Source organism: Brachyistius frenatus, unplaced genomic scaffold, assembly GCF_029030835.1.
Source record: "Brachyistius frenatus isolate BFR_SWC_R1_liver_20210118 unplaced genomic scaffold, ASM2903083v1 Contig_56, whole genome shotgun sequence".
Classification (NCBI taxonomy): Eukaryota; Metazoa; Chordata; class Actinopteri; family Embiotocidae; genus Brachyistius; species Brachyistius frenatus.
In genome coordinates this window covers 453,378-597,556 of record NW_027210655.1, presented here as the reverse complement: position 1 = coordinate 597,556, position 144,179 = coordinate 453,378, and the positions used below count along the sequence as shown (strand labels likewise).

The 144,179-nt window shown below is 43.4% G+C and overlaps 4 protein-coding genes across 4 annotated transcripts; 2 read left to right on the top strand and 2 right to left on the bottom strand.

Moving 5' to 3' along the window:
• The first annotated feature begins 11,512 nt into the window (after positions 1 to 11,512).
• e2f8 (E2F transcription factor 8) lies at positions 11,513 to 19,155 on the top strand. The gene is made up of 13 exons (XM_069705428.1): positions 11,513 to 11,614; positions 12,716 to 12,970; positions 13,089 to 13,239; positions 13,422 to 13,751; positions 14,237 to 14,398; positions 14,547 to 14,684; positions 14,784 to 15,026; positions 15,120 to 15,192; positions 15,833 to 16,310; positions 16,406 to 16,672; positions 16,782 to 16,914; positions 17,318 to 17,661; positions 18,391 to 19,155. The coding sequence occupies exons 2-13, from the start codon at positions 12,800 to 12,802 to the stop codon at positions 18,556 to 18,558; spliced, it is 2,658 nt and encodes an 885-aa protein (XP_069561529.1). The 5' UTR covers positions 11,513 to 11,614; positions 12,716 to 12,799; the 3' UTR covers positions 18,559 to 19,155.
• A 2,156-nt stretch (positions 19,156 to 21,311) lies between these two features.
• Positions 21,312 to 25,318, top strand: csrp3 (cysteine and glycine-rich protein 3 (cardiac LIM protein)). Its single transcript, XM_069705471.1, has 6 exons — positions 21,312 to 21,349; positions 22,501 to 22,612; positions 23,578 to 23,749; positions 24,451 to 24,574; positions 24,773 to 24,866; positions 25,094 to 25,318. The coding sequence occupies exons 2-6, from the start codon at positions 22,501 to 22,503 to the stop codon at positions 25,165 to 25,167; spliced, it is 576 nt and encodes a 191-aa protein (XP_069561572.1). The 5' UTR covers positions 21,312 to 21,349; the 3' UTR covers positions 25,168 to 25,318.
• A 2,337-nt stretch (positions 25,319 to 27,655) lies between these two features.
• zdhhc13 (zinc finger DHHC-type palmitoyltransferase 13) lies at positions 27,656 to 39,294 on the bottom strand. Its single transcript, XM_069705437.1, is given in 18 exon segments — positions 27,656 to 28,315; positions 28,945 to 29,042; positions 30,353 to 30,510; positions 30,608 to 30,691; positions 31,172 to 31,265; positions 31,383 to 31,445; positions 31,534 to 31,658; positions 31,897 to 31,997; positions 32,115 to 32,229; positions 32,232 to 32,247; positions 32,850 to 32,975; positions 33,205 to 33,367; positions 33,736 to 33,800; positions 33,905 to 34,049; positions 34,206 to 34,283; positions 34,720 to 34,842; positions 36,516 to 36,727; positions 39,212 to 39,294. Coding segments are annotated over 18 exon segments (1,932 nt in total). The 5' UTR covers positions 39,239 to 39,294; the 3' UTR covers positions 27,656 to 28,176.
• Positions 39,295 to 78,461: 39,167 nt separating this feature from the next.
• On the bottom strand, positions 78,462 to 141,043 carry mpped2a (metallophosphoesterase domain containing 2a). Its single transcript, XM_069705459.1, has 6 exons — positions 140,839 to 141,043; positions 123,263 to 123,444; positions 113,545 to 113,770; positions 84,226 to 84,341; positions 82,159 to 82,272; positions 78,462 to 80,532 (listed from the first exon to the last, which is right to left on the bottom strand). Exons 1-6 carry the CDS (start codon positions 140,949 to 140,951, stop codon positions 80,414 to 80,416), a joined length of 870 nt encoding a protein of 289 aa, XP_069561560.1. The 5' UTR covers positions 140,952 to 141,043; the 3' UTR covers positions 78,462 to 80,413.
• Positions 141,044 to 144,179: the final 3,136 nt, after the last annotated feature.

Genomic DNA, 144,179 nt, shown 5'->3' with positions numbered 1-144,179 from the left:
GGAGTGAGCCGAAGCACCTGTTCACCGGCCGAGCAACCTCCCCTGGAACCGGCCTGAACCAGATCCTGCCAGCTGACCCCCCCACACCCTCCGGACCACGACTACAATGTGGTGCGAGTCGTGACGGCCAGGCCATCACACACACACACACACACACACACACACACACACACACACACACACACACACACACCCTTTTCCGTCGGTAGACTCGGTAGAAAATGGACGGAAGCCCGAAGCAAAACATTTGAAAGAAAAACTGTTCACGCAATTCAAAAATGAGGTGGAAATATGCAGCTTTTATGCGCACGCTTGCATTTCCGTGGATTCATCTAGTGTTTTGTTAGATAACATTATCTTTTTTGTTTGGATAAATTATCATATATTTATATCTGAGTGCAGCTGCTGTCTTAGTTTTGGCTGCCGCGGGCGACGATGATTCTTCCGAGCGTTCGCTCACTTTGGAGAAGACGGGGCTATCTTTTCGTTCGAGGAAAAAGAAAAGGAAAAAAAAAAAAACCTGCCGTTAGTGTTTCGAAGTAGAAAAATATCTCACTCGTTGAATAATTACATAATGTAATACAATATTTATGGGAACCACCAAGAAAAAAAAAAAACAAACGACAGAAAATGACCCCTGAAGGAAAGACCGAAGGCAAGAAGGTTTCCTCTCGAGGGTCATCGGAGATGGTGTCCTTCCTGACACGCAGCTGAGCCGGCGTTTGGTATGTGAGGGGTCTGTGTTTCAAGGGAGGGAGAGGGGGTCGGGGGAGGAGGGCGGGGGGGGGGCCCCACCGAGCCAATCACGATGCCCCGTTAGCCGAAGTCCAGGCCGTCCCGCCAGCCCTCTGCCACCTGTCCTTCACCCTCCCTCAAGGCGCGGAGGAAGCGGGTGACGGCCAGATGGCTCTGGAGGACCGAGCAGCATCCGTAGTCGTAGCAGCAGCAGCATCCTCCTCCCCGCCCCCCAGCCTGGTGTCCCACCTCCACCCCTCTGACCCAACCCCCCCCCCCCCACCACCACCAGTCCAAACCCCTGAGCCCCAGTGCTCGTCAGTGCTGCATGACTGGGCAAACACAGCCTTTCACCAAAATAAATTTCCCCCCCCCCCCACACACACACACAGTCTTTCCTCCGCAGCTGCCTGCTTTAAGAAAAAGCTTAAAAAACAGCCCTCGTCTCCGTCGGAGCGTTCGTGACATGAAGGGGTTTTTATTTTTTTTCCAGCTATGGCAAAGTACCAGAAACCTGCTCGGCACGCCGAATCTTCACGGCCTCAAACCTGCTCAGCAGAAACGGGTTACGTCCGTTTCAGCTCGGCCGCATGAGATCACGGGAGCCGGCCGCTATGATCGCTAACGATAGCGATCACTTATCTGAGCTCTCCGGGAGGGGGAGGGGGGGGGGGGGGCGGAAAAGGAGCGACTGTAAAAAAAATAAATAAAATAAAAAAGGGGGCATAATGTCGACAATGGGTTCTAAATAATCTCACAAGGCTGCCCGTCTGTCATCATGCTATCCCATCTCTGATATTACATTCAATTAGTTTTCCGATACCGGCGGTGCGGGAGCGCCGCGGCACGAGCAATCAATCACCCCCCCCCCCTCCCGTCAATGACAAATTGCCACCCCCCCCCCCCCCGTGTGGCTCTCTATATCTAGGCAACAAGCCAGCGTTAACAGCGGCGAAGACGGTGATCACCGAGTCTGATGGATGTCGCGACTCGGGGGTCAGAGGCGCTGCGTCGGTTCTTTCTGGGAAGCGAAGGCCTTCCCGAATATCTGCAGAGACGGCGGCAAAACGAAACGGTCGGAAATGCGCCCGGCGGACGGAGACGCGGCGTCCGGCCGCTCGGCTGTAAAGAGGACTAACGGACGAGGGCGCCGACCGCAGCAATCCGAGCGGTGGTTCGCGCAGATGTTGCCGTCCTAATGAACAGGTTGGCAGCTCGGGGAGGGTACGGCTGCAGTGACCTTGGCCATATGTCCACCGAAATGTCCACCGTCGAAGGAAAGCGGGAGGAGGCGGAGGTCTTTTTCTCTGTTGCCGTGGTGATCTTTATGAGCTCATTAATACTTTCGGCGCAACCCGACAGGGACATAAGTGTCAGCGTGACGTTGTTGTCGGAGAGAGAATTACGACGTCGCTTTGAGCTTTACATTTCCTGAGACAAATTTGATTTTGATTGTGATGAGTAACAGAATATTGTAAAAACGAAATGCCTCGGAGCAACCGTGTGTCAAGTTATTCAAAAGTCCGCAAAGCGACTACGTCACTTCGAACCATGCAAGTGCTGTAAATGAAACATATACTGCCTTTAGCTGATCTACTGCTTGTCTCCTACTTCCAATAATCAAGGTGATCTCGCGTAACGGTCGGAGAGCTGCAGAACGCCGGAAGGAAACGCTGCAACGCCAGTTCAGGTGGGTCGGGATGTCCCACGTCGACGCCTTCCTTTGGAGGTGGTCCAGACTCGTCCAACAGGGACGGAAGGACGGATGGACGGGCTGATATACAATAAGCATTTGGCACTGAGACGACTTGATGCCAAGCTCAGCTTCGATCGCGCAACAGCTTAAGAAATCAAGTATCCAACCCCAATGTGGCCGACTAGAATTGCTTACCGAACCAATTTTGTGTATTTTTTTTTTTTTTTTTTTTTTTGTCAAGCGTGAGCCTACCGCTCCAAAAAAAAAAAAAAAAAAAACAAACTAAACTGTCAGTTTAAGTGCTGACGAGCCAGCCTCCCCTCATCATGTCTCACCGGGCCGTTTCAGAGCCGGAAAGTCACTCGAGCCCGGCAGCTCCGGGAAGAAGCTCTGGGGCTCAGCGACCGGGCCTGTCCCGCCGAGCGCCGGCCGTATCCGACTGCATCCTGAGGTTTCGGGATTAAGTCCATCTCGTGAGGAGAATAAACAAAAGCCTCGGATGGGTTTCCCGCTCGTCTGTGTCTCTCGGGCTGATTACGAGGCCGTTAGAGAATACTGTGCGCCGTAAACACCTCATTATCCGACAGAAACCCCACCCGACCGTATCAAACGCTCCTTAATGAGCAGTCAGAAATGACTCGTGAAAATAAATACGTAATTTCCAGCGGCTCTGACGGAGCAATTAGCGTCGGGTTCCCTTTCGCTCCCGCTGAGCCGAATCAATAAAGGGTTCCATCACGGAGAGGTTCTCCGTCACCTTCACGGACGCCCTTCGTCACGTCGGTCGGACGTAAGCGGGGGGAGGAGGAGGAAGGAGGAAGGAAGAGGGGAAGGGGGGGGGTTGGTCGAGACCTGCTGTCGGTTTTTTTGTCCAAAAATCCTGCCCGTGTTGAGGCCAGCGTGGTTTCTCATCCAGTCAAGCCAAGTTTTGTGGTCCGTCACTTTTGAGTAACAGAAACATTGCGAGAACAGAACGTGACCGAAAGACCCGACAGAGAAAACGCCGAGCCCGCCTGAACCTGTCGACTCAGCGCGAGGTCGGGACATAAACCGGAGGTCGGTTCGACGACGCAGGGTCCGGTGTTTCGTCGGCGCTCCGGGAAGCAAGCGGGCCGCGCGTGGGGAGGCCGCGACGGGCAGCTCGAAGGCGTCGTTCATCAAAGGTCGGCCCAAAGCCCTCCGACGAACGAAGCGCGCCGGTCCCGACCCGGAGCCCGCGGGCATTTCAAGCTTTCTGTAAGACGTAAGAAGCAACGTAATGGATCAAACACGATGGATGCGGGGCTGTGTGGCGGCACTGTTGGAAGCTTTTTAACAACCGAGGTCACCTTTTCTAGATTTACAACGTTAACACGTTGAGGTTATGTGACCGTCTCTGAATCGATAAAGATTATTCTCTCGTTCTATCTTGTCTGAAGGAGCTTTTGACCCCTGCGACCTTCCGATAAATCTTCCAGATGTCGGACAGGTCGAAGGATCGTCTTGCGTCTCATTCGTCAGACACACAGGACTTCAGTCGCCTGCTTTTCCTTATTAAACGTTCCAGTTTTAAAAGAGGAGAGATTATGGAGAGCTCGAATTGTTTTCTGGGTGGATTTTGCAGCTGCAGATGAATTAGTGCCGTTGAAGCCTGAACACCGCGCTCCTCGCGACTTCGCCAACTTTTTGACGCCGCGAAACCACGTTTTTCTGAACTTTCTGAACTGTCCCTCGGTGCGATGTCACGACGGGAAAGGAAGTCGTTTACATTCGAGTGAAAACTTGTACGAGAACCAAACAGCTCCTGCAGCGATCCCGCGGGTTGACCGGCGGTGCCGGCGGAGCGCCGATAAAAGAGACGCACGTAATCCTTTTCTTGTCTGCGGTCGGACGTTTCGTAACGCTGGAAGATCCGATCGTAACGAGTCCGTGTTCAATGAATACCAATTGGCTGCGAATGAGGCAGCTTTCCCCGTCTGAAACAAAGTCGGCACTTCTGCTCCATCGCATGTACACCCGCGCACACACACACACACACACACACACACACGCACACGCACACGCACACACACACACACAGCCGAGCCCCGAAGACTCACGGCGAAACGCGATACATCCCTGAAAGCTGCTCCGACGCTCTTCTGCCTTCCCGTGTTGGTCCGTGATTGCTACTCAGTGAACGTTAATACATGGAGCGTCGGGGTGGGGGACACGTGTGTGACACAGTAAATCTACAAAAGAGAACAAAATCCAATTACCTCCTACCGCGGCGGATATCTCACACGGGGATCTTGAACTCACACGTCCTCGGTAATTGCCGAGGGACGTGGAGTCTTTGCTGCACCGACGGGGGAGGGCGGGGGGGGGGGGGAGCCCGAGCGTCGACGTTACTACATCAGTGCTTTCGATTTATTTAAGTTGGTTGATGTGCATTAAGGCGGGGCCGGTGGAGAGGGGTGGGGAGGAGGGGAAGGGGGTGGGGAGGGGGGGGTATATTCGCTCGGTCTCGGGCAAACCTCGGTTTCCCCCCCCCCCACCACCACCCCCACCACCCCGTCTGGCCTCGTCTGGTCGTCTGATGATGATCGGCTGCAACCGAGGGCTTCTAAAATGAACTGCAGCGAGAACTCACCGGGCCGCAAAGTCTGATTGCATTGGTGGGGGCGGTGGAGGGTGGGGGTGGGGGTGCTGGGTTTGGTTACCGTAGCAAAAAGTTTCATCAATACTGAGCTTCAGACCCGAAAAAAAAAAAAAAAACTTCCGCTCGGTGTGTTTGTGTTTCACTCGGCAATCCGGCGAGATGCTCGACGGTTTGGGGGGAAAACAGCAGCTGGGGACGTCGGTCGCATCAATTAATATTCATGTTCTGCATAATCCCGCGTGACTAATTTAACACACCTGATCAAATCAATAATTTACGAGGTGAGGAGCAGAGGGGAGAAACGAGAAATGGGAATACACCTTCTTTTTTTTTTTACTCCATTCGGAAAGTAAACCAAACTTAGCGGTGTCCGAACTCCCAACCGAGATCCTGTAACCCTCAAGTCGTTCGGCTCCGGTGCCCACGTCCACAAACGAGGTCGCCAACCCCGGGAACATTTTCGGGGGAAACCCCTCCTTGCCTTGCAAAGTAAACAGCGTGCTGAATGCAACGACGCAAAAAAAAAAAAAAAATCAAGAAAAAAAAAAAAAAAAAAAAAAAAACGCCGTAAGCTGGTGGAGTGAATGCAGCGGAGCGGGAGGACGACTTCACTCTGCCTCCACCTTCAAAACGAAGAACTAATGCGCTCCGAATCAGACGTCTCGTTAGCCTGCACGGGTTGTGCTGCCTGGTGCCTTATCCAATCTGTCACAGCCGCACACACACACACACACACACACACACACACACACACACACACACACACACACACACACACACACACACACACAAATCAAAAATCGGCTCTTCTTGGAAACCGCAGGAAGAAAAGATCTTCTGACATGTTTCTTAATGACGACAGAAGACAGAAGACGGATGTGATCCTTCATCTTTTTTTTTTTTTTTTTGCTTTGCCAACTAGCAGCAATACCATCGACATCACGTGGGGAGGGGAGGGGAGGGGAGGGGAGGTGGGGGGGGATGCAGAGCGAAGCTGAAACGGGAGAAAAATGAGCCGCGGCCTATCGAGCGCGCCGTCAATCTTTTAGCGCCGACCGCTCGAGTAATCCTACACGAGCGGTTCGTCAACGTACCAGTGAAAGATATATTTATTTTTTTCCCAACAACATCCGCTGGGGGTGTGAAAGAGTTCGGTTTCCCTCGTTGACCTCGACTCTAAAAACGACAAAAGGTCAAAACACCCAGAGGTCGTCCGCCCTCAGCCGAACTCCGTCCAGACAACGACAGAGCAAAACGGGGCGGACGAAGAGGACGAAGGGCGTCAACTCACCCGTTTCTGGTCCTCCAGGGCGTGCAGCACGGGCTTCCTCCTCGGGTGGTGTTGTGGACTCGCCTCCGCTCCCGCCTCCATCTTCCCATAAGTGGACGCGAGTCCTCGGGGGCTCTCTCTCCCCCCTCGCGGCCCAAAATATCCCGCCGTTCGCAACCGGCCTTCACAAACGGGAAAACACGAGCTCGGAGTATTTCAAGTCCCGCTTAATTCCCAGTTGTGGTGCGTGAATTGTCTATCCCAAAAAAAACAGGGGGGAAAAAATAACATATATATATATATATATATATATATATATATATATATATATACTCTCTGTCCATCAGCTTCGCTTCAGGTAAAAGATGGCACCCAGTGTCTGGGGGGGGGGACACGCTGTGTCTCCGTCATAATGTTTCCCGGCGGTTCCTCTTCGCGGTTCCTGGTCCCGAGGGGCTGAGCCCGAAGCGAGCATCAGGGCAGAGAGCGGGAACCGGAGACGACCGGGACGGTTCTCTCTGCAGAAAACATCACCGCCGCCGTCGCCGCCGCCGTCGTCGTGGACGTTTGAGCTCAAAAGGAGGGCGTGATCGTCATCGTGCTGCGAGATTCAGTCTGTCTGCCACTGGAAAGGAAAAAAATACAAATAAACAAATCTGGGCAGGTTGTTTTTTTTAGTGAGTACATCTCAGTTTCACCAGGGGTAAAAAAAAAAAAAATTAAAAAAATAGGAAGAGAAAAAACAACCCATAAAATAAAAATCAGTAAAGTAGGTGTCACTCAGCAAAATGGTCACTGACAGTAATTCTTCTGTTGAGGAAGAAAAACACAAGTTAAATGAGGAAAGTACATGTCTGAACTAAACGCAACCGCCACCTAATCAAACGTGAATAATTGAAAAGCTCCTCTTTGCCTTTGTAAAGTATTTAACGTACCACTTATATCCATTTCATGAAAGAGAGTCGTTTATGTTGTGGAAGTAAAATGTCGAAAAGCAGAGTTTAAAGCCTTAAACAAAACCGAGTAGCAGCAGGTGCAACACTTCACTGCTCACACCGCGAAAAAACAACAACAAACACATTAAAACACAACTTTTTTTTTTTTTTTTTTTTACTGGCTACAAACTTTCTATCGAGATATGAAGTTTTGTTGTTGTTGTTGTTGTTTTTTTGTCAGGTGTATTAATTATTGCTCGACTTGGAAAAACAATTAAACCCCATCGAGTTAGAAGCTGGAAGAAATTGCTTCGCCGAAAGGTTTGAAGCTACTGCAGCATCTCTGCAGGATCCGCCGGAGCCCTCGCAAGGCTTTTTTTTTTTTGCCTGTCAGACCGGCTCGCTGCTCTCGAGCTCTCCGGGAAACTCGTCGTAAATGCGCCAACGATAAATGAACTACGAGGAGAAATTAAACATGAAAGAAGTGTGTCTGCGGTGAGAAACCATAGTCACCTCGCTCTTCTCTTGTTTGTTGTTTTTTTCACCTGCCCTTCTTCCCCCCCCACCGGGTCGGAGACGGTCCCTGCCTCGTGCGGTGCGGTGCGGTGCGGTGCGTTCAGAGCCGGCCGCTCCTCTGGCTTGCAAAGCGGAGCAGCCCGCTGCTGCGTTCACGAGCGGTCGGAAATGTCGACAGCCTCGATGCTGACGTTTTTTTTTTTGTTTTTTTTTTCACAGCACCATCGATTTTCAAATCTCTTTTAAAACCCACTTTTTTTTTTTTCTTTTTTCTTCTTTTTTTTTTTAAATAAATGGACTTTTAAGTGACTCTTTTATTGATTTGATAGTTTTAGATGTTGGTCTTTTTTTTTTTTTTTTTTTTGTGTTTCTCGGTAAACGAGGCTATTTTCTTTAGATACCAGGCTGTTTTAGTGCTTTTATATATTTTGGAAAGCACATCGTGACCTTGTCTGGCAACGTGATATATAGATAAGACTTGCTGTTTTTATTCATTGTTAATTATTAGTTTGGGATTGAGAAAAGGAAAAACCTTTTAACTACTTTGTCAACCAAATTTTAAACTATGGCAAATATACTCTGGATCTGTCAGTGGACCATTAATTATAAATTATATAGCTACACATTTTTATATCCCATGCAAAGCTGATCTTTATCAACCATCACTCTTTGGAGATCTCTGCCTGTTATTTCACTATAGCAGTCTACTGACTTTTTCTGATGTGATGTAGGCCTAAAAAAAAAAAAAAAAAAGAAGGTTGTTGTTGTTGTTTTAAACATAAAGCCTGTAAATTGCTGTACTTACCCAGTCGGAGCTGATTGGTTTAATGTACGAAGAGTCCCTGAAGGCAGCATCAGGGTCCCACTCGCTCTCTCTCTCTCTCTCACAGCCGTAACATTACGTCACGGGCTCCGATGTTTTTTCACCCAGCATCCTCGACGGCGCCTGTCGGTTTCCATGGCGACTCCCGGTGAGCAGTGCGCTACCGCCACCTAGCGCCAAAACACAGAGACGCGTCAAACGTAAAGATGCGGAGCCACAACAGCTGGCAAACATTGGACATGTATTTAAATTTAGATTGATAATATACGAAAAAGTGAAATGAATACATACATTATGATGCATAATTATAGGGTAATAAGACTTTATTAATCAATTCCCAAGATCCCAATTAGCCCCATATTTAATAAGTGAGACATTTAAGTGACATACTAATTAATGTATTAGGAATTGCAATATAATAAACAAATAAATACCTTTACTTTTGGTGGGCTACATAAAGTATATTTTGCACTTTTGTGCTTTTACTTGGATTATATATTGTATGCCTGACTTTTACTCATAACAAAGTACTTCCACACTGCAGTACTGCCACTTTTACTTCAGGGAAAGATTTGTATACTTTTCTCAACTCCTGAAATGAACACTTAACAAACCAACCGATCTAAAATCAGATTATACACTGGATAAATCTTGTACACAGACTCCCGTGACAGTAATTTTAATTTCCTGTTCACATGGCGATCATAGAGCTGAACATACTGCGCAATCATTTGGTCAGTTAATCTCATTTAATGTATGGCTGACAAAAAAAAAAACAGCTTTTCTCTGCATAAATACAGCGCAGCGGGGGGATATTAAGGATTTTTTTTTTTTTTTAATTCACACTTAGGTCCCTCCTGAGCTCCACACCCCCCAACACCTACCACTCTCTATGCATTTTACAGTATATGCACCGGTGAACACAAAATACTATTCTTATTTGTCCAGTAATCCAAAGACTGACTGGTGCACCTCCAACACCCAAAACAGAATCACAAAATGAACTAATAAAGCAGAAGCTGCATGAGTTGTAGATTAGTGGTATGAATTCCCACCCACATTTCCAATTATTCAAAACACCAACAAACAAAAAAACCACTGAGAAGAAACCCCGGTGTTCAGGGTTAGTTAACTTCCCTTCTTTTTTCTTTTTTTTCCTTCTGTTTCCTACAAGCAGGTAAACATAATTGCAGAAATTATCCAATAATCAAATCAAGTAAAAATCCAAGTTTTACTGCAAACCGTGCAAAAGCTTTTTAATCAGACAATTATGTTAATTTGATTATCAACTGTATAATCAGGTTACCAGCGTGCGTCCATGCATGTAAATGATCCTAAACTGAAGAGCCGGACATTCACTTCTCAGCTGAAATGAGAATTGTTGTAATACAAAAAAAACAAACAAATAAAAAAAACAGTTGGCTCAGGTGTTTTCATGTTAAAATCTAATGATCATGTTTATTCTATTCACCCCGAATGTCTCACCGTCAGAGACAAAAACAGATATTTCATTAAAGGAAAAAGCCTGAACAGGACCGATATTTAGAAGCGTTATTGGTATGTTTTGCTTCACACTAAAATGTACTTAAGTACACATTTGATGTATTCATATTTCATTTGAGTACTTTCATTTTATGCAACTTTATCCCTCTACTCTACTGAATCTCAAATATTGTACTTATTGACTTACTCCACGATATTTGTCCGACAGCTTTAGTTGCTTTTAAGATTGCTTTTTGTTTTATTCCCTTTCTGTCCACAATCAGTAAATATAGTAAAATGCACATTAATTGAATAGTAACAACAGTCAAAAACATCATTTTTATCAGCAAAACACTAACATGGAGCATTTACTGCACAGTGTGTACTTTTACTTTTGATACTTTGAGTCCATTTTCGCTGATACTTAAAATACTTTCACCGAATAAGGTTTTGAAATCAGGACTTTAACGTGTAGTGGAAAAAGTCTCAGCGTTGCATTAGTACTTTTACATAAGAATACTTTTGAGTACCACCACTGCTCATGAGGCGGAAGAAATGTAGAGATGAAGGGCCTTTTATTTTAAGAATAAGAACTTTATTCAACAAGATGTACATTTACAAACAGTGTAGACAAGTAGGTAGGTAGGTAGGTAGGTATATACTTTATTAATCCCCGAGGGGAAATTTTTTCGCCACAGCAGCATACATACAGGAGCAATAATAGAAACAATAGAATAAAATAATAATAGAATAGAATAATATAATAGAAAAGCAATAAAATAAAAAAAATATATATAAAATATAAAATGCACAGTACATACAGTATATATACAGTACATTAAATATCTATATATATTATAGACAAGTACTCATTACTTCGTACAGAAAGGGCAGCAATGTGGAAATAATAGGACAGTAGAATAACAAATTACAAAAGTAACAAATGAATAAAATTAAATAAATACAGATGGATTTAAATACATATATTCTCTTGATGCAAAAATATCATAGGGGAAAATATATATATATACATAAAAATAGCTTGGACAGTTTTGTTACTTCTCTCGGTATTAATCTGTTTGAGAGTCTTTAACATAATTTTAAATTTTAAATAAATAAAGTGTGTGATTGTGTGATTGACACACACCCCCCCCTCTCACCCCCCTCCTTCCCGGCAAGAGGACGTGCGTGCGGGTGACGTCATCCGAGCGCGCATGCTCGAACTGGGCGGGCCAGATCGCTGGCGGTGGGAGAAACTTTTTCAAAGCTGTAGTAAAGTTGACCAAAGAGGCCGGCTGGGGGAGAAAACCGGGACGACAGAGCTGCAAACGTTTCCCTCTTCTTCACATTTTTGTTTTGTGTTTATTTTGGTTCGGGGGGAAAAACAAAAACAAAAAACGAGGATTTTCTGTGGGAAGAAAAACAAAACAAAAAAAAATCCACAGCACTCGGATCTATTGGAAATAACCTGCTTTTTAATTTTTTAATCCAGGATGGGAAGTTCTTTCTGAGGCTTCTTTTTTCTCACGGATTTTAGGTAAGTTAAGTTTATTTTGTCAGCTTAACGTTTGGACTTTTTAATAAAAATATTTTTTTAAAAACGGAACCAGATCAGGATGTTTCGTTTACGTGAAAGCTGGAGGTTTCTGTGTTGTTCGGGTTTACCGCCACCTCCTCGTATGTAAAGCGATTTAATCCCACCAACCGGAAGTCGTTATCATTTCTTTCTTTAATTAATTATTCGTTTAATTATTCGTTTTTCTGGATCTTTCGGTTTTACGGCATTCCCTCGTCAGACTGCGCTCGCGACCATCTCCGTGACAACAAGCAGCGACCGCGGGACGTTTTCCGCCGTTTATCGGCCTTTGAATACAGCTTTTGACCGTAAATGTTGTGGTTGGTTCGGTCTTTTTTTTATTTTTCTTTCTCCCCCACCCCACTTAAAAAAACCCAACAACAACGTGTTAAAAGGATTTAAAGCGAAGCCGCCGGTGTCGCCGTCCCGGATTGTTCCGCGCCAAGGATTTCAAAAACAGGTCACCTGCGCGGGACGCTCTTCACTTCCTCTTCGTCGCCTCGCGCCGCGCTCTCATTGGTCGACTGACACAGAAAAGGGCGGCACCGCTGCGTCCGTTGGGCCCTGCGATTCGACGGAACGTACGTCAGTAACCGCCAACATCAGCCTGGTGTTTTGATTATTTTTCTTAAACCAGATTTGTTTGGATAAATATTACCGTCCAGGAGATTCAGAGAGCGTCTCTGTACAGTTTGGTACGCTGTATAAAAAAAATGTTCGTGTACGACGGATATGTTGCACTCAGAAAGCGGCGAGTGAAATAGCGCTATTTTTTTTTACAGAGCTTTAAATCAAATTAATCCGCGGTTTTTACGCATGTCGTAACACATAACGACGTTTCATAGTTGTATGTTTACTACCAAAAACAAAAAGTGTATTGCTGTTAATATCTTAAACTCTGAGGTGGACAGGGTCAGGTAGATCATTTTGAACCTGAAAACCTGACTCGGAAATCTCATTGAAAGGTCAGTAAGTACAGAGGAACACAAATGAACCTCAGATATAGCTCACTCACTTGTTTTTCTAAGTCTGTCTTCTGTTTTCTTCCTTTTGCTGAACCAGGACGATGGTTTTGTTGCACCTCAGGTTCTTGTAAACACTACGAAGAAATTACCTGCTTCGTCGGTGGTGGAGAAGCGACCGGCCATGGGTCCCCTCACCACGCCCAAAAAAGGAAGGGAAGCGGGCTCCGTCGATCCCTGGACTCCAACCTCCAACCTCAAGATGCTCATCAATGCTGCTAGTCCCGAGATCAGGAACCGAGAAAAGGAGCTGTGCATGGACAGTGACGGACGGGACGGTCTCGACCCTTCACAGGTTAAAAAAAAATAAAAATAAATAAATAAAACCACCAGCATTAAACACGACGATCACCTTCTGATGACTCGACGTGTTCAAAGGGAATGTTTTCTCTTATCTGTCCTTGTCCTTTCAGGAAACTGAAAACGGAGACGAGTCGGAGAAAATCATCAGCAGGAAAGAGAAGAGTCTGGGATTGCTGTGTCACAAGTTCCTCGCCCGCTACCCGGACTACCCGAACCCGGCCCTCAAAGACATCTGCCTGGACGACGTGGCCACCGAGCTCAGTATGTCTTCTGTCTCCGCTCTTTCTACACCGAAAAAAAAAACCCAAAACAATTATACTTAGATTAAAACAAACGTTATCGATCGACAAATTCGCCGTTAATGCAATAATATAACCTCCTGGAGTTGGTTTTGAATTTGTTTATTTGTTATTTCAATGCAACGCGTTTTCCCGCCCGCACAGACGTGGAGCGCCGGCGCATCTACGACATCATGAACGTGCTGGAGAGCCTCCACATGGTGAGCCGCTCGGCCAAGAACCGCTACACCTGGCACGGCCGCACCAAGCTGGCCCAGACGCTGGCCATCCTGAAGCAGGTGGGCGAGGAGCACCGCTACGGCCAGCAGATGCAGCAGATCCGCCAGCGGCTCCTGGACAGGGAGTTCGACTTCGACGGGGGCGAGGAGAAGGAGAACGAGGCGGCGGCGGCGGCGGTGGAGGAGCTGGAGGGCGGCGAGCCGGGACAGAGGGAGCTCTTCTTCGTGGAACTGCCGGGAGTCGAGTTCAAAGCGGGTGAGAGGAAACTCCTGTGATGTTAATATAGAGCACAAAGAATGGACTTTCCAAGTGCTTCTCTTTTTATTAAAAAAATGACTTAATTCTAATAACACCATCAAACTGACATCCGCTCCGCTGTTTAAAAATGCATTCAATTGGAGGCTTTTAACTCTCATGAAACAATACGAGACAAAAGTGCCTCATTAAAAAAAAAAAACAATAAAACACAGAATCCTGCTGGATCCGTATTTTTGATATTCATACAGAGTTTCTATTTTCAGAATCAGCTTTATCGGCCAGGTATGTTTACACATAGAAGGAATTCGACTCCGGTTGTAGCTTCACTCTCAGCGTGCAAAAAACTAAAACAGACAGACATAAATAGACATAGACATAAATAGACATATATACAGTTAAGAAACAAATATATACATATATATACCTAAACAATGGTGCGATGTGTCCAGTGATGTTGAAGACGTTATGTCTATTTCTTGAAGCCTCGGTGAACAGCAGGAAGGACAAATCTCTGCGGGTGATGAGCCAGAAGTTCGTCATGCTCTTCCTGGTGTCCAACCCCCGGGTGGTCAGCCTGGACGTGGCCGCCAAGATCCTGATCGGAGAGGACCAGGTTCCGGATCAAGACAAGAACAAGTTCAAGAGTGAGTACACACACACACACACACACACACACACACACACACACACACACACACACACACAAATAAATAAATGTGATTGTAAAAATCGACATTATTTCATGGAAAGTTACTGTGTATTCACGGTAGATAATCTTTTGTGTTTTTGCAGCTAAAGTGCGGCGGCTGTACGACATAGCGAACGTGCTGCGAAGCCTGAAGCTCATCGAGAAAGTCCACGTGACGGAGGAGAGGGGCAGGAAACCGGCCTTCGAGTGGGTCGGCCCCGAAGAATTCCCGCAAGTCAAAGGTCCCGCCGCGACTCTCTTTCCTCGTTACATTTTGTGTGCCGTTTCTCTTGAACGACGACCATCTCACTGCGCTCGTTGTTTTTAAAAACAATTTTCAGACCTGGAGAGCTTCACGTCCGAGTGCCCGTCCAAGAAGACGAAGAAGGCGAAGAAGACGACGACGACGAGCGTGCTGGAGTCTCGTGCGTCCGTGGACAACTGCGCCAAAAACCTCTTCTCGTCGCCGGGGGTCAAACGCGGCTTCACCCGACACCCCTCCCTCATAAAGCTCGCCAAGAGCATCCAGGACGACCGACGCAAGATCAACTCGGCCCCCAGCAGTCCCGTCAAGGGTTCAATCAGTGAGCGCAGAATACGTCTCTGTAAGACAAGGTTCTTTTCTTTTTTATGTAACAGAAGTTTATGACGCAATCTTTTCCCTCTTCTGTCTCCAGGTGATTCGGACTTCCCGAACAAAATGGCCCAACTTGCTGCTATTTGTAAGATCAAACTTGACCAGGAGTCAACGTGAGTTCTTTTCTACCGACTCTTGTTATTCATCATAAACTTGATTACGGTTCTTTTAAAGGAAATCTGGTGTATTTGTCTGTTAATGGAGGGAGCTCGTCAGAAAAATGAGTTCGATGTCAGTCTTGAGTTTACTTCTACAATCATTTAATGCTTCAACTATGCTAAAGGTTTCAGCCTCCCGCTTTTGATTTTATAATAAGTTCCCTGTAGATTTCTAGACTATGATGATGATTCTTCTTTATTGTCATTATACAAAAAAACAGGAAAATGAAACTGGTCATTTAAAAAGTACCAACAAAAGGCAAAACAAGACAACCACATACATAAGGTCGAAGCTGGACTGACTAAGAGCAGCACCGGGATGAAAGCGGCGGGACATGATTTATTAATCTTTGAATGGTCATTAAAATATAAATCGTTCTTCCTTATTTCCCCTGTTTTCACCTGCGTCTGGTTGTAATGCGTTAAACCCGTCAGAAGGTGGCGGTAATGCACCTAAAGGCTGCCCGCCTGCCAGCCATGAAACAACATAAGTAGAAGATAAACGCGTTGCTGCCGGTCGATTCGTTTCCGAGCAATTTTTCCGATTTGTATTTTTGTTTGAAATGTTAACACGAGAGTCCTGCTTCTGTTCCAGGACCGGAGCCAAAGACCCAAAGCCAGCCGGCGCCGAGTCGGACTCGGCCGCCGCTGCGAGGTTGCAGCCGGCCGCTTCCACTCCGATGAACCCACCTCGGGTGCCGTTACCGACCCAGGACCCCGGAGTCAACGCCGCCGGCCCGCCGCCGGCTCAGCCCGCGGTCGCCTACATCCCTCAGTGTTCCCCCCTCATCCCGGTCCTGTTGCCTCCGCAGCCGGGCGGCGGGTCCTACGCCGTGTATCTGCACCCGTCCTCCCTCCGGCCCAACCCTCTGGCCAGGCCGCAGCCCACCAGCCTCGCCGTGCGCTCCATGACCTTCGAGGATAAGACCGGGCAGAGCCCGGCGGCGGCGGCAAAGAGCCAGCCGATGTCCAGGCCGTCCGATTTCAGCCCGTCGGCGCTGAAAAGGCTGCATTCAGATTCGGCCTCGGAGAGCAGCCCCTCCAAAACCAAGAGGCCCGACCCCGCCTTCAAGGTAAAACGAGCTTCACGCGGCATTTGTGGAATATTCGGATATTTCCCCGATTTAAACAGCTCTGACGTCATTCCCGCTCCGCCCGCCTCCCGTAGGACACCTCCCCGAAGCTGTGTGAGATCCTGCAGGCCCGTCTGAAGGCCCGGCGCGGCGGCCAGCTCACCAGCCGGCCGTCGCCGCGCGCCCTCCACCTGGACCCGGAGTTCGTCAACACGCCCGGCAGCGTCGTGGCCAGTCAGACGCTGGAGCAGAGCCTGGAGGTCCTCCTGGACAAAGAGGACAGGACGGCCTACTCGGACAGCGAGGCGGGGCTGACGCCGGTCAGAGCGGTGCCGCTCACGCCCGGACAGCTTCACGCCGAGGTGACGCCGCCGTCTAAACTCCTAAGATTTAACGAACACCAGAAGGTAGCGAGGAAAGTCTCTTTAACACCTTTCGTTCTTCTTTCCTTTTCTGTTTTTCACCATCCAGACTTTAGTACCGGCCGGATACTTGATCCCGATCTCCCAGCAGTCCCTCATCAGCTACAGGGAAGTTCACGGTTTGGGAGGAGAAGGCAACAAGGCCTCGACTCCCACTTACATCTACCAGACTCCGACTGCAGGTAAATCTGGGATTAAATGTGCTGTTTTTAAAGTATCGGTCTGCACCTAGTTTTTGTCTTTTGTTCAAGTCCAATTTGGAAAATGTATTACTTCCATTTATTTTCATTATCAGCTCATCTGTTGAACACTTCTTTTGCTGGCTAAATCAGTTCATTTGTCGTCGCGATGTCAGAAAAACACAAAAGAACGAGTGCAATTTGCCATTTTTTTCAAATTGCCTTGTTTTGTCTGACCGACAGCCCGAAAACCTAAAAGATATTCACTTTATATCGGAAAGACGATTAAAGAGAATTTTTTTTTAGTTTATTTTGTTTTCCATCAATTGTTCACTTGATCCGCACCGCTGAATAAACGCCATTAAACAAAGAAACCGGACTTTTTTTTCTAAAACTTTCTCACCAGGCTCCAGACTCGCTCCGGCCCAGGAGATCACCCCCACCGCCCTTCGTGTTCACCGACCCGTCGCCTCCTCCTCCTCCTCGCCGCACGCCGCCGCCCAGCAGGCCCACCGCCTCCACAGCCCCAGCCCGGCCATCCTGAACTTCACCCTGCAGAACCTGGGTCTGATCTCCAGCTCCGGCCCGGGAAACCCCTTCGTCACCCCGCAGACTCCGGAGCGGACGCACACGCTGCCGAGCCCGCTGGCCCTGCAGCAGAGAGGCATGGTGTTCATCAAACCGCTGTCGCCGGTGGCCGTTCATCAGACGATGTCGCCGCACCCGGTGGCCCTGATCAGTTTACAGCAGGTAAACGATGGGACGCGTTTACGATTTCACACCAGTCGGCTCACGTTCTTCTGGAGTTTCTGGCCCTTTTTACTTTCACGAGAGAGGACGAACGTGTTTTTCAAGTAATGCAGCTCACTGAAATAACTTAGAAGAAAAAAGAAGTGGTGCCCTTACATAAGTGGGAGGTACGTTTTATCTGCAGTTCAGTGGTGCAAAAAGGTGAGAGTGGAAGGTTTGACACTCAATGAACTGGAGCCAAAAACATCTTCTTTTTTTTTTTATTTATTGAATCGTGAGCAGAAGATTCACACTTCAAGTTAGTTCATTGTAATATCGTGACAAAAGACTATTAATGTTGAGTAACAACTCTGTTAATATATTTGGGACATTTATGCCATGTAGTCAAAATGTATTAGTATTATTTATTTGAGACACAAAGTGCTTTACTTAAAACAAAAAACAATTACGTAAGATTGAAAATATCAATGGAAGACCTTGAAGCTGGTGATTTTGTGTTTTTTTTAAGTGTTGGTTCACAAACAGGACAAGTATCCACTCTGTCAATCATAAAAGCTTTCAGGGCTGAGGTTTTTTTTGTGTTAAAATTACAATTTCTTCTAAGCAGTTGTCATGGTAACTGTTTCTGGAATCGGCTTCCGGTCGGCTTTTTCTCCAGATGTTTTATGGTCGAACAGCGTCGTGTCTAACCGAAGCGTTTGTTTGTTTGTTTGTTTGTTTGTCGTCCAGCCTCTGATGACCACCCCCAAAGGTACCGGACTCCCCCAGCACAGCTTCTTCCACACGCCGGGCCCCCTCTCGCCTCTGGCTGCCGTGGTAACCGCCGGGGGTCCGCCGGCCGCCAGAACTGTTTACATCCCTCAGAGAAAGCTGGACGTCGCCACCGAGGACTCCTGAAGGAAACCCGCGGGAGTGCACGATGTGTGTATGTGGGTGTTACGCATGCGTTGTGGGTGGGTGTCTTCCCCCCCCCCCCCCCCAATGTTGTTTTTTTATTTTTTTTAACAGTATTCATTACCTCATAGTTTCACCGCCTTCATTCGTATCACAGCCGGTTATAAAAGTAGCTGCCATGCAGACTTCGGCTCTGTGACCCGGTGGACACGTGGAAGTTAGATTATAAAACCAGAAACTCATGAACACTATTGTCAACCTCATCTGGTGGGAACCGGTTATCCCAATTTTTAAATCTGTTTAGGGGTTAAGTTGATGTCGTTGTTTGTTTTTCTGCTAAAGTGAAAGATATGAATACCTTTTTTTTTTCTCTCTCTCTCTCTCTCTCTTTAAATTACAGAGGTTAGTAAAAGTCACATCAGTGCGATAGGAAAGTCGAATGAGATCACTCTTTGCACACACGTACATGTTAACTGCTGAGAATGTGATTATTTCCACAAAAAAAGGCAAAGTAGACATCGTAATGACTTTAATTTATAAAATTTACCTTTGTTTCTCATGTCCTCCTATATGTAAAATGTTAAATAAATTTGAATATGTTTTTTTGTAAGAACATCATTTGTGATTCAATTCCCACGAGTTGCAGATGGATCGCGGTGGAATCTGACAAGCATGTGGTTTTTAACTGCAACTAACATTTGTCATCACCTGTTAATCATATCATTTTCATAATTAATCATTTATAGTCTACGAAATACCACAAATCTTGTCAAAAAGTAACATGAGTTTTTCGAACCCTCTGGGATGTTTTCAAATTGCTTATTTTGTCATTAATTCAAAGAAAGTCACTCATTTAAAAAGAATTAAAAGCAGTAAATTCTCATTCTGACAAACAGTAAATCAGATACTTGCCATTTTCCTAATATATTAATCAAATAATTAACCAAATTAGTTAGTTCAGTTAGTTAGTAGTTCATGAACAAACGAGATATAAACAAGCTGTTCAACGTATTTGGTTCACTTTTAAACTAGCTACATATCTTACTGGAACATATTTCTTTCATTTCTTGGCATATTTTGTTAAATTTGATTATTGAATAATTGGCGGTTGGCGGAAAACAAACCCGAGGCTCCTCGTTTAAATTGATAAGCTCCGCCCACTTCCAACCAGCCTAAAAGACAGAGAACTACAAGCAGAATCTACTGATCGACCTTTACACGAGATATTTTTTTTATTATCTCTTGATCACTCAGATGCTGACTGGACACAATGACAATAAAGTTTGGTTGTTTTCACATATTTCTGTCTCGAAGAGGAAGGTGTTTTTTTTTTTTTGTTTTTTTTGCTCGACATAATCAGACTGAACTACTTTTTGTTCTGCTTCACTTCTTACATGAATCGGTGAACAAATCTGAGATGTGGGTGGTGATTCAGAGGTCGGCGATCAAGCTGTTTTTACTCTGTGTGCTGAAATGGCATCAGTAAAGATGATGAAGAGTTCTGGCCTCCAACTGGCTCAACCAACCGTTCATTGTCCTGGTTTGCTATGCTGTTCTTTTCTCTCTCTGCTCTCCCTTCTGTCGGAGGTTTCTTCCTGTTTAAAGAGAGTTTTTCCTTCCTTCCGTTGGAGGTTTCTTCCTGTTTAAAGAGAGTTTTTCCTTCCTTCTGTCGGAGGTTTCTTCCTGTTTAAAGAGAGTTTTTCCTTCCTTCTGTCGGAGGTTTCTTCCTGTTTAAAGAGAGTTTTTCCTTCCTTCCGTTGGAGGTTTCTTCCTGTTTAAAGAGAGTTTTTCCTTCCTTCTGTCGGAGGTTTCTTCCTGTTTAAAGAGAGTTTTTCCTTCCTTCTGTCAGAGGTTTCTTCCTGTTTAAAGAGAGTTTTTCCTTCCTTCTGTCGGAGGTTTCTTCCTGTTTAAAGAGAGTTTTTCCTTCCTTCTGTCAGAGGTTTCTTCCTGTTTAAAGAGAGTTTTTCCTTCCTTCCGTTGGAGGTTTCTTCCTGTTTAAAGAGAGTTTTTCCTTCCTTCCGTTGGAGGTTTCTTCCTGTTTAAAGAGAGTTTTTCCTTCCTTCTGTCAGAGGTTTCTTCCTGTTTAAAGAGAGTTTTTCCTTCCTTCTGTCGGAGGTTTCTTCCTGTTTAAAGAGAGTTTTTCCTTCCTTCTGTCGGAGGTTTCTTCCTGTTTAAAGAGAGTTTTTCCTTCCTTCCGTCGGAGGTTTCTTCCTGTTTAAAGGGAGTTGTTTTTTTTCCCTCCGAGCTGCTCATGAATTGTTGGGTTCTTCTGTATGACGCTGCGAAGTCCTGTTTCAAGGACTTTACGATGTGAAGTGCCCTGAAATAACTTTGTGTTGTGATTTGGAGCTACAGAAATAAATTGAACTGAAAATCCTGTTGCCAAAACCTAAGATTTTGTCCCAGTGGTCGTAAAGATGTATTGTGCAGCTCCACCATGTGTTCACGTTCACGTGTGCAGCTGTTAATCACGTGCTTCTGAGTTCCCATCATTTGGGTGTATAATCCTGCAACATGCCGTGTGGATGCTTCCCAGCGTGCAGCTGTCACTCGGGGGTTTGGTGACAGTCACCGTTTCCTGAGTCCAGAACAAATGTTTTGAGAGGCTGATGTTCAGGGCCTCTCTCGGGCCGGTGGTGGGGGGTCAGAGGGCTCTGCTCCGTCACGGGTTATTTTTAGGAGGATGGTTCCATTGAGGCGTCACCGATGGACCGTGGTGAAGGACGGTATTTAAACCGACCGGGAGGATCCTGCTGCCACGTTAGGAGCCGAGCACACAAGGCCTGGATTCACGGTGAGGACCCGTTTCTTTTATAATCAAAACTTCCCGTTATGAACCGAGTTTGTATATCACCCCTCAGGGGGGGTAATGTAGCTCTATAATTATATTCATTTTTTAATCAGCAGACGTACATTTACTTCTTCAGACGTGCGTCTTTTTACGATGAACGTGATCGTCAGGAGTCCGATTTTTTTGGGGGGGGCTTCGTCTCAACAATATTCAGACGTCAGTGTTTGATGGAGAGGGTTTTTTCCTTTTGTCTGCCTGACGTCTCGGTAACGCCTCCGGTCCTGGAATATCACATGCCAGTCCTGTGAGGTGACGGGCGGCCTCTGACATCAGTCCAAACTGGAATGTCCGACAGAAGGGCCGGGTCGGCCTTTTAGCTTTTAGTAAAGCATATATGAGGCAGTAAAATCTGATCAGAACTGAGGAGGAAATCTGTGAAGGCGTTTGTTTCACTTAATGCAGGATTTTAACGTTTAAAAAAAGACCGACGAAGAATATGTGGAGCGTTTAAGACACTACGGTGGTTAGGTTTCAGGCAAGGATATTTGATATCTTTTTTTATATATATATATATTTATTGACCCTTTAATTTGATTATTTAATCATTTAGTTTTACTAGATTTGGCCACACCTTTGCCACAGCGATATGATTGTATCTAGAGTAATATTAGATAGCGCTTATTTAAAAATGTCAGATCAAACAGCAGAAAAAAGAAATCAGCCAAGCAGTTCCTGGATAAGGATTCCTGTCCGTAGTTCCTACATGATCAATAAATACATTATCAATGATATTAATTTTAAATAAATAGTTGAACTATTTCTCAGGTATCACCTGAAACAAAGAGTTTATCATTAGATTTATTTATTTTAAATGAATGTGCATCAGTTGAACTTTCAAAGTTAAAGTTGTGTTGCTTTGTGTCACTACAAATCAAATATCTTTAGAATCATCTGAGACGTCACACTGCACATAAAATGATGAATTAAGTGATCGTCAGCGCAAAGAATTGTTACTCTTCGGCCTCGACGCAAGAAATGTCCCTTTTGACATTTAACAGTCGATAATCAACGGATTGATTAAACCTCAGCGTCTGATTAGTTACAATTCAGCGGTTTTGATTTCGTTCCTGTTATTTCTTGTTTTTCCTCTAAAGATGCCGAACTGGGGCGGCGGTGCCGAGTGTGCCGCCTGTGAGAAGACGGTGTACCACGCGGAGGAGATCCAGTGCAACGGGAGGAGCTTCCATAAGACCTGCTTCATCTGCAGTGAGTCCGGTTCTTCTTCCTCCTCCTCCTCGCTCGACCAGCAGAATCCCACAGATCCGTTACAGAGAGCTGTTTATCAGTCCAGCCGTGTTTTCTGTTCCTCATTTACCGTCATGACGTCCATCTGCTTTTGTTGACACCTTTCCGTTCAGCTTTTGTGGGTTTGTTCCAGTTTTATTACTTCTTCCCCGACTTTCCTCCATTTGTCTTCTATTTTCTGTTTTTCTACTTTCTTCGTTGCTTTTTTTTTTTTTTTTTTTTGCTTTCTCACATGCTGATTCTTTCTTTATTGCCTCCTTCCTTTAATTTTCTTCTCTGGAACTTTTATAACTTCCTTCACACTTCCTACACTTCATTCTCGTCCGGCACAGAGACCTGGAAGTCTCCCTTTGTTTCGTTGCGACGTGTTCTTGTCGTCTCAATGTCTGCTCTTAATGCTTTTTTTTCAGGCATGTCTTAATGCTTCGACATCCCTGAAAACTTCCTCATTTTAATGTTTCTTTTGGGACTTGAATTTAAGTTGCATTGCAGCCAAAGATCTCCAAGGCCAGGCGGGAGCAATATGATCATCCAGACGCACAGACAGTGAACGCCTCATATAAGTTTACTCTCAAACACAAAGTCTCTGCAGCTGGTTGGACGTGTGAGTGCTGGATTGTTCCAGTGGGATCTCTGAAAGGCCTCGTGGATGATGATGATGATGATGATGATGATGATGGTGGTGATGATAACCTCATCCATCTGCTAAGTGTTCATCTTTTTTTACCCCTCACACTCCACCCTCTCGTCCTACAAATAGAAACACGAGACATCTGGCTGGTGTGTAATGCCCCCGTTGACTGATAAAAGCTGTCTGGGTGGGAGCTTTATTTAACCCCCGTTACACCAACATGACATTCTTCAGTCTGAACAAACTAAAAACTCAGCCTCGTGGCACTAAATAAAAAAAAATCTTTCTTTCCCAGTGAGCTGCAGAAAAGGGCTGGACAGCACCACGGTCGCAGCGCACGACTCAGAGATTTACTGCAAGTCCTGCTACGGCAAGAAGTACGGGCCGAAAGGCTACGGATACGGGCAAGGAGCCGGGGCGCTGAGCTCGGATCCGGCCGGACAGGATGCAGACCTGGAGCCTCAGGAGTATGTATCACTGTAGTAGTCAGTGTTTCATGACCTGGTCAAAGGGGAAACCCTTGGAGACAAAAAAAAATTAGATTTTCTAGATCCCAAAGAACCACTGTTTTAAAAAGGTTTAGTTAAATCCACAATCACATGCGCAGAGGAAAATCCGACACATCCATAAATATATAAACGATCTCAGCTCCATTAAAGGGTCGTTTCACCCAAATCACATGAGCTCGGAGAGCCGTCTACTGCATGTAGTTATGGGTTTTAGGAAGTTTGAAGATCACTGAAAAAATTGCTGCCGGACCCCTTTTTCATTAGACCGATTAATTCTTGGTGTTTTGGGTAAAATAAACCTTTAACTTAACACTTTTCACCGACTGCCCACCCTGAATCTGAAGGTTTCTTCCTCTTAAAAGAAAGATTTTCCTCCACATTGTTGTCATGTTTTTAGGAAGGAATTGTTGGATTTCTCTCCATATTATTACAAAGTCTTGACTTAAAGTGCCCCGAGATGATTTGTGACGTTTGGGTTTTTGGCACTGTGTAAATAAATTGGAACGAATTATTGGAAAATTAAAAACAGTTCATTTCACCTTTCCCACATTATGAGGTTCTTTTTTTTTTTTCTTCTTCTTCTTCCAACAAAGCTACAAGAACAAGTCTGTAACTTGAAAAGTGTGGTTTAAGTTTTTTTTTCCGTTTTTCTTTTCTAGACCTAAACCGCGACCGGCCGCTTCAAACTCCAATAAATTCTCCCAGAAGTTCGGGAGTTCGGACCGCTGCGCTCGCTGCTCCAAAGCCGTGTACGCGGCGGAGAAGGTGATGGGGGCGGGGAAGGTGAGCACGCGGGTTGTTTTTTTTTTTTTTTTTTCCTCTCGTCACGAACCGACCGAGACCTCCTTCGCTTTTTGTGCGGGGGTTCGACGGGATTTGACCTTTGACCTTTGACCTTTGACACGGTCTCCGTAGCGCGTCTTGTTACGCGGGCGAACTTTAGACTTTAAAGAGTTTTGTATCTCCGGCTTGATTTTTCAGCCGTGGCACAAAACCTGTTTCCGCTGCGCACTGTGTGGTAAGAGCCTGGAGTCGACCACAGTGACGGACAAGGACGGAGAAATATACTGCAAAGGTGTGCACGCACACACACGCACACACACACACACACACACACACGCACACACACACACACACACACACACACGCAGGTTTTAATACTTGTGAGGATCATTCTGCCTTCAATGCAATTCGCCGGCTACATTTCGACCACTAATATTGAAACACACACACACACACAGGTCATGAATTCATTCATGAATATCACTAATTCAGCGTCGTTTTCTACATTTTTCTCTTCAGTCTGCTACGCCAAAAACTTCGGCCCCAAAGGATTCGGTCTGGGCAACGCTGCCATGCTGGAGGAACGACAGTAAACACGTTTCCAACTCTAATTACACGGCGGGTATCTGAGCGGAGGCTCCATCACTGCGGATGATGCAACGCTGGGCATTAAAACGCCTCAGCAGCATTATTTTAACGTGTCTATTCTCTTGAAAAGTGTCCACAACACTTTTGATGCTTTGTGCAAAGTGCAAAATAAAACTTGTTTTGTTACTTTCAAATGTGAAAAAAAAAAAAATTTGCATGACGTTTCTATGAAAATAAAGGGAAAGAGAGCATCTAAACACCGCCTCGGGTTCATGTCTTTAACTTTGTTCTATCTTTCGTAACATACAGGTAAACAGCTGGTGTACTAATTCAACCCAGTGTAAAACGTGAGATAGCCACGCTTTGAGCTGTGTAGGCGCCTCGACAGCCCAAAGCGTGGCTATCTCACGTTTTACGGTGGTTGAGCGGGCGTGCCTATTTCACGCTTTGCCGTGTTACTGGGTTGTCTTATTAGAAAAGATCACTGATTTTAGATAATCCTTTTGTTTGTATTTAAAAAAAAAAAAAATCATAGTTTGGATTTTTACAACTGCAGGACAACTTGCACAACCCTGCTTAAAATAATTTCCTCCCCTTTTACTGTTGCTGTGTGCACGATTATAATCACCTCATCCTGTTAAAACTTAATTATTCATAGGTCTTATTTGCATACATAAAAAAAAATGCCACTAATTCAAGAAATCAGAGCAACAAGTGAATAACAGACGCATGGAGTTAATTGTCCCTGAACAATTATGTGTGCAGCCGTGCGGAGCGGGACGAGACGAGCTGTTTTTAAAAATCAAATTAAAAATTCCAGCCGTTATCTCAAACTATTAAATTAAGATGTTTCCCAAAAGCAGCTCTAAAACAGGAATCTGTTCACCGCATTATTCTAGTTAGCTATATGAAAATATGCAGACTTTCACAGTGGCTGCTTTAAAATGATTATTTGTTAATAAAAAAAAATTAAAAAAAAGTTTGGTTTTGCACTCATTGAATGTAACCCCTATTATTACAAATACAACAGGTTTGCTATAAATGTGGTGAAGCTCATTGTATTCAGGTTTTAATGAGATTTTAATCAGAAGAATATCAGTCAGGCTGATTCATTTCTGACAATGTATATGTATTGAGAGAATATGAAGATATATTTCAGCCAGTGCTGCTGTCAGTCTTCTTCTAACCCCTTTTTTTTTTTTGCTCACATGGGGATATTTAAAAAAAAAAAAATTGTTTTAATCTTTTTATAACCCAAATTGCAGCTGTCACAACCTCAAAAAGAGGTTCTCCAAAAAACACAAAAGAGCCAAGTTACAGCAAAAACAACCCTCCCTAACAAAACAACAGAAAGTTGATGAGCCGGCCAAAATGAACAAAAAGAAAAGAAAAGAGAAGCCACTCAGACCAACCCACAAAGGGCCGTCGGATCTGGTGTCTTCCCTCTAAACTTGAACCCTGAACCAGAACTAAACTCTGACAGGAAATAAAACCACGAAAAAAACAGGACTGCCGGACCCACCAGAAATAATAATAAAAAAAAAAAAAACACAAACTCTAAAACATTTAGTCAGAAAAGAAAGAAGCCGCTGCAGCGGCAGGAAGAGACAAACGAGTGAGCTCAACTTCCTGTTCCTCTTTTATTGGTTTCCAACGCAATCAGACCAAACCAGAAACACCTGAGGGGAGAAGACAATCAGCAGTCAAGCGTCGAGGACACGTCACAACCAGAAATGATGAGAGTGTGAACAGTCAGCTGGTCAGAAAGTACAAAGAAACACTCAAACAAAAGGTCCTTGTAGACCAGCTTCAAATCATCTGAATTTAATGGACGAATATTAAATAACATGTTTTTACACTAATAAATCAGATGAAATATTTAATGTGGATCACTCCCAGTGGGAATGAAATCTTTCCAAGTCTCTTTTTTTTTGCCACTAAATTAGCTCGTAGTTTTGGTTTAACGGCACGATATACGATCGCATTTGCCAAAAAAAAACCCGCGTGATATGGATGCTAATGTCGGCTCACGTCTGCTGGGCAGATATGTCTGTGCATTTTAAAGCAGATGCAAAACAAGTTGCGGAAAATACTAAAAAATAAATGTCAGTAAATTTGAAGCTGATCTCGCTTTTGTAACGTGTGGAAAAGAGCTGATGTAAAACGTGAAACTTAAGACGATTTGTAAGCGTGAAACTTGCACGCTTCGTAAGCGTGAAACTTACACGCTTTCAGGCTGTTAAAAGCCAGTACTTGTCTCACTGAAGAAAAAAAAAATATTATATATATAAATACATGAAACTACTTTTAAAAGCTTTTTTTATGACTTTCATTAATTCAAACTTGCACTTAACAGAATGAAAAGGGAGAATCTGTGATTAAAAAAAAAAAAAAAAAAACCTGATCCTTCATGTTGGTATCTTCTGATGTGTGGGTGTTTCTGTTATTTTGTCCACGGGGGGGGGGGGGGCCTCTGAATCCACACCAAGCCAGTTAAAAAGACAGGCACAACATTGCTTTATTGAAGTACTATAGTGGTCATTCGTTATTAAACAACATGCAACTTTTACAAAAAGTCATAAAACCAAAATGTTTTACACATACAAAGATTCTTTCCTTTTTTTTTTTTCTTTCTTTCCCAGAACAGATGATTAAAAAATAGGTTCATAAAAAACGGCACAAAAAAAACTTCAATTTAGGCCTTTTAGAGGTTCTCGTCCAAACTCAAACCTTTTTCATTTGTTATTGGTCAAGTATAAGGCAGCAGCAGTCTGTACAAAGAGCAAACCCGATGGAACAATTGTGTGGTTGTTTTGTTTTTTTAACGCGGCTTCTTCTTCACGAGGAGCCGACACGTAGAAAAATAAATAAAATACAATCTGTGCTTCTTTTTTTGTTGTTTTTGTTTTTGGTCCAGAACCACTGTAAGAGTCTGACCCTTGACCCTGAGCCCTGAGCGCGGGGGGGAGCGGTAGCGGTGGTGGCGGAAGGAGGGTGGGGATGGGGTGGGTGGGTCAGACCATGTCGGTGTGGCCGAACATGGTCTGGTCGCGGCCGGGCGGGAACTGCTGCGTCCAGTCGATGACGGCCGGTTTGAAGAGGCCGCAGCAACGCAGGTGGAAGAAGGACGCCAGGTTCCTGACCACGCCCAGACTGCAGAGAGACACACGGCGAGGGAACCAATCAGAGGAGGCGGTGCAGTCAGCTGATGCATCAGGGCCGCTAACACTTATTGTTATTATTATTATTATTGTTTGCCATTAAAAAATGATCACATATGTATTCTTGGGGTGGTTTTTTTTTCTTCTTTTTTTTCCCCGTGTGTGAATAAATAATATCAGCCTCCACATCATCCACATGATTTAAAGCCTGACTTTTTACATTTCCATAAAGATTAATATCCCATTGGGACACAGCGCGGTCGGCGATAAATCAGAGCTAATGCACAAAGAGACGTTCATTACTGCACAAGACCTTGACTTAAAAGCATAAAACTCCTCCAGCGTCTTAATCACAACACAGCTTTGAACTAAAGACATGAAATATTGATCTAAAATTGTTTACCAGCTGAAATTAAAGGACAGAATTATAGAGCTGCATCAAAAAGTGGAACACATTTTATTTTTTTTTCAAAGCGACTGTACAAAGGAGCTTGTGAAACCTCAACCTGTAACTCTGCATTTAGTTCTTATTTTCACTGGTAATAAATATGTTTTATTGTATTTTCTCTGCCACGATTTGGATGCCGCCGACAAGAAGTAAGACAGTAAAGAAGAACTGACTTGTACGGATTCTGTCTGAGGGAGGCGGTTTGTCGGAGTTTCCTCTGGTGGTGCGTCAGACTCATTCGCTCTGCCGAGGTCAGTCCGAGAAACGCGATCTGCTCCCACAAAACATCAAGAGCAGAAGATTACAAAACCACAAATAAGACGTATGCACTCGATAGGTTTGGCTCCTCCATCCTCTTCAACCACCGAACTCTAAAGCTTTTCAAACTAAATGAGCTTATTTCTATTTACTGATATAAAAAAAACAAAAAAACTAACAAACCTTGAATTTTTTTTTTCTGGTTTAACTCCCAGAAAAAGCAATTTGTGGAAATTGTTTTGATTATTAATGTAGTTTAAAGTTTTTACTTTTGTTTTGAGGACGATAGAAACAAGACAGAAAGAAAGAAAAACTGAAAAAAAAGAGACAGAAAGAAAGAAAAACAGAAAGAAAGAAAGAGAGAAAGAAAGACAAGAGGAAAGAAAGAGAGAAAGAAAGACAAGAAAGAAAGAAAGAGAGAGAAAGAAAGACAAGAAAGAAAGAAAGAAAGAAAGAGAGAAAGAAAGACAAGAAGGAAAGAAAGAGAGAAAGAAAGACAAGAAGGAAAGAAAGAGAGAAAGAAAGACAAGAGAGAAAGAAAGAAAAACAGAAAGAAAGAAAGAGAGAAAGAAAGACAAGAAAGAAAGAAAGAAAGAGAGAAAGAAAGACAAGAAGGAAAGAAAGAGAGAAAGAAAGACAAGAAGGAAAGAAAGAGAGAAAGAAAGACAAGAAGGAAAGAAAGAGAGAAAGAAAGACAAGAAAGAAAGAGAGAAAGAAAGAAAAACAGAAAGAAAGAAAGAGAGAAAGAAAGACAAGAAAGAAAGAAAGAGAGAAAGAAAGAAAAACAGAAAGAAAGAAAGAGAGAAAGAAAGACAAGAAAGAAAGAAAGAAAAACAGAACGAAAGAAAGAGAGAAAGAAAGACAGACAGATGGAAAAAAAGAAAGAAAGAAACAGAAAAAAAGAAAGAAAGACAGAAAGTAAGAGAGAGAGAAAGAAAGAAAGACAGACAGATGGAAAAAAGAGAGAAAGACAAAGACAGACAGAGAGACAAGAAAGAAAGAAAGAAAGAAAGAAAGAAAGAAAGAAAGAAAGAAGCAGAAAAAAAGACAGATGGAAAAAAGAAAGAAAGAAAGACAGAAAGACAGAAAGAAAGAAAGAAAGAAAGAAAGAAAGAAAGAAAGAAAGAAAGAAAGAAAGAAAGAAAGAAAGAAAGAAAGAAAGAAAGAAAGAAAGAAAAGACGGAAAGAAAGAAAGAAAGAAAGAAAGAAAGAAAGAAAGAAAGAAAGAAAGAAAGAAAGAAAGAAAGAAAGAAAGAAAAAGATGGAAAAAAATAAATAAAGACGGAAAGACAGAAAGAGAGAAAGAGAGAAAGTGAGTGTGACCTGGTAGAGCTGCAGCAGCAGGACGAGTCCTGACCAGCATGTGTGGTAGAAGGCCAGCAGGAAGATGCAGATCAGCCAGGGGGAGCAGCTGACCAGCGTTGCCATGACGCCCCACAGACCCTGGTCCTGGTAGCGCAGCGCGCAGTGAGTCGTCCAGTCTGAAACACAAAATGCACAGCAGCCACGTGCCCCCGGCGCTAACCAGCCACAAAATGTCTCGGTCACCGCGGTAACGCCGGCGGACGGCTCACTCACACACGAGACAGCCGTAGAACATCCAGGCGCCCATCAGCACGAGGGAGAACAGGAAGAGGACGAAGTAGTGGTGGTTCCTCGCACCTGCACAACCAACGTGGTGGACGACAGATCAGATTCCACATACTCAAAGTCAAAATATATAATATATATAATTTATATATAATAACAAGAGTTATTGTCCGTGTTCAGAAGAAAAACATTATTTTCATAAAGATTTTGAGTATTTTCTTGCTGCTTTACAGCATCGCTTAAGCCTTAATTTTAGTTCAAAAATAATATTCAACTTCCTTCAGATTTTACGTTTATGTTGTCTAAATTTTCTAAACATTTATTTATGTAAAAAAAAAAAAAGAAAAAAGAAGTACTTCTCTTAATCGACTAGAAAAGATCCTTTCATGAGTTCACCAAAACGTTTTCAGTCTCTCGGACGTTCGGCAGAATATTTTCGAAAAAACTGCGTTTATCAACGGATTTTTTTTTTTTTTAAGTTACAAATTTGTGAATATTATCCCCTTTTTTAAAAAATTAAAATCACTTGTTACTGTTGCTACTGTGTCGTACCGATGCAGCCGTTGGTCCACATCGAGTGGTGGTCCTGCTTCGCCACGCAGGCGTCACAGCTGAAGCAGTGATTGGCTCTCATTGGTTTCTTTATCTGTGAAAAAACAGTAAAACAATATTTAACAGTAGAAGTAGTTATCATGTTCGTGTGTGATATAATGGCACAAAAAAAAAAAAAAAAAAAGAGAAAAGAAATGGCGGGTTTTCTCACCATACAAGAGGTGCAGAATATTCTGGGGTCCAGACAGCCGGCTTCAGCCAACACCAACACATTCTGACAAACAACAAACAAAAACAAAAAAATATCGAGTCGGGCCTGAAAACGTTTTCCGCGGGAGATCATTTTTGTGACTCATTCCCACCATCTTCTTCTCCTCTTCGGTGGCTTTGACGAAGCCCGGGTCGGTCCTGCAGGCGCGGAGGTAGTTGTAGAGCAGAGCGGTGATGTTCAGGGTGAACAGGACCTGAACCGTGGCGCTGGGTCCATGTGGGGGCTCGAAGTTAAGAAAACGCTTCGGTTCATTATCAGTAAAAAACAAAAAACAAAAAACGATCAAACTGAAGGGGAACTCCAGAGTTTACCGGCTTCGCTGCAATACCGCAGACGGCCACTAGAAGTCGGCCCCAGAAGGCCTCCGACTCCATAGACTGCCATTCGACTTCTTTCAGAAAATACAAAGTCAATCTATTTGTTTAGGTGTTGTTTCCTTCTCAGAAAAGGATATCTGGCAGGAACCAGAGGAACCAGGTGACGACCATCCAGAAGACCGACGCCATGAGAGCCGTCGCCGGCACGAGAGACTGAAAGGCCGGACCGGGCAGGTTCCTGTCGGACGCAAAACGATTTTAGATGAAATCGCTGAACAACCGGGACGGAGTGCTTTTCATATTTTAAATCAGCTCAGCGGACGCGGTGTCCTCGGGTGTCCTCGGGTGTCCTCACCTGGAGGCCAGATTGATCAGGCCGATCACGCAGCACAACAGGATCGCTTTCAGCAACCAGGACTCGGAGTTCATGTCGACGATCGCGCCGACGCTTCCGAGGAAGGCGGTGCAGAGAGAAACTGGAGGAACACCTGAGGAAGATAAATAAATAAATAAATAAAAAACAAGAAGTTTATGGAGATTTATGTGGATTATTCTTCATGTGCGTCTGGGAATGTTTCAAATCTGTCGTGTGTATGTGTGTGTGTGTGTGTGTGTGTGTGTGTGTGTGTGTGTGTGTGTGTGTGTGTGTGTATGTGAGGGTGTGTGTGTATGTGAGAGAGAGAGAGAGAGTGTGTGTGTGTGTGTGTGTGTATGTGAGGGTGTGTGTGTATGTGGGAGAGAGAGAGAGAGAGAGAGAGAGTGTGTGTGTGTATATGAGTGTGTGTGTGTGTGTGTGTGAGATAGTTGAGTGTGAGAGTGTGTGTATGTGAGAGTGTGTGTGTGTGTGTGAGTGTGTGTGTGTGTGTGTGTGTGTGTGTGTGTGTGAGATAGTGAGTGAGTGAGTGAGAGAGAGAGAGAGAGAGAGATTGTGTGTGTGTGTGTGTGTGTGTGTGTGTGTGTGAGATAGTGAGTGAGTGAGAGAGAGAGAGAGAGATTGTGTGTGTGTGTGTGTGTGTGTGTGTGTGTGTGTGTGTGTGTGTGTGTGTGTGTGTGTGTGTGTGTGTGTGTGTGTGTGTGTTCTTCAGTGTACCCTGTATCTGTTGACGATCCTCAGGCAGCGTGAGTTGGAGCGAATCCTCTCCTGCTTGACTTGGTTGAGCATGTGGACGAGCAGCGGGCTGTTCACCTGGTGGGCCACGTCGATGGGCGTGTGACCCTGAAGAAGAAGCCATTTAAAACAACAACAACAACAACAACACAGCGTGAGGATGTGCATCATCATCATTGCACCAGCAGCGTGTTTTCCTGTTCACCCTGCGGGTGACCGAACACGCTGAGCTGCTCCGTTTGTCAGATGTGCTGCGGACAAACAAATAAACCGAGGCAAAAAAAAGCGCGTGACGGATTCACGGCAGATGTTTTTGTTTGTTATTTGCGTGGCTCACGTTGACGTTCTCGGCGTCCACGCTGGCGCCGGCGTTCAGCAGGATGCCGGCGGCGTCGACGTTTCCTGCCAGCACGGCGCAGTGCAGCGGCGTGTTCCTGTTCACTTTGTCCACGCCGCTCACCGACGCGTTGTTCTTGATCAGGAAGTTCGTGGGCTCGGGTCTGAGACGGGACAACAACAACAACAACAACAAAAGGACTTTACTTTAGAGAATCTTTTTATCTCAAACTAAAGCTGTAATCAGCGGGGGGGGGGGTCCCCATCTGAGGAACTGATTACTGCTAATTTAGACATTTTGTTTTTATAATAAATACCCCACATCATTAAAAAAAAAAAAAAAAGCCGTGTCAGCTTTTTTTTTTTTTTTTTTTAGACATATCATGAAAATTACAAGTTACTAACTTTAACTTTGTCATTTTCTTTATGAATAAAAATAAGAAATCCAAAGTTATGTCCGAGGAAAAGCAAAACGATGATAAACCGCTGCTTATTAATACGCTACGACGTCAAACAGGAGCGAGCCGCTTACCCAATAATCTTCTGGGCTGCTAACATGAGTGGCGTCTGTCCGTTGCAGTCGGGCCCGTCTACTTCCTGGAGGACAAAGGAAATATAAAGAAAAAGACCCTGAAGCGCAAGGACAGAAAGACCATCAAAACGAATGCAGGTGTTCCAGGTGAGAGAGGGCGGAGTCTCACCTGTCCTTTGGCCATCAGGTAAGCCGCGACGGCCATGTGTTGGAAGAGGATGGCGAGGTGGAGGGCGCGGTAACCCTCTCCGTCGGCGACGGACGGGTCGGCGCCGTACCTCATCAGCTGGATCACCATGGGGAGGTGGCCCTGCCTGAAGAGGGATAAAGAAAACAAAACAAAACATTTAAAAGGTAGCGAGAAGTAAGAAGTCGAAAGTTAACAGTTGTGAAATAGTGAAGTGGTTCAGCTTTAACTCCTTCCAGAGTCTCCAATCAAAATAAAACAACCATCAAATGTGCTCGGTCACCTTATCGCCCAGTGAAGAGGAGTCGAGTTGAGGTCTCCTCCGAGCTGATCAACGATCGCCCCTTTAGCGATGAAATACCTGAGAGACAAACCAGGAAACCGGCGTCAGGACGTTTGGAGGTTGTTTTTTTTGCGCGGTCGTCTCCAATTTTTCGGGGGTGAAAACGTCAAAAACTCAAATAATCTGACGCTGGAAATGAAAATAGATGAAGCCCGACCGACTTTGTTTTCAACACCGGAGTCTCATTTGAACTTGAAAACGGCCCATATCGTTTTACAAAATCAAATTAAAACTTGAATGTGTTTTTTTTCTACCGCAGCCTTTAATTCATTTCATACCCTGGGAGAGAGTGAAGAGAAGTGGATTCCTTCCTCCCCAAAAAAATAAAAAAATAAAATACTGACTGAAAGGAGAGACCACGTCTGCTGTGTGTGTGTTTTTTTTTTGGATGTACATGCGGTGGGTTATCAGCAAGTGTCTCTCCGGGTCGGTGAAGGTGTCTGAGGTTTCGTACTTGATCAGCTCCGAGCGGTTGTTGATGGCCGCCCAGTGCAGCAGGGTGACGTTCTCTTTGTCCGGCTGCCTGACGTCGTGTCCCGCTTCCACCAGCTCCTTACAGCGCTCCAGGATCCCGAACCTGAAAGAACCAAAAAATTAAAAAAAATAAAATAAAAATGCACACTCAGCGATCACATGGAACTACCAGACCGACGCTTTAAGCAGCACCGATGTAAAAAAAATAAATAAAAATAAAGACAATTTATTGTGTTGAGGTCGAGAAGCAGCTTTCTTTATTGAGAGTTTCAGACTGTGAGTAACTCGTAGAGGAGGTTTCCGCCCGGCGGGACGACTCGACAAACTTGGAGCAGCTCTTTACGATTATTCGCTCGCATTACGAGAGGATCGACCTTCACTCTGCTGCGCCTTCGACTCGCCGATCGACACTCCTCTCAACTCTGAACTGAGCTTCCTTTCTAACTAGATTATTGCTGAAGAACAAGAAAAACACTAAAGTAGTGAATCATCAACCTCTGGCTGCTAATTAAACACAGACATCTCAAAGTGTCCTTCAGTTTGGTTGCGAAACTCCAGTTTTGCAAAACAGATCAAATCTGCTGATTATGAGGAAAAAAGGTGTGAAGTCATGTTTTATAGTTTAAATAAATTGCAATGTTATTTCTTCATTGTAAATATGGAACAAGCCTCAAGATGAAGATAAACAAAAATCTATAAATTTAAAAAAAAAAAAAAAACAGTGACAAAACATTTTGCAGACATTTTAAAGCGCAATTTTTTTCTGATCTGATTTGACACAAAAAAACATCAATAAAAATAGATATTTTTTTTTTTTTTTTTAGATTTGTTTTAAATCTGATGCTTTTTAAATCGCTGCGTTGTTTAAGATGCAGCACGACTTACGCCGGCTTTTTTCTTGCAACGTGAAGCCGTTTAAAAAGAAAACAAAAATGTATTCGGCTGCGTCTGAATTATGTCTTAAAGGGACATTAAAGTTTTTACATGTTTTGGAGTTTAAAGTCAAACAAACTATTTGATCCCGACAAGACGAAAGATTTACAGGTTCACTGCAACCTTACAAATACAGTGAGTGTGACTCAGCGTAGTTTGGTTGCATCATAAATAATGATTATTTTATAGATCAGAAAGAGGCTGTAGTGTTATTAGGTATATTAAACATAAAAATAAAGAAAACAATTTATTGAAACTTGACTTTTATAATCCGCTTTATAATTCCCTATCCAGGATTTCTTGCTGTGTTCTCCAAAATTCAATTTATATGTAATCCAGAACTGTTTTATTGCTCAAACCGGTCAAAGCCAGACAGAAAACAACGAATGATCCCCGTGATTATTTATTAACGCCGACGTGACATTTATATCAATGCTTCCCAGCTGTATACATCTTAGTAATAATCAGTTAACGTGATGTGAACACGTGTATGGATTACTGAGCGAGCCTTATGAAGCCCCTCGTGACCCTTTGAACCTCTAATAGTTGTTTTCAGTCTCGGGGTCCTTTAACTTCTTATTCCCATTTTCTCCTAATAGACAATTAGCAAGCAAAAAAAATAAAATAAATAAATAAACTTAAATTTGAAGATGTTTTTCTAAAGCCTGAATTTAACGCTTTTTCACACCTGTCATCATGAGTTTCTTAAAAGTTTGAAACTTCCCACACGAGAAAGAAACAACCTTGCATTTTGTTTATTATCTCTAATTTACTTTCTCTGACAAATTGCATGGCATGGAAAACGGAGACGCTGACTAGGCGTCCGATGCCCCGCCCACTCACTGTGTTGCCTTGACGATGTCCCAGCTGCTGCTGTCGTCCATGTGCGAGCGCTTCTTCGGCTGCTGGCTGATGTCCATCGTCTGGTCGCCGCTTTTGCAGAACTGGCCGTAGAAAGCCGGCGCGAAGGGGGGCGCCGCCCCCCCGCCGAACGCCGCCGCCCTCGGCCCGTGGCTGTGGGAGTGGCCCGGGTGGCCGTGGTGGCAGCCGGGACCCTGAAACGCACCAAGCGGAGACTTCAAACTGACATCTCACTGTATAATCAATTCAATTTTAGTTATATAGCGCCAAATCACAACGCAGGTTATTTCATGGCACTTAAACACATTAACGTCCTTACAGCAGAACTTTACAACGTTATAGAGAAAACCAACAATTCAACAATTCCCACATAAGGTAGGAGGAATAAAACTCGTCTTTAAGGGAGAAAAACCTCCGAGAGAAGGAAGGAAAAACTCTCTTTTAACAGGAAATAACCTCCAACAGAGGAAGTAAAAACTCCCTTTAAACAGGAAGAAACCTCCGACAGAAGGAAGGAAAAACTCCCTTTTAACAGGAAGTAACCTCGAATAGAAGGAAGGAAAAACCCTCTTTAAACAGGAAGAAACCTCCGACAGAAGGAAGGAAAAACTCCCTTTTAACAGGAAGTAACCTCCAATAGAAGGAAGGAAAAACCCTCTTTAAACAGGAAGAAACTTCCAACAGAAGGAAGGAAAAACCCTCTTTAAACAGGAAGAAACCTCCAACAGAAGGAAGGAAAAACTCTCTTTAAACAGGAAGAAACCTCCAATAGAAGGAAGGAAAAACTCTCTTTTAACAGGAAGAAACCTCCAATAGAAGGAAGGAAAAACTCTCTTTTAACAGGAAGAAACCTCCAACAGAAGGAAGGAAAAACTCTCTTTTAACAGGAAGAAACCTCCAACAGAAGGAAGGAAAAACTCTCTTTAAACAGGAAGAAACCTCCAATAGAAGGAAAGAAAAACTCTCTTTAAACAGGAAGAAACCTCCAACAGAAGGAAGAAAAAACTCTCTTTTAACAGGAAGAAACCTCCAACAGAAGCAGGCTCAGAGGTGGGCGGAGCCTCTGCCTCGACCAGTTGGTGGTGAGGGGAGAGCAGAGAGAGAAAAAGGAGAGCATAGAAAAATAGTGAAAAATAGTGAAAGTTGAATGTTTTGGATTTCTGGACTGCAGATTGGGAGAAAAAAAAAAAAAGATAAGCACAATAATCCATAAAAACACTGATATACAGAATTCAGTAACTTCTGTCCGCTCCTGAGAAGCCGGTTGGGTGACTTCGACAAACATTTCATGTTTTTTTTTTTTGATGGATCCGCTGGATGTTTTTGTCAGTCGAGCTTTACAATTGGATGTTAATGCTCATACGGGAGATAAAATGGGCCTCTGGGCACGAGAAGTTAAAACCATTAGAGGTTCAAAGGGTCTCGAGGGGCTTCGTAAGGCTCGCTCAGGTGTTCACATCACGTTAACTGGTTATTACTAAGACGTACACAGCTGGGAAGTATTGATATAAATGTCACGTCGGCGTTAATAAATAATCACAGTAAGGTTGCAGTGAACCTGTAAATCTTTCGTCTCACAGTTTGCGTCGGGATCAAATAGTTTGTTTGGACTTTAAACTCCAAAACATGTAGAAACTTCAAACTAAATGAATTTTAAAACTTTAAATCGTTTTCTTTTAAACTGCTTTACTTTGCAAGAAAAGAGTCGTGTGCTGCATTTTAAACAACGCTGCGATTTAAAAAAAAAAACAACAACAAAAAAGCATCAGATTTAAAACAAAACTCTTTTTGTTTTTTTTCTATTTTTCTTGATTTTTATTTTTTGTTTTTGTTTAAAGAAATCAGAAAAAAAAATGAAATTTACAATTTCTGCAAATGTTTATTTGTTATTTTTTGGGGGGGTTTATTTTCGTCTCGAAGGCTTGTTCAGTGTTTTCATGAAGAAAAACACAAAAAATGTATTTAAACTATAAAACATGACTTCACACCTTGTTTCCTCATCAAATCAGCTGATTTGATGTGTTTTATAAAACTGGAGTTTCACAACAGATTTAAAACAAAAATACAGATTTTACAGCGTTTTTTACAAAAAAAAATAATTAATGTTTATGTCAAATCAAACCAGAAAATAAATAAATAAATAAATAAATAAAAAATGACAAGACGGCTCGATTGACCAACATATGTCGTGTGATGTAATGTTTACACGAACACGTGGATTTGGATGAACACGCATGCAGCTCCGACGGGAGGATTATAACAACGAGGAAGAGGTCTCGGCTGTCAATCAATCAACCCATCCATCCGTCCGTCCGTCCGTCAATCAATCATCATCACGTCAACCGGAACCTCCGCTGCTTTTTGACGGACTTCAGCTCGAACGTGGCCGCTGAAGGTTGAGCGGAGGAGGCGGTCGGCTCCGGTGCTTCCGGTTCGAGGGCGTCTCGGTGACAGAACCAGAACCGAGCTCGGTGACAGTTTGAAATTGTCGCCGTGGTTATTCCGGTAAGCTAGCTAGTTAATGCTACTACCACCCTCCTCCTCCGCCCTCCTCCGCCCTCCTCCACCTCCTTCTCCACCCGTGCCGAGAAGGAAAAATAACGTCGGAACAAAAGTCCCTCAACCGACCGAGTTAAAGCACCGGGAAAGCCAACTAACGCGTGATAAAAGCGACTTACGTTGCCGTCTTCGTCCCAGTCCATCATGTTGTGGAGAAGCGAAAGGAAAGTTCACCGCTGCTGCACACAGGCGGCGAGTCAACGGACCACTTCCGCTCGCTCGATCTTTCAAAGTAAAAGTGGAGTTTAATTTTTATTTTTTAATTTTTATTTTTTAAATGCCGCCCAACATCACAAATGAAACTCTTCTTCAGTCCTAACAGCGTACAACCACCCCTCAATTCAGACAAGAAGAAAAACAACTTTCAATAAGGGGAAAAATGGGTACACCATCTTTTATTTTTTCATCCCTAATTGTATTTATTTGTTTTGTATACTGTATATAGTTTTTCCAAGTGTTAAGTCTTATCTATCTATCTATCTATCTATCTATCTATCTATCTATCTATCTATCTATCTGTCTGTCTGTCTGTCTGTCTGTCTGTCTGTCTGTCTGTCTATCTATCTATCTATCTATCTATCTATCTATCTATCTATCTATCTATCTATCTATCTATCTATCTATTATTATATCTATCTATCTATCTATCTATCTATCTATCTATCTATCTATCTATCTATCTATCTATCTATTATTATCTATCTATCTATCTATCTATCTATCTGTCTGTCTGTCTGTCTGTCTGTCTGTCTGTCTGTCTGTCTGTCTGTCTGTCTGTCTGTCTGTCTGTCTGTCTGTCTGTCTGTCTGTCTGTCTGTCTATCTATCTATCTATCTATCTATCTATCTATCTATCTATCTATCTGTCTGTCTGTCTGTCTGTCTATCTATCTATCTATCTATCTATCTATCTATCTATCTATCTATCTATCTATCTATCTATTATTCTATCTATCTATCTATCTATCTATCTATCTATCTATCTATCTATCTATCTATCTATCTATCTATCTATCTATCTATCTATCTATCTATCTATTATTATCTATCTATCTATCTATCTATCTATCTATCTATCTATCTATCTATCTATCTATCTATCTATCTATCTATCTATCTATCTATCTATTATTATTATCTATCTATCTATCTATCTATCTATCTATCTATCTATCTATCTATCTATCTATCTATCTATCTATCTATCTATCTATCTATCTATCTATCTATCTATCTATCTATCTATCTATCTATCTATCTAGAGACCCAATAATTCAACAATTACCACGAGTCAAAGCTGGAAGGAAAAAAAGGCAGATGGGAAAGAAAAAAAAACAAAAAAAACAACGTGTTTTCCTTTTTTTTGCGATTTCCTCATTACTTGTTTTCTGGTTTGTAACAGGAACTGTATTCCTACAACGTTGTTCCACTATTCACTGAGTTTATATGTTCACCGGTGACCCCTTAATTGGTTATTAACTGGGTTTACCCGGCTTGTATCTGATGCTGGTGTGTGTGTTTTTTTTTTATCCTATAAGGTTGAGTTCAGATTTTTATTTAATGCAATTTTAATGGCATTTTGCCTTTTTCTTCGACTTAATATTGCAGCGTATGTTACATTTTATTTTGAAGGCCAACCTGGTCAACAAGAAGTGTTCTTTTTGGTAATTTCTTTCTACTTCCTTGTTCCTGGAAACGCAACAGAGATTTTCATTGGGCTATTGTTTCACTCCCTCTTGCAGGCATTTCCTGCGGCTGCCTACATTATTCAAAAGTGATAATGAATGTTTTAAAGCCTCCGGGAGGAAAACAAAACCAACAAACGTCCCAATAGAAGTGCACTTAAAATCAACAAATGCGTGTTCAGTAAAGAATCCAAGGCATCTCATGAAGAAACCTGTGAGTCAGTAAAGGGTTTTTTTCAAATAACATTTCACTGAAAAAAAAAGTCCTTTGCATGTTACATAGCGAAATTAGTGAAAGAAGTGAAAATCAGTTTCTGTTTCCGTTCGGAAAACCACCATTTAAATGCTTCATATGCCTCATGAATAAAAACATGAAAACATTTCTGCTGTCTTTATAACTTAAAAAAGGAGAAAATAATTTAAAAAAAAACGTTGTAGTTGTGTAATATTTGACTTAAATGTCAAAATAAAAGTGTGTGACAGTACAAAGAAGGTGCCTTTTATCCAGAGTAAACTGGAAAGGAAATCAAAAGAAACAGGTATTTCTACTTTTTATTTAAATTGAAGACAGCTGTTTGGGTCTCAGGTTGGGAAACTAGAAACTGACACTTAGAAGGTATTCATCAGTTTAACAGCTACCTGATAAGCAACCAAACCAACCGGAGTGCCGGCACGGTGCTAAACAGTGAGTCAGCCTCCTCAACTCTTCACCTCTTGGACAGTATGAATGCACACGGAAACCAACTTTATTTCTAATTCTTTGTAAGATTTCGCAGTTTCTAAAAGTACCTTATGATAAAAGGACACCTTTGTTGTGAATATATTTAACTCAATCTAAAAACGTAGAGCTTCAATTAAAAGCAGGAGCTCGTAGTGGCAACCTAAACATCACAGTCAAATATTTTCCATGCACTTTTTATCTGTTTTTTCTTGTCCATATTTATCTCTGCAGCAGCTTTGCTTTCACGGAGATTACATCAAGCCAATCTACACATTTAAAAAAAAAAAATCAATAAATTCAAAGTTAGCTTCTGTTTTAACACAGAAAAGGTCTGTTTGGTTACTTTTTTGTCTTAATTTATACTTTTCCAATTAAGGAGGCCCCCCATAAAGCTTTCCAAAACCATTTATAGTCATCTTGCAAAATAGATAGCTACCTGTATTGTAAAATGAGTTTGACTCTGCCTCTATGAGGAGAAAGAGCTGTCGTTAAAAACACATGTTAGTTCTGATATTTTGTAATCAAGTCAGCTAGATTTTATTTTTTTTTATAACCAGAAGAAACTATAAAAAGAAACACCACATATTGTTTAATAGAAAATCAGTGAGGAAAAGACATGAATATTAGAAAAAGAACAATTGTAATACAAATTCCAAGCGTCTAATCAAGCCTACACATTGTACAAAATGTTCAACTTTACCGTTTATAAGTGACTATTTCTGAATGTCAAACTGCGAGACATCTCCTCAGTCTGTCAACTGGTATTCGCTCTTTCAATATCCTTCCATTTCAAGGTGATAAGTGATTGTCGGTCTACCACACAGAAATAACTTTGCATTTCCTTGATTTTTCCCAGATGATCATCAGTGTGTAAAGTTCAGGCTTCAAAATCAACAACAACAACAACAACAACGGTCTATTTGGAAATCAGTTCAATAACCTCATTCCTGAACTTCTGGGGTTTCTGGGAACACCTGAAAGAGAGAACCGATTTCTTGTTGCACTCAATACAAACGTCACCATTAATATTAATGTCGGTCCTGAACCACAGAACTTTGTCCTCTTGTACCTCCAGGTCAGAAACAGCAGATGGCGCCACCATTCAATTTATATTCAGAAAGATCACTTTCTCTGTTGTGTTTCTACTTATATATATATATATTATATATTTTTTTTTACAGTCTCTAGAAAAAAAATGTTGAAACTAATTTCAGTCATCATGCTGGTGTAACAAATGAATAATGTCTTCAAGGCTTGCTTGAGAAAGATCGATCACCACGAACATCAAACTTGCTTTAAAAAGTGTTGTCAAAGATTTGTTGCTATTCCAGGGTTATCAAGATTGATTTGGGTTTTAATTTAGTTTTAAACCTCGGAATTGTAATTTTAATATCACTCATGTTTAAGGGTCTCGTGCCTGAAAGAAGAAAAAGAAATGCAATGATAAGATTTGTTGTAAAACATGCAGAAAATACTAATAATTCATCTCGAAGAACCTACTTTGACTGAGTGCTGAATTTCTGCCAGAGCAACACGGACACTTTAAAAACATGATTATCAGTTGAGTGTTGTTTAAATGAACCGTTATTGAATAAATAAACATATTAATGAATTTAAGATGGAACCTGTGTATTATTACCCGTCTTGGTGGGTGATCCTTCCCCTATTTGGCCTGTCTGTAGTTTGTATATCACAAGAGGTTATCCTGAACATCAACACTCCTTTTTTTTCTTTTTTTTTTTCCCCCACACATTCACTCACATGAACTGACAAGTACAAGTATTGTCTTGTCAGCTGAACCGAACTGAGCACTTTAACTCCACTGGGGCAGTTGGGGGTTAAGTGCCTTTATTTTGGTAGATGCAACTGTGACTCTTTCCCCTCCCCGCCCCGATTCAGCCGCCTGCCAGTGGACCGAACTGTTAACAAGTGGAAATGTTTACATCTGATAAAACGTCCCGGACTTGCTGAAAAAAAAGACCTCCAGTAAATGACCCCGAGTGTTTTGTCAGTGCTGATGAAGCTCCCGGTTTTCATGTATTTTGTGTGTCGGTGTTAAGCGTCTGTGCAAAATACAAAAATGAGCGTGTTGCTGACACTGGTAAGATTTTCTGGGGAGTTTTCCTCATAACAATAGAGAGCTCTGATTTGAGTATTTTGATAATCAATCTTTAAAGGGCTGTTTATAATTTAGCATTTGATTGATTGCTAATTAATGAATCCCCTCCCTCCCCTCATGTGTTCTGAGACTTGCTCTTGATGAAAGGTGTCCTTTTTAATTCTTAATTATAGTACAAGCTGCCGTTTCATTTTAATGGAACACAAATTCGTACACGTACCAAACATTTTCAGCTTGATTGCCGTCACTGATTATTCAAATATATATATATTTTTATCAATCACAAGTATTTTGATAGGGGAAAAAAAGTTGATTTATATCATTTAAATTTCTACGTACAGGCCCAGATACTGGTAAGCAGCTTGGGTGCCAAATCTGTGTCTGTGTGTGTGCGTGGAGCCGCCACTGAACAGAAGTAATTGAGCTGTCAAGAGGAAGTCATAATAGGGAAGAGGACGAAAAGGTCAAGACGACCACAGTTTGCATGAGACGTGAGAGTAGAAGCCAAAATGAAAAGGAATTACTTTACTTTTTAAGAGGGACACACATTAGCTCTTTATCTTTGGTGCGAGCTCATATTCTTCAGCGAGGAGACGACGGGGGTCATTAAAAAGAGAGCGATTAAGGAAGCAGGGCCTTCCAGTGAAAACATGTAGAGGATGTGTGTTTGGCTGCTGATAGAGCAGCGAGAGGGGAGCTGCACGAGAGGACTTTGCTCCCATTAAAGCCTTTGTGGAATTTGGGCCATTTGTATTGTTTTGGCATGTTGTTAAAAGCTTTTTTTTTTTATATACTGAAAAAGACTAAAAGCTTGGAAGCACTTTTGTTTGTTGGTAATATATGGTGAGAAGAGTGTGCACTACATTAGGATTCAACAAGTATGTGCCCCCCTGTAGATGAACGAAAAGATAAGAAACTACTGTTTTGATGTGCATGAATTACAAAGTTAAGATGTGGTTTTGACATCTCAAGATGGTTTTTGGTTTAAGTCAGATTGGCATTCAGCAGCAGAATATTCACTTGGCCTGTAAATGGACAGGCGAGTGTGAAGAGGTTGAGTTAGGAATAAAGATTTTCTGGTTTTGCATTTGATGATATCTTTAAGCATCTTCCCAGAGCTACCCATGCCATGTGCACTAATGCACCCTCACACCATCACGGATGCTGGCTTTTGAACTGATAGCAAGCTGGATGGTCCCTCTCCTCTTAAGCCGGGAGAACTCCGAATCCATGATTTCCATAAATAATTTCACATTTTGAGTCGTCAGACCACAGGACAGTTTTCCACTTCGCCTCAGTCCGTCTTAAATGAGCTCCAGAGCTCCAGAGAAGGCGGTGACGTTTCTAAATCACGTTTATCTATGGTTTCTTCTTCACATAGAGTTGCCTGCATTTTTGGATGTAGCAACAAATATGTGTGCGCAGGCAATGTTTTTTGGAAGCGTTCCCGAGTCCCTCGATGCTGCTTTGCCTCGTGACACGAGCACTGAGAGGATTTTTAATTTTTCAAGATGGATTACAGTTACTGGAGAACACGTTTCATCCGGAAGCTGACACCATCATTCTCAGAGTTGTCATACTGGGAACAAATAAGTGAGTAATATGCTGAGCAACCTGCCGCGTTCACTCTCTCTCGAGATACTCGCGGATATGAAAGTGAGAAGACCCCGGCTGATGGAAGTTAATTATGGTAATAAAGTGTGTGGTGGCCTGCGGGACTGAACGTTGCTTCTATGGCGGTTGTGGTTGTTTTAGTGTCTGTTGTTTGCTTCATATAACAAAGGAGGAAGATGTGAATTAATGTGAGCCAATTTAATTTTGTTTTGACTGTGAGAAAATGAGATTGTTGGAAAACTTTTCAAAAAAATGTTACTCTATTACACGAGGAAAGTCTCGGCTAACTCGCTTGGCCTGCTGCTTCTACGACCCGACCGCGGATAGGTGGAAGAAAATGAGTGAATGGATGGATGGATGGATGGATGGATGGATGGATGGATGGATGGATGGATGGATGGATGGATGGATGGATGGAGGCAGGGAAGGAGGGACGGATGGAGGGAGGGGCGGATGGACGGCTGGATGGACGGAGGGATGGAGGGATGGAGGGAGGGGCGGATGGAGGGATGGATGGATGGATGGATGGATGGATGGACGGAGGGAGGGAGGGAGGAAGGGAGGGATGAGGGAGGGAGGGATGGACTTGCGGACAAAGACTTCTTCATCTTTGTAGTATAGAAGGCAAAGAAGACTCTTTTTCTGTTGGGTTCATTTTGCTTTATTGGACTCAGGATGACCTCAGGATGACCTCAGGACGACCTCAGGATGACCTCGGTGTTCAAATTAAACACAAATTTAACACAAAATTATGACCATTCAAGAAGGTTCTGGTGGAAAAATGAGAGGAGAAGCAACAGACGGCAGTAGTCTGTTCCCTTCATCCTGCTCCTCCTCACTGCTACCACCTCCCCCTTCGGGAGTTCATCGGCTGGGTCACGGTCTGCATTTGAACTCGAAAGGTCTGGTGGCATGCGGGGTCGAAGGTCGGCCCCGAACGCTTCCGACTATAAGAGCGAGGGGTCACATACTAAAACCCCGCTTGACCCCTTTAGCGCGCCGCACGGTAATACTAATAGAGGGCCGGCGGGACCGGGGAGGGGTGTAACGTTTGAAATGGGTCTGTTGTAAAAGACAGTTACAGACACGCGCGGAGGTAAATCAGGGTGAATATAGGCAGTTATGTCTGTGTGGAGCGAAAAAAATTCAGAAGTCTAGAGTCCATAAATTAAGCTAGAAAAACCAAGACACTTAAGATTGACACGGGGGCAGAAGACATTCAGGGTGCCGGTTAGAGTTCAGGGTTTGAAGGGAGCTTTTGTTTTGCTGTTTTGCTCCCGGAGTTCAGGGACAGAGTCGAGCGGCAACATTACACGATGGTATTGGACAGATCAGGGAGCAACATTCAATGGAGGCTACGGGTTGCATTCAAACCAGGAATGTAACAGTTAAATGAGATACATACCAGCATATACAGAGAGGTTCATAGGCTACAACTAATAGAAGAAAAACACATGTTTTAGTCCAGTTTAATGGGCTGTTGAGCCGGACTTTTGTCGGTGTCACGAACACACACATCACAGCTAATGTGGGCCGTTAAAACGCGTGTACACAAAAAGAAAAATGTGACTGTACTCATGAGGTTCAAAGCACATTCTTGACCTTGGAAATCGCCGTTAAATCAGGAGGAACTACAATGAAAGAAAGACTTAAAGAGTAATTCCTTCGCCGAGGAGATCATGTTTTCAGTTTGTTTGTTGGTTTGACAGCAGGTTTATGGAAAAACTACCAGCCTGTTTTTCATTACATTTGGTGGAAAGGTGTATCATGGGTCAAGGGAAGAATCCATTAAAATTTTTGGAGAGGATCTGATCACAGGGTTGGATCCTGGCATTATTTTCACTTTCGTTATCAGATGGGGCATTGGGCCCTATCTAGAGAAATAAGAATGACTCTGTATCATTTTTTTACTCCACTAATGATGTTATGTTTGTCTCTGGCAGCAGAACATCTCAAACATCTCAAATTTAGCAACCCGATCGGGCTCCTGCCAAGAACTTAATTTGATATTTTTGCATCTGTAATTTAATCCTGGAAGTAAAATGATTCAAAGTTGACTGCAAATCCTGAGAGCATGTTTGCAGATTTGGATAAAAAAACAACAACAGTGTGACAGGACTCGTCACATTTGGGAGCTGCTGGAGGTTTTTGCTCTTCAGGTTGAATTTCTCATAAATATTCTGCTAAAGAATAAAAGATATTGCTGCTGTCCGCTGGGAATATTGTATTTTCTAACTTTATGATAACAGATAAAAACATCTGCTTTGTGGCAAACAAAAGATAAGATAGATACAGACTCCAGATCTCTCATCTCAGAGTTTAAGAAATCTTCCCCGCATCTCACCTCTGTGATTACATTTTCGATTTAATAACGGAAATCAATGAGCGATAATGGCTTTGACCTGGATTTACCCCATCGTGTCCTTCATTAAAAAAAAAAAAAAAAGAGAGCGAGCGCACGTCCTCCCGTACAGTCGGAGTGAGTTTTCCGTGTGTTCGGTTCGGTTTGCGTGAGAGTGCGGATGCGAAAGTGGGCTAGTGAGGGGAGGTTTTTCTGGGTTCAGCCCGCCAGTGAACGGCCTCTCTGTAAGCAGTGCCAGAGTGGGAGAGGGAGGGGAGGGGAGGGGAGGGGCACGGGGGAGTGGTGGTAGAGAGGAAGGGGAGGGGATGCTGGAGGAGGGGTGAGTTGGGGAGAGATGGACATTCAAACAACAAAGGGCAGCGGGGGCGATAATCCCACCTAATGCCCTCTGTCTGCCCCCATGTCTGCAGTGGCTCTCTGGTGAGTGGCAGATTGAGTGCACTCATGCAAAAGGTTACTTGGGTGATCAAGTGCTCTTCTCAGGGGAGGGGCGGTGGGGCGGGGGTATGTGGGGAGGAGGGGGCGGGGGGGGTGGGGGACAGCAAAGGCGGGCTGTCTTCAGCCGGCCGCTGTGGGGCCCTCGTTCGTTTCAGAGCAGCGGCGGCGGCGGTTTTTCTGTCGCTGATGCAGCAGAGCTCAGAGCTCGCCGAGTCGTCGGAGGTCATGTATTATGTAACAGGCCCTGTGCTGTCTGGACAGGAAACACTTACAGACCGGGATGCTCTTTGACACAACACCGGGGTCAGGCAGAGGACTGAGGTGTAGTCGGAGCGTATATAGGCCAAAATGTCGAATTATTGATCCTTTACAGGTCGAGGTTCTCTTTGTCTTCATAGTCTTCGTCATTTACCTCCACTAATCCTACTCTCACATGAACACTACAGGGAAGAAAGCACCACCACTAGAAGGTGAGTTGGTGGAATACGGAAAGGTGCATTCATTTATGAAATTGGGAGGAAAAGGGAGGTAATGAGCTGTGGTTGGTCCCCGTTTCTTAAATGGGAATAAGAGCAGCCAGAATTATTTTTAATCTATTTTTTTTTCCCCACTGCTTTTCCCCAGGACGCTGACATTGGGTGGGCTTATTAAAAACATGTAATTTGAAGCAGAGCCTCGATTCTGCAAAAGTTTCGTGGGCAAATGGACAAGAATTCCCACCAACCATTGGTCACAAAAACGCCTGTAACTCAGGTGGTGATTTCTGTCAACTGTGGTAACTTGGAGTATTTACTCTAGAAGGTTATAGCTTCCTTCTGCTCCGTGGACATCAGCGTGCTGCGCCCAGTTCACACGCAACAGGAACCGTCTGAGAACGTTTTGATTATTATCACATCTCATCAGGTATAAATTCACACTCACAACTTCAGAAAGTTTTTAGCAGCTTAAACCCCAAATAACATTGATACCTTTAGAATTAATTAATGATAGAATGAATCATAAACATGATTCTAATTCATAACTGGAGTTTGATAACATTTTTATTAAAAAAAAAAAAAAAAAAAAAAAAGAAGAAGTAAGACAAAGTGGGAAAACAGAACAAAAAAAAACAAAAAAAACAAAAAAAAACCTTTCCAATGTTTTCCACACGGGACACGTGTGACCGCGTATTTTCTCCATGTTATAATATGTTGAGACGGGTGGAAAAGTTTTCAACATGAGAATCTACATGAGCTTTAAACATTACACCGTAAAAATGTTCCAAAAGCAAACGTTTAACATGTGCAAAATACCATGTTTCACATGTGCACAATCACCTGTGATTTTTGCATGTGAAATTCATGTGTTTTTTTTCTCTGAGGCCTAAAATACTTTAAACATAATATAGACACACAAAATAATTATTTTATTTGATGACACAAATGGAAAATACATCCATTGTGTGTTGGTGCAATGCAATCAATTAAAATGATAAAGGATGTTGTGGTTAATGCAGGATATCAGCAGGGTAGAAGCAGAGAGAGAAATATCAAACAACTCAGCTCTTAAAATATCCGCTGGACACAACGAACATCCCAAATTGAAAGTGTCAGACGGCCTCTGAAAGTGAATTTCACCCTTTTCAAAGAATCTGTGGCTCATCTCATTCATGTGTTGATAAACAGCTCATATTAAGCCCCGAGGACATGAACTCACTCGGCAAAGTAAATGAGCTCCATTAGCACATGAAGCAGCCGGAGATGAACTTCTGAGGTAACCTTTATTAAAAAACCACTTCGTCATGTGGAATTGTTGTCACATCGCTTGCTCATCTGCACGACTTCACTTCATAAAAACACCTTTTTTGATTTTTCTTCCGTTTTTTTTTTTTTTTTGTAGATATGTAAATTTCGGTGAGCCGACGTGTGAGGTGAGCTTAACTCGGTGGTTTTAAACACCCTCGGTGAGATGAAGGAATGTTTAGCTGAGCGATCAGAGTGAAGGGTTGGCAACTGTCTTCCCTGGGCGGCATTCAAGTTGTGTTTAATCTGCTTGTGTGAACTCGGTCGCCGTGGCCATCTGCTCTCAGCCACAAAAGCAGTGCACCGATGCAGTTCAGTGAGTTATTCAAAAATCCTCTCATCAATACCAGTTATTATTGCACGGAATACAAGTGGATCTGAATTGTTTTCTGTCTAATTTAAACAGAAGGATGACTGGGCTTGTTCATTTTAAGCATTTAATTCATCCATCTTCTGTCAGTTACAGTAATATTGTAGTAGTTCCAAACCCAGCGATCTGATTGGTCAACTGAACGTTTGGAACGTGCTCAAATCATCATGACATCACACCCTGATCGTCACTAGTAAATATCACTCCGCCTTCTCAGTGGGAATATAGAATTAGAATTGAATTTCATATAAAGTTGTTTTACTTGTTATAGGTTATTAATGTGACCCATTTGGCAAAATCAGGTCTCTTTTGGTAGATTTTTTTTGTCGCTCCGAGCAGCCGTACCGTAACACAACGGATAGTCACGCGCTTGAAATCCTAGCGGCGGCTAGCTTGGCCGGTTTGGTTTTAACACGACACGGTGCTAAAATCTTAAACATACATGAGTCCATGGATATCTTTTTTAAGCAGATATCTTGGTTACAACCAGACTGAGCTAGCTGAGCAGTTTAGTGTTTCCATGTGCTGTATTTATTAAGTTTGAGAAACCATCTGTAGTAAGCAAATAAAACGGACTAGATCTCGTCTCTGTTGCTAGGGTCGTTGCTAAGGATTGGCCTACTTCCTGGAGTAGTAAACTTTGCATACGTTACCAAAAGGGTCTACTGACGCGATTGATTCTTTTCCAGTTGTTAGTCATACCCCGTGTATTGCCATGGAAACGGTAATCGCATTGTGTAGTATTGTTTAATTCAGACATGGTACATGTACTTCATATTATAATCTTCCAGCTTCATCAAATGAGTTTATAACGAATCAATTCCATCTCATAATCTGAAGGACAAAGATATATCAATGGGATAATAACGCTTAATGGAAGTGCGGTTTCCTAACTATTAATAAAGTTATGGTGTGTATGTTTACGCTCGTGCAATAACTGACAAAAACTTCGGTGACGATACTTCTTTCTGTGCGTCTCGCTATGAACGAGGGTAAAAAACAAACACCTGCCTGCTTTTTGGTTACAACTCAACTTGACCTTGAGTTTTTGGGCCCTCTGGGTTTTCAGGCCCTTTGGGATGACCTTTTATTTCCAGTTCCAAATTTGTGTTAGTCACTCCATCAATGACAGTCTGTCATTGATGGAGTGAAACTGCCTCTGTGGTCCAAAAACAACACAACAGCTGTGCTTTTATTCATCGGGTAAATGCGTGTTTTGCATTTTTGTAAAAAAAAAAAAAAAAATCAACTACGAAAAAAAATGGACAATATTTAGCACGGAGCTGGATGCTTGCATGCTTTATGTCGGCTGCCATATTAATGGATGACCTTTGGTACTGTGACCGAAGGTCAGTGATTCTTTGCTCTACACAGCACACTCAAACACAGATCGTCTTTCTCATCTGCAGGCAGGTTTTTTTTTTTTCCCCTCCAGAAGAGGACTGAGTGACCTTGTGCGATGAGCTGAGGCTGCGGCGGAGTCGGGGGAGCCGTAGATTCTCACTCCGGCCACGACTCTGTGACTTTGGATCGTAACTCCAGACAACCGGAGCAGCGAGAACATTACGAGCGTGTCCTTGATTGGTAGCTCATCTCCACCTGGCGCGGCGCGGTGCGGCGCGGCTCGGCTCGGCACGGCGCGGCGGCCGGCACGCCGTGGCACTTTATGGTGGATCGAAGCTGCTCAAGTTTAATGTGTTTGTGGCTGTCGCGTGTCTGACGAAGGGTGCAATACATAACACAGGAGTAATAGAGGAGGACAAGCCAATCAATAGCCTGAGAGGCCGTTTGACCCGCGCTTTAAAATGACAAATTTCCAGCCCTGCATCACTGAGAGTGTCTCGGTCTTCAGCTGCAGCCTTGAAAAAGTCTGAAGGGACGGTGTGCAAAAATAACCAGAGTGGGACATGATGTCTGTCAGGTGGAAGTACGAGGGCAGCTGATGGATCAGTGTGTGTGTGTGTGTGTGTGTGTGTGTGTGTGTGTGTGTGTGTGTGTGTGTGTGTGTGTGTGTGTGTGTGTCTGGTGGGAACTTTAACCTGAATGCACACCATCCCATGGGGACTGGTGTCTCTGTGGGGACAAAACTTGAGGTCCACACGAGCAGAGTCCACTTTCTGAGGGTTATAACTTGGTTTTAATTCAGGGGTCTCCAACTGTTTTTTTCTTCTACTATCTACTTTGACAAGTCTTTTAATTTGAAAAATCACAGCACTTTGTGACAGACACTCTTCACAGCTTCAGATTGCGTTGATATAATTTACCAAATTTATGAGCAGCCGTTTGTTTCCAGCTCAGTGCGGGAGTGTCTGCGTTGATGTCCTCTGATCTCTGCGTGTTTCACTGTGGGCGGAGCTCAACCTCTGCTGCACTGACACGGTCGCGTTGATAGCGTCACTCTCTCGGACAGGTTAAAAATTAAATTGATAAAAATCCAAGTAAGTCCATGTATGAGAAACGCTGCATATTATTCGAACCTACTCAGAAGCAAGTGGCGAGCTACGGGTTGAGGACCGCCGTGTTAGGGTTGCAGGTAAAAGTATAAGGGTTAAGGTTATGCATTTAGCTGTGATGGTTAAGGTTCAGGTAAAAAGGCTTGCGGATGCACTTTGTCAATGAGTGTCCCAACAGGGACAGAGAAACGAGACGGTGTGTGAGTGTGTGAAATCTCCGTTTCAGGTTCAATCTCAAAAAGGCCAAACTGGCAGTAAGAGTCTTGTAAGTAAAGACTGGGGCTTCACCTGTGAAAAGAGGCTTTTGTAGAAGCAGCCTCCTGTTTCCCGGCAGATAAAGCACATCTGCTTTAGCGGGAGATAACACACCGTGCATAACGCTCACACGAGCCCTCTCGCTCTCACCTTTCCTTTACCTTTCCCTCCCCTCCTCTTCATTCATATCTATTTCTGTAATTCCCTCTTGCTAAAGCGCTCCCCTCCGTCCCGGCTGCATATTTTCTTGCTTGCTCTCGTTTCCTTTTTTTTTTTTTTTTTCTACCCCATCTCCACTCATCTCCTCTCAGACTCCAGTCTTTTCCCCGACCTGCCAGAGCACCAGCTGCTCCATACAGACTCCGTCCTCTCGTTATAATGTGTGTGTATTTTGTCCTGAAGTGGCCGGTCCTAGAGATTACCCTGCCCTCTGTCAGGGTGCAGCCTCTGGGATTAAATTGCTCACCCCATGGGTCGTGTGTGTGTGTGTGTGTGTGTGTGTGTGTGTGTGTGTGTGTGTGTGTGTGTGTGTGTGTGTGTGTGTGTGTGTGTGCGCGCGCACGTGTGTTTTCTTGAAGGCATATGCATTAATGCCTCGGAGGGAGCTATCTGCTGCTGTTCAACTCACCGAATTAAAAATGATTATTTCCAGCCAGCTAATAATAAATCCATGCCCCACTATGTCTCTGTTGGGTATCTTTTTTTTTTTTTTTTTTTTTTTTTTTTTTTGCCATCAACAAGTAAGAAAAAATGATTTGCAATTAATTTTTTTCCCTCATTTTTTTTTTTTAGTTTCAGCACACATTTAATCGTTTATCTTTTCCTTATTTTCTCTCCAGCAACATTTCCAATCTTCCTAATGTGCATGATAATGAGATTGCCATGTCCATAGCAGGGGCTGGTTAAGGATATGTGTGCGCAAGTGTGTGTGTGTGTGTGTGTGTGTGTGTGTGTGTGTGTGTGTGTGTGTGTGTGTGTGTGTGTGTGTAAGAGTGTAACATCAGTGGAGCAAGTAAGAGGAGTGTGTGGCGAGCTAGTTTTTCTTATAAGCCTGCACTAACGGCCGTATGAAATATTTATCGTCTGTATACCGTGACCCGCTGCAGCATCACTGTAATTCTTGCAGCAGTAACAGTAGAATAATAAAGTCAGCTCGCTAATTCAACTGAAAAAGCTTCATCTCTTGATCTAAAGTCACAATTTCTTGCAGGAATTGAAGTATCTGGAATTTGTACAAGAAAACTTTTTCTTATTGGTTGTTTCACCTACAAATTCATCCAATTACAGAATTAAGACACCAGAAGAAGTGAATGCAGAAGTGCCTTAAGGTGTAATACCACTAAAGGGCCACTAGGGGCTGGCTTCCAAAAAGCCTCTTGCTCCTATAGACTCCCATTCAAAAAGCGTCAACTTCTCTCATTAAAATACAAAGTCGATAAAAAGTCATTATGGTGTCTTTTGCTAAATTTCCTTCCTTCTGATCAGATTTTTGATCGTTCTTCTGAAAATAATTTCATCATTAATTAGATATTAGGGCTCAAAGAGAGGCATGTTTGGGGTCTGGTTTGATTGACATGTCTGCGGTGCAGTCAGGTTTCCGGTATACGTGGGCGGGGCATAGTGTCCTCGGGTTCTCAGTCAGATCCGCCCCTCGCTCCTCCCCCAACATGTCCAAATATGGTCACTAGATAGCAACACCCAAAATGCCAGACTGGATGCTTCAGAATATCAGTTCAGAAACCAACGGGTGACGTCACAGTGGGTTGTCACTTGGCAACAACGAACAAATGAAAAAAAAAAAAAAAAAAAAAGCCCATAATGCAACTGACAAATCAAGTACAAAACTACTCGTAACAAACGGATTCCTACCTGAACACTTAACTGAGCTGCAGCAACGGTAAAATGTTATCATTTGGTAATCAGGAAAATGACATTGGTCTCTGGTCTCTTTGGTCATTTAAGAGAAGGAGAACATGACGACCTTCAGAAAACCCCCGGAGCTACAGCCACGGTGGAGGAGATTTAGTGTCGAGTGTATTTTTCAAGAAATAACCTGAAGTGTCATTAGGCTCCTCCCCCTTTGTGTGCACATCCATATTCTTCGTACGTCTTTTTTCAAAACTAAAACCTTCTCTTCCCCCCATTTCTCCTCTTTCTCCTTTGGTTTTAGTCTAGTTTAAAGAAGAGAAATCAATCGCTGGATTCATCCCATGTTGCACTAAGTATTCTAAAGAGCCAAATCTCAGCATTTCATTTCATTTCACCTCTAACTTTCTGTTTTGGACTCCCCCCCCCCCACACTCCCTCTTTCACGGAAAAGGTCAGACGAGATGGTAATTATTTGATTTGCGAAATCGATGATCCTGTTTTTCTTCTTGCAAATTGTTTAGGACCAGCAGCAGGATTTTAAGAGGAGTATTTTCACACTATATGTGGGAAGCTGGTTTATATAGACCGTGATGGACACATGGATTCACAGATTGTTGTTTATTTTTTAATACTCGGAGGACGAGGCGCCGCCACAGTACGTCTGCTGCGATCGAACAGCCAGTATTTACATCCCAATTTCATAACTGTTTGGAATATAAGTCGACCTTTTGTACTATTGATGAAATTTCAGTTTTTCCCATATGTGTCAAATTTCCCTCTTAATGCAACAGCATGAATGTTCTTCAGTTAAAATCAGATTTTTTTAAATATGTTTTTGTCGTCGACTGCTGTCTGAAAAAATAAAACTGTTTCTGGGTTTGTAAGTGAGTCATTTTAAGGCATTTATTCAAATATTGTGTTTTTGTTTTTAGAGGACAATCATTTATGCTTTTCGAAGTAGGCACAAAAATGTCATGAATGTTTGTATAGTTTTTTTTTTAATTCTCTGCATGTTTAGATGAAATGAGGTTCAGAAACATTTTTCTTGTGGCTTTTTCTTTTCACACAAAGAGAAAAAGTACAGCACGAAGGCTCAAAGGAACACAAAGGACACGTCAGATAAAATAAAAGCTGCATCAGAGTGCACCATTGATTTGACAAACAAGACAGAACCATTGATTAGAAAATCCAGTATTAATGACTTTGCTCGGCGCAGCACACAATGTTATTGCTGCAGGATCGCCAGAGGAATTCAAATCAGACAAAAAGCAAACACGGTTTGGTTTGAGCACCTTTCAGTATCGATTAAATACATCAAATATGCACATGAGTACAATAAATTAGCTGTGAAATAGTCCGGTCGTGGCGTCCAAGCGGCAGCCAGCAGCGACGTCACCCGTTGGTTTCTGAACGGCCGTTATGAAGCCTCCAGTTCGGATTTTGGCCGGCGCCATCTTGCTAGTTCGGAGCAGGAAGTGACCATATTTGGACGAGCGAGCGGTGGATCTGACTCGATCTGACTGTAATCCCGCCCACCGATAGCCGTAACATGACTGACACGCCCCCAAAAGCGGGTCTTTTTGAAGCTTATTTTCTAATGAATGATGGATTATTTACAGATCGACCTCCAGAAAACAAATAAGAAGGAGCGCCTTTCGCTAACAACACCGAAATAACTCGTGGGGAAAGTTTATTGACTTCGTATTTCATGGGAGAAGTTGAACGGGAGTCTATGGCGCCGGAGGGTTTTTGGAGCCGACCTCTAGTGGCCCTCGGTGGTATTGCAGCTTCAAGCACTTCTGCATCGGCCTCAATTTTTCCGAAGCTACGAACACTTTTATAAATATAGTCAATGGTAGCATCGCTGATATATTTCCTAAATTAAACTGCAGCATCAGCGCTCAGAATTACAGGTTCATCACTTGTGTTGTATGTAAATATGTTTTAAATGTGCCGGTTTTCCTGGTGTGTGATGTTCTGATGGGAGAGAGAGAGAGAGAGAGAGAGGGAGGGCGAAGTGTGAAGGGGGGGTGAGGTGTGAAGGTGGTACTGGCATGAGGGTGGGGGGCGGGGGAGGGGATAGGGGGAGGGGGGGGTTCGGTCGGAGAAGCTCATTCATCAAGTCATTACGGGAGGTGGCTCCTGTGGTATTTGAGCCTGTCCATCAGCGGAGGAGGAGGAGGAGGATGGGGAGAGATTCCCAGAGGAGGAACCGGAGCTCGGCTGTCCTTCCTCCATCTTTCTTCCCCCTCACCGCCTCCCCCCTCCACCTCCAGCCCCCCCACCCTCGGATGTCCCTTCCCTGCTTCTTCCTCTGACAGCTCACCTTCTGACTGCTATTACTCCCCCCCCTCCCACCTCCCCCCCTTTCTTCCTCGCCTCAATCACACCGACTTCCACTTTATCTGCCCCTTCTATTACATCTTCCATCCCTCTCCAATTCTCCATCTCTCACACTCTCTCTCACTCAAACACACACACACACGCACACACACACACACACACACACACACACACACACACACACACACACACACACACACACACACACACACATCATCCTCAGTACTTCCCTCCCTTTTTTTTTTTTTTTTTTACATTTCTCCCGGGAGGCAGCCCTTGACTCTCAGATGTCCTCTTGCATGCCAAAAATTACTATTGACATTTCAATTCAGTGTTTTTTTTTTTTTTTTTCCACTGCTCTCCGCTGATGCCTTATAGCAGGAGGACATTTACATGTCAATGGGCCAGACAAAAGCGAGGCAGAGTGTGCCCGCTGCCGTGTCCCGAAGACAGCGGCTGTAACACTGAATTTGTGGCTTTTGTGGTGACGAAAGAGGCTTTTGTGTGCGCTGGGTCTCTGGATTTGTAAATGGATTATTAATATTTTAAAAAAAAAAGAAAAAAAAAAGCACTTGGGTAAGGATAAAGCTTCATCGGCATTTTCTTGTGGTTTCGCAAAAGTGTCACAAGCAGCAACACAAACACTGAGTAACAGAGGTGGTGTCACAGCAGTCATGCTAAAGGTTAAATGAGTCAAAAAGCAGCTTTAAATACTTACAGGTTAAACTATCCTGCAAATAGAGAGGGGTAAATATCAAAATTAATTAAATCTAGCAAAGATTTTAGTGGCATTAGCTTCTTTAGTTAAGCTTTAAATTGTTTAAAAACTCTACAATATAATATTCAGGCTGGTTAATTTGACTAAATTCGAAGGGAAAACAAAACAGATAAAAAGGAAACTTGCTCCCCGCCCCCCTCCCCACTACAGTACCGCTTGGTAGAGTCCAAATTGCAGACACCTGGTGGCGCAAAGAGGCGTTCGTGTGCTGGTGTTAATGAGAGCATCACCCTCATCCAGGTAGTGGAACATGGAGGAAAGAAATCAGAGCAGACATGAAACCAAAGAAACAAACTCTTGAATTAAAACATCCTGAATAAATCTAATGTCTGATTCAAGAATTTTAAAACACAAATCATCAATGTTTAATTTGATCTATTCTTTTATCTATTTTTATGTCATTTTAACATGATTTTTTTTCCTTCCCATATATCTTTCCTTGCTGTGAAGCACTTTGAGCTGCATTTCCTGTAGAAAAGGTACTGTACGAATAAAGATTATGATTATTTTTAAACTTAAGAGCTGCTGAACTAATATGAGAGATTCTGAGGAGCAGTAGGGTTTAGGAGTGTGTTTGTTGTTGTTGTTGTTGTTGTTGTTGCAGTGCTGCAGTCGGCTGGCAGGTCAAAATGGCACCAAGGACCGAGTCTCTCTTAATACATCTGTGCTTATAGAAAATCTGTAAAGTTAACAGGTGGGAGGCGAACGAGGGACCTCGTCCTTGCACTGGTGTTTTTTTTTTATACTCGTTGATCGGGCCGCCTGGGGCAACAGCTGCGCCACCACCTCACTGCTTTAATTGGGCAAAGTTATGCAGCGGTTTTTGGCTTTTGTTTTTAGCTTTACTGTGTTTTCTGCACTTTCAAAAATGCTTTGTAAATGCGGATTTGCTTAAGTGTTGTATCAATAAAAAAAATAAAAATAAATTGTCTGTAGACAATGTATGTAAAATGCTGCGTTCAAATAGAACTGGCGACACCGTATGTTTGGCGTTCAAGTGATTAAGCTTTAAAAACGGTGTTGCTAGGCAACGTGGACAGCGTCTGAATGTGAAATATACACGTGCGGGTCGACTGCAGCAAAACGTGAAATAGCCACGCTTTGGCCATGAAAGTTACGAGTTTTCCTGTAGTGGTCAAAAATTAAACCTACATGCGTAAAACCATGCGATTTGCAGGAAAATCTAAGTTATGAAGACAAACTCCACGTGACTAAAATTATAATACATTAGTTTAACGCGTAACGAATGAAAGGAACTTCCACGACCGCTGACGTGTCCGTAAACGCCGACAAACACGTCGCAAACTGGTGAGGGTTCCAGAACATTTCGAGTTCCGCCGTCACTCGTACGCACACGGTAAATACGACGCCGCTTGAACGCACCATATGTTTGTCATAGATTAAACTATTGCAGGGACATGCATCGCAGTGTGGAGCGCTGCAGCGTGATCAATGGCAGAAACAAACAAAAAAACATGTAAAAAGAAAACCCTTCCGCGGGGCACCGTATGGGTTGTGTGGGACGAGATGGGGATTAAAGATATTGACTGCTGGTTGAAGATGAGTGTAAGTGTGTGTGTGTGTGTGGGGGGAGGGGGGGGGAGCAGCCTTTAAACAAGAGGCGTTATGGTGCCTCTTGCTTCATGTGGCTTCAATGAGTTCCTGTGTCTCTACCATAGAAACAGTCTGAAATGGTGCAGTGTTTATGCACGCAGGAGCACGTGTTTGCATGTTGTTTTTTTTGAGTATGAATGCACGCACGAGTATCCCTCGCTCACCGGAGGGCTCTCAAACATGCATCTTCATTTAAAAAAAAAACAAAAAAAAACCTGTAAGGTATCGCCACCTGACGGGTCCCGAGGCGCCGAGGCTCCCGCCTCGCTGTGATTATCTTAAAGGAGATGCATTGCATATGTAAATGTTCTGTTTTGGGGAGAGCTGGATGTTGTTCAAGCGAAGAGGATATAAAAAAAAAAAAAAAAAAAGCCCCTCAGCATTGATCTGCCCTCCTGCATTTAGTCTGGGTTAAGTGTTCAGCTTCCATTAGGACCAAATTCATGCAAGGGTTTGTATAATTATGCCAGAGTCAATCCCCATTACTCCTTAGCACTATCGAGCAGCTGCTTACTTTAATAAAAACACACGTCAAATTCAAGGAGAAGAGCAGCTTGTGTTTTTCCGGTCGCCCCGGTGTTTGCCGGCGCGCGCGCGCATATTTTTGTGTTTGCACATAATTTGAATCAATACACACAGAAAATGAGGCATTAAAGCGGCTAACCGGTTGCAGGCGGCACGAAGCGGCGAGCACCGAAATGTTCTGTCAACTCCACAATCCTTTCAATCAGTGCAACAAACAACTCTTTCAACGTTCGTCTCGTTCTCCCCCGGGACACGACTCCTCTCCTCTGTCTGCTTACCGGAGACCGTCAATCTGGAGCTTCTCCCCCTGTGGCCTTTCTTTCATGATTTCAGTTGTGGTTTTGTTTTTCTACTTCCAATGAGAGCTTTCAAGGTTGACCTTTGTGCCCTTGGAAAGGACCGCTGCGGGTAACAAAGACCGCCGACCAATCACAGATTGGTCTGCGTGGCCTCGGGCATGTGAGCCTCATTCTTAATGACATAAGAAAGCCTGAAATGGATTTTAAGGGTGAGCTGGTGAGAACTCCTCAAATGTAGTCGCATGCAAGCGCAACTTCAAATAAGCCTCGAAGCGGCTGTTACCTTTGTTTTGTGATATTTGTGAGCGGCATGGTTTTCGCCCCCTGCTGTCTCGCTGCTCCGGGTAGCAGCCGCAGACTCAATATGAAAGTGGACGTAGCTGCCGGGTCTGAAAAATGAGGCCCACGCAGAAGCGCCTCAAGCTGCAATACCACCGAGTGCCACTAGAGGTCGTATTGCAGCTCGTCCAAATATGGTCACTTCCTGCTCCAAACCGCTCCGAACTGGAAAAGATGGCGCCGGCCAAATTTCCGAACTCGAGGCTTCATCACGGCCGCTCACAAACTGACGGGGTGACGTTACTGCTGCTTGCCGATTGGAGATTTGTGTGAAATGTTGTCATAGTTACTGTATGAATTCTTGGGTTACGGCCACAAACGTGTTTTTTTTTTTTTTTTTTTTTTTTTTTTTTAAAGGCCGCAGCGACCTTTGAACTTTGACCACCGAAATTTGAATCAGCTCACCCTCGAGTCCAACTGAGTGTTTGTTTGTTCAAATAAAATTCCCTCAAGGAGTTCCTGAGATGATGCGTTCATGAGAACGGGACGGACGCGGCGACACCTCCACCTTCGACCTCTGTTGTTTCCATACACCACATCCCTTCGCCTCCGTCTGCCCGACTACTCTGAGAGCCGTCGGTTGGCCCCTTCTGGTCTCTTTAAATCGCAGGTTTTACAACGCAGACGGACACGTCGGGATCAAGCTGCCTTGTTTTTTATTTATTTTTTTATTTTTGTCTGCATTCGTTCTTCAAGGACACATCCTTTCGAAGTTAAAAATGAGAACGAGCTTTCGGTTTTAAACTGCTCATCCAAAAGGATTATGAGCTCCGCAGCCGCCCTCCGGGGTTTTACGGGTTGTCGCGTAAAAAGCTGACGGATCCTGACAGGGGACAGAATTTTTTTTTTTTTTTTTTTTTTTTCGCGCATGCAGATTTGGTGAGATGCTCCAGCGCAATAAGATGTGGCTGTCTGCGCGAGTGTCTCTGCGATTATACTGATGCAGTGGAACACACACACACACACACACACACACACACACACACACACACACACACACACTGCTGCCGACGTTAACTTGGATGTTTTATAGATGGAAATAGGCCAGACAGTGCGCAGAGAGAGAGAGAGAGAGAGAGAGAGAGAGAGAGAGGCTGCTCGGTGCAGTAAACGCAGAGTCGGCGGGAGTTCAGCGAAGTATCCGGGTGTCAGACAGATTTCGGCGTGGTTCCTCTCCGCCCGCCGCCGGACAGCTTCGCGCTGGAAGTGACGGCGAGAACTGCGCTCGTGTCGGGTTTTTCGGTCTGATGTTACTTTACGCCGCGGCGGATGCTGACTTCGGGTTTTCTTTGACAATCCTCAGGAGGTGAAAACGCAGATTAAAAGAGTCCGTGTCTTACAGGTAGCAGAGCAAATAAACAAAAGCAGTGTCTGGGATAGAGAGATATACTTTATTGAGCCCGCGAGGGGACATCGTTTCGTTACAGCAGCGTGGAAGATACGGCAAAAGCAATAAAAAATAAAAAAACAGAATAGAAATAGAGGTGGTAAAAGTATGAATATAAAAAAAAGCACAGTATATACAAATGAAATAGAATAAGATAACAAATTTAATTAAATTAAAAACAGTGGTACGGTGGTAATGATGATGTAGGATGGACTGTGTGCCCTCTTCACAAAATAAAGTTTTTACTCATAATAAATCCAACCTTTCTTTTCAGAGAATTTATTTAGTCGTCGTCTTTCTTTAGTTTTCTTTCCTTCTGTTGATGTTTGGTACCCCAGTTTTTGGTGTCTTTTGGTGAAAAGACACGAACCGTGTGTTTAAGACCAAACGCGAAGCCAAGTATTTCTGCGAAGTGGTTACGACAAATTTGATTGCAAAAACGCGAATTCGCCGACATTTCACGAAGGATTCGCGAGTTAAAAAAAAAAAAAAAAACGCATCAAATTTGAGCGTCCGTACTCGTGCGAGTGACGCGGGGTGAAATGTTTGCGTTTGGTTTGAACGACTGGTAGCACGGCGAACGCTCGTCTGCTCCAGGATCAGCCGTCACTTCGTTCTGCCGGCCGCTTTCAAAGATGAATCCCCGTGCAGGTCGGACGAAACCATTTTGAGCCTTTTATCGGGGGGGTTCAGGGAGCCTCCACCCTTGTTTTTGTTTCATATATTGTGAGCCTCTGAACTGATTTATTCAGCCAATTTTGATTCAGTCATAACACCAAATTCTTACTTTTAATCCCCTCTTGTGCTGCAGGTTTGAAGCCTTTGGAGGGAAGCTCGTTGTTTCCCGGTCAGAAGAAAGAACTTTAAAATCTCCGGAGTCGGACTCAAAGACAAAATTACTGGTTGCACACGTTAACACGAGGAACTGTTTTTAAAACTGTGGGTTTAAATCAGCGTTATGTGGAAGTCAGCAGACCAAATATCACTGTAAAATCTTGTCTGAGCAGCCGGCTTCAAAATAATTTAGTGGGTTTTTGTTTGACATGAGAGGAATCAGGACGAGAACTGAAAGCTCAGGCTTCAAAACGGACGAACCAAGAGCAATCAAAATCAAAAGCGGAGCAGAGCTCGGAAATGATAATCCAGATGGTTATCTGGGGCTGTGCTGCAGAAAGAAGAAAAAAAAAAAACCTCCATGCATCGGTGTCAAAAATCACATTTTCAGGAGATAACGAAGGTCAGATCTGACTCAGATGCAGCAAAAAAACCCGACTTCAACAGTAACCTCAGACTATCGGGAAGTCTTCTCTACGTCAGGAACAAGAAGCCCAATCGCTTCACTTCCTTCTCCATTTTTATTTTTAACAGCCTCACCCCTCCTTTGTTTCTTCAGGTTAGCTCGCTGAGGCTAATTAGTGAGTTGCATAGCAACAAGAACAATGAGGAACGCTCTTTTCAGCTCTCTGAGCTCCCGTTCGCTCTGTTGCTCGTGAACCTCACAGCTGAGCATTTGTGAATGAGCTGGTAAAAAAAAAAAAAAAAAACCCAACCTCCGGTCTAATCACAGCCATGATGACGGTCATAACAACATCTCCCCTCAACCTGGATGAAATATGTTGCCTGCCTTCGTATAGGTCCATATCACTCCTGGATCCTCTCCATCTATTTTCCCTGACATCCTGTGTATTGCAGTAATTACTGGGGATGTAATTAGTCAGAGAACAAAGGCAGCTTGACCTTCTGCAGGTTGAGAATAGTTGTGTACATCACACAGAAAGCAGACGCTTCATATTTTCCACCGTCTTGTGTTTTTTTTTTTCTCCTCAAATAAACAAACCAGCTTTGTAATTGGAGACCAAAGAGAGTCTAGATGCCCTCATAATTATTTTTATTTTTTTTAAAAAGTCTACTATCTTCAGCAGGAAAACCAGGTTGTGTTTTTCGTCTCACCTTCGCTGGTTCCAGAGGTGAGCCGGTGGGTGTATGGGGATCCCTGTTATCTCCCCGGTGCTCACAAAGACAGTAATTACACAAAAGGCCATTCAATTAAAAGAGGCCGTGCACCTACATTGTCACGGAAAAAAAAAAGAGAACCGCAGCTAATTAAATGATTCAACCCTGAACCGAAGGCCAGCCGCGCTGAGACTCAGTCGTCGGCGGAGAGGTGAGGGCCGGCCCTCAGCTGAATACTCCGGTCTGCACCTGAGAGATTCCACGAGCAAAATTAATTCATTAAAAAGGAATTAATAGGTTTTCTTTTTCTTTTCTTTTTCGGGACAGGTTTGCAGCAGCAGGTTTAAAAACACCAACATCAATAATTTAAAAAAAAAAAAAAAGGGGGCACACAGTCCTGTCAGGGCTGTTAATGGATTAATTTATTAATCAGAGAAAACAAAAACTAAGGAGGCTCAAAGTTAAAAAAAAACTAAAAAAACAGGAACAAACAGGCGGGAAAAGAAACTGACGATCGCATTACAATCGCGACATACTACTACATGGAAAAAAAAAAAAAAAGCACCTTGAGCTTTGACCCGCCGTCGTGACCCGCGCGACATTTGAAGAAAGAAATACAAAAATAAAAAGGGTGCGATTAGGAAACGATGACCAGATGTCGTCGAACATCCTGGTACTTTTGGCACACTTATGTACATACTAATCCTGCGTTCCAGGATTCATACTACAGTACTATTTAGTACGCCAGAAAAAGATTTAGCATGTCCCAAAACGTAGTATGTTAAACGCAGTGTGCCAAAAGTACCAGGATGTTCCTACTACATCCTGGTACTTTTGGCACACCGTGGTTGACGCGGTACGTATTGGGACATGCTAACCAGAGAACCGTTGGCCCTGCGTTCCTCACCGCGTACTATTTCCGTGACCCGCTTTGTCGTATCCGTCTCTATACGTTTGTAGTAAAAAGAAACGGGATGCGATTTGGAACGAGTCCTTTTAATGCCTCTTCTTCTTCTTCTTCTTCTTCCTCCTTTTTGTGGGCGGAGCTTCAGCGCCACCAACTGTCTCGGCGGTTCAGTCGACGCGACGCAAAGAATTGCGGGTCAGAAGTAGCACGCCGGCCTGCAGACTGTAAAATACGACCGGATGTAGTAGGAACATCCTGGTACTTTTGGCATACTAAGTTTAACATACTAAGTATGGGGACGTACTCAGTCTTTTTCTGTCATACTAAATAGTTTGGTCGTATGGATGTTGGAACGCAGAGCTGACGAGACGTCACATCGGCCGAGCTACTGAACAGTCGGTGGCGCTGATGCTCCGCCCGCAAAACGAAAGAAAGATGAGAAGAGGCATTAAAAGTGGGCGTACTCTTTCCTAACCGCATACTTTGTTTTTTGTTGTTTTTACTTCAAATTTAACGCTTAACTGGGTATTTGAGCCAGATTTCCCAGTTTCCCAAAAAGGAAACCAGTTTTTGGTTCTAACGAAAAGATAAAAAAGTCACATGTATCTTTTAAGACCTGAGTTTTGCAGCATTTAACCTGCAGAGCGAGAAAGAAAGACTCTTAATAATTCAACTAATGAAAGACATCAAATGCCGTCGCGTTCTCTGATCGGACGTTGTTTGTATTTTATCTTTTTTTTTGTTTGTTTGTTTTAAATCCGCTCCGGGAGAGAAAAGGAGCGCGGCTGGATAAACAACTGTGACACCGAGGTTATCGTACTCAATTAAGCCGCCGGATCGGAGATAGAAACAGATCTTTTGTCATGCGCGGTCAGTGGGGGACGAGGACGAGGCGGTGTCTCATGTCGAGTGGCTGCTGTTAACTCTCAGGGCAAACACAGTTGACACGGGGTGCCAACTATAACAGCTGTAGTGCGTCTGAGTGAGTCTGGATCCGAGTGTGTGTGTGTGTGAGGTTTACGTCATCGGGGTAAAAGGAAGAAACGCTGGCGCCAACTGAAAGCCGAACAGGACAGAAGGAGAAATTCCACAGATTAATAAAAAATAAAAAATGTTTTCGATAGATAATCTAAAACTGTTCCGTCTCACCAGTTTCTCATTTTGTCTGCTGGCAAGAAAAGATGCCAACAATTAGTGTTTGAGTGTGACTGAGCTGCTGCTGTGTGGTTCTCCAGATTATAAGTGGAAATGTTTTGATAGTTTGAATTTTTTTTAAAAAAAGAGTCTTGGAAATCCTTAGAAGTTCGTCACCTTTGTTGCATATTCTTTATTTTGTGTTTCAACCAAGCGGCGACGTCACCCGTCGGTTTGGAAACTGACATTCGGAAGTTCGAGCATTTCAGCCGTCGCCATCTTGTTGTTTTGGAGGGAGGATTTTCGAGGACACTGTACCGCAGGCCTGTCAATCAAACAGACACGCCCCCAAAAATAAAATATTTTGAGGTCAAATATTGAATTATTGATGGAATTATTTTCAGATAGGCCGCCAGAAAACTAATAAGAAGGAGTGACTTGAGCGGATGATGCCTAAATGACTCGTGGAAATGGTTTTTTATTGACTAGTCTGTGGAGGCTTTTTGGAGCCGACCTCTAGTGGCACTCGGTGGTATTGCAGCTTAAGACACTTCCGCAATCGGTCTCCTTTCTCAGACCAGGAAGCCACGAACACTTTTATATCCAGTCTATAGTCTCAACAGGGCTTTGACATTCAGAAACAAAACACCATTTTTGAATCATACATTAGTCTTAAAACTTCTTTCGTTAAACAAACGTAAAACCTACTTTTTTTTTTTTTTTTTTTGGTGAAGTCACTTTGCCTCTTTTTTTCCCTCCTAATGCAAAATGCCTTTAATAATTGAAGAGAAAACACTGGTGCTGATTAAATTTACAGTATCTACAATAGTGGAAGAAGTACTTAAACCCTTCAATACCACAATGTTGAAAGAAAAATAACCTTCCAATAAAAACCTTTCCGAGATAAAAGTACAGGAGTGCAGTGGTACAAATATTATCACCTAAATGTACCTAAAATATAAAAAAGGTAAAGTACCCATTCTGCATAATAATTTCCCCCATAAGGAATACATTATCATCCGTACAGTGTATTACAAGGTGTGCTCATAATCTTCAGAGACTCATTTTGTCATCACCATGTAGAAAAGACGCCAAATGACAAAACGCCCTTTACAATACTTTATATGGATTTTATAGTTTGAGTAACGACAAGTGGAATCAAACATTTAGTTGTTGTTTTTTTAAAGCATAAAAGATAGTCAGTAAAATGTGAACCAACTTTTCTTTTCCAGCATTCTGAAGTTTTACAGTTTGTTGAACGACTTTCGAAAGAGTTTATTTAAACAATTTCTTCCTGTTCTTCCTCTTTCTTTCTGTAATGTTATTCCAAAATATTATAACTAAAACCAGACATGATTACATTCAATTGTATTCGACTAAGCAGAAACAGATAAATATGACTCTGACTCTGCCGTTTATTCATTGTGAGCATCCAGCTGGCGCTCTGCAGCGGAGCCAGTCTCCCGGTGCAGCCTGGGAAACACTGGGTTTTTTTGTTTGTTTGTTTTTGTTTTTTTAAATCAAGTTTTTGCCAAACCCCCCCCCCCCCCCCCCCCCCGCCTCTCTCCCAAGCGCGCCCTCTCGGCCCTCCCGGTGCTGCGGTTGGCACCCCCGGAAACCGGCGGCACCCGCCCGGCCAAACGCAGCCATAATGCTCCCCATATGGCAGACAACATCTCCTGCTGAGGGACTCCTTCATTTCTATGAATACACGCAGTGTAATAAAGGGGCTCAATTGAATTAATCAGCTTGAAGACATTAATCAAACATTAATGAAGTATTAACCTCTGCACTGCACTGCTGTTCGCCGCGTCTGCCCGCATGTTTACATCTCCGCTCGCTTTCGAACCCGCTGCTCTGCTTCTTGGAAAGTGCTTTTTCTCCGAGAGTCGAAGGCCTCCTGCTTTTTTTATTTTTTTTATTTTGTTTTTGACATTTAAGCCGAAGCTGCCGACAATTCAAAATGACAAACTTTTCTTTCCTTTTCTTTTGTTGAACTTAGAGTTCCCCCTCGGCCTGTGGTTTTGTAGTTTGACCAAAAAAAAGTCTTCGCCGAAGGACTACTTGTCTTTATTCTAAATTTTCATGAATGTTTTCGTAATCCTTTTTCCGACACGAGATGCGGTTGGAGGCCAGAAGGTGGACTGCGAATTAGTTTGGCGTTTTGTGCAGTTGTGCAAGCAATTTATACTTTTTGTAAGTGCCATCACTCATTGTGTTGAAGTTCAGAGGGGCTTGTTATTGAGGATTGTTAAGTCTGAGGGAACCGGCAGCGGGGAACACATTTTTTTTGTTTACTTTTTGGCTGGACAGTTCTACGAATGAATGTTTGCCAACAAGTGACTGAAGTTAAACCGCTTGTAGTCCAAATGCTGCAACTTCCTGTTTCTGTTTTGAATCAAAAGCTCATCTCATCTTCAGGATCTGCATTTTTAATATGTTGTGAGTTCTTACCACAGACTGGAGGTAAAATTGCACGCAACTTCTGGGTCTGAAAAATGAGACCAATGGAAAGTGCATTAAAGTGCAATACCACCGAAGGCCACTAGGGGCTGGCTCGAAAAAAAGGCCTTGGCTCTACAGATTCAACTTCTCTCATAAAATACAAAATCAATAAGTCATCATGGTGTCAATCGCTAAACTAATTCCGTCTTATTAGTTTTCTGGCGGTTCATTGAAAATATTCCAATCATTAATTAGAACTTGGACCTCAAAAAGTTTGTAAAGGTGGGCGGGGCTTGGTGTCATCGGGTTCCCTGCTCGTCTAAATATGGTCACTTCTGGCTCCAAAATAGCTGCAGTTCTACCATCTTCAATTACCACAACGAAAAAAAAAAAAAAACAGCATGAAAAACATTTCTTAAGTAAAAGTACATGAGTACAGTGGTACAAATATTATCACCAATAACCAACGGGTGATGTCAGTGTTGGTTGCTGCCTGTTTTTTTTTACAGATGTTACCTTGGGTTTCTCCTGTAAAATATATATATTTTTTTAGCTCAACAGGACTTTCTGGTAGCATCAAGGTAAAATAAAATCTAGAAATCTTCTTAGTCCCATTCGGGTTGTGGAGGCAGCCCAGACGCTCCTGACGCGCTCCCGGGCCAACAGGGAGACGGTCCGGGGTCGACCGAGAGGGTCTCGTCCCACTTGGCCGTGCCTGGCAGAGCTCCGACGGGAAACCCTAATCACGCCTAAACCACCTGAACTGGCTCCTCTCAGTGCGGAGGAGTCTCCTCCCAGACGGCTGATCTCCTCGGTCTGTCGTGGAGAGAGAGAGGCCCGCCACACGGCGAAGAAAATTCACTTCAGCCCCTTTTTTTTCTTTTTTTTTTTTAATCTGGTTTCATTCTTTCGGTACGCCGTTAAGCTCAGACGTTCCCCCGTCTTCCTGCCCACGTCCTCCAACTCATCCCGGGACTCTTAAGCCGCTCTGGGATCTTGTGTTTTCAGTCATTACTCAGAGTTCACGACCGTCGGTGAGGGTACGGATGTAGACCGAACACTAAATAGAGAGCTTTGCCCTCCGGCTCAGTCCAGTGCAGCGACCGCATTACTGCTGCTGCTTCTCAGCCTGATAACACGGGGGGGGGGGGAAAACCCACCGGCATCAAACCATATTTCACCATATTGTTGTTTCCTGCTTATATTTTACAAATACGGATAGAAAATCGTGCCCAATATGTATTATTTAAACTTGTTGTTGGTTATTTTCTGATGGAAGAATTCAGCTCAAGTCAAAAATGATGAAATTCAGTCGCCAAATTTCCACACGAACAATTCGAAGTTCAACATCTTGCCGAGGATCCGCAATCGAGTCTGAATTTAAAATCGGTCAGATATTTGTCAGATTCGCGTCAATGACATCCCAGAAAGAGAAGTGCAGTCGAGATCTGACCCTCACACTTTCTGGATTTATAAATTGACACTAATGAGAAAATATACGGTTATAAATTGAGATTTTCAAACCTTATGGCCTTGTTTTTTTTGGGGGGGGTTTTTTGCCTTTAGATTTGAGGAAGTATAACACCAGTGAAAAAAAAATGAAAGGATCCTGGACAGGAGAATAAATTAACTTCAGAAACAGTCAACATCAAAGTCATCGGCCAGGAGTCAGGGGACGACCGGAGGCGGATCGAGGAGGATATTTACATCCAACACAACGTATCATAAACACATTATCCTGGAACCGCGTAACAAGCAGCGTCCCATTGGTGGTCATCGCAAGCCGTGCATGCAAACCTCAACGTTTCTCTCAGCGTAATCAACATATTGTTTAATAAAGAGCTGGAAAAAGCAGATACTGATAGACAGAGATTAATAAGGTCATTTAAACTACTTTAAAGGCACTCAAGGGAAAGAAAAAGGGGAAACTTGACTGTTAAGGGAGTCAGTTGTTAAAGTATTTCCCACTTTTTGTGAAGAATCCAGCAGAAAAAGCTGATTGCTTTGAGGTTTCCTGTCACATTTGCATAATTTTAAGTCTGTTCAGGCTGTTGTTTAGGTTAAAAACTCCACCCGTAAAATACTTCTTTTTTTATATCTAACAATGTCTGTAGAATCTGAATTGAAAACAGGTTTAAAGCTCTTTTGTTATTCAGATCCAATTATCTGCTGCGGAAAAGTCCAAAGTTTTACCAATCAGAAGAAAAAGGATTTTGATTGCCTGTTTGCGTTGCTCCTGATTGGCGAATAATGGGACAAAATTACAATTAAGCAAAGAGGCGCTTCACAAAAACGGAAGCGAGAACAAGAGAAAGCGAGCGAGTCAGGAAAATCAGGAAGGGAGCCGGATTATATACCATCAGACAAATGCAGCTTTTTGTCTCTGCGGTGAGGTAAAGGAATAGCGGGGAGGTGCTAATCATCTCCAGTCACTCGGTCGGATCCACTCGTGATAGTCGCGTATTGTTGCCGGGGTTCGGAGGGTCAGTTCTCCGCCAGTTCAATTAGCTCTCAGGGATTCCTTTAAAAACTCAATCCGGTCTGCAGGGAAAATAATTAACTTGAAAAATAATTAGCCGGTGAACTTTCAATTTAATTTAATCAAGTTTTACATTTAGAACGGGGCTAAATTAAAACTGGACCGACGCCTGCCTGATCTGCGTATCGCTGTGTTTGACATATATGCGCAGTACTTTCATTTTTATGTCCAAAAAAAAAAATGCTCAATTCTCCTCTATTGTGATTTTTTTTTAAATTTTTATCCCGATTACTCATTATCAAATAAAACCCCGAATAATGTAAACCGTGATAATGAAAATATTTAGTCTGAAACGATGTTGAGTAAGACCGCACGGGGGGAAAAATAAGAAAGATGAGCGTATGGAAAGCATCGGACTCTGATTTAGAGCGTTATTTCATAGCAACTCTGCTCGCGCCAAATGAGCTCCAGATTACAATAATACCACCGGCGGGCAATTAAGTCCACATAAACACAGCGAGCTGAGTGCTGGCACCAGGATAAGCCACGCACACGCACACGCACACGCACACGCAGGTTGATGCTCAGAGTCTGACAGCCTTCACCGTGTCCTGCCCCTGCATCCATCAGCGGCAGATGAAGGCTAACCTGACAAACACCCAATAACAGCAGCAGCTGCCCGGGCGAGGATAATTAATGCAGCCGGCGACTTGGCCGGGCTTTAAACGTCCCGGCGCCGAGACCCGAGGTGGGTCGAACCGGCACGGAGAGACCGTCGCCAACGGTAAGAGGGTGACGTCGCCGGTCTCTCCGTCACCGACACACGGACGCGAAGATGACCGTCAGTTAAAAAAAGAAAGAAAGAAAGAAAGAAAAAAAAAAGACGGTTGAAAATATATTTATTTCTTTTTTTGTGTAAACTCAGAAAACGCCGACGACGTCAGCCGTGACTCCCGAAGGTGCATTTCAGTCGCGAGCGGCGCTTTGATTGACACCTCCGACTCGTTTCATCTCCACGGTAACGACAGACGGAGCTAATGAGCGTCATTACATCCAGCGTAACCCCGTGGTGTTGTTCGGTTGTCCGGGAGACTCCGGCGTCCTTCCGCCCATCAACTTCTTAATATTTGGCACTCTGAGCTTGCCGTAGAAATAATTGCCCACATACGTATATTTGGCGTGTTTGTTCGCAGCCTGTTCACGCGTTTTTAGGATTTTAGCTTTTTAATGTTTGTTTTGTAATGTTTGAAATTGTTTTGCATTTCAGGATGTTAAAGGTAGCCGCGTGAACAAATTTGATGCCAGCGACCCCCCCCCCCCCCCCCCCCCCCCCCCCCCCCCCCCCCCCCCCCCCCCCCCCCCCCCCCCCCCCCCCCCCCCCCCCCCCCCCCCCCCCCCCCCCCCCCCCCCCCCCCCCCCCCCCCCCCCCCCCCCCCCCCCCCCCCCCCCCCCCCCCCCCCCCCCCCCCCCCCCCCCCCCCCCCCCCCCCCCCCCCCCCCCCCCCCCCCCCCCCCCCCCCCCCCCCCCCCCCCCCCCCCCCCCCCCCCCCCCCCCCCCCCCCCCCCCCCCCCCCCCCCCCCCCCCCCCCCCCCCCCCCCCCCCCCCCCCCCCCATTTTAATAGTAATTAACAACATCACTTAGCTATTAGTTTGTGTGGCTCACTTCCTGTGTTTTAGAGCATTTCAGCGTCTTTCAGCTAATTGTTTCAGTTTTTACGGATGAAAACTGTTTTGGTAAATGATTTACTTATTTCTCAGCTGTATACATGTCTGTTTATGTTTTACATGTCTATTTATGTTTTATATGTCTATTTATGTTTTATATGTCTGTTTATGTTTTACATGTCTATTTATGTTTTATATGTCTGTTTATGTTTTATATGTCTATTTATGTTTTATATGTCTGTTTATGTTTTATATGTCTCTTTATGTTTTATATGTCTGTTTATGTTTTATATGTCTATTTATGTTTTATATGTCTGTTTATGTTTTATATGTCTATTTATGTTTTATATGTCTATGTTTTATATGTCTATTTATGTTTTATATGTCTATTTATGTTTTATATGTCTATTTATGTTTTATATGTCTGTTTATGTTTTATATGTCTATTTATGTTTTATATGTCTGTTTATGTTTTACATGTCTGTTTATGTTTTACATGTCTGTTTATGTTTTATGTCTATTTATGTTTTACATGTCTGTTTGGTTTATATGTCTATTTATGTTTTATATGTCCGTTTGTTTTATATGTCTATTTATGTTTTACATGTCTGTTTGGTTTATATGTCTATTTATGTTTTATATGTCCGTTTGTTTTATATGTCTATTTATGTTTTACATGTCTATTTATGTTTTATATGTCTATTTATGTTTTACATGTCTGTTTGGTTTATATGTCTATTTATGTTTTATATGTCCGTTTGTTTTATATGTCTATTTATGTTTTACATGTCTATTTATGTTTTATATGTCTATTTATGTTTTACATGTCTATTTATGTTTTATATGTCTGTTTATGTTTTACATGTCTATTTATGTTTTATATGTCTGTTTATGTTTTATATGTCTATTTATGTTTTATATGTCTATTTATGTTTTATATGTCTGTTTATGTTTTATATGTCTATTTATGTTTTATATGTCTGTTTATGTTTTATATGTCTATTTATGTTTTATATGTCTATTTATGTTTTATATGTCTGTTTATGTTTTACATGTCTATTTATGTTTTATATGTCTATTTATGTTTTATATGTCTGTTTATGTTTTATATGTCTGTTTATGTTTTATATGTCTATTTATGTTTTATATGTCTATTTATGTTTTATATGTCTGTTTATGTTTTACATGTCTATTTATGTTTTATATGTCTATTTATGTTTTATATGTCTATTTATGTTTTACATGTCTATTTATGTTTTATATGTCTATTTATGTTTTATATGTCTGTTTATGTTTTACATGTCTATTTATGTTTTATATGTCTATTTATGTTTTATATGTCTATTTATGTTTTACATGTCTATTTATGTTTTATATGTCTGTTTATGTTTTATATGTCTGTTTATGTTTTATATGTCTGTTTATGTTTTACATGTCTATTTATGTTTTATATGTCTGTTTATGTTTTATATGTCTGTTTATGTTTTATATGTCTACTCACGTCTGTCTGTTTTGGTTGTTTTTTTTGCACGCCGAGAGCGAAGCCACAACCGGAGTCGAATTCCTCGTATGTGTAAACATACCTGGCCGATAAAAGCGGATTCCGTTCAGCTTCTTGGCATCCTGATAATTAGCAATGTTGACATTTACATGTGTGCAGCTGGTATGACAACGGGAAGCCGTTTAGGACGTTAACATTTAGTGTGGGAGGGGGAGGGAAGGGGGGAGGGTATAGGGCCTATATTAAACAGGAGATGATGACCTGTATGAAGAGATTGCGGCAGACACACAACGTGCGAATCACACGGCGAGAGTTAAAGCGCCGGCATGCATCGACACCCAGAGGAAGAGCCCGGCTCTCCTCCCGCTCATCTGTGGCCTATGTTGATATGATTAGATTGGATTATGGTAATGTGAAAGTGGGAGGGAGGGGAGGGAGGACGGGGGGGAGGGGGGACGGGGGTCCTGGTGGGTGTGGGGCGATGCTTTGCTCGCTCTCGTTTCGGGGAACGGTTAATTGGTTGGGCTGCTTTGATGTCGCGGCGATGAGAGCGAGAAGGGGGCTGGTGGGAAAAAGCCTGGCAGAAGGCGCCCCCGCGAACTCATTTTTTTTAATTTTTGGCCTGCGAGGGATCGGCGCTGGCGAGCGGTGAGGAAAATAAATAAATAAATAAAGGAATGAAACCTGATGAAACCAATGATAAACGGCGGCGGATATTCGAAGAGGAGGGTTTTTATCTCTCTCTCCCGCCGAGTGTCGAGTCAGCTCTAAATCTAGTACGTATATTATTTTTCATTTAATAACTGATCGTCAAAATGCCCAGGCGGCTCCTGTTGACGGTGCTGATCCATGCGAGCGGCAACCTGCAGCGACGTCACCCGTCGGTTTGTGAACAGACGTCATGAGTTCGAGTTCAGATTTTGCCCGGCGCCATCTCTGCTAGTTTGGAGCGGTTTGGAGCAGGAAGTGACCATATTTGGACGGGCTGGGGGGGGGGGAGAATTGAGCGGTGGATCTGACTCCATCTGATTGGAAACCCGGCGATGCTACGTCCCGCCCACCGATAGCTGTAACCTGACTGCACCACAGACCTGTCAATCAAACAGACACGCCCCCAAAAACACAGCTTTTTGAGGGTTATTTTTCTAATGAATGAGGGATTATTTTCAGATGGACCTCCAGAAAACTAATAAGAAGGCGCGACTTCACATAGCAACACTGAAATAACTCTGAGAAATTTGATTGACTGAGAATTTAATGAGAGAAGTTGAATGGGAGTCTATGGAGCCGGAGGCTTTTTGGAGCCGACCTCTAGTGGCGCTCGGTGGTATTGCGGCTTAAAGCGCTTCTGCATCGGCCTCATTTTTCAGAATCTACGTCCAACTTTTATACAGCCTGTGGTTGCATGCCAAAACTTTCATACATGGAAATAAACTGCGGTACGCCACAATAAATCCAACACCTTATCTGTACTTCCAAGATCATTTTAAATAGCTGGCCCTCACAGCTGGAGAGGTCAGCGCACAAAAAGATTAACATTTCGGCTCCAACGGTTTTTATTTACACACTCGCAGCAGGAAAAATCCACCTCACTCTTATTTACATTTGCGGGGCAAAAGACTTTTAAGTGCGTTGCTCTCTCCGGCTTCATCACAATCAGGGCCAGCAGGTGTGCTGCCTGTGGAGGCACAACACCTGCTGGGATATTATGCCTGCACAGATAAGCATAAATACTTTGTAAATAAGTGTTCAAATAGGAGTCACAAGTAGGCCAAGCTGGTCTGCAGCTGCCGACTACCTGAAGAACAACTTCAATATTTACAGTGCTTGCTCAATAAATTTCACATTCCCTTAAAAAAGAAGACTTCTTTTTTTTTTTTTTAACAGAGATCATCTACATGTGATGTGTACAAGGTAGTCCGACTCACCGAATGTCGTCTGAACCTCCCCCCCCCCACAACAACACAGGAACCAAGAGGAATCGGACCGAGTCAAAGCGTTGCTCCTCCGTTCGAGGGCCCTTAACAGCGATTGGCCAGGAGGCGGTCCGAGGCAACCAATCAGCAGGCAGAGCTGGATCGACAGGTGGAACCCAATCACCTCGCTGACGCCTGAAACGCAAAGAGAGAACAGGAAAAGAGGAAATTTGAGCACTTTGAGCTGCTTTCTGAAGTGCATACTTTTCATTTTTGACTTCTAGTACGTACTGCAGCTTCCTTTACAAAGTACGTACTGTTGCATGTAGTATGCGTACAGTTGGGACGTACTTTTAATGCTTCTTCTTCTTCTTCTGTAGCCGGACATCCTGGTACTTTTAGCACCCTGGGTTTTATATATTACTGTATGTATTAGGACATACTAAATCTTTTTCTGGCATACTAACCAGTAGTCTGGATATTAGAACGCACAGTTGGCGTCAATCTGATTGTTGATAAAGCTGTAATATGTTTGCCTTTTAGTTATCATATTGGTGCGCGGACATTTTTTTATTTCACAGTGCGGCTAATGCAAAAAATGTTGTTCCATGACGGAAGCAGTCGGCTGCTCTGAACTATCCAACGGCGAATCCTGGAGAACTTAAAAAACGTCCATCTTCATGCAAACGGCTCTCAAGCCAGAAGCGACGACTTGAAGTCGAAGAGTCGACGACAACGACTGATGCTGCTTTAATTTGAGAAATAACGCTGCACGTCGGGGATCCAGCGGGTCGGTGCCGCCGGATCCCCGACGTGCAGCGCCCGAGGGTCCGCATATTCCCGCTTGCAGTTTACATTTTTTTCTCGATCTCGTTCCTTATTCTTCTTAATAAAAAAAATTTGCTTTTTTCGGCGACTTTAACATCTTCAAAAACTCATGAAAGTTGGTGCCTGACGCATGAACAAAGTTTCATGAGCTTTGGAGCATCGTTTCCTGTGTCATGGTGAAACATCACACTTATATATATATATATACGTATATATGTATATACTATATACACTATACTATATACAATATACTATACATATATACTACATACTATATACAATATACTATATATGTATGTATATATGTATATACTATATATATACGTATATATGTATATGATATATACTATATCAATATACAATATACTATATACAATATACTATTTATTATATACAATATAAAATATACTATTTATTATATACAATATAAAATATACTATATACAATATACTATATACAGTATACAGTACTTATATACTGTATAAAGTACTGTATATACAGTATACTGTATACTATATACAATATACTATACGGAAAAAAAAGTTACACTTTAAATATTTTGTATTGTTAAACTTTAGTTTGGTATTATTAGGACTGCATGTACTACATGAATTTGAAACTTGAAACCTTGAGCACTCTATGAACCGTGTGGCGGACCCTTACAGGGATTTGCCTTAGAGGGACTCACCCCCCATGAAACGTAACCATGTGTGATACCTGAGCGGGGCTCGAACCCGTGTCTTCATGAAGTCGTTTCCAGCTGGGGGTCTGCGTCTGCCTTGAATAACAATAGGGCTTTCGCACCATTCGGTGCTCGGGCCCTTATATATATAACCTGACTGCACTCAAGGCCTGTCAATCAAATCAGACTCGCCCCCCAAACATACCACTCTTTGAGATCCAATTACCTATTGGTTTTTTCACTGATCAGAAGAACTAAATTTAGACAGTAACATGTGGAAAAACATTTTTTTTTTTTTTGGAGGCAGCCCCTACTGGTTCTCAGTGGTATTGCAATTCAAGGCACTGCCACATTGGCTTTACTTTTTAGACCCAAAAGCTTTTTCTTTTAACCAGTTTATGGTCTGGACCGAGCTTCGAACTCCAGGGCTGAAAAATAAAGCCAACATATAAGTACCAAAATCTTCAGTTCAGACCGGCTCCAAAAGCAAAAGACCCTCCTGTTAAAAATAACCTACTTTACAGCATAAATAGACATATTTAGAGACCACAAACGGGTTTTGGTTTCTAGAATTAACGTCAATGTTCACAGGATGATTTTTTTTTTTTTACAAGACAGACAAGGATGTAAAACCGCAACTCGACTGGTTGAAAAAGAAAAACGACTGCGAGGCGGTAAGTCTAGTTTCCAAATGATTCGGGCCACCTCAATAAAATGACATTTACAAATTGACCATTTCAATTTCGAAAACTGCATTAAGTTTGAATTTTTGCCCGATCTTCAGACGACTCGATACGTGACTCGGTTGCGACCTCAAAAGTTGGCCCGAAACATTCAGAACTAAAACCTGGACATACTGTCCTGTTCACATTTTCAGATTAAAAAAAACCAAGATGGAGTTCCATAAGTAAAAATCTTGCAATTTTATTTGCATATAAAGGCAGCTAAATATATCACAATGAACTGAAAGAGAGAACTAACATTTCCATGAAGAGGGATACAATCGAGAGAAAGAGCGAGAGAGGAACAGAGCACGAAAAGAGCATTTACAGCGGCAAAGTTGAGACGACTGTTGGCAACGTTTTTTTTTTTTTTTTTTTTTTTTGTGCGAGCAAGATTGCATTTACACACAGTGCAAAAATTAGAAAAAAAAAAAAAACAGGAAAAAAAAAAAGCAATAAAACACAAATACTATCGGATTTACATTTTAAAAGGACGATTTAACCATGTTTAGGCAGGTGCGTTGCTGCGAACAATCAGCACCTTTTGGATTGTGACCGACAAATTTTTGTTTTCCCTCTCTCTCGTCCGAGATGAACGTCTACCTTACGGGGAGAGTCAATACATAAAAACATGAAAGAAAACGTCTGAAGAACATTTGATGGGAGCATTAAAGAAACATGGCAATCGTACAGGTGCATATAGAGAAAAAAAAAATGCACCAAATTTTCCTTTTTTTTCATCAAACACAACTTTTAGTACAGATGTTTTACAACATGAATATATATAATATATATATATTTTTTTATACATACATTTTCCAAATTAGATCAGAAATCCATGATGGGATGATACAAAGTGGATTTTTTTTTTTTTTTCTTTTCAGGCTGTAACTCGATAGCTTTTCCGTCCCTGCGTTAGTCAGGTGTTGTTTTGCGGGGATGATGGGTAATAAATAAGGACTTTTCTCTGAGCTCGCAGAGAGCGGGGCTCTAGCTGAGAACATTAAAGCTAGTTTAAGGCAGCGTCCCTGTCAGCCGATAAGAAAAGAGGAACTGACGAGAAATCAAAAAAAAAAAAAAAAAGACCTAAACACAAAATATCAGATGACACAACGTAAAACAATGGCATCCATTGTCTGGCCAATGCAAACCAGGCATAACGAAATTGTACAAATTCACAAAGCATCATTTATCTTACAGATCTGACCAATATTTATCAAGACCAAGATTGTTTAGCCACAAAAATTCCCTCTGGAAAGGAGAATACCGGCGTCACCCACATCCACAGCTTCACATTCCCTCCAAAATTCAAACCATTCAGACTTTAAAGGCTGTTTTTTTTGTTGTTTTTTTTTAACGCAAACTTGAGAAATTCGGCTAAAAAACCAAAAAAAAGAAGAAAAACGCACCTAAAGACGTGCGTGATGTGACGGTGCTACGATGTGGAAGGCCGGAGAAGGAAATCATCCCTCATTGTTTGGTTTTTCTGTGATTTTGTGATCACAAAAAAAAAAAAAAGTCAGGATCAAAAATAGACACGCCCATTTTCGGCATTCAAAAAGTTCATGTTTGTGAACTAACACGTCACCAATGCGCTCGTTTTGACGTTTTTTTAAAGGATTATTTCCATCATGGAGTGTAATAAAAACCAAAACCAAAAACGCTCAACTCTGCACAATGAAATCCCCAAATTTCTTCCTGAATTATCTCGCTTGGTGGAAGTTGTTTATTCACATTGAATAACACCAATTAAAACAAAAACAAAAAAAAAACTTTCTACAGGCCCTGATGTCTGCAACGATGCCGACTGTGTGCAGAAAAAAGAAAAAAAAAAGAACAAGGGAAGCCAGGATTGTTGGCACAAGCTTTAAAAAGAAAAATTAAAAAATAAACACCGGTATTCTCCTTTAACGCTCCCACACAGATCCCCCCCCACCCCCCTCAGCGTCCGTCTCCAAAATCTTCTCCGTCTCGACAACAGCTTGGAGAAGATCAAAAGTTTTGCAAAGAAACACTTAGAATATTTTTTTTTTTTTAATTTTTTTTTTTTTAAACTTGACATATTTATAGAAAAAGAAGTAGTTTATCCAGCCTGCAACCCCCCTCCCCCCTTCCCCCTCCCTCCGGATCCTCTGGTCTCAGGAGCTGGAGGGGTTGGGCAGGTCGAACACGATGGGGGGGTTGGTGGGCTGGAAGCTGACAGTGCACGTCGACGCATTGATGAACGTCGTGTAGCCGTCTGTCATGATCCCGTACCCTGGTGAGGAGGAGGAGGAGGAAGGAGGAAGGGGGGGGACAGGTGTCAGCAACAGGCAGCATTCAGTTTTTATCAAATCGTTCCCGTTAACCGGTGGTTCTTAAAGTGGTCCGGCTCATCTGATTGGGAGCTTTACGTCCCGCCCACAGGTAGAGGAAACCTGACTGCACCAGAGGCCTGTCAATCAAACAGACACGCCCTCCCCCTCCCCCAAAAACATACCGCTTTTTTGAGGCCTAACAATTTCATTCATGATGAGATTATTTTCAGATGGACCGCCAGAAAACGAATAAGAAGGAGCGACTTTAGTGAACGACACCCTAATAATAACTTTGTATTTCGTGAGACAAGTTGAATGGGAGTCAATGGAGCCTTTTTGGTGTCAACCTCCAGTGGCCATCGGTGGTATTGCGCTTTAAGGCGCTTCCCTTTTTTCAGACCCATTCGATTTGTCTAACTTTTCTAAACAGTCTACGGTCAGAATCCACGTTTTTTTCTTGGTCATTAAGTCGTAAGCCAAATTTTTTTCTCTTTTGAGGCGCTTAAATTTATCTAAAAATAAATATTGCCGAAACATACGGAAGCGCGTTGCTGGCAAGCCAGAAAAAAAAAGCATCTGTATCACATTAAAACGGTGAAAAGTTTATTATAAATATCACGTTTTTGTAACATACAAACATAACATATATCAATTATCAACTTATAATTGTATAAATGTATATGCTTTAAAATAAATACTCTTTTTTTTTTACCCACTCAAATGGCTCCGAGACCCACCTTTGGGCCACGACCCACCAGTTGAGGAACCACTGCCCTTAATCACTGATTGTACGCTCAATTATACTGATTTCATTCACTCAGTTTAGCAATTTACATGCTCGAGTTTATTTTACAGTATTTCCATGAATTCATTATGTTCATTTATCATCTTTAATCACTCGTATTTTGACGCTAATTATCTACTTACGGGTTTAATACAGTTTAATTTGCATTCAGGGCTGAAATCGGCCGATGAGCCGGAAACATTACGACCACACCTGTAACACGCAGCAAGAAAAGCTTCCGTTTTGGCCGTAATGATTTGGTTCTCGTCAAAGTTACAAAGTTTCTTTGCAGCTGCCTCTTTGTCATAAATCATAATAATAAGTCCTGAATAAATAACCTGGACTACTGTTCAATTTATGTGCCGTATTCAGATACATTCACTGTTACTCATTTCACCTGCGAGTGGTCAGAATATCATTGACGTCTGTGCATGAAATGTACATTTTAGGTGTAAAAAAAAAAAAAGAAAAAAAAAGTGGGTATTTTTGCTCAGAAAAAGAATGAAGCGATTATTCACTCGTCAAAATTTTCTGTCAGTCGATTATGTAGCTCTTAACTCATTTGAATAAATTAGGATTACTATAAAAAGGAAAAACCAATGTTTAGCGAGAGGACAGCGAACTTAAGTTCCACAAATTTGGCAAAACCTTCCCCCCCGTGGACTGAAACCAAAACGTATTAAACACACAGAAGTCCTTGTGTAGTATCTTTAGCGATGAAATATTCCTTTTGATAACCTCTCTCATGCAACCATGAATGATGAAGGAGGATTCACGCGGTCTGGATTTTGTTTCCCTGTACCTTCGTGGATGCCTCCGAAGGCGTGAAGTTTGGGCCGCACCCTCTTCTGGACCGTGTTGAGCAGCTCGACGCATCCGACCCGCTGCAGCTCCTTCGGGACCCAGTCTCGGAAACCTAGAACAACAACAACAAAAAAAGAGTCACGTGATCAACATCGATTTAATTGGTGCAATGGGAACCATAAAACTGATCAAGTACAGAGACCAAAATTGTAATTTATTTTCTAACGGGTCTTATCATTATTCATACTCCAAGCGTCTACTCGTAATTATTTAGGTAGGTGGAGACGGACAGTCTCGTCTCAAGAGTGTTTCGGGATCAATCCGGGGCCGGTCGACATGTGTCTGTGTTTTGGGTGTAACACGAAGAGGTCAAAGGTCAGAGGCCCAAGTCGTAAATCAGTCTTTTTCTGCTTTCTGTAAATATTTCTGTTCCAGAATCTTCTGCGCATGCTTTTGGAAAATGACGATGTATATTTTGTCTGTGGGCTTTTTTTGGGGGGCGGGGGGCGTCGTGTGTTTCATCTGCTTTTCCCAAAATTTTTCTGAACTTGTATTGACAGATTTGTATATTAATAATGGTCATAAATGAAATTTTATTGAAAAACATTCAAATTTGCTTTGTGGATGATCCCGAACAAACAGGTGCACCGAAGTCTTCCACGAACTTCGGGAAAACACTGACGTGTATTTCTGTCATTAACTTCAAGGTTGTAGAAACCTCCGTTTAAACTGATCAACATATTATTAATGGCATTTGGAGCAACTCGTGTAGTAAAAGAAAAGTACTGGTAAGAAAACCAGCACTGGATGGCCGTGATTTTTGGGCCCCTCAGGCGGCACCGCATCAAAAACAAACATACTGTGCAGTGGAAATCACTGCATGGGCTCAGGAGCACTTCCAAATAAACCAATTCTAGATCCACAAATGCAGTTTAAAACTTTACCATGCAAAGAGGAAACCAAATATAAAATATGATCCAGAAACCTCCTCTGGGCCCCCGAGCTCGTTTAAGATGAAAAACTGCCCTGTGGTCGGACGAATCAAAAAAATTCAAAACTTTTTATGGAAATGAATGGGCGGATTATTAAATATCAACCCCGAATCTTGTCAGATTTGTTTGAGAGAACAATCGTCCGGTTGATTCCGGTTGTACAAAACCCAGTCTTTGTCGTAAATGCTGAGTCAGCTTGTGATTAAAAATGTACGGCTAACAGAAAATCTCTCAAATCTTGAAACGCACGAGGTGAAAGTCTGTCGTTCTTCACAAATAAAATAAAAAACTCACTAAAACCTTGTTTTTCAAAATCCACCACATTTTCTTTGTATAAATTTGTCGCTCTCCCGAGTTCAGAACAATCACTTAATACTCAACTCTGCAGGTGCGTTAAAACCTCACGACTGTTCATTTACTGCCTTTTCATCTGAATATTACAGTCAGATGAAACCCGTCCTTCATATTTCTTCCACAGTTTGTGCAGCCCTGATTTTTTTTTTCTTTCTTCTTTCCATCATGTCTCCTCCAGCTTTGGAGGTCTCTCTCTCTCTCTCTCTCTCTCTCTCTCTCTCAGTCGTTTGCAGCGTCTGCCGTGAAAATCGAGTTTCCCTGCAATCAAGCGGCTTCGGTGGCCGCTGCAGCAGAAACAACAGCGGCGGCGGCAAAACCCTCCGTCGGCGAGAGGGAAGGAAATCACTCAATAAAGCCAGATGGAGAGCGCACAGAGGGGGAAAAACAACAACAACAACAACAACAACCGGCACCCAAACAACTCGAAGGAAAACTGAACCAGTCTGTAGTAAAAAAAAAAAATTAAAAAAACTAAAACCAAACAATGTGTAGTTTCTTTTTCATGAAGTCAAACGCAAATATTGAATCGTGGAAGCGTGTTGAGGTGTTTTACTCCAGAAACGGCGGGATTCAGATTTTTTTTTTTTTTTTTTTTTAAACGCCTCCGGTGACTTCACACGGGTTTTCGAATAACGAGGCACAACTTCATTACACATGGCGATGAGGTAGGGGGGGGGGGGAGGGAAGGGAGGGGGCTGTGATTGGTTAATTGGACTCACCGAGCGGAGGTCCGTGGGTCATCAGGATGTCGATGCCTTCGGGGACCAAGTTCCATTTATCCAGCAGAGACTGACCCCGAGGCAGATTGAACCCCCAGCCATTAAACCACGGAGTCCTGCAGAGATGGAGGGGGAAGGGAGAGGGAGGGGGGGGGGTCACATTAACATCAATCAGCGGACCGACTCCTCCGTTATTATGGCATATAAAGCATAAATGATATCAGGAAGCAATATATGTTACATATGCATTTCTGCTCTTTTCTGTTAAAACATGCCATTAATCTATGACTAAAAAAAAACCCAACCTTGTTTTAAATGCACCGTTATCTTAATCCTGCGTCACTTCGTGAATAACTTCAGAGCTTCAACTGGAATCTATAATTTTGTTTTTGCGTTGGAAAATATTCACGGAACAGGTTCAATTTGCACATCGAATTAAAAAGTTGTGCACAAAGGATGGAAGATAAAAAGGCTGCAACGTGTCAGAGAGCTCAAACAAGGTAAAAAAAAAAAACCAAAAAAACTCGACAAAGCTGCTGCTTCAATGTAAAATGGTTCGCGAGAATTGGGACTGATTTTGAGCTTTTATTGTGAAGCAGCTGCAGGAAGTTGCGTCACACGTAACTCGGGTTCGCGAGGACTCGTCTCACTCGCGGATCGGACTTTATTCCTGTTGAATAATCATAATAATGACGATAAACTTCACTTGTGTAGCAGCTGTCATGCAAGAAACGCAGCTCAAAGTGCTTTGCAGAAGGAAAATGTATCATTTAAAAAAAAAAAAAAAGGAATAAAGGAACGTAAAAACAATGTTAAAATGTCATTTAAAATAGAAAGATTGAATTAAACGCAAGACAACGCGTTAATAAATTAGAGTTAAAATACAGAATAAAGCATTTCAAGGACGTGCACGAGAGCTTCAGGTGCAGCGAGTTATAAAACCAAAACAAAGAGGCTGAAAAGCTACGAAGGAAGTGCAGAGTCGGGTGTTCTGATCCCTTTCGTACCATAAACCGTGATTTCATTTGTTCAAAGTGCTTCAAATAAAAGCAGAAGTGAAACAAACGGTGTTTCTACAGTTAGCCGTGCAGCACACGCGTGATTAGTTACAACTAATTAGATCTATCGCTTTGGAAACGTTTCAAATTAAGCAAAAACAAAAAACAATTTCATCTTCGAATGCATAAATCTTTCAACTGTTTCTGAGTTTCTGAAGTAGCGACGAGGGCGAGACGACGTGCGACCCGCAGGTCCTCGCGAGCGTAAACGCATCAGATGGCGAGTCGCTCGAAACGAAACCCCCCTCCGCGGTCGCTCAGACTCGTTTACCCGTCAGGAGGGAGCGCTTGGTTCGATGCCCCGGAGCCGGTCGCCTGCAAATTCCAGGAGTCGCGGTCGAGATGAATTAATTTCCAGAAAGGCAGAATTAAACGACTGACTGCGCGGCGCCCGGTGGAGGGGAAAGGAAAAAAAAAAAAAAAAAAAAGTGCATTTCTTAAACAGCAGGGAGACGCATTAGGTGTCAACCTTCCCACCTCCTCCCGCCTCCTCCCTCTGCTACCCATCTACGGGTTGATTGACAGCGGTCGGAGCCACCTCCGAAGCAGCCCGGGACGGGAGTCTGCGGAGGTTGACAGGCAGCGTCTCGAGCTACAACGGCGGACACGAGAGAGGGGAAAAAAAAAAAAAAAAAAAGCGCCTTCGATGTGGCCGAGTGGGAACGAGCGACGGATGGATTGGATGGATGGATGGTGGTGGTGGAAACAGATGAAGAAATAAAGTGAACCGTACAGAGGTTAGATATTGGAGCGGGAGCCGTGGAAACCAAAGGGGGAGAAAAAAAGAAAATCGAGTGGAGGCCGGTTGATAAATTGAGCCTTCATTTATCACAATAGTGGTAACGGCAGACGAAGGCTGACAACAGAGGAAAGGAAGATAGATTATCATCACATAATACACCTCAGTGTGTGTGTATATATATATATATATATATATATATATATATATATATATATATCCTTTGAGCTGACCTGCTGCTACAAAAACCCAGAAAAAAAAACCCATCTCTTCGTTTGAATTCGAGGTTTAGACCCGTCCGGAGTATCGAGCGTTTGCGGCGTCCGGACCCGAAGCTCGCTCGCCTGTTTTGATTTGCTCGCTCGGCCGTCGCCTCGTTCTCTCGCTCGGTGGAGAGCTGAGAAATGAGGTTAAAAATGAAATGTGAGGAGCGTGTTGTGTGGGGTGGGGGCGGGGTGGGGGTGGGGGGTGGGCGGAGGCCACGGACTGAACTGATTAATTAGAGCTAATCACACAAATCGGAGATAATGGAAGTCTAATGGATTACTGGGGAAGACTTCTCGGATGGAAATCGCCGCTGCAGAAGAAGAAGAAGAAGAAGAAGAAGAAGAAGAAGAAGAAGAAGAAGAAGAAGAAGAAGAAGAAGAAGAAGAAGAAGAAGAAGAAGAAGAAGAAGAAACTTTCGGAAAAGAGCGGTGAATCAGAGCAGAGCTGGTCCGGCTGGCTGCACACGGGGAAAAAAAATAATACAAAAAAAAAAAAAGAAGAAGAAAAAGCACCAGCAGGAGTATTTGTCTGGCTTTTTTTTTTTTTTTTTTTTTTTGACTAATAGCGACAAGGCCAAACTTTGAAAAATGTGCCGAAACGGACCCCCATTCAGAAAAAATAAATAAATCGCGGCTTCTCGCGGCAGAAATAAATAAACAGCTGGAACCTGGATTCTGCTCCGTGTTTCACATGTTTTCGCCCGCATAAACACATTCATCTGGGAGATGAAACATACCCCCCCCCCCCCCCCCACCCCCTCTCCCTCCCCTGACATGAAGTCGTGGATCCGGAGCCAAACACCAAAAAAAAAAGGGCCGCGGCTCCGACACCACAATGGCCCCATTGTCGGCTGTCTGCCTATGAAATATACCTTCCATGCAAGTGTATTTGTTAACCTCCGCCAAGATTAATGACATCCCGGTCACATAAAGGAGAGATTGTTTCCTGTGTAGCGGTGACACAGGTTTTATTATAGTGTGTGTGTGTGTGTGTGTGTGTGTGTGTGTGTGTGTGTGTGTGTGTGTGTGTGTGTGTGTGTGGGCAGAGTGCAGCGTCCACCAGCTTCTGAGTAGGATGCGAGTCGAACAGAATGTACGCAGCTCGTCTGTTCTCATATATGCAGACCTATGTAAGTATGTATATGCATGCGTGTGCGTGTGCGTTGCGATCAGACGACATTCAAAAAAAAACCCGGCTTTGCCTTGACACTCGCCATCTGGAGAGCGTCGCCGTGGCAACAAAGGAGAAGCGTCTGGAGGCAGGCGCAGTGGGAAGTGAAAAAGACAACAACAACAAAAAAAAAAAAACACTCCGGTCACAGAAATAGAAGCCGAAGTAAGAGGAGGAGGAGGAGGTGGAGGAGGAGGAGGAGGAGGAGGTGGAGGAGGAGGAGGAGGAGGAGCGAAGAAACCAACTTCACCCTTGTGCGTTTTGTGTGTCAGTTGTTTAAGTTCACCACGGAGAGAAGAAAAAACAACTCTGCCTTCTTCACCTCGAAACATCTGCAGCGCCGTAAAACAACCCGAAGCATCACGCGAACAAATTGCCGGTAACCATGGTAACAGGAGCATTTAATAACCCCTCCTCTCCAACCCGGAAAAAAAAAAAAAAAAAAGCGCTGCCCCGTCCGGCCGTCCGTCCGGCCGGCCGGCGGAGGTGAAGCAGACAGAAACCATTTAGCCCCTCGTGTGCAGAACGTCAATATTCAATTAGGCCGGTGGACATCGTTAGGACGGCAGCGCGGCGTCTCTGGACTCTCCCCCCTCCCCCACCACCACCACCACCACCGCTCGATCTGGGTCCCCAGACAGGCCGCAGGGTACCCTCCCAAAATACCTTACACACACACACACACACACTGTACGCTTCATCCCCCTCATTAATCCGACTCCTCCCTCCTTAAATGGCCATTTTTTATTTATTTATTTATTTATTTTTTATTAAATTTGTTTTTACACTTCGCTGAGTCAGACGTTTTAAAAGGCAAATTACATTTTTCTGTCACTAAAATGTTTAGAAACCTCAGAGGAACCGGGCGCTAATTCAATAATCATAAGTTCAGTAACTGTGTCGCTTTCCTCGTTTCCAGCAGGAAGTTGTTTTCAGCTAAAAAAAAACAAACAAACAAACAAAAAAACATCTCTCCATGAATACTGCGTCAGCTGGGTGATTAATAACATCACATCGGGTACGTGTTTTATCAAATTGTTTACATGAATAGTTCCAAATGAATTGTGATCTGAAACAATGCAGGAGAAAATGTGCTTTTTGACAATTCTTTATATTTTTAGGACCGAAAAATTCAGACAATAATCCGTAATAATGACAATAACTGCTGTATAATCTACATGTCGGTTGCTTTTATACGTCCGGAGGTTGTTTTGTTTTTTTGTTTGTTGTCTGTGACGATACTTAACAGGTTAACGCAGTTAATCAAACAGCGACGCGCACTTAAAGCGACCGGTTTAACTCCGGTAATCTGATCTTGTTCGCTGTCGTGTGAACAACAAAAGCCGGTTTTCCTGTAATCGGAGAAACACGATTATACCTCACGTACGCAGATTTATCTGTTGTGTATACACGGAAACAGGATTTGTTTTTTTGTTTTTTCCGATCGTGCCCACGACACAAACAAACAGTAAATATTGGACGATTATCAGTTTTCATAATGAGACGTTAATTTTTTTAGTTTCGGTTCATATTTGATGATATTTTGTGGCATTTGTTTTCAACCAGAGTTTTAAAAAAAATTTTTTTTTATATATATAATAAACTGATTTCAACAATACGTGAGTGCTGTTTTGTTTCATCTATTTCTTGGAAATGTTTGCAGTCTGAATATTTTCCAATAAAATAAACGCAACACTGATCTGCAGATCATTTTTCCCTTTTTTTCACCTCCGAGGTCGCAGACTTTCAGTTTCTTTCAGTTCTCATCTGCTTCACCTGCTGCTTCTTCTCTGCTTGACAAAGGTTGCTGTCGAAAGACTTTTTTTTTTCTTCCTGTCCCACACACACACACACACACACACACACACACACACACACATGCCTTCATTTACGCCGCGCAGGGCAGACCGTTTACCAAACACGGCGCGGACTCTCTTGTCGGCGCTGCAGCACAGATTGAGATTTATTTATTTTTTTCGTTAATATCCTCTGGAGACAAAGAATGACCTTTTGCAAAATTTCACAGAAATCTGGCTAATAGTTGTGAATACGAACCGAACAGTCTCAAAAGAAACGCTTCGTATGAGCTGCTATTTTTGCACATTCGGCAATCGTGCAGGAAGGAACTTTTCTGAATGAGGAACCGGGAACGGCGGGGCAGGAAGCGGACCAGAATGCATTGCAGCTACTCGGACAACGTTGGGGTTGAAGCTGTCGAACTCTTTCCGAGGCAAAACCAATTTTGGTTCCCCAAACTCTCAGTGCATGGAAACTATTATTACGTGATCATCTGACTAGAATAAAAGTGAAATATGAAGAAGAAGAAAAAAAAAAAAAAGGTATTTTTCCTTCTTTTTAAAGCTTTCTGAAGGACTTCGACAGTCGACTCGTCGCCTCGCGGAGGAGCGCTGCCGCCGGTCGAGACGCAGCTCGCTGCGGGTGTGCGCTGGTTTCGGTCACGAGATGGCCGAGATAAGATCGGGGGAAAAAAAAAAAAAACACGTCTCGGGTGAAGTATGTAAAGAAGCCGGAGAACAGATTGCACCCTGGGATATCTGTCCCGACGCCGAACGCACACGACGGGGACGAAACAAACTGCCCGGAGATAACGGCCAGAGAGAGAGAGAGAGAGAGTGTGTGTGTGTGTGTGTGTGTGTGTGTAGGTCCGGCAGCGATCCATCGTGTCTGACCTCTGAGTCGGAGCGGCCCCCGGGGTCAGCGAGGGGGGGAGAGGGAGGGAGGAAGGGGGGAGGGGTCTAATTGATCAACCTGTCAGAACCAATGAGGAGGGCCATGTTAATGGGACTTTTATAAGCCCCGCGGGACGCACCACCTGACACTGGGGGCTGCATGAGTATGTGCAAAGCCCCGTGTGTGTGTGTGTGTGTGTGTGTGTGTGTGTGTGTGTGTGTGTGTGTGTGTGTGTGTGTGTGTGTGTGTGTGTGTGTGTGTGTGTGTGTGTGTGTGTGTGTGTGTGTGTGTGTGTAATCCCAGAGCCCAGGTAGCCTTATTAAAAGGAGCCAAGTGGAGACTCTGGCTGGGTTTTGACAAATGGCCTCTCAACACCAAGGCCACCTTTGCAAACTTTGGGGACGAGGTAGAAGGCGAAGTCACAAGGGTGAAGGGGGCCTCGTTGGTGTGTGTGTGTGTGTGTGTGTGTGTGTGTGTGTGTGTGTGTGTGTGTGTGTGTGTGTGTGTGTGTGTGTGTGTGTGTGTGCTCTGCCACAGCTCTAATAACCTGTGCCTAGTGACTGATGGAGTGTGGAATGGATTAATCTCGCTGCAGTGATGCTGCCAAACGCAGAGGCGCTGAGGGTTAGCCACCGGACTTAGCCCGCTTAGGAAAGGCTACAGCCATGGGGACGGAGTTGGTTCACACACACACACACACACACACACACACTCTCTCTCTCTCTGCCCCCCCCCCCCCCCCCCCACCTCCCTAGGGTTTGTCTCCGCGCCGAAATGCAGCCAGCTGCAGTTTGACCTGCAGGCTGCTAATATGAAACAACCGCTGCAGACACTTCACAGCAAACACAGCTGCTCCGGGACGCTGCACGCAGGTCGGAGTGTGTGAAAGAGAGACGGGAGAAAAAACACACACACACACACACACACACACACACACACACACACACACACACACACACACACACGGAAAGAAAAAAACAAAAAAAGAGGCTGAGTGCCCGACACCGGAGCAGGAAACCAAATGAGAGCAGAGAGAGTTCAGAGTGTATCCGCAGCCATCATTACATCTAAGAGACTTCTTTCTTTACCAACACCCCCCCCCTCCACCTCCTCGCTCCCCACCTCCCTCCTCCTCCTCCAACACACACACACACACACACACAAAAAAACACACAACCTCACAGCAGACGGAGATACACTGGATTAGTACCAGACATCAAAGCCATCAAAGACTACAGTAACTGAAACTGTCTGTCTGCAGTGTGACGGAGCGTACATGAATATCTGTGTGTGTGTGTGTGTGTGTGTGTGTGTGTGTGTGTGTGTGTGTGTGTGTGTGTGTGTGTGTGTGTGTGTGTGTGTGTGTGTGTGTGTGTGTGTGTGTGTGTGTGTGTGTGTGTGTGTGTGTAGCAGTGTGTGAGGGCAGAATAAAGTGTTGGTCTGAGCAGAGGACTTTTACGATTTTAATGTACTGAGACTTGAGTGCAAAAAAAACAACAACTATTTTCACGTCACGTTATGACATCAGATCCACTATTTTCCCTCCGACAGACAATTTGAACTTAGATTGATCTTAGATTGAAAGAGTGATACAAAAGTTTGCTATTATTGAAGACGTAGATATGCAAAAAAAAAATAATCTAAAGTTTGTAAATTTTTTCACTTGAAAGAAAACAATTAAAGAATTAATTAACAATCAAAACAATTACAGAATAACTTCCTTTCAATCAAGTAATCTTTTCAGCTTTGTTGACTAAATACAAAACATGACATTACTTTTTGAGTTTAAGTTTTCCGTGTTCCTGTTGGAGCGTACATCGACTCTATCGTATTTCGAGGCGTCAATTCCCCCAAAATAGTTGAGTAGTCACGGACACATTCGAACGTGGAACCGAAACAACTTTGAAATATGGATCTGTAGGGGAAGGTGAGGCGAGTCTGCAGAAACCGGAGAGCAGACCGATAAAGGTGGTGGTGGTGGTGGTGGTGGTGGTGGGGGGGGGGTCCGGGTGCTATTCACAGAGGCTGTATGAAGGGGTTTGGGGGTGTTGAGGGGCCAAGACCCATTCAACCTGCCCAGGGACAAGGGTCCCATTACCCTCCTCTCGCCCCGACCTCCGTGAACTTGATCCCGGAGAACAATGTGATGAGAGGGGGGAGGAAGGGGGAGGGAGGGAGGGAGGGGGCGGAGAGGATAATATCTCTGGGAAATTAGTGAGCGTTCCCCTCGGTGACAATAACGGACAGGCAAGGTTTCATTTCCCAGGTCTGCTCCGAGGACCGCGGTTTGTTTTTTCTTTCATTTTTTTTTTTTAAACAAGATGATCTGAAAATGGAACGAAGGCACTTTGTTACACAGGTGTGTCTTTCAGGCCGTTTTTAAAAGCGGTGCCCTCTCTCTGCTTTTATTATTTAATTATTTTTCCCCTCTCCTCGGCACAAAGGCGACAGCTCCGGGTCCCCAAGTTAATTGAAAAAAAAAAAAAAAATTAAAAAAGCTGTTTTGAACATTTTGAACTTTCATTTATGACGTACAATACTGAGAGCAGATAAGGGATGAAAGGAAATTATAAAAAAAAAAAAGGTCCATTGTGTGTTTTGACCTGTGCCGAGTCATCGTGCCGATTCAGGCTCGGAGCTGAAGGTCTGCAGACACAAACTGAATTATAACAGAAATAAAACCCCTCAGAGTGACATTAGACGGATTCAGATTTCAAATCCTTTTGTTTTTTAATAAAAAATATTTAAAAAAAAAAGCCACAATCTGTCCAAAGTTATTCAGGATTCAAAACATCAAAAACGACCGGCCGTCCCTCGAACCCGTTTTAAAATCCGAGGTGAGCGAGCGTTTCGCTACGACCCGTCGACTCCTGCGACGTTTCTAAAAGATAATTAAAAACGTTTTTGTTCAGCCTGTCTATAGAGCATCTTTTATTTACTACCCGTTTACTGGTTTATCTCTCGACCTGTCCTCGTTTGTTTGTTATTTCAACTGTTTTTGTGATTTTCACTGCGATTTTAACTGGTTTTGCAATTTTAACTATTTTTGCGATTGTTTCTTTTTTCTTTCAACTGTGATTTGAACTGTTTTTGTGATTTCAACTGATATTTGAATTGTTTTTGCGATTTGAACTTTTTTTTGTTCTTATTACTGTCAATTTAACTTTTTATGATTTTAACTGTTATTTAAACTGTTCAAAATCATGCTGTTTGTCAGCTGTTTTATTATTGTGAAGCACTTTGTGATTTTATATCGACAAGGTGCTATACAAATAAACGCCACTCACTTACAAATACAGGCTACGCAGATCAGGACATCGCTTGAAGTTCACGATCAGCAGGTGGATGAAACAGTAGTTCAGTTTTTGAATTTATGTTCCAATCACGTATCTACGATCATTGGTTTTCTGTCCACTTCGAACTGTAATATAAACGATCAACATGGCCGACAAGGACACTTCCTCTTTTTTTATGGCAGGCAGCAACAATATTTGCAATGTCAGCAAAGAATAATCGGACACATCAACGGGATAAACGGCGGACATAACATAACATCTCGTAAGCACTAAAAGGGCCAATGCACCAGCTGTACCTTCAGTTCAGAGCCTCATCTCCGCTCTGCCACACACACGCACAACCTCGGACATCATTTTGATCAATTCTTACGATTTAAAAACCAGCTACGACGCAGAAGCAGTTGTTGACACCAAAACCTTTAAAAGCATGTTAAAAAAATTAATAAGGGCCGTTTCTTCCTTCGTCTCGTGATGTGTTTTTTTTTTTTTACATCAGATTCCTCCGGCTTGCCGTCCCGTTACCTAATTTGATTATATTGGTATTCGTCCGTGCTGCAGTGTATAGAGTTACTCCGCTTCCTGAGAATTATAAATAAGAAAGCAGCAGGTTCTCACAGCGACCTGTCAAAAGGTCCACCGAAGCCCACCCTGCCTCGTCCTGACACGACAAGCCGACCGGTCTTTTTGCTGCAGAAGTCAAAGGCCAGGCGGGGAAAGGGAGGCGGGGGCGGGGGGCGGGTGGTTGAAGGCAACAGGAAGGGGCACGGGGTCGAGCCGGTGCAGATACACGGCACAAGCAACCAGCCATTGTCTCGACCTTACAGCGAGTGGATGTTGCCGAGGGCACAGAGAAGCAGCGGCAAAACAATGGGCGCAGGAAAAGCACACAAACTGGCATTGTTGGCTCCTCGAGCACAAAGAGCCGTAACGCAGACGAAACAAAAACATCACGGCGCTCGAAGGCGTGAAATATAAACCTGAAAACGTTCGTTGGTGTAAACGGCGTTCTTCTGGGAGAACAAAAGGCGTTTACGAAATGTCGAGAAGGAAAACTTGGGCAGATTTGGCCGGCGAGTCGACGGACGAAGGTTCATCTACAACAATTTTGATTTTTGAAAGACTCGTTTGAATCTTGAAACCAGAAAAATCGGTTTCACGTTTTCTTCTTTTCTTGGTTATATATGAAATAAACAGTTTAGGACTGTTGGTTCGACAGCTAATGATCATGACTTCTCAAACCGGGGCTGCGACAGGTCACGTTGATGGTGATTTGTTAGAGCGCCCTCTGCTGGACGACGAGGCAAAAATACTTCCAATGGACTGGATATTTGAATTCGAACGGGTGATTACAGCTCGAACGTTACTTACGTTTAAACCGTTGACCGTATATAAAAAGTGTTCGTAGCTTCCGGGGTCTGAAAAATGAGGCGGACGCTGTAAAGTGTCTTAAGCTGCAATACCGCCGAGGGCCACAAGAGGGCTCCGGCTCCAAAGTCTCCCGTTCAACTACTTATAAAATGTTCTCCACGAGTTATCTCGACCACAATACCGTCGAGTTATCTCGATCACAATACCGTCATCAACTCAAAAATAAGCTTAAAAAAAATAAAAAAAGCCGTGATTTTGGGGCCGTGTCTGTTTGATTGATTGCGCTGCATTCGGGTTACGTTTATCGGTGCAAAGATGGCGCCGGGCCAAACTCGAAGCTTCATAACAGTTGACAAACCAACGGGTTTCCAGCCCGCACGATTAAATCGGGGGTAAAGATCGACACAACAATGAACAATGGAAACTTAACACCTCTCACTTACATTCCTTCGTAGCCTCCAAGTATTTCCATTGTGCCATAAATTTGGAATTTTCCTTTAAATAGTTGCCCTAAATATAACTTTCTATTTCTAGTCGTTTGCCCGATCGCTGAACGGAGGTCACAGTTTGCTTTGTATTTACGACACCTCCCCCCCCCCCCGCTGACACCTGTGTGTGTTTCCTACCAAACCGCCACCAACCACCACCAACCGCCGCCATCATCGGGGGGGTGGGGAGGGTCTGAATTCAGGCACGTGGAGATAAGCAAGAGTCGCCCGTCCTCGCGACCGAAGGTCAGCGGGAAGGAAGGAAAAAGTGCTGCAGAGGCGACGTCAATGCTATCGGCGCCGAGCAGAAGCCGGTCGGCGGGCTGCCCTTCTGTTTATGGAGCTGTCGTTAGCGCCGTGATTGATGGCTCGCCGCAGACAATTCACATCTCCTTCATGGGCCACACGGCGCGGTGCACGGGAGAATAACCAGGAGGTGTGTGTGTGTGTGTGTGTGTGTGTGTGTGTGTGTGTGTGTGTGTGTGTGGGGGAAAGCAATAAAAAAATTAAATCTGAAAAAAAACAAACCAATTTGAGCTGTGGTGAATTCATTTTGCGGAGAGCTCCCTCTCGACTTCCTCGATGTCAAATCAATCGGTGTACTTTCATTTCAGAGTTTCAGCTTTCATCACGTCCGGCATCGTTTCAGACTGAATTTTTTTTTTTTTCCCCAAATTGAATGTATTGGATCTACCGAGCGCCACTTCGGTAAACACTAAGTTTTATAAGTCTATAAATCAGTTGGCTAAAGTGCGTGGAGCGAAAAACATGAACGCCGATTAATCTTTTAACATCTCGACCCACCAAAAAAAGCGTGGTCGTTAAATTCGCCGCCGTTTCCTTCATTCATCACAATGTCCCGCCCACCGATAGCGGAAAACCTGACTGCACCGCAGGCCTGTCAATCAAACAGACACCCCTCCACCCTTTCCTCCCCCCCAAAAAAAACAAAACAAAAAAAAACACACCAGGAAACTCATCAGAAGGAGTGACTTTTAGCCCAATGACAATAACTTGTGTAAAAAAATGTATTGACTTTGCGTATCATGCGAAAATTTGAATGGGAGTCTATGGAGCCGACCCCCTAGAGGCCATTGGCGGTATTGCAGTTCATCGGCCTCATTTCTCAGACGCCCTGAAGGACCGACCAATCAGCAAACCGGCGAGTCCTGATTAAATGCAATTACACCGAGGTCCAGAGTTTGTTTTGAAACGTGGCTCTAAAAAAAAAAAAAAACACGGCAGCGGTGATGAAACGATGCAAAAAGTTGCAGCAACGCGAGCAACTATCACGGAGCTGAAACTCCAGCAGTAACAATGCTTCTGGTAACGGTCATTGAAGGGGCGGGAGGGTGGGGGGGGGGGGTCCTCCGTGGTTTACGGCTCGGGGAGTTTTTAGTGCCCGACATATGGCGCACGGTGCCCGCTGCCGATTGGTTAAAGGCCGCTCCAGCAGTTTAAAAATTAACCCGGGGTCGACGCCCATCAGGATGAAAGGAGTGGACGACAACACCCGAGGGAGCGCCGCCATCTATTCGTATGCAGAGGGGCTGGTAAAAAAAAAAAAAGGCTCCACATCAATAAACAGGGGGGGTGTCCAAACAACAACCACAACAACAACACATTTGGTTTAATCCTCCCCCAAGTGTGATAAGACTCCATCCATGAACAAACCTTAAGTGCTTGAGTTGCTTTTAGAGGCAACAACCGACTGGAGAAAAAAAAAAATTAAATGCAAAATAACACCATCTTAAATCTTTGATGTTTTGTTTTTTTCCTCTTTTCTTTCGAACTCAGTGGAGCTTGCGCCTCTTTTTTTCTCTTATAAGAAAAAGCTCGCAGCACTTAGCATCCGCAGCGTCGTGTCCGAGACTTGTTGTCGTTGATGATATTACTTATTTATATTACTTTTTTTTTTTTTTTAATGTCGGCTGAATTCAGCCGCGCCTGCACTTTCGCTTTCTGACCTTTCGCACCGAGCTCTGCGGAGAAGAAAAAACAAAAACGTAATGGCGCCGACACTTTGAGCAGAAATCTATGTTGAGGCAGTAAAAACCAAAACAAAACAAAAAAAAACAAGAGAAAGAGTCGGTGTGGGTAAAAGGTGGAGCTTAATGCAGCGCTGCTGCACCTCGGGGCCCTCAGCATCTGGGGGGGGGAGGGGGGGGACGCAGGGCTTCCTCTGCTTTTCAAATATTTATCTCCCCACATAGCGTGAGACGCAGCATGGGACGGAAAACAAGATGGGAGCCCTGCTGGGTTCAGGATCTGCTTAGTGTACAAACACACAAACACACACAAACACACATACAGCAGGACAAACAAACAGACGGGCCGATGCATGCACCCAAGTTGGTTTTTTTTTAAACAAGCTGATAAATGAGGGGAAACCTTTTTGCGCCCTGCTTTCTGTTGACTGAGCAGGTAGCCTGAGCCATGAGGTCGGGGCAGAGGGGAGGAGGAGGGGGGAGGGAGGGAGGGAGAAGGGGGGAGGGGGGGCTGCTGACAGATCGCCTTTTATTCCCCGACTGGATGCTGAGCCATCGCCGGCTCCCTTCCAGGGGATTGTGATTGCATTTTATAGCCCGGAGCAGCCTCCTCATGTCATGCATCCCTCCTCGGTGTCGCGGACATCTGGCGAGCTCTGGGCTCTTCTCGTCTCTCCCTCCCCCCCTCCCCCCCCTCCTCCTCCCTCGCCCCCACTGCGCTGGATCGTTTGATTAAGCCTGCATCGCTTGTAATCAGGCTCAGAGCTCCCCCCCCCCCCCCCCCCAAAAAAAAAAAAACCTGCAGACCTGCTTCCTAACCGTACAGCTGTGTGATGCGCCAAAGGAAACCAACGAGTACAACCAGGTCCCCGTCAGGGAGGTTTGATATGATGTACGAGAACTGTCACAGGATGATCTGCTGACTTCAAACAAACCTCAAATGTAATCTTTATTTTGTTCTGTATTTCAGGTGTTGTTGTTTTTTTACCCTAAAATGACCCTTCAATTACTCAAATCCTTTATACATCTAAACTAATATTAAAATGTCTAAAATCTGTATTCTTATTTACGAGTTACGATTCAGAGGGGAAACATTTTTTTTTAAACTTATTCCAAAAACAAATCTACGTTTAATCGAACAGAAAGTTATGAAATGTTTAAGAAAGATTTTTAATTGTGGGTTTTTTTTTAATTTAAAGCTTAATTTTTGGCAATGAACCATTTTTTGACATTTAATAAAAAATATTTAATATTGTTAAGTTTGAGTCAAGCAGCAGCCAGCAGTGACGTCGCCCGTTGGTTTGTGAACGGCCGTTATGAAGCCTCCAGTTCGGATTGTGGCCGGCGCCACTTTACTAGTTTGGAGCAGGAAGTGACCATATTTGGGCGAGCGGTGGATCTGACTGGAAACCCGACGACATTACGTCCCGCCCACCGATAGCTGTAACCTGACTGCACCACAGGCCTGTCAATCAATCAGACACGCCCCCAAAAACACGCTTTTTTTAAAGCTAATTTTCTAATGAATGAGGGATTATTTTCAGATGGACCTCCAGAAAACTAATAAGAAGGAGCGACTTTAGCTAAAAAACACCACGCCGGGTTGAAGAGACATTTTATTGGCTTAGTATTTCATGAGAGAAGTTGAATGGGAGTCTATGGAGCCGGAGGCTGTTTTCGGAGCCGACATCTAGTGGCGCTCGGTGGTATTGCAGCGTAAGGCTCTTTTTTTTTTTTTTTTTTTTTTTTTTTTTTACTTTTTTTTAGGCCAGATGTTTTGAGTTTAACTTGTGCAAAAAAATTCAAAAAATGACCTCTGGGTTTAAAACAAATTTTCATGAACTACTTTGCCGGTTGAATTATTATGATTTCAACATGCCGGACGCGCTCTGCCATTCATTAGCATTCGCCGGCCTGTTAAATCGGGAGCCACATAGACCCCATCTATTACCGCTTCCCTCTACCTGCCCCACCGCTAAGCTATTTATTATCAAGGTGACCAAACTGCGCCGCCATTAAGCCGGCGGGGCTATTCATATCCTTGTTAGTTAGTGCGGGTACGCCGTTAATGGGCGATGTGCCATTAATTCTGCAGGTACAAAGAGACGTGACCCCGTTTCTGGAAAAAAGCAACCAAAAAAAAAAAAAAAGGTGGCGCGCTGCCGTCACGTGGCCCCGCCGTGTGTTTAACGGGCCTCATAGGGGAAAACAGACTAAGAGTGTGTTTACACAGTGGCATCTCTGAGCCGGTATTAATAATAGAGCCACTTAGCATTCAGAGGCAGCGGTCTCAGCCACGCTGTTTGTTTCACAGGTCATTAAATTTATGCCGCAGCCCTAATGTTCATTACAGCAGCAAGCTGGCCAGGGGTCTGTAACACTCGCTCACTGTCTTTAATCCCCCGCCGTATTCCTCACGCCGGCTTTTTTCCTTTTCATCCCGCAGCCCCCGTGTCCTACCCGGCTCTCACATCTTGGTCCATTTGCTCGACAACAATCTTTTTCCCCGGGTTTAATTTTTAAAAAAAAAAAGAAAAGAAAAAAAGAAAGTGTCTCCAGGTTTCTTTAAAAAAAAAAAAAAAAAAAATGCCTGGAATAAATGTTTGTGTTTTCTAGAATAACTACGGGACCCATTCACAGGTGCATTTCTTCCACCTGTGCTTGCCAAGAGGCCAATTTCGCCGACACGGGCAAAAAAAAAAAGAAAAGAAGAGGAAGCTGCCCCCCCCTCCCCCCACCACCACCTCCGCCACCACCTCCCCCAGCTGAGGCTTAACGGGCTGCTAATTCCACATCCACTGTGAACAAACCAAAGTCACCGTCGCTGCCAGCTAACGCAGACTGGAGGTCAACGTGAGAGACAAAATGGCACGAAACACACAACGTGAAAACTCATCAGGGAGTCGGAGGAGGATTTTGAGAGAAAATGACAAAGCTGGAAAACAGCAGAGGAATGCGAAGAAATTACTTGGTGACATACTGGGACATTTAAAGTCTTTAAAATAAATAAAGAAAGAAAGAAAATAAAGAAAAATCATTCATCTTTTCATAAAGCTGTACTCTTTCATTTGAGTATCTGCCTCTCATCAGGTGCTCGACCCTGCGCGGAGCCGAACCGCCTTCGTTAGTCCTTGATGCAACTGATTCTCTATTTACACACACACGCATGCACACGCACGCACGCATGCACACGCACACGCACGCGCACACGCACGCACACACACAGAGAGAGAAAAGAAAAGAAGAAGCACTACCACACAATCCTGCAGGAGAAAAACACACAAACACTTTACAGAGAAAACACACAAACGCTCTGTTCAATCTCATTAATCCTTTCGGAAAATTAGCGCGTTTAAAAAAAGGCGGATTTGCGGGAGAAAAAAACCCAAAACAAAACAAAACACCGCCGTCAAGGAAAAACCAGATATAAATCCTTTCATGAGGAAGTTTTGTCGGCACAGAAAACACGACATGAATCTCAAAACTAACTTCATATCAAAACGGAGCTCCGACTTCTGTTTTAAGTATTAAAAAAAAACAATTTGTTCATTAAAAACAAACAAGTGAACCGCGACACCGTTTCGTTATTTTTCTGAACGAACATTTGACACGACTGCAGTCGCGACGCAAAACTATTGTTACGTCTCGTGACGTAATAAACGCTTTATTGCAACGCTGCAGTAAAGACGCGCTCCACTCTGCTGACCGCCGGTCTCGGGTGAGGGGGGGAGGGGGTCAAAGGTCACCACGCAAACCACTGGTACGAGCAGGTACCCAGCGACTGTGAGACGGGTCTGAAAGGTCACGCCAGACTCCCGCCACTCGTCCCCGCTTCTCCTCCGGGTTCCCCTCAATGTTTCTTTAAGATAAAATAAAAAAACAAAAAAACCTCCCATCTCCAATGCATTGATCCTCAATGACACGGCGGAGGAAGAATAAACAGAAGAGGAGAAGGGGGGGAGGAGGAGGGGGAGGAAAGGCTTTTGAACAATGACAGAACATCTATAGGAAACCGGCACTTCAGAGGCCTTTTCAGCACGCCGAGGGCCAAACGTGTCACGAGAGGTGGAAAGAAAGCGGACTTCTCTGACATGAACGATCCGATCGGCTCACCGGGAACAAAGGTTGACCTTCCTCCTTTAACAGAAAAGTGGAAACCGGACCTCGGTGGTGGTGGGTTTTTTTGTTCTTGAGAAAGGACTTTGAGGACGTCGGTGTTGAGCGCTAAAGAAAACCATTTATCAGCGTTTAAAAAAGTTTAAAAAGAAAAGGCTTTGAACAGCAGCGTGGGAGTTCCTGGACGTGTTTTGATCGACTACACGCGAACAGAAGTCACGACGGACTTCGGAGGTTTTTTTTTTTTTTTTTCTCGTTTACCGGTTCGGAGTCGCGGCGGCGCGCCGAGGAGGGAAAGTCAACGGCGTAATCACCGGAAGTTCACCGACGACGAGGAACTGCCGGCTGTCAGATGTCAACATCCTGCCTCCTCCTCCTCCTCCTCCTCCTCATCCTCGTACACAGAAACCCTTGTTCTGGAGTTGATCGGGTTTACCGGCTTCACTCCTGACAAATCGTACCGCTCTTCTCCTCCTTGTGGTTTATTTGATATGGACACACGCACACAAATACACACTTCAGTATCGGCATAAATAAAGGAAATACATGAGAATATTATGTATGAAATATAAATATGACAGACTTTTAACAGTAGTAGAAAAAAAGGTGTGGAGGTGCAACGGCATCTGATACGAGAGGATTTCTTGAAAAAGAAAATGAATGAAACTTCCTGACTGTTTTTCAGAAGTTCAGTCTGAACTTCATGGCGAGAAACACGTCAGTATCTGTTCACACCGCGACCTATAATTAGCAGAATCTGCTTTTAGCTTTACATGAAAGAATCTCGCAGCCACAGATGGACGGGGTTTCTAACACGTGAAGAAAAACTTAAGAGCTTCCAGATTCAAAGATGGGAAAAAAATGCACGAGGTGAAAAGAGCCAGGAGACTCATTTAGCTGCACATTTATGCCAACAAGTTCCCGACCACAGCGTTGGTTTAAAACTTCCTGTCGAGATTTCTTTAGATGGTTTTTCAGGCACATTCGTTTCCATAAAATTTTGGTCAAACGAGAAGCTGATTTATTTTTTATTTCTAACGATCGATTCTCTGATGAAAAACGACAAATTCGACGGGAAACTCTTCAATCCCCCCCCCCCCCCCCCCAAAAAACATCAATCAATAACAAATCCTCATGTCGAGAGACGTTCTTCTAAATCGATACCAAAGTAAATGACTAATCTGTCTTTTATTGGATCCACCACAGGTGTCACCAAAAATGTCACCGCAATTCCCGCCGAGTCCTGATGTGAAACGGACCGGATCAAAACCAAAGGGAGACGACACAGCTGATGTTTTTTTTTCTGTCAGGAGATTTCTGTCTTTCTTTTGTTAGAGAATATTTTGGATTTATTAGATCAAGATGCCGACTGGAGGTGGGTTTTTTTGGTTTGTTTTTTCCACTGAAAATCTTCAGTCTGCCGACTGATAAAATTAAAAAAAAAAAAAAAAATGTGTGAAGCTGTTTGAAGTCGTGCTCGAGTTGAATCACTTGACGCGCTGACTGAACTCGGTTTTGGAAGAAAAAAAAAAAACGAGATGTTTCTCCCACAAGAAAAACACCCAACAACTAATTGTCAGAGACTAAAATTCCAGAGTGAACTACTTAAAACTGGATTCTTTTCTTTTTTTTTTCTCTCTTGCTGTTGTGGAGTGAATCCAGATCAGGATTTTGGCTGCATCAGCCTTTTTTCTTTCCCGGGCGCGGCGGTGTTTTGATGGCGGTGCCGTCCGTGGCGTGGTGTGACGTGGTGGACCTCTTGCCTGCCCGGCCGGTGACTGATGCTCACGAGGCCGCGGTCGGAGAGCTTCATTAAACAGCGGCGAAGACCCATCAGTCTCCCGCTGACATATTGGGGGCTCACCTTGGGGTGGGGGCAGGGAAGGAGGAAGGGTGAAGGTGGCGGTGGAGGTGGAGGTGGAGGAGGAGGAAAGGGGCGGGGGGCGGGAGTCAGTGTGAAACATTTAAGTCCAGTTTGTGTGTGTTGGTTTCCAGTACGGCGCACATTTGAATTTTGATGTTTTTTGTTGCGTAATGGCCATTTGAGAAACATGCCTGTGTTTGTGAATATGTGCCGTGATGTGTGTGTGTGTGTGTGTGTGTGTGTGTGTGTGTGTGTGTGTGTGTGTGTGTGTGTGTGTGTGTGTGTGTGTGTGAGTCATTTAGGAGGGAGCGCTGTGAGCCGTTACAATGCGGAGAGCGAGGGTGATGATGCCAAATCCATCACTTAACCCTCTCATTCACTCCTCTGACACATACTGTGAAACACTGCGTGCGCACACACGCACACAAACACACACACACACACACACACACACACACACACACACACACACACACACACACACACACACACACACACACACACACACACACCCTACAGCTGCTGAACTGAACGTACTGCAGGAACAAACCTTCAAAAACACCTCTCTGCCTTCATCACCAGCTGCAGGAGTTTGAACCTCCACATCTGTAACCTGGAAAAAAAAGCACCTGCAGTCACAACAACACACACACACACACACACACACACACACACACACACACACACACACACACACACACACACACACACACACACACACAGAGCAGTAGCGTCCATCGCAAGTCAGCCGCGTCAACAGATGCGCGACGATTTCCATTTTACGCCCCATTAAGCGAAGGTGTCACGTTTTAAACGTCAATAAATCACTATCTCATTAATCCTGGATTATTTCTGGAATCAATGTGACGCTGCCATCGACCGAAACGTTTCATTTTAATAAGATGTTTGTAGTTTGGATTTGTTCACGTTGTTAAATAGTTTTCTTTTTGGCACTAAGGAGGCAAGTTGTTCAATAATCAATTCCCTTTATTTGTCAGTAGACAAAGAAAGTTCGCCTCTTTATACTAATTTCAGAAGGAATTAAGTGTTTTCCTTTATTTATATCAATCTAAAAAGGGAAATTAATTAACTATAAATGACTCTGTTTTAATCGGGTGTGTTTGCACGGTCGAACTGTATAAATTTAAAATAATTTTGTAATTGTTAGCATTTCACTGTTTGGGCCTGCCACTAACGATTATCTTAAAAAAAAAGCAATCGATTGTCTTGTTCATAAAATATATCGTTACAATGGCCCGTTATAAGTTCCCCAGAGTCCAACTGAACGGATTCATGCGTCTCGTTTCGGTAATATCATCATATATGACCAAGAAAAGCAGCAAATACGTGTATTTGAGGAAGCTAAAGACCGGGGAACGTGAAAATAAACATTCATTTTCTGCTTCGGTCATCATTTTTCTCATTTTATGTTTTCTGAACAAAAATAAAAACTTGGAAACCCACAAATAAGATCTCACACACAGAGGAGGGGAAAAAAAAAAAAAAGAAGAAATCCTCCAAAACCAGATTTTTAATCCATCAAAACCATCCAACGTATGTAATTTCTCATCATTTTCTCATCCGACTTTTCTTTTCAAGGTTTCGACCACGACGTGACATTTCGGAGGTTTCGGAAAGTTTCACCGAATGAACTCGGCAGAGTGAAAAGAACAAAAAAAAAAATAAAAATAAAGACAGAAAGACAGAAAGAGGGCAGAGCGACCACGAAGCCCTTGACTCTCCGGTGATAGACGTTTGTCAGGGCCCATTGCCTCATCGGAGGTAAAGCTGCCATGTGCTCACACTCTGGCAGGGAAAATAGTGTGTGTGTGTGTGTGTGTGTGTGTGTGTGTGTGTGTGTGTGTGTGTGTGTGTGTGTGTGTGTGTGTGTGTGTGTGTGTGTGTGTGTGTGTGTGTGTGTGGCGGGCAGACAGCCAACACAAACTGACAGAGGCTGGCGCCGACCGAGAGGTGACTTAGGGGTGATTAAGCTAAAAGCAGCCGACACAAATGCCAGATCTCAGCGACGTGGACAAATGAAAGCAACGGGGAAGTAAAATAAAATAAAAAATAAAAAAAATAAAAAACTTCTGGTACCGAGCTGTCCAAATATGTATGGATGTATGGATGTATGGATGTATGGATGTATGGATGTATGGATAGATAGATAGATAGATAGATAGATAGATAGATAGATAGATAGATAGATAGATAGATAGATAGATAGATAGATAGATAGATAGATAGATAGATAGATAGATAGATAGATAGGACTTTATTAATCCCACAGTGGGGACATTTAGTCGTCACAGCAGCATAGAAACACAGTGAGGGAAAAAAAAAAAAAGTAAAAATGGCACCAACGACGTTCATTCAACAAAAGGCCACTGTGTCGAAGCGAAGCCGGGTATGTGGACACCCGAACGTCGCAGCCACGTGTGACCCCTGAACATGTGGTTCTGATACCGCGGGCATTAATCTGCTGCTTCATCAGTCTCCGCTGCTCCGGGCCGACCGAACCAAAACCAAACCAAACAACACGTTGAACTGCTGGAGGTTTCTCTTCCACTTCAGAGTCTGAACACTGAATTTGGCTCCGAGCAGTTCGTCCAAAAGGTGTTTAATGAGGATAGTACAAAAACAGGACTCTGTCCACCACGTTAGCGCAAATTTGAACCAAATTTCAAGAAAACTGTCCAAAGAAATGTTTGTTTTCACCACCTTCATGCAATATTTGGAGTTGGATCATGGCGGTAAACCAGCTTTCCATTTGGGCGCCATTCAAATTCGCAAAAGACGCGAATAACAACAAGATGATGTAATTTAAACAGCGCGAGTCGAAACGTGCCGACTGTGAACAACAGAGCAGATTAATGTCACGATTCGTGTCATAATCTGAATGTGATGTTTTCACGGTTCACGACCAACATTTAGATCACGGGCTTCATGTTCAAGTCGGTTTCGCAATTTGTTTTGTCGACACGGCAGAATTTCCCCGCCTCGGACGTGTGTGAGAAACCACCTGTTGTCATGCTGAAAACAGGAAAACGGGAACGGCTCTTAGTCAAAAACGAAGCGCATTATTGTCTCGAATACAACCATGAGGACACGTGGACATTTCTGTCCCACAGATAGACGGAGAGAAAAGAGGCTAAAAAATGAAGATCTCCTTGAAACGAAAACGGCCGGGGAAAAAAACATGCCGATATTCAAACATTGTCGCTGTGTATTACTGCCTCACACACACACACACACACACACACACACACACACACACACACACACACACACACACACACACACACACACACACACACACACACACACACACACACACACACACACAGAGGCTGACCTTTACAGTGAAAAATGAATACATGAATAAAACTAAAATCTGCAAATGACAAATCTGCATTTGGCCCTCTGGGTTTCCCTTGAGGTGAGTTTCAGAGAGTCAAATGAGGGCAAGCGGATTTAATCTGCCGCCTCTGGGAGGTCCATGCAAACGCACACACACACACACACACACACACACACACACACACACACACACACACACACACACACACACACACACACACACACACACACACAGGAACCAGCCAGGGCCGGAGAAAGGGGGAAGAGACAACCCGGCGGACAGCAAAAGGAGGAGAGAGGGAGGATCGGGGAGGATGAGGGAGGCGGCAGCAGAGGGACCAGCAGCAGTTTAACCTTCGACCGGGGAGTTAAGTTGCGGTCCACAATCACAAAACAGGTTAATCTTCACAGCGAGCGAGCGAGAACGAAACGAGGGTGGTGTCTCTCTCTGTCTCTCACACACACACACACACACACACACACACACACACACACACACACACACACACACACACACACACACACACACACAGTCTCTCTCTTTCCAGCTCGTACTTCTCTGTTCTGAATCCGTCAGCAGAGCTTATCCGAGTCTGCAAAAAAACCAAAAAAACCCCAGCAGGATTCCTGACTTATCTGCGACCCGGCCCGCCGTCGCTCCGCCGGTACTGATGTCTGAGCTCGGCGTGTTGCTGCAGGATTTATATTTATTCTCACGGCTTCTGATAATTGATTCATAATTTACTTTTCTAAAATAACCACACACAAAAAAAAAAAAACAAGAAGAAAAAAGAAAAGGTTACCAGAGCAGAAATAAGGATGTCTCTAAAACGGCCTTTTTTCCCCCTCGGAAGAAACAGTCCAACAAATCAAAAGCGATTCGGTTTACAATGACGGCAAGAAAAAAAAACAAAAGCGGAGAAGCAAAGAGAAAATGAAAACGGGAATATTTGAGACAGAAAATACTTTTTGTCAATACAAATGTACAAAACATGCCGTAGAAACATTTGTCTTTTCTTTTTTTATATTTAGTTATTTCAAATTATTACATTCCCAGTAAAGTTCACTGTTTCAGTGTACTGATGTCATTTAAAGTTTATCATTAAACCATAAAACATTCAGCCTCCATCACATATATTTGTCACAAGTGTTTGATAAACACATTTTTTTGGTCCATAAGAATATCTGACTTTTCTTTATCGGTAGTACAAACTGTAATTTATCTTCCTGTTAGCAACAAAGCTAACTGGCTTGGATGCATTTCCCGCTCTTTTTCTCCCGCCTTTTATTTTTTATTTATTTATTTTTTATTTCTATCTCAAACTAAATGATGCAGAAAAAAAGGTGGAGAACTGACTAATGCTGTAAAATCCTGCTGTAATATTTTACCCACAAATCCCTGCCAGTCGACTCTTTGTCACCAAGTTTCTGGACCCATATAGTGGTAAAAATAAATAATTATAATTAAGTTAATTAACAGTGTCAATCAACAATTTCTGTTTGTGTAAGTGTCTGATTGTGAGAGGTATGAAGTGCATCTTAAATTAAGTCTAATGATGGATTTCATTAAATAAGTGCTGAATCATGCACTCTACCGATAATGCTAAAAGTTTGAAGTTTCCGAAGCCTGAATTATATCGTGAAATTAATTAATTTAGTTTCACTTACTTCCATATGCAGCGACACAAAACCGAGAAATAAACAAATTATGTATAACAAGCTATCCAGAATGATTAATTATGAATTCATGTTTTCCGTTCATCAGTTTTTAAGGGTGTTAAACATCGTACATGTCAGAAGAAAAGTAAAGACTTTAAAAGTTTAACATTCAATAAGGTCAAAGAACAGAAACTAAAGTCCTGCATTAAAGCAGTAAATTAAACACAAGATTCAAATCTATTTATGAGGTTTTTTTTTTTTTGGTGTTTTTTTTTTAAGTTCAGAGATCCAAAGATTCGTCGTCTTCCCTGGAGCAGAAACGGTTAATGGTGTGAATAAAATGTGAAACTGTCCCACTCCGACAGGCCTTCAGCTCCTCTTCTAGAGCTTTGATTGACAAGGAGCAGAAGCAGTGGGAGGTTTTAGGTATTTGGTCTGTTAAGCATCCGTCATTAAACAGCGCGAGTTGTGCGTCTTTCACGCTGCGCTGCTTCCACTCCATCACTTTTCCTCAAAAACGGGAGGTCGGAGCCCAGTTTTACTCAAAATGTTTAGGACTCGGTGGTGAAAATGTTCAAAAAGGTCTATCGCGGCCGAGCTAAAACAATTAGCTCATGGACAAAATAATAATTAAAAAAAAAAAAAAAACGAACAATAATAAAGGAGATTTTGGAGTTCATGCTGCTTAAAATTCTGGTCGAACGAAACGGGAAAATACAAAGACGTGAATATTATGATTTCACAAACAATTCATCCAAAATGCAACCGGGAGCTTAATTGATTAGAAAAATAATCTTTAGCTGCAGCTCTAGAAATCTTTTTACACACCTTTTCATTCTGCTGCTGAAAGCTCAAGGATGTAATGTAAAGTGTAAAAAAGTACTTACATTTTTTTGGACTAATGGAGCCTCGTGAAGGCCGAATGATTTCTTACTTCGCTAAAAAGATGTCAAGAAGGTAAAGAAAACTGCAATTTATAACTCCCCGCTGACAATAACACAATACACTAAAGGGGCACAAGCCAAGGCTAAAAAAATCTCACTTCTTCGACGTGCTAATCTGCAGCTGCTGACACTGAACGTGTCTGGATGTCTTTCCAAAACTTCCCATGATGCACTGGGCTCCTCTCCTCTCTTTGTTTCACTTGAACTTTATGCCTCCCTCCCTCGCGAAGTTCGCAGCATTTTTAATTTTTTAATGTTTTTGCAGGTATCCCCTGGTCCTGGAGCTGCATGTCTCTGGTTTGGCTCCACCGACACTTTATTGTCTCTATGCTGTTCTTTTTTCTCTCTGCTCCCCCCCACCGACCGACCTGCTCGAGGCAGATGGCCCCGCCCACCTCTGGGTCCGGTTCTGTCGGAGGTTTTTCGTTTCCAGCTGTGGTTCACGTGGGAATTGTTGGGTTCCTTCTTATAATGCTGTAAAGGTCTGTTGTGTGGACTTCACTATGTTTAATGCGCCTCCAAATAATTTGTCGTAATTTGGCGCCACGTAAATCGAATTGGATTGAATTTGCAACGTTCTGCGTAAATCATCGAAAGATACCATAATGGAAACAATATAAAAATTAAAATAATATAGTGAGATTATAAGATTATAGCGGATTACTGGTACTCATAAATGTGGACTATGATATGGAGTTATTTGTCAAATTGTTTTTGTTTTGTCGCTTGTCACTCACGCCGACTGGATTTTAAAAGGACATATAAGGAGGTTATGGGTCATGTGACATGGCTCATTACATCCACCCGCAGGCTCCTGGCTGGTTTAAGATAGTTTCTCATCTCTAGGGGAAGAGACGAGGCAAATTTCTACCATGAGAATCAAGTCGGTTGTTTTTTTTTCCATAATTCTGCCAACAAACCAAAAACATAACGTCCTCGGTTAAAAAGTCACAATCCTTCTAAATCTTCTACTTTTAAATAAATCTCAGGTCTGAATGCATTTTTTTTTTTCCAGCAATAAACCCGCAGCTTAAGAGAGTTTCCAACATCTGGGGCAGTTTTACCTTCATCGGTGAAGGTTTTGTTTTTCTTCTTTTGGCCAGCTGGTTCTTCAGAAACTCTATCGAGATTAATTATCCGAGGCGACTCGTCGGCACAGTTTTCAATGCGTGTATATATTCAAGAAAGCCTGCATTCAAAAGCTGCCTTTAAACTTCAGAGTACGATCGGCCCCGGCGCCGAACCGACAACCCGTTTCAGATCATTAGAAACCGGATTGTTTTGGAAAAAGTGCTGCAGCGGTGTGGCATTTTTTTTTTCTTTTTTCTTTTTTTTTTATCAGCAAGACCTTTAAAACAGCCATTTAAATGACGCACTGGTCAAAACAAATTTAACGGCTGCGGAGTGATGGAAAAAAGGGAGAAGTGATGCTTGTTTCTTTCTGTCTTGTGCAGATAAAAAACAACAAAACAAACAAACAAAAAAAACCATGCTGCTTCTTCACAGTTTCTGAGAGAAAACTGCTTCTGTGGAAGACGTCCGAATAGCCGACTCAGCAGTCGACGCGTTTTGTGAAACACAAACACTTTGTTTTTTTGTGTGGATTTTTGTAAAAACCCAGCAGAGATGTCTGTGAAGAGAATATTAAAGTTGTGGGGGGGGGTTGTTGTTTTTTCCCCCCCGACCGCGCTGATAAAAAAAAAAAAAAAAAATACTCGTATCGTGGCGTTTTGTGGTGTTGAGATGCGAAAATGTGTTTTCATTCAAAAGCGAGAAAACAATCTGCGTTTTCGTCGGACACGCGGAGCGATTGATGAACTCGGGAGTTGATTTCAGGTTCAAATGAAAAAGCTTTTCGATTACTTTCTGTACAAACAAGGCAAGGAGAGAAACAAAGCTGAGTCAGTATATTCGTTACTTGATAGATTTACATGTAAACAGATGGTGAGCTTCAAAAAAAACGGTAGCAAATTTCTAGTTGACGCCTATTTACGCGAAATATTTTGAACGTTGACTTCTCATTTTATGGAATAACTTTTACGTCGGGGCCGTTTTTATTCCGGACGACAGTTTTGGATTTGAAGACTGAAATCAGACGTGTGATTCGGACGACCGGCACCGGCGAAGCCCGACGTGAACACCGAACTCGTATTTAAAGTCGGCAGAAGCCGAGAGCAAGACCGCAGCAGCTACGGCGGCGTTTAAACAAAACAAAAAAATGATGTTTTATTGACTCCTCTCCCCCCCTCCACCACCTCCCCGCCCCTCCATCCCCCCCAGAGGTGACGCTGTCGTGAGCAGCGGACCGCCGAAAGGCTCGGAGGAGCTCGGGGGGGCCACCCAGGCGGCGAGCTGGCGAGCTGTTGATGAAGTGAGGGGTCGCCGCGGGGCTAAGTGAGACCTCACACTGGACAAGCGGGAGAGGCCAGACCTCGGGACCCGCGGCGGCCATATGGGTGTGAAGGAGGTGAGGAAGCTGAGGGGGAGGGGGGGGGGCAAGCTGTCCGACCCTGCCTCTCACGAGACCCCCCAGCTGTCACAACAGACACTTACCAGCCCTCACACTAAACACCCATCAGGGAGAGAGGGGGTGGGGAGGGGAGGCGGGGGGTGATGGTGGTGGGGGGGGGGTAGCCTCCTTCCTTCCTTCCTTCCTTCCTCTCTCTCTCTCACACACACAGAGGATGGAAACAAGGAAGAGGATGGAGCAGAGTGTAATCTCTTCCTCCTGCTGCTGGGATGTCTCACAAATGCTTGGGATCTGCCCCCCCCCCCCATCGCCCAACCACCACCCATGGCCTCCTCCTCCTCCCCCTTGGCTGCTCCTAAAGCCAGGCTGCAAACCTGCTAATTATAGCTGCTAACAGATGAAGGTGTGACCTAAATAGTTATTTTAGGGTTTCCCCTGTGCACCCAGAGAGAGAGAGAGAGAGAGAGAGAGAGAGAGAGAGAGTCACAGCTGCAGAGCGGGCGAGTCCAGGTCAGTCTGCAGGACTGTTCGGATCCTCTGAGGTGACAACTGGTGACAACTATTTCTATCTAAACACCCAAAAAAAAAATTAAAAAATTTTTATAAAAAAAAAAAGGCGATCACCGGCCGGGATGTGAAAGGACGGTTGGAGACCGCCTCCGTCCGACGATCTTTTTAACACGAACACTGAAATGAGGAGTCGATCAATAAATCAGTCATTAATGTGGAAGTAATCGACTCCAAATCTGATCACAGATGGTTCATTTTGATCAATTGTGGCGAAACGGTTTGTTAATTTTAGCTTCTCTAACAGGAAAAGTTAATTTTAAGAAAGGATCTTATAATTGTTAGATATTTTCAGATTTTTATAGTCAACATCGTTATTATGGTTAAATGTATTGATGGTGACGCTACATATACGTTGAACGGCTGCTTTAATTGCGTTTTATTTTGCTTCGCGTGATCCTTTTTCAGCATTTCATAATGTTTTGTGTATCTTGCGTTCAAAGATGAATTTCCTTTCAGGGATTTGTTAATGTTGAATGTTGAAGTTAAGAAAAATGAATTAGCAAAGTAGCAGAGGTATCATAGCAGCATTTAGAAAATATATATCGAAAGTAAAACATCTGTAAAAGCCTCAACTGTTGTGTATCTGCACTTCTGAGGCATAAAAAACAAATAAAAAACTATGAATATTTCTAAAGATATTGAAAATAAGTATTTATTTAAAAAACAATCACCCAGTTAGTTTAACTACAACCACAAACCTGCTGTTTCTCACTTTAAAGGTGGAGAACCTACAATTTACTCCCAGATCGACTTCTTCTTAATAAAGTCAATTTAAAGCATTTTCCAAACATGAAATTTTCATGCAAACGTAAACATCCACGAGTATCGCAGTCGCCTCAGGAGACTTCCTTCTTCCTCCGAGCAAACACTTCTCACATAAAACAAAACAAACAACAAAAACCTGCCTCAGCACATGCTGCTTACACCATCCCCTCGGCTGAACAACGTCCCCGCCTCCCCCCCCCCCCCTCCTCCACACCTGAGAGCCCCATTGACAGAGTGTCCCGGTACCATGCTATCACTTAACCCCGTGTCAAAACACAGGTGTAACACGAGCTCGGGGAGCAGGCGAAGGTGCGAGCTGGGAATAGCACCCTGGATGTAAAGGGAAGCCCCGCCCCCCTCCCCTCCCCTCTCCTCCCACCTTGCTGCAAGCGCAAGACAGAAGAGGGAGGCACACCTTCACCCCCCCCCCTCCTCCTCCTCCCTTCCAACTGCAAAAAGACAAGCGTGAAAGACAAGAAGACAAAGAGGGGAAGAGAAGCTCTTACCAGGGCGTCCCGTATATCCGGAATCCCTTGATGGTGACGTCCGAGTCCTGCAGGTACACACAGTTTGTGAGGAGCGACTGGACATTGTCAAAGTCCTCCGGTTTGAGTTTGGAGACCGACGGGAATCGGTAGTAATCCTGCTTGACCAGCTCGGCCATAAAGTCCTTATCGAAGGTGAGCTCGTGGTTCCCGGCGATCACCACCTTGAACTCGTACGGGAGGCCACCTGGAAGAGACGAGATATAGAGATGATATTTTTACGCTCGAATTTCGTTGACTGGAGTTAGCCGGACGCTGAAAGCATTGTGACCGGACTAAAAAAATTTTTTTTTTAAAACACGCTCAAATCAACTCGCGTTGAAGTTGCGCGAACAAAAGTAATTACCCGACAAAAGAAAACCTGTATTTCTACTATTTGTGGAGAACGAATTGAAATGAAGACGCGAGACACGGCCACGCAGCAGAGCAGAGAAACAGCAAAAATGCAGGAGGAAATAAATAGTAGTTACTGGACGTAACTGCAGTTCTATGAGTATGTTATTTTGAGGTTTTTCAAACAGCGTTTTTGATCACATCATGAACAAATATTGATTTATAAACATGAATTTGCCAGCGATTCCTCACTTCTGATAAATTCAGGCTTGTACGAGTTTCGAATGAGCGTTTGTGAATATCTACTTTTATTTGACTGCATTGTCAGCACATGACATTCAGCGTACAGCGAATATGAACATTATTTGTTTCTGAGGTCGTTAAGTCGACAAAAGATATTTTCACTTCATGACGCCGCAAATAATTGTTCTTTTCACGAAACACTCTCAACATCAACTCAAAGTTCTTACGCTGGCAAAGTTGCACAAACCAAAGTAATATGCTGTATTTCTATTATTCTTGCAGTATGAATTGAAATCAAAAAGGCAAAATAAGAAAACAAGTCCGCTCTATTCTGAGAAAGAGTTTCAATTTGTACTTTTGATCAAAATGATGAATAAATTCCACTCCAAGTGGGTAGAAAAATCCATTTATCTGTCAATATTTGACCCGTATTGTTTTACCGCGTCGTCAGCAAATGACATTCAAGCATACGGTGAATTTGAAGGACATTTCTTCCTGCGGTTGAAGAAATAAATCCTTACAGCGTTCTTTCACTGTATTTTGTGTCGGCGTTGTGCAGCTCTGTTCTCGCTTCAAGGCGGAGCGGTTTTGTAAAAAAAAAAAAAAAATCACAAAGGGATTGTTCGTCGGCTCCACCTGGTCTCCAGGCTTCTGCAGAAACAACAGTTTGTCTGTACGCTTTGTACGACACACACGCGCGCACACACACACACACACACACACACACACACACACACACACACACACACACACACACACACACACACACACACAAGCCTGTATATGAGATACCCTGTGAGCACAGATCAGGACCGGAGAGAAACTCGGATAATTGGAGGAGAGGGGAGGAAATACGCTCTCCTCAGACAGTCACAGAGGTTAGAACCACAGCTGACGGCTCAGCTTGACCCCGACGGACCACCGTCCATCTCTTCAGATGTCGAGGCTTGAAATAATAATACAAAAAAAAAAAAAAGAAGCAGCATGAACCTGAACTAAATAGAGAGGAAACATCTATTACGATTCTCATCCCCTCATCTTTCAACTTCTGCTGTGCCCTTCTCGCTTCCCCTCTGTTGAGGTGATTTGTCCCAGTTCCCCCGTTCGCCATCAAGAAGCTGACTTACTACTTTATTCCAGCCGGCTGAGCACTCGACGAAAGAAAAAAAAAAAAAGGGTTCTGGCCTTCATCACCCCTCTGTTCACTCTCTATATTTCTTTTCTGCCTGTCCTGGATTCAGTTTTTTTCAGGTTTCTTGTTGATTTCGTTCCAGTCTACCTTCCTTCCTTCGCCTCTTTTTTTCCCGCCTGCTCTGGAGTTTCTTTATGGACTTATCTGCAGGCTAATTTATGTATAGAGTTAACTGAACCATGGCCACGGGAACAATAGGTGCAGACGGTGCTGCAGCACTCTGCCCCCCATTTGCAGCAACCCAAACCCAGGCAGGAAATATAATACATAATAGGGCTGCAACGAATGATTATTTACATTATTGATTAATCTGCTGGCTATCTTCTTTCAATTAAATCCAACTCATTTGTATGTACAAGGCACCAAATCACAAGGCAGGTTATTTCAGGGCACTTAACACAGTAAAGTCCTGAAGACAGACCTTTACAGCATCGTGCAGAGGAACCCAACAATTCAACAATTCCTAAGTAAGCTAGAGTAAAAAAAAACTAAAAAGAAACCTCCAACAGAAGGAAGGAAAAACTCCCTTTAAACAGGAAGAAACCTCCAACAGAAGGAAGGAAAAACTCCCTTTAAACAGGAAGAAACCTCCAACAGAAGGAAGGAAAAACTCCCTTTAAACAGGAAGAAACCTCCAACAGAAGGAAGGAAAAACTCTCTTTAAACAGGAAGAAACCTCCAACAGAAGGAAGGAAAAACTCCCTTTAAACAGGAAGAAACCTCCAACAGAAGGAAGGAAAAACTCTCTTTAAACAGGAAGAAACCTCCAACAGAAGGAAGGAAAAACTCTCTTTAAACAGGAAGAAACCTCCAACAGAAGGAAGGAAAAACTCCCTTTAAACAGGAAGAAACCTCCAACAGAAGGAAGGAAAAACTCTCTTTAAACAGGAAGAAACCTCCAACAGAAGGAAGGAAAAACTCCCTTTAAACAGGAAGAAACCTCCAACAGAAGGAAGGAAAAACTCCCTTTAAACAGGAAGAAACCTCCAACAGAAGGAAGGAAAAACTCTCTTTAAACAGGAAGAAACCTCCAACAGAAGGAAGGAAAAACTCTCTTTAAACAGGAAGAAACCTCCAACAGAAGCAGGCTCAGAGGTTGGCGGCCGTCAGCCTCGACCGGTTGGTGGTGAGGGGAGAGCAGAGAGAGAATTGGACATCACAGAGACGTAAGACATGAACCGTTGGGTGTTTGGTCCACAAAATGTCAGAAAACCGTAAAAAGAAATGTCTGTGGACAGCAGTTTGGGTTTTAGAAATGGTGACAAAATTACTTATTTTGTCCAAAATCCAAAGAATTTTTGTTCCTTGTGAAACAATACAAAGAAAAGCTGAAAATCCTTTCACGAATTAAAGGTTGGAGCTTGTGAATGTTTGGCATTTTTTTTGCTGTAGACAAATGACTGAAATGGTGAATCAGTTATTAAAATTTTTGCAGATGAATTTCTCGGTCCTTTCCAGAAGTATTTTTTTTTTGCCTGCGTTGATCTGTTCCAGCACGAAGGTTTGGACAGGATTTGAGTACTAAGCTAATGAATTCATCCGGATTACTAAAAGTACATTTTCCAACACGCTTGTCAAACTGTTTGGCTGTAAAAAAAATTAAAAAAAATAATAAAAAAAAATTAAAATCATTACAGTTCTGTCAAGAAGCGATTGTACAGATTGTTTCTTCTTCTGCAACGAGTCAAGCGTGTTTTGTTTTCGTTTGAGCGAGTTTCACAAACTGAAAGCGTCGACGTTTGGAACGACTCACGAGAGCCCGCAAGAACGTGGACGTTATCCAGACTAGCATTAGCAGAAAAAAAAACTGGTTCTGACGTCAAGTTTTGGACGAACGCACGATGCAGGACGTCCTCGCGTGTAGCCTGAAGTACTTTGGTCTTTCGGGCTGTAGATCTACGGTTTCATTTATTCTTTGTATGCTTAGAAAGATTTTTTTTTTTTTTTTTTTTTTAATAAGATCTCCCTGACATGTTTAGCAACAAAAGCTCAGTACAAAAAGTGCAGTCCTTTACATGCACTGCAGAGACACTTCTGTCCACCCACATCGTGGAGTTTGTGATTGACAGGAAGGAATTCGTCTCGCCACTTCTTAGCTTGTTGTCCTGTTTCTATGCTCTGTATTGTCGTGGGTAAATAACAGCAGAAGGTGATGATGCAAGCCAAAGGAGGGGGGGGGGACCAAATTGAATTAAAAAAAAAAGTGCGAATGAAGAGTTCAATAAAAACATATTTGTTGAATTTAAAAAAAAGAAAAAAAAGAAAAATGGTTTGGATTCTCACAATGGTCCATTCTGCAGTGGTCAACTCCACAATTGGAACAAAAACTAATAGAACCGGAATACATGAGAATAAAAATCCAATGAAAACACGCCGGCTCGATACAGATAAGATAAATCCAACTCGTTCGGGTGTGTGTGTGTGTGTGTGTGTGTGTGTGTGTGTGTGTGTGTGTGTGTGTGTGTGTGTGTGTTCTCTAATGCTGGAAATGAAAGAATCATGGCTCCCCCGGTCTATAGGTTTCATTCCCGCTGCTCTAAATTAGCTCTTGTCGCATCTCGGGATCATAAATTCCACTTCGAACCCTTAAATGAGAGCTCAGTCCTCCAGCACTCTAACTGGATCACACACACACACACACACACACACACACACACACACACACACACACACACACACACACACACACACACACACACACACACACACACACACACGAATGAACGAAAAGCGAATCATCCTCTCCGGCACCACAAGGCAGGGGAAAGCCGGGGAAAACATAATTACCATCAAACAACTCCATCTCCATTACTCCACTGGGAATTTGTTCTCCTGCTTTTTATTGCCACCGAGATGCATCGTACGGAGTCCTGATGCAGTGATACACCGAGATTTTTTATTTTCTATTTTATTTTATCCTTTGCAGACAAACAGCCCCCCCTCCCCTCCCCTCCCCTCCTGTTTGTTCCAAGACAGCAGGAAAAAAAACAAAAAAACAAACAAAACTCTGAAGGACGCAAACTACCGAGATGAGACATTTTTTACGAGGACAAACGCATCAGCGCACCGAAAACATGTCAATTAGAAAGTTTTTTTTTGTTTTGTTACTATAGATACAGTTTTTCCAACCACGGAGGAACAGGAGTGTAATTAAAAAAAAAAAAAAAAACAGAAAATAAATTCTCCTACATTAATTGAAGGAAATTAAAGAAGTGGGATTGTAAGAAAATGAAACTGTCATCGCCTCTCGTCAAATTAACCCTTAAAGAAATATGATATAGCTGAATAAAATGTTTTCTAATTAGTGATATATACACTAGTTTCATCAAATGAGCTTTTACTTGTCAAATCGATAATTAGACAACCAGGAGGTAAAAGAAAATATATGCAACGAGAATTAACTTTCTGGTTCCACAGTCAAAGTCAAACCCCACCAAAAACAAAAACAAAAACGGCAAAGGAAAATGTTTAAAAGACAAAATAATGATTGTTTGTCTGAAAGGTTTTCGCTTGCAGAGTTAAGAGACGAGTAAACAGTCAATCTGTCCACTAATTAGATTTCCAGTCAAGATTTAAAAACTTTTCCATTCACCTTCACAGACTACGTTTAATATGACCAAAACGGCAGAGCTGGTCAACAAAAGGGAAGCAGTTAGCGGCTAAAGAGGCGAATCCTCGAGACACAAAACAACGAGCGAACTTCTCATTCATCCGGTGATCATAAACGCGACTGACGTTGCTCTTTGCAAAGACAACACATCAAATATAGAAATTCTCTTGTTTCATGAATAAAATATATGCTTACGTTAAATTTGATGGCAACAAATAGACTGAAAAAGTTGAGTAACGATTAAAAAAAAAAAATCAGCTGGTGGAACATCACCTATAAATCCAATACAAAGCAAGAATGGGACCACATTTCACTTCCAAAACTCCAGAATCTGGGGTCTCCCTCAGTCCCCAAACGTTTACAGAGTGCTGCAAAAACAAAAAACGTGGTGCCGCCAAAGAAAAAAAAGAAGATATTTTTCATAAATCGATAACATTTCTCCGTTTCAACATTTGATATGTTGTCTTTGTAATTAAATATGAGTTTACAGGATTTGTAAATGCATTCTGTTTTTATGTACATTTTACACAGCGTCTTCTGCACAGTGATAGTGTGAACGTTTTTGTTTTTGTTTTGAAGCCGTCGCTCTGATGCATCCGTACATAACGGACGATGCAAAGCAGGAGCTCGTGTTTCAAAAAAACAAAACAAAACAAAAAAATCCTTCATTCTTCAAATTCATTAGTGGTTCTCGTTACCCGACTCGACCCTACGAGTCTCAGCGGGATTATTAGTGGAACAGCCAGTTCTCTGTATCCTCGTGTACCAACATTTAATTCCCAACAAACTGAAAAATGCATCGTTTTCCCATCGGCGGTCTGGATTTTTCATGTGAAAGTTCAGCCTCGTACAAAGCAAACTTCAAGTCAGACCAGACGGTGACTATTTAAGAAAAAAAAAAAAAAAAAAAAAGGGGAAATACGGATAATAAGCGGTTTTACAATGTTCAAAGGCTGCCGCCGCCATTTTCCCTCATTAAAAAAATAATAATAATAATAATAATAATAATAAATAATGAAAAGGACTAAATGCGGCCTTGGAAGGAATATCAAACCTTTCACGTGCGCTTTGCGTCTTCTTTTATCAGAACGCTTTCTGTTCGCGAAGCTCAAAGCGGGCAAAATGTAAAAAATAAATAAATAAATACAAAAAAAAGCCGCGATGTAAATAAGCGACACGTTCTTTGTCCGGCGGAGACGTTCGTCCTCCAAAGAGCGAGAAACAAACGACGGCCGCTGAACACTTCACTCAGAACAACAACAACAACAAAAAATGATCAAAATGTTTTCATTTTGTGACTTGAAAGCCGGTGAACTTCAACCGGCTGAAATAATAACCGACTTTTACTGATAAAGAAGAAAAAAAAAAGAAGACGACGGTGCTTTATGTAGAAAAATTAGTAAAAGCTGCAGAAATAATAATAAAAAAAAAAACAACCTCTACAGATTTAACCAATGAGGAATATTTGAAGAGAAGAGAGACCACTTTATTTTTTGTTGTTATTAATTCTGCGTTTACTTTTCCCATCTTTTGTCCGAAGCATCTCGCGCATATTGTCCTTTTTCCCGAATCTGCTGGTATCGGAGGGCTCGACGTAATTTTGTCCTTACTGGGTGTACGCGGGCTTTTTTTTTTTTTGCAGACATCCACGTCCTGGAGCCCAAATTTTTTTTTGTTACAGCCGCTGGACTGCAAAGCGTACCAATTTTGCAAGCGTCAGAAAACCCTAAATTAATTTTAAGAGAGGCTGCCGACACTGCCGTTATGAAATTATCGACGTATTTAAAAGCTGTTTGGAAACGAGCCGTTATCAACCTTTCTTCTTAAATTTATGGTTGTTCTGGCAAGCGTTTTGCCATTTTTCCTCTTTATGACATTTATTTTTCAAGACGAGTCGACGAATTTCTAATATAACTTTGGAGTTTGGCTCCGCCCCCTCCCACCCGTCCCACCGTGTGTGTGTGTGTGTGTGTGTGTGTGTGTGTGTGTGTGTGAGTGTGTTTCAGGGAAATTAAAGGGCACGGCACCTGGCAGGACTTTAAAAGAGTCGACCTGGCAAAGCGGGCGCGCTGCACCGGCTGCCCGACTACAAATCACATTTACAATTCATAAAACTGGAAATTACGACTTCAGAGGTCGACAGTAATGTTTGAAAGAATGTGTTGAGTTTGTTGAGTAACAGCCTGCAGACACGTGTTCGTTTCTAGCAGCTCGAAGCTTTAATATTTTCACTTTCAGCTTTTCTGTCTGGTTTTTGGTCTTCTGTTGACATCAGGCCTGCGTACAACAATACGGACTTATTAAAATGTAAAAACAAAGGTTGCAGGTAAAAGAAAATCAACCACATAAAGGAGGACAAAGAGATTGGGAAGACTCCGGTGCGAGTTCGACGTGGACGGAGAACGAGGAGCGAAATGGAAGCGACGATTTAAAAAAATATATATATTTTTAGCAAAACTCTGCGGAAAAATATGAGTGTTTGAACGCACTGAGTTGGAGAAGTGGATTTATGCTGCAGGAGTGGTTGGAGAAGTTTCTATAAACTGGATTTTTTTATTTATTTTTCACTGTGAAAACTGGGTCAGAGCTGAAATCTACTGTAACTGCTGAATCCAGACCGACTCGAGGGAGGCGAGACTCCGACGGACACCTTTCAACTCTGCAGGAGGCGAGCGTTTGATACCAAAAACATACATTTGGAAAGGAGGACTACTTTACTTCTCCTTCTTTTTTTTTTTCTTTTTTTTAAAGCTAAAGCCTTCTCACTTTTGAATTATGAAAATAAGTCATGACAGTTACAGAAATTCACTTTTTTTTTTTTTCCACGCGTTTGAAGTGATCGTTGGTCTTTGAGTTCATCGCAGTTACGCGAGACGTATTTTCATGAGTCTTAAACGTTGAATATCGCCACATGATCTCCCGCTCTCTCTGCACTCATATCTCATCGTTACATCTCATTAACTTCATGCTTTTTTTTTTCTCTCCCACACTTTCTGCTGATTGTCTGTTAATGGAGCTGCTCTGTGATCGTCGGCCCCCCCACCAGCAGTTCGTGTCTTGGATCTCTATGCTGCCCTTTTCCTCTCTCTGCTCTCCCTCGGAACCCAACCGGTGGAGGCAGAGGCTCCGCCCACCTCCGTGCCATGAAATAACCCGTGTTGCGATTTGGCGCTATTATAAATAAAATCGAACTGGTCGTAGGTTCGACGACCAGCCAATGAGAGACGTTGCGTTCAAAAAACAACGTATTTTTTACATTTTGTGTGTGTGTGTGTGTGTGTGTGTTTTTTTTTTTTTTTTTTGGGGGGGGGGGGGGGGTTGGCGATCCGTAAAATATATCCGATATATATTTGGGTATTTTCTGCGATGTCGACGTGACAAAATACGGGGAAAATATTTGATGGTTAAATCTGGAAAAAAAACATGCGATTTCAACAAAACTAAGTGTTAAACGTAACATTTATGCCTTCAAATTGGCTTATTCTGTAAAGGAGGGGAGGATCCACGACGACCAACCAGCAGCAGCCACAGCTCCGACTTCCTCGCAGATTCAACGATGTTCAGGCCCGATTGTCGGCCCGTTATTCTTCTCAGTGGAAACACTTTGGAGTCACGCGGGCAGACTTTCGCCGACAATTTGTGGCGCCGAGGGCAAATCGTTTTTTTTCTTTCACTTTCCCTTCATTCCTATTTATTTAAATGGGAATCGTGACGCCTGAAGAATTTGCTTCATATTCAGTCTGAAGCGATAAATTTCGACGAGGCAAATTACAAAAGGATTGAAACCAAAAAAGAATTTCAAAAAGTCTTCACGTGTCACAGGGCCAAGTGTGGTGGGTGGCACTTATCGATTTATGCTCTTGGTGAAAGTTTTTTTTTTCTTCTTCTGGTGTGTGAAAAAAAAAAGAAAAAAAAACATCTTCATAGTCGCTTCAGCTCCACTGATGAAGCGCACACACACACACACACACACACACACACACACACACACACACACACACACACACACACACACACACAGAGAGCATGAGGCCAGAAGGGGAGGTCAAAGGTTAACTGAACCAGGTTGTTAGGTCAGAGGAGGTTAAACAGGACACTTTGGCACAGCAGCCCGGGGGGGCGGGCGGGTTAAATTGTGTGGTCCGGTTACCAGTTAAGCACGCAACCTGTCTCGTGTCTCCGACCCGACCATTAGCACGTCAGCGGTGTGTGTGTGTGTGTGTGTGTGTGTGTGTGTGTGTGTGTGTGTGTGTGTGTGTGTGTGTGTGTGTGTGTGTGTGTGTGTGAAGCAGTTATAGTACCTAGCCAGTCGTTGAACTTCTTGACCTCGGAGGGAAGGCCCAGCTCGGTGAAGTCGCCCATGTGCAGCAGCACGTCGCCGTAGGGCATCTGGATGCCGTCCGTACGCGAGTGCGTGTCCGAGACGCACACGAACCTGGTGTGTCCCGCCGGCTTGGGAGTGTCGTAAGGAACGGGGTCCACCCTGGGGGGAGGAGGGGAGGGGGGAGGGGGAGGACACAAAGACGAGAGATGGGAGCGGTTGAGAGCGAGGCCCGCACGGTGCAAACGACGGACAGACCGTCTGGAGACTCAACGTCGGGTGGTTGAACTTCCGTTTGCATGTTAAAACACATTCAAAGTGCTGAGTAAGGGTTGGTTGCAAAAAAAGCCAACTTGCATACGAGAGCTTCGGGCTCAGATTCAGATTTGTAAGGCGTTCTTGCGTAAATCCTCATCTGGACAAAGATTTTCATCATTTGAACCTCAAACTGAAAAAGAGGGATCGGTCACGGAGCCACGAATGATCCGGGGGATCCTTCTGTGGTCTCAACTTATTCTGTCTGTATTTCTTGTGCAAGTTTTGTGTTTTGAATGTACATAGCAAATTTTTTTTTTTTTTTTGGAGTCCATGATTTGTCTTTTTTGCGTTGTGTGTCGTGAAGTTGTTGAGTTTTCTGTATTTTAAAAGGCCCGTGATCGTTAATATACGAGGGAATTTTGTTTGGTGATTCGATAAATTCAAAATTGGCATTCACGGGTTTATTGTGTTCTTCTGTGAATTGCCGAGACGCACACACAAGTTGAGACTACATTTTAGTCCTTGAGGTTTTAAACCTGCAGCAACTCAGCTGTGACTTTTTTTTCCTTTTTTTTGTGATATTCTTAAAAAGTGTCCTCAACACAGAAGCATTTTTTTTTTATGGGGGGGAAAGGGGAGGAAAAGGGGTGTGAGTGTTAATTTCACACCAGACAGAAGAAGTGACAAAAGCATATAAAACCGTGTCGTAAAAAATACAAATAAAAAATAAGAAATTACACGGTCCGAAGAATAACGAATGTCGCGGAGCAGAAATGCATCTCAAAAGAAAAGAGGAGACATAAGACGAGCAGAAATGGGTAGGTTCGGGCCGAACAACCAGCAGTGAGCGGCGGTTACACACCCGAGGAGGGCAGCGGCTGCTTTAGATTGGCTAAAGAGACGGCGAATTAAGACTACGCCGAGTCCTTTCTATCCATTATCTAAAGAAAATAAATAAACAACACTTAGACCGAAGTCGAGCTGGAAAAAAAAAATCCTCCATTCAGCCTTTTTGTTTGTTGTAAGTGCGTCTGTTTAAAAAGGAAGATTTTTTTTTTTTTTTTTTTTTTAAACCTGCAGTTTTGTTTTGTTTTTTTCTTTTTTCCTGACTGAAAGGAGAGAGAGGAAAAGAAAAATCCCCGAAAATCAAATCATCTTGTCTGTAATTGAAGTCTACAACATGCAATCCTGCAGCACTCTGCCACAAGACCATTATTTCATTAGAAGGGATGTCACTCTGTCGACAACATCAGACACATAATCAACCCTGCAATCTCCAACCTGACGCACACGGCAGTTAACTGTGTGTGTGTGTGTGTGTGTGTGTGTGTGTGTGTGTGTGTGTGTGTGTGTGTGTGTGTGTGTGTGTGTGTGTGTGTGTGTGTGTGTGTGTGTGTGTGTGTGTGTGTGTGTAAACACGGCACGGAAACATATGAAATCAAAAGGTTTCAAACGGAGAAGACATCATTAACGGAGATGGAGAAAATAGGCACTTCTGCACAAAAGAATATCTTTTATTTTGGCGGGGGAGGGGGTGAAGGTGGGGTTGGGGGGGGGGGCAGCGTTTCATTTTTTAGGCTTCTCATTTTATTTATTTTTTTCCTATTTTCGTGCAACATGTTGAGCAGAATTTGGACACCGAGAGCCTCAAAAACACAAATCTGTTGTCCTATTTTTGTTGTTGTTGTTGTTGTTGTGGAGCTGAAAGTGTCATCTGAGACGCGGTGTCGCCGGAGAGATAAATGGCGGACAAGATGGTCACGTCGAGTCGCCGTCGTCGGCGAGTCCGTTTCTGACGGTCGCCGCGGCGACCGCGATGTTTGTCGAGAAAACGAAAAACAAAAAACCCCGCCAAAAAAAATCTCCAGGTAAAAAAACAATAACCGCAATAAAAACGGAGAAAAAAAGAAGAAGACAGGAACACGGGACTATCGGACGGAAACGTGCCCAAATTAGGAAGTGGAGTGAGAGCGTAGGAGGAACCGTCAGGACGCTGGACGGATGACCTCCACCCACCGCGTGCAAACAAATGGCTGGAAACAATGAGAAACAGGGGAAACCCGACGTACGGTGTTTTAACAACACGCTCGTTCGTACGGTCGGAGCTCAGCCGGCCGACGACACTTCTTCTGAAGTCGGAGCCTCCGGTCTGAACTCCCGTCCGCTTTTTGACAAGTCTGTAACTTGAAAACTGAAACAAGAAGAATCTCGTCGGCTGGCCCGCGGCGTCCATTTTCTCCTACCCCCGTCGTCCTCCTCCTCCTCCTCCTCCTCCTCCTCCTCGGCCGGGACTTCTCGGGGAGCCGACCGGAGCGTCTCGGTTTACCCGAGCGGACCCGAGGCCGCGTACGAGAGCGCGTCGGTAGTGATGTTCACCGCCGACGGCGCGGTGAACGAGGCTCCGAGCTCCCGTAAACACACCCAACGCGCACGTTTGACCGAAGCGCAGCGGGACAGGACGCGGCGGTCGGACCTGCTGCTGATTAGATTTGGTGCTCTGTGGCGCCTCGACGTCACGCGGCTTTACAGGATTCGACAGTTCTCGTCACGCACACACACACACACACACACACACACACACACATACAGTGCGAGTGTGTGTATACATATATAGACACACACACACATATATATAGACATGTTTGAATATGCGTGTGTATATATACACATATATATGGACATGCATATATATATATATATATATATATATATATATAATTGTATTTTCTTGATTCTTGTTGTTCTGGGTTTTGTACCCTAAATGATATGTAAAGTAACACATATATATATATATATATATATATATAAACACTCAAGCTTGCATATTAAAACATATTAAAACAAAGCCAGGAGAAAAACAACCTCCATCTCCTCCCCTTTCCTTTGAGATTTAATCCACCCAGAGAATGTAAGTAAATACCAGCAGCCCCTATCAATTAGAGCCGGCCCAGGCCAAGAAACCTTCAATGCTGTAATGCATTGGTCTCACACACACACACACACACACACACACACACACACACACACACACACACACACACACACACACACACACACACACACACACACACACACACACACACACACACACACCCCGAGAGCCCCCTGTCTTTTCCTGTTAACATGTGGCTGTATAACAATCCAGTGGTTCATTAGCGATGTATACAGGAGTTCAGGAGTTCAGCGGCGCGGCGGAGGCCTCTGATCTGTTGTAAACGGAGACGGAGAAAAATGGAAAAAAAAAAAAAAAGAAAGAAAGTCTTCCTGCAGCAGGTAAAAGAATATTCTCCAGCGACAGACCGAGCATGAAGGTTCGTGTTAACATGTCTGAGCTCCGGCGTGACATCAGAGGGAAGACGGCGGATGGGGAAACGAGTGCGCGTGTGTGTGTGTGTGTGTGTGTGTGTGTGTGTGTGTGTGTGTGTGTGTGTGTGTGTGTGTGTGTGGGGTGGCAAAGAAATGCTAATGCACTCAGGGAGGGAGGGCGCGCACACACACACACACACACACACACACACACACACACACACACACACACACACGCACACACACACAGACACACAGACACACACACACACACACACACACACACACACACACACACACACACACACACTCTCTCTCTCTCTCTCTCTGAAATCCACCATGACATCGGAGCTGACACGCACAAAAAAAAAAAAAAAAACGAGGTCTGCGGCTGCAAGAAATGTCTGCTCGATGAAGAAATGTCTGATCCTTCAGAGGGGAGAAACCTCGAGGCGTCAACTTCCTCTCTCACCTACGGCTGAGGTATCAGCTTAAGATTTTTCTGCTCAACACCCGAGATCTACAATCACGTTTATTTTATTCGTCTCCATCTTAGGAAACTGAATTTGACCACTGCACTACTTCACTTTCACATTGCTCATGAAGTGCAGGAGCTCGGCCTGTTTTTTGTTGTTGTTTTTTTTAAGTGTGACTCTCTTGTTATTGTTGTGTTCTTGATTTATAGATTTATATACATATATATATATATATATATATATATATTTGAGATAAAAGTAGATGAAAAAACAAAACAAAAATTATTTTTCCCTTTGCAGATTTCTATGGAGCCAGTTTAAAAAAAAGTAAGTAAGTAATTTATTTAAACTAAAAGAATTTGTGAGAAAAGTTTTCTCAATTTAAATATAATTTTGATTCAATTCTGAAATTATTTTGAATAAAATAAATGTCTGCTTATGAATTTTGAAATTGTAGCACGTATTTTTTTCATTGTATACTTTCAGATTCAGATCTTGTTTTTGTTTTTTTTACAAAAACAGCAGTTTCAGACTTTTGGCCCTCACCTGTGTGGGGGGGAGGGAAGGGGGCGTGGCCTGATGAGTGACATCAGCACGTTGCCTTCAGGGAACGTAGGAACTGCGAGTAGTGTGACTCAACCCCTTCTCCACGCAATATTCAGGTGATTCACGGTGAAAAGACGGTGACGAAGTCCATTGCAAATATTTCGTATTTAATTTGGCTGAGTTTATCACTTTTATACCGCACAGATTTCAGGCAAATCTTTACAATATCGTGATGTAACTTTAAAGCCTTTAGCGATATCATGAAACCGTTGAATAAATACCGCATTTATACAAATATATACTCGAATAAAAAGTTACAAGCTTGGAGCTTGCTTCGTCCTTAAAAAAAACAAAAACAAAAGAAGCTTTCAGACCAGAAAAGTAAACAAAGTAAAATGTGAGCTAAGTGGTGGAAAACTGGAGGGAACCCATACGCAGTTATTGGTTACATGTGTCACGAGGAGGAGCGGCGCGGCGGCGTGGGAGAGACGGGAGGAGGAGAAAGAGGAGGGGAGGAGGTGCTCCTCTGATGTCTGCGGGAGGATATTTCATTTGACTGAGCACACTTGGCTCCGTGGCCTTTTGCAATAACACACAAGCAAAACGGGGTCAAAGTTCAGCCCTCCGAGTTCGCTTCCTTAAAAAATAAAAAAACACTAAAAATAAAAAATAAAAACGCGACGCTTAAGATGAGGAGGTTAAACTGTGCGGCAGTATGAATACGTACATATAAACCCGGCTATCCGTCACTGGGAGATATATATTAATGTATAGCTCTAAAAAGATGATTCGAACCATCATTTTGCTAAAGAAAGGAAGTAAAAAGAAAAGACGTGACTAATGTTGCGTGATTTATACTTTTATTGTGTTGATCATTTTTTTTTAACCTGTAAAGTGTCTTTGAGTATCTTGAAAAGCGCGAAACAAATAAAATGTATTATTATTATTATTAGTACTAGAAGAGGCAGCGCAGTCACGTAAATATAACTCTATGTCACCTAACTCAGCTCTTCTTGTTAAAACTGATCTGGTTGTAAACGTGCGATCATGTCTGCTAAAACTGCATTTGTTAATATGCTTCTTTTTTTTGTGATTTTGAGAACGACTGACGAGATTTTGCTGACGTGGCGATAAAATTAAGCCGATTTCTCACAGGCGAGAAACAAAAAACAAGAAAAGCTCTGCTGCCCTGCAAACACGCTCTTTAGATTTATTTATTTAATGACTCCATATTAATGACATTTTAATTGACAGATTTGTCTCAGGAGACGCATTTTTTATTTGACCAAAATCGTTTTGATTTGTATTATTCTGCATATGAACACCTAAAACATCCAACACCCCGAATATTTAATTACGGTGCTTTAGAAATGTGGCTTTTGGTCCGACACCCGTAAAAGCTAAATCGGGTCGACCGTGTCTGAGCTGCTCGCTCGTCTCGAGACAGACAACACCTGTCAATCACGGTCAGATCTCTGGTCCCGGCCCAATTTTATACCTGCCGCCACCTGCTGCTGGTAGGATTGGCATCAAGCCCCTCCCCCTCCTCCTCCTCCTCCTCCTCCTCCCACTCCCTTCCTGTCTCTCCATTGTTAATGGAGTTGTCCTGCTGATCAATGGAGGCCACACAGACACCTTAAAGCTCCAGGGGGTCAAAGGGCAAACGCGGGGAATAGACTGCCAATCGACTAACGCCTTCCTCATTCACACATGATGAACGGGGTCACGACTGCCAGCTTATCGCTACGATCGCATTTAACGTCCGTTTAAACCGATTCTTGATATCGACTGAAGACCCGAAGGCAGACGATTGTGTTGAAAATGATTCCTTTTGTCTTACAAACAGCTGTTAACGCTTCAGTATTTGATCAGCAGCTTTCTGATCGATAGCTACCTTCTTTTTTTTTTTTTTGTCTTTTTGCCGTCGGGTTGCCGGTCGGGTTTTTTTTTTGCCGATGCGGCGCTACAAAAGAAACCCGAAGGATTCGAGGCGTCCAGCGTCGGGGAACGCTGCAATGCACCCTGGGACGTGTAGGCGCTGACTCGGCGAGCAGGAAAAATGTGAAATACTCGTCTATCTCGGTCGATCTCGCACGAACTGAAGGATTAATTGCTTCAGTTGACGACGTTTACCTTCAACACCGAGTGGACATCCACCTAAAGAACATTTTTTCCTTTGGAGTTGATTTTCATCGAGACTTTTAATCGGTTTGGTGAACAGAGTGAAACCACAACTATAAAATAAAAAAAATAAAAAATCACAGCGGCCGCCAAAATACTGCAAAACGTACGTCTGCACGTTCTTACATCTTTGTTGAACTTCAAAAGTCCAGATTTGTTCCGTTTGTTTGTTGTACAAATAAAAATGTAAAACGCAACGGCGGCTAAACTGCAGACGAAACCCGTCGGTGCTCTTTCACCGAGCTCGTGCCGCCTTTTATCGCTCGTTCGGGAAAAACATCAAAACACAATGCTCGCCATTTCCTCTGTCTATAACCTCTGCATCGCTTCCCTTCCCCTCACACACACACACACACACACACACACACACACACACACACACACACACACACACACACACACACACACACACACACACACACACACACACACCGCTCACTCATCCGCGGTGCAATACCATTTCTGAGAGCAGCACGGCGAGCGCCTCTCTTATCTTCTGCGTTTCAGCTGTCTGCGCTAATTCAATAAACTTCAGAGGAACAAAATGAACACAGGAATAACGGGGAGAGAGCGAGGTGGGGTGGTGGTGGTGGTGGGGGGGGGGGCGCTGCTGCTGCTGCTGGGGGAGGGTGGTGGTGGTGGTGGTGGTGAGGCAGAAGGTGGGAGACGAGAAAAAGCAAACAAGTAAACCTCGACAGGGAAGAAAGGGGGCAGAAAAAAAAAAGGAAAAGTACAATGTAAAAAAAAAACAAGAAAGAAAAAATAAAAAATTCAAATTGATTTTCAAGAATAGTAAAAGATGGCCTTGCGCCTTGATGCCCTCCGCCTACGCCCCCCCCCCTCCTTCCTCTATTTGTTCAAGCTAGTGTGTGTCCTCCTCATCCACACAAAAGGCCGCGTTGGAATATCGGCGGTGGAGAAAAACCTTCCGGCGCTGCGCTGGGAAATAAATTGCTTCTGCTAATGCCCCTTTCATTATGGCACAGCCCTTAATTGTGCTGCTGACAGTCTGCCTGGCTGCAGGGCTTGATGGGAGGAAGTTAAAAAAAAAAAAAAGTGGCTGAGGAGACGGGCGGCAACCGGCAGGCAGCAAGCAGCAGAAAGCGAGGAGGAGGAGGAGGAGCTTAGAGGAGAGTTCACCTGGACAGACAACAAGTCTCCACTGCAGCCCTGCGTTAAGCAAGATCACCCCCCCCATGCATTCGAAGGCTTAACGTGTAACCTGACTTGTCAATCAAAGAGACACGCCCCCTAAGAAGCACGGCTTTATGAAGCTTATTTTATCATTATTTTCAGATGGACCTCCAGAAAACTAATAAGAAGGAGCGACTTTAGCTAGCAACACCAAAATAACTGGTGGAGAAATTTTTATTGAGTTCATATTTCATATGAGGAATTGAATGGGAGTCTATGGAGCCGGAAGCTTTTTGGAGCCGACCTCTGGTGGCACTCGGTGGTATTGCAGCTTAATGCACTTCCACATCGGCCTCATTTTTCACACCTGGAAGCTACGAACACTTTTATATCCAGTCTACAGGGGACGCCTGTATATGGAACTTATCGGTCACACGTTCAGCATTGACTGATAAAGATAAAGTGTTGAAACTTTGTGATTTTACCTGATGAAACAGGAACCTGACTGCACCACAGGCCTGTCAATCAAACAGACACGCCCCCCCAAAAAACACGGCTTTATGAAGCTTATTTTATAATTATTTTCAGATGGACCTCCAGAAAACCAACAAGAAGGAGCGGCTTTAGGGAACAACACAAAAATGTATTGATTGAGACTAGTTGAATGGGAGTCTATGGAGCCGACCTCTAGTGTCACTGGGTGGTATTGCAGCTTAAGGACACTTCATCCACCGGTCTCATTTTTTCCAACCTGGAAGCTTCGTCCACTTTTATATACAGCCAATCAGGAATGTAAACACAGGAAGAAGGTTCTGTGTTCTGGACTGGCGCAGCAAACGTTTCCTATTTGATTTAACGTGGAGCAACGCCAGAGTTGCTCATAACCGTCTGGGCAACATCCCGTCCAAACTGTACCAGCAGAAAGCACAAATGCACTTTTTTGAGGAACATAATCCACTGCTTCAGACTTTACAAAGACAAAGAGCTTCTACTGAGCATGTTCAACACCACAATAACTGTTCTGCTGCTAAGTTTGAACTGAACAGCTCCCAGAGTCCAACCTGGAAGTCGGACCTCATTCCTCCAACAAAGGAACCGAACTGAACTCTCTCGGGTCTCGGTGTGTTTTTTTTTGTCCAAGCCGAGTGTGATTAATGTGTTCACACCCGCACGAACTAATCGTACCACGGGGGGGGGGTAATGAAACAGTCAGATTTAACTGGACTACTTTGATACCAAGCAACACTACTGAAAAAGTCAGATTCATAATGTTGTTTTTATTATTCATTATATAACCTTTTTTTTTTTTTTCTCCCTGTGCTCGACTACTTTATTCAAATTCTTGTACAGCTGCTGTGTTAAGACGACATCGTGCAGCGTTTTTTTTTTTTTTTATTAAATGAAAGAAGAGGGTTTGCACACACACACAAAAAAAGCATGCTTATATCAACATAAATTAAAATGTACACAAAGCCTTAACAGAAAATGTTCACATTTAACTCCCCCCTCCCCCACCGATGGAACTGATCCCATCTTTTGTCTCCAAGTTCATTCACAGGAGAAATTAAATGATTTATCGGTGACGGGCAGGATGAATTCGCCGAATTTATGGACACCTTACCGACGAGAAAAGAAACATGTATTGTATCTCCGAGCTTCCGATAAGCGTTGAGGAATAAAGAGTGAATAAAATGAGTCATCAGTAGAGGCAAATTAAAAACCCACTTTACACTGCATGAAAACGAGAGGACTCGACACGTTGAGCAGTCGCAGACTGCTTCACCTCCTTTTCATGTCAAAGGGTGACATCATGGTGAGGGGGGGGGGTGTCTGTGCCCCGCGATGCCAGGCAGGACCCAAAATCTCAAAGACTTCAAAAGGACTCGAATCTCGTAGTGAAAGAAAAAAAAAAAAAAAGCAAGACCTGTCTCATGTCAACTGTCACTTAACCCCCCACCACCACCACCACCACTATCAGCTCCACCACCACCAGCAGCAGTGTGCTTGCTTGCCAGGCTCCAGCAGCAGGGTCAGGGGTGGGGGTGGGGGTGGGGTTGGAGGGTGGGGGACTTAATCAAGGGTTCTCCTCTTACAAAAAAAAAACTCCTGCAGCGGCAGGCCGGCGGTAAAAACAAAAAGAGGGCCGAGAAATGGGCCCCCGGTTCTTTTGTCCTCCGGAGAGCTGAAGAAGTGACTGCTGCTCGTCCACAAACTCGTCAGAGAGGAGAGGAAGAGCGAAGAGGAAGAGGACGAGCGAGGCGAGGCGTAAACATGAGGCAGCGCCATCAAACTCCATAATTCCCACTACTGTACACTCATAATTCCTACTGTGGGACATGAACAGCCTCATAATCAAGAGTGAATTCAGCTCATTATTCAGGGTGATCGTGAGGTCGTGTTGACGGTTACGGGAAAAGAGGAAGGGAGGTTAATTTTTCGACGAGGTTAAATTAACGTCGGCCAATTCGAGAGGCGTTATTCTTCTGCAAATTAGGCCAGCGACAAATCGAGCGCTCCCACGCTCTCCGTCGACGAACGCAGCGTCAACGCCGCGTGGTGCGGAGCGCCCGAAGGAGATTCATGAAGCTCGAAATAACAGTCTTCCTGTTTCTGAGAGTATTTGTGTTAAAAAAAAAATTAAAAAATTAAATTGTTGGGGAGACTCATGATCTCAATCCTACATGATTCTCATTTAATCCAGAAGCGAGCAGCACTAATGGACACCATGGTGGCTGCTAGGGTTAAAAAAAAATAATGCTCATTTTATGACTTAATATTTCTATAAGTCAGACAACAACATAAGATGTATTTATTTACAACATAAATAAACGTACTTAAATTCCACCGCTGAGATATTTGAAATATAAAATCGTATATTCTCGGTTAAGTGACATTTAACTTACACGACCCGTCGCTGGGAATCATACCGCCTAACGGGCTGCGTTCAACGGCACTAGTTTATAAAATCAATGAAGCGATCGAAGATGTGGGCAGAGATTAAAAGAGCATGAAGGAGGAGGCGCAGCGGGAGAAGCCTTCTTCAACGGCGGAGGAAAAACAAAGATCAGAGAAGAGGCTGCCGTATCAAATCCCGAACATGGTTTCAGTTCCTCAAACTTTGTGTGTCGTCGGGAGACGGTTCGTTTTCTTTTTTTTAAACCAGACAAACCGCAAAGCGAGAACAGAACAGAGCAGTGGAGTTTACCTTCAGGCTTACGGCTGCACCACAAACTAATACAAATAACTGTTTTGTAACAAACAGCTTGGGAAAAAAACAAAACAAGAAGTTAAAACACATGTTTGGGCCTCGGACCTGTCAGTCGATAACTATATCTCTTAAAAACCAAGACAAACAAGTGTTATTTGTAGTTTAAAGACAAGCGGAAACGCAGCGGAGCGACTGGTTCACAACATTTTCTACGTTCACGCCCCTACGCCTCTTTCTTCTTCTTCCTTTTGTGGGCGGAGCTTCAGCGCCACCAACTGATGTAGTAGGTACATCCTGGTACTAACGGTTTACTACGTTTAACATATTAAGTATTGGGACGTACTAAATCTTTTTTTTGTTGTTTTTTGTCATACTAAATAGTGTTGTAGTACACATGTTGGACCACAGGGGGCAGTCATCCTCCCTCTCTTCGAACGCACCAACGGTATGTCAGCTCTGAATAAAAGGCGCCGAATTTTAAAGCTCTGTTCGGACGTACCAGAAAAAAAAGAAAAGAAGGAGAAAACAAAAATCCCTCAAAGACTTCATTAATAAAACGGAAAAAGAAAAAAACCAAAAAAAACGAACGTGCGTGAACGCGTTCTTCTGGCGTCGCTTTTTCTCGACAGCTCGTGTCAGAACATCGGACGGCGGTGGCGGTAAATGATTCATACTGACGAGCTCCTCAATTATTCAGAGGGCGGGAATAATTAACAAGGCATCTGGAGGAGTCGGTTAAATGTGGAATCGGTTTTGTTTTTTTAAGGCATGTAGGGGAAGTGAGAGGAGCATTAAAAGTTAATAGAATGAGCTCAGGTGAGTCAATGATATTTCATATCGATTAATTAGTAATAATAATAATAATGTGACGGCACCGAAAGGAAAACGTACACGACGTCACAAAGGTTTCCAGCATTCAGCGTTTCTTCTGTATTTAAATAAACCGCAGAGGAAGACGACCGAGCTGGATTATAGGATGGCCTGCAGGAAATACTGATTTCTGATTGGCTGATGAGGAGCAACGGTTTTAAACAGCTGTTATTGTAACAAACGTTACTTCTGATTTGTCCAACGTTGAGCAGTTCATGACAACCGGGGGAAAGTAAGACTATAAACAAACAAACAAACAAACAAACAAACAAAACAAGTAATAATTCCCATATTTACTGAGAAAGATTCTGTTTTTATAGCGTTCGGTTCGTGTCAGAAATGTTTTGGGGTCAAATGCAGCCAATTCTATAACCTTTATTGTTCTTTAATTTCCTTTCATCTGTTCGGGTCACTGCGGTCGAATCTTAAAATTAAAAAAAAACAACGCACATCTGCAACAAAGAGAAACGCGATCGCCGACAAGATTTGCGATCCCGTTTGAATATCAGTAAACAAAGACGACCTGCAGATCCCTCGTGAGCAGCGGAAACTCTTCCGTCTCGGTGATTGAGTTTACAGCTGGCGAAACACGGGATCGTCAGCCGTTGCGTTGTTTTTGGTGCTGTAAGCTAAAACATAAAAAAAAAAAAGGGTAACGCTATTCCCAAAACTACTACCGGAACCACCGAACTACAAATCAAACAAGTTTCCTTTTCGACGTCTTCGTCGGCAAAACTTGAAACCGAACACAAAAAAAAAACTAAAACAAAAAAAAACTAAAACTAAAAACAGATTAACGTCCAGCGTCCGTATTCACGAACGTTTCCGAGGGGCTCTGAACTCGGCGCGACGTCTGGACAACAACTTCTGCACACGCACACGCACACACACACACACACACACACACACCGGCAGCCATATTTGTTATCGTTAACTAGTTGTAAATGAAATTACACGTCTAGTATCTCCCATCGCAGCAGGGAGGTATGGGGGAGGTGGGGGTGGAGGAGGAGGTGGGGTTCCTCCGCTCACACACACACACACACACACACACACACTCCTCGTTTGGCTTTGGGCGGCGCACACACATCCGGTGGGAATGAAATGAATTAGCGGTCTGAAGAGGCGCTGATGGCGTAACGCGGTTAAGTCGTCGACGCAGCCGCCATCCGGATTCGAACGCAGAAAAAAAAAACCAGCATCGAATCTAATCCGGTGGATTTCATTAAGTCTGCGTGGTTTCAGGGGGGTTTCAGGAGAATGCCGTTTTATTCTACGTGCACCCAAAGACATTCTTTACTAAAAGTCGGGCTTCAACAATTAGTTGGTTTATAATAAATCTGCAGGGAATTTTGCCGACTCGTCGTTTATCGAGCCAAAACAAAAACAAACAAAAAAAAGCCCCAACAGATAACGCTCCTTTTCAGCTTTTAGAAACACAACAAAACAAAACAAAAAGTGAAATAATTGTTTTTTCTGTTTTAAAACAATTAAATGTCTTTGATTTAAAGTGTTGACGAGACAAAACGGACGATTTGAAGATGTCACGTTGAGCTGAGAGAAGTTGCGATGGAGGCTTTTTCGCCAATTTGGACATTTTTAAAGGATTAATTTACAAAAAAAAAAAAAAAAGCACTCAACAAGGTAATTGATTGTGAAAGTAAATTATTAGTTGCAGTGCTGTTTTTATTCCAGGGGCTTTGAGAACGCAGGCCCGAGGAAAGCTAAATGTGAAGAGGGATTCAAGTATTGTAGAAATAATGTGCCGCTAACTTCTTTTTTTCTGGGGACGAGATTTTAAGACGTCTTAAATCCTGAAACTTAAGAAGTGTTTTTCATAAGTTTGAATCCTTTAAGGTTTTAAACTCTCTCGTCTGTGTGCGTCGGGGACCGTCCCGCCGTCTCGGCCCAAGTCCGCCTCAAATTGGATTCAAAGCCATTAGCGTCCCAACTCGAAGCATATGTTCCAAGTTGCTGAGCATTTCATTTCACGAGAAGACGACGATGAGGAGGAGGAGGAGGAGGAAGAGGAGGAGGAGGAGGAGGAGGGCTGAGGGGAAGGAAGGAAAGAAATAAAAAAAATAAAAAACACACACACACACAGACAGCACAGAAAAATAAACCAGACACAAACAGGGCCGGACTGAGTCTGTCGCTCCCTCAGGAGACGGAGACGGAGGCTCTGCTGAGGAGAAAAGCCCACTTCGACTTCAGGGTCACATTGCAACGCATTAGCTCGTAACTGTGTGTGTGTGTGTGTGTGTGTGTGTGTGTGTGTGTGTGTGTGTGTGTGTGTGTGTGTGTGTGTGTGTGTGTGTGTGTGTGTAACTCTGAGCTTATGCTCTACATGCATGTTTTCATACACGATACCCTCCTCGCCACACATAAAGGCGCCGCTGTACTCCCATCTGAGAAAATCTAAATATTCTGTCTAAATGGTGGTGGGGGGGGGGGGGACTTTACAGAGACGGATTATATTTCAAACGGCGGGCACACGCTGCACTTTTTTTTTTTTTTTGGAGTTGGGTGGGGGGGTGGAGGGGCGCCTTTCAGAGAAGCAACAACTTTATTTATGCCCGAACTCTGATGCGGATGTCGGATGATTATCTCTCCAAAAAAATCTAAACAAGCCTTTACTTTTCCTCGAACAGAGCTCATATTCTACGAGCACTTAAACAGGGTGGTGTGTGTGTGTGTGTGTGTGTGTGTGTGTGTGTGTGTGTGTGTGTGTGTGTGTGTGTGTGTGTGTGTGTGTGATCCCAGGGTTCCCAGTCCTGGTTTAAAGAATGACAGGAGTAAAACACTGCAGGCTCTGTGGAAGCCAGGAAACAGCCTAATGTATTTATCCAAACACATATCTGCCCCCCCCCCCTCCCGTCTCCACCCGTCTCCCTCGTCCCCCCCGTCACATCCTCGGCTCGGCAAAAGGAGGGCTTCACACACACACACACACACACACACACACACACACACACACAAAATACAAAAAAAAACAAAGTGCAAATGGAAAAAAAAACAGCGGGGACTGCGCAACACGGGCAAAAAGTAAAATAAAAATGATTATACTGATTATATAGATAAACCGCTGCGGTTGTTTCGCTCCTGGTTTTCAGGAAATGTAAGTGTACTTGTGCACAGTCAGCACTCTGCTCATTTTGTTTTTCCAGACCTGACAAACTCTTTTATTACTAAATACACGTGATAATAAACTACTTTTTTTTTTTTTTTTTTTTTTTTAACAGCGACAACTTCAAAAGGCAAACGTCGCCCACATAAAAAAAAAAAAAACAACAAAAAAAACTGAAAACTAAATAGGTTTCGGAAACTCTTGAAAAGCCCTCCGGCAGATCCGTTTCTAGTTGCACTTGAAAAAAACAAACAAAAAAAAAACCACAAACCAGCGATGACATTTCAGCGCTAAAAAGTTAACGTTTTTTTTTTTGTTTTTTTTTTAAAGAAAAATATTGGTTTTGTATTTTCTATCATCTGCCTCCGACCACAGCGTCGGTCCGGTGGCGCGCTGACCTTGATTCACGTCGAAGCGTTTGACCCTGATTTATCGCCGTCTTTGGAAAACCCATTAAAAACAGACTGACGTAACACAAACTGATAGGTGACCCCCTCACCCCCCCCCCCCCTCCTCCCCCTCTCTCCAAACACACACACACACATTTGAGGAATCCCAAAACAACACAGTGGCATGTTCAACTCCCCCCCCCCCCCCCCCCCAAAATAATAATCCTGTTTACCCGATTATCCAGACTGCACCGTTCGGAGTGTTTTCAGGTAAACGGCCGAACGTTTTTTTTTCCAGATGTTTTCGCTCCCCGAAGCCGAGCGCTGCAGCTGGTCGGCTGGTCTGCAGGGATCTTAAATCTTCCTCCGACCGTAATTCATCCGACGGTAAAAATGTCTCCGTAAGGACGTTTGTGTCTCTTCACATAACTCCATTTCTGACCCCACGCGACACTTTTTAACCCCCCCCCTCTCCCCCCCTTCACCCCCACCAAAAAGGAAAAAACAAAACGAGCCGAGAACGTCACGTGATGTTTACGACGTCAACGAGATAAATCCGGGTGACGAGTCGACGATTTCAGCTTTATCTTTAATTTCAGTCTGATCAGAGAACGCTGCAATTATTCCACCAAATACTGCATTAATCAGCAAAAATGTATTGTTACGAGGCGCTCTGCCGTTTCAGGGTCTCAGAAACGAAGATTTAAACTTAAGAGTGAAGAAATGTTTGTTCAAAAGTCAATCCAGAGTCTGTTTTGTGTCTTTTTGAATCTGTTTGGCCAAAAATTTAAATGAGTTTTTACAATTTTCTCTTTCTAAGAAGGAAAACAGTCAAAGTGAGCTTTTACTTTTTAACCCTCAAAAATATTCAATTATAGCTCGAGACTTGAGTATTACAGAGCTGCATGTATGCAAGTATGTGTATTTGTAATTAGCGTTAGCATTAAACGCCCGTTTGGCATTTTGACTTTCTAAAACTTCAAAGTTGTTCAGAAGCAAGTCATCGACAGGTTTCGGTACTTTGACCAAATACTTGAACGTATCATCACGCCTGCGATATCGAACATGTAAGAGAAGTAAAATAAATAAATAATTTTTTTTTTAAAAAGCAGGAATGTGTTGCAGCTTTTTCTCCAAAACTTAACGAGGCATCTTAAAAACAACCAAAACCAAAAACCGCCCCGCAGAGAATAAAAGTTCAAAATTAAAACTCGGAAGACGAAAACCGAAAACGCAAACTCCGCGTGAATATAAAAAGCCCGCTGAACACGCGTCACCACATCGGACGAAGAGCGACGCTGAAAGGAACCGGGCCGATAAGACAAGATCGATCGATCAATCAATCAATCAATCAATCAATCAAAGCTGAGCACCGCGATCACAAACCACAACGGCCTCGTGGTTAGAAAACACCGCGAGTCAGACGAGCGTCTGCTCAAACAGGAAGTGTTTAGTTTTCAGTGTAAATTGTGCATTAAAAAAAAACAAATATAAAAAAAATAAGCTGCACGTGTGTCAAAATCTCAACAACTTTCACCACTTTATTTTTCCTTCATTTTGAAACAGTAACATTAAAAAAAAAAAACAAAGTCCCGCCTCGGGTTTTACGCTGGCTTCGGTTTCTGCTTGTGCTCAAAAGTTTGTCCCTGCTGGCCACCGTACTCTCTCTCTCTCTCTCTCTCTCTCTCGCTCTCTCATGAGCCAATTAAATCAAAGCGATAAACAGACTCGGCATCAAACGGCTTCCTGACTTGTTTCCTGTTGCAACATGTGGTTTGTTTGTTTGTTTGTCTCAGCGTTTGGATGATTTTAAATTTGTGAAATATTGAAACGCAGTAAAAAAAAATATATATATATATATATAAAATGTGAAAAGGAAAATGGCCACGAAATAAATCAAATCAACATCTCACGAAGCCGCACCTCTTCGCTTTGAAGTTATTCGAGACTGAAAACAGGCAGGATTGTTTGCCAGCTTGCGGCAGGTGATCCACAGCGTGTGTGTTTGTGTGTGTGTGTGTGTGTGTGTGTGTGTGTGTGCGTGTGCGCGTGCAGACTCACATGTGGACATGTGGAGGTTGGAAGCGGCTCTGGTTGATGTTGTAGTGCGTGAAGGCCTGCGTTGGGTTGGAGCTGTACTCGTCCACCGCGATGGTCACTTTGCCATGAGCCATCCTTTCCGCCGTTTGGACATGAGACGCCGTTGATCGTTCACCGGGATTCAGCAGCGAGCCGTGCGGCGGTCATCCTCCAGAGCCGCTCGAGGGAAAAATGGCCCAGGAAGGGGTGGGTGGGTGGAGGTGGTGGTGGTGGCGGTTGGGTGGAGGTGATGGTTGGGGCAGGTGCAGCAGCAGCGACCCGGACGACTCCGCCGACTCGACCGCGACACGCTGCGGTCTGTGCAGAGACGCAAACACACGCACGCACACATAACATCAACAACAATAAATAAATAAAAATAAAACAAAAAGTTCCCGAAATGAATTAAAAATGTTAAAAATACATTTTTCATGAAGGCACGAGAGCTGCGAATGTTTTTTTTTTTTTTTTTTTACACAAACAGACACGCAACTCTCGTTTTTCTGCCGCGTCACCATTTTAGATTTTTTTTTTTTTTAATAAGAAATTAAATTCCCTGTCAAAAAGCCTCGTCCGCCACAAAAAGCCTCATTTAGGAGAAAGAAGAAGAAGAAGAAACGTAATTAGCGCGTTTTATTCGACCTTTAAAAACACTTCTAAGAACACTTAAGACATTTAAGAAGAAAATTAAAAAAAATGCCTCGTTGAAAAGTTTGCAACTTTTTTTTCCTTTTAAAAAAGCAAAACAAAATACGGGGCGACAAATGTGGAGGGCTGCTCTTCCTCCTCCTCCTCCTCCTCCTTCTCCTCCTGCTGCTGCTGCAAACTAATACAATCAAATGTTTAAAAAAAAAAAAAAAAATGACTGCAGGCGCGACCTCGAACGCACCGAAATTAAATAGAAAGAGAAAAAAAAAAGGGCTGCAGGCGATGAATCGTTTGCCAAAGAGCCTCCCGATAAAAAGATAACAAAAGATTTTTGTTTTGTTTTGGTTATTCCGCTGCTCTTTGCACGACGGTGCAATAAAACACATGAGATGATGATAATAATAATAATAATAACGATGATAATAAAAACGCCGAGTGGGTTTTTGCATCCTCACTCACCGGGCTTCGCTGTGGCGTCTTTCCTCGCACCCTGAGCCTCCTTCCTCCTCCTCCTTCCTCCTCCTTCCTGTCTGACCTCCCTGACTGATGGCAAAGTGGCCACTGGTGAGCTTGACAGGCGGGTTTTTATACACCGAGGCGTCCTGATGCTTTTTTTAAATTTATTTTTTTATGGTTAAATCCTGCAGGTCGAAGCACCAGCAATCTACACTACATAAAAAATAATAATAATAATTTAAAAAAAGCATTGATTTGTTATTTTCTGGGTCACATGGATGCTTACTTCCTCTGATTGCCTGCTATAAATTTAAGTAAAAATAAAATAAAGCCCTTGATTTGATCTAGTTTAAAACACACACACACAGAAGTCTTTGTAAATGTGAAAGTTTAAAACATTAATCCGCGCTGGCTCGGAGGTTGCACAAGAAAAACAAGTTGTGCAGATCTTCTTGGGTGCCTTTAAAAAAAAAAAAAAAAAAAATACATATATATATATATATATATATATTTAAATAATAATTTCACATCAATAAAAAATTTTAAATAAAATATATATATATATATAAAAGCTCAGGTCCTGCACACACTTTCTCCCAAAGACAAAAATAAAAAAAAATAAAAAAATCCAAAGCTACCGATGCAGCTACTCGGAAAATGAGCTCTCTCTTTCTTCTTCTTCTTGCAAATGTAGGCCGAAAAAAACTGAGCAGCATGCTTCAGTCCCCGTGTGTAGTCGGCGTGTGTGTGTGTGTGTGTGTGTGTGTGTGCGTGCTGAAAGTCCTCGCCTCCCCCCACCTCCTCCTCCCTCCTCCTCCTCCCCCCCCTGTCTGTCTCTACTGCTACTGTAGCAGCAACTAGCTCTCTAGCTTAGCCCTGCTAAACCCCCCTTCGCCCTGGCAATAGATTTTTTTGATTTGATTTGATGATCATTATTATTATTATTATTATTATTATTATTATTATGATGCATGCTGCAGCTTCGCATTGAGGTTTTTTTTTTTTTCTCTCTTTCTGCACACACACACACACACACACACACACACAGTCAGTGCAGACACGGAGCATGCACACGCCGTTTGTAGCTAACTTCACGAGGAGGAGGAATCAGTCCGGTAAAGCAGAAACTGGGGGGAGGAGGAGGAGGAGTAGAGAGGAGGAGTAGAGAGGAGGAGGAGGAGGGGGGGGGGGGGGGGCCGAATAAATTGACCCCGTCTGATACCACGCATGCACACGATGTGTGCTCTGCGCCGCTTTGCTGTTAACAACTGCCGCTTGCAGCAACGTACACACACACACACACACACACACACACACACACACACACACACACACACACACACACACACACACACACTCACACACACACACACACACACACACACACACACTCACACACACACTCACACACGCGCAGCAGAAAGGTCCGTGCAATCCTGAACTCTGCTCCTTAAATAATAAACAAAACAATAACATAAACAACCCCGAAAGGTGGCCCGGTGTCACGGCACCTCCTGCTCACCTCCTGCTCCTCCTCGTGTAAATGACAAGCCACCTTTTAACCGACGGCTTTGTGTCAGGAATTTCCTCTTTTTTTTTTCTCTCTCTCTCTCTCTCTCCTCCTGCTGCCCGTCTCCCCTCTGCTCTCCTCCTCCCCCCCCCCCCTCACCTCCCTCACCTCCCCCCCCCCCCCTCCCGGTCCTCAAAGCGAAGCGGAAAGGTTTGCTGTACCTTCGTCGTGTGGGGTTGTTTTTTTTTTTTTTTCTTCTTCTTCTTCAGGGATCTGGCCGGAGAAAGAGTGTCGGGTCGGGGTCGCCCTCTACGCGGCGGCGGCGGCGGCAGCGGCGGCGGCGGAGGGACGCGGGTCCATGCGGCAGCAGCGAGCACCGGAGCAGGGCAGGTTTCCTGCGCGGCCGTCCGGGGGTTGCGGCAGTCTGGGCGGGTAGGGCAAGAACCTTCGACCCGGCGGGGACCTCTGGCCGGCTCCTGTGGAAAGAAACCAGACAAGGAGGGAGCGGAGGGGGGAGGTAGAGAGAGCCGGAGGAAGGAGGGCGAGAGACACTGACAAGACAAGCGGGGTAGAGAGAGAGCAGCCTCGGTCTGACGGAGGGGGAGCCGGAGTGCAGTGAGTCGGAGCTGCCACTGGGGTCAGAGAGCAGAGAGAGCAAGAGCGAGCACAACCCCCCGCCACCTCCCGTGCGCGCGCCCCTATCGGCGGG

Bases quoted from the DNA above. Each gene is read 5' to 3' on its own strand.
- e2f8 (XM_069705428.1), top strand. From the start codon at position 12,800: ATGGGTCCCCTCACCACGCCCAAAAAAGGAAGGGAAGCGGGCTCCGTC. The intron at 13,752-14,236 runs GTGAGAGGAAAC...TATTTCTTGAAG, and splicing joins GGGAGTCGAGTTCAAAGCGG to CCTCGGTGAACAGCAGGAAG. The intron at 15,027-15,119 runs GTGAGCGCAGAA...TTCTGTCTCCAG, and splicing joins TCCCGTCAAGGGTTCAATCA to GTGATTCGGACTTCCCGAAC.
- csrp3 (XM_069705471.1), top strand. From the start codon at position 22,501: ATGCCGAACTGGGGCGGCGGTGCCGAGTGTGCCGCCTGTGAGAAGACG. The intron at 24,575-24,772 runs GTGAGCACGCGG...TTGATTTTTCAG, and splicing joins AGGTGATGGGGGCGGGGAAG to CCGTGGCACAAAACCTGTTT. The intron at 24,867-25,093 runs GTGTGCACGCAC...TTTTCTCTTCAG, and splicing joins CGGAGAAATATACTGCAAAG to TCTGCTACGCCAAAAACTTC.
- mpped2a (XM_069705459.1), bottom strand. From the start codon at position 140,951: ATGGCTCATGGCAAAGTGACCATCGCGGTGGACGAGTACAGCTCCAAC. The intron at 82,273-84,225 runs GTGAGTCCAATT...TTGTTGTTCTAG, and splicing joins GACCCACGGACCTCCGCTCG to GTTTCCGAGACTGGGTCCCG. The intron at 80,533-82,158 runs GTACAGGGAAAC...CCTCCTCACCAG, and splicing joins CTTCGGAGGCATCCACGAAG to GGTACGGGATCATGACAGAC.